The sequence below is a fragment of the Leptinotarsa decemlineata genome, unplaced genomic scaffold (genome assembly GCF_025532065.1).
Source record: "Leptinotarsa decemlineata unplaced genomic scaffold, Ldec_3_MD MMD2_tig00001973_RagTag_RagTag, whole genome shotgun sequence".
NCBI lineage: Eukaryota > Metazoa > Arthropoda > Insecta > Coleoptera > Chrysomelidae > Leptinotarsa > Leptinotarsa decemlineata.
Genome location: NW_027412572.1, coordinates 1,482,576 through 1,626,754, shown reverse-complemented (window position 1 = coordinate 1,626,754; position 144,179 = coordinate 1,482,576). Strand labels below are relative to the sequence as shown.

Here is a 144,179-nt window from a genome sequence, read left to right as displayed (position 1 = left end):
GGTAATGAGGAGCAAAAATGGAGGGTTAGAATACGATATATTTAGAAAAGAAACAAGCACGTACAGGTATATTCCTGACAGTTCACATCACCGTGGACAGCACAGACGTGCTGGGTTGAATTTTTTGGTGCATCGTCTTTTGACTTTCCCTCTAACACATGATAGGTTCACAAAAGAAAAACGTACAATACAGGAAATAGCAGCCACTAACGGTTTCCCGAGGGGTATTGTAGATGACATAATTAGGAAAAAGAAGTTTAGGTTAAGAATGAACGAAATCTCGACTTTCAGAAAGGACAAAAACCAAGATAAATACATCTCAGTTCCATACCACCAATATACGAAGAACTTTAGAAAGATTTTCAAGGAACTAGGTATGAAGGTGGTTTTTAAAACAAGTCATACACTGCAGACCCTTTTGGGAAGTCCAAAAGACAAAGTCGAGAATTCGGAAAAGTCTGGAATTTACGAAATTGAATGTAAGGACTGCGATGCAAAATATTATGGACAGACAAAAAGATCTATTAAAGTGAGATATAAGGAACACATAGCACACTTAAAATATGGAAGACCTGAAAAATCAGCAGTCGCCCATCATATTTTGCAACAAAACCATTCCATAGACTTCATTTCTTTAAGATTAGTTAGACAAGTTAACAACAACAGGCAACTAGATGCCTATGAGAGTGTAGAAATAAGTAAACATAATAATATTATGAATAACGATCACGGACCTATACCAAAGAGCATACTATATAGCTTGTTGAAATAATATTGTTGGGTTTACTGATTACTACAAAAAGACACATTGTAAATATATTTAGATAGGCAATATTGTGAAACTAATTCTATATAGCTGAAAATTGTTCTATATATAGCTGTAACATTTAAACATACATAAGGGCATATTGTAAATAATAGAAAGGCCAATTGTAAAATTAATTTAGGGTGGTACACTTGTATGGGTGGTATTACTGATTACCTACCTGTATGATGTACCTGATTAGTATAAGTAGCTTTAGTTTTGAGTAGTTGTTAGTTTTATCTTCCTCTTGAAGATGATCACTTGGTGATCGAAACACGTGTCGAGGTGTAAAATAACGATTTGGTGTTGGGAAAAAAAACTCCAGTAAAGTTCAACTTAGATTAGTTTACGTTATCACTTCTCTCGGGCGTTGCGAGACGCACACGTTTTTTTTTATTTGATTCAGTTTCTCCTCTATATATTCGTTTCTGAGTATTTCACACTGTGAAAAACATATCCCCTCCATCGCACTAAGGCCTCGAAAACATCTGACGAAGTTTTTTTTTTGTTACAGACAAACTCTTGGTTCAAGGTGACGTGAGCAGTACGCCATTTGTGGCTGTGAGCGCGCAGCCATCCACAACTACTAGCCCTCAGTCAAGCATGCTTTTACTCCAAACACAGGTGAGGACCAAGTCATCATCCAATCATTTCAATTTTTATGACAAATATATACGAATAATGTGTCAAAGCTCTAGGGTCTTTCAATCAAGCCATACCTACTTTTCAATTTGAGCAAATCTACTGGCTGGACAATTTGCGTCACATTCCACAGTCGATTTCCTGGGAAAGGCACCGCCCACTATTCCCACACTATAGTTCCTTCAGTATTGTCTGAGAGTAAAAGAATTTCAAGAATGCAAACATGTTTCTATATCAAAGAAAGCAACATGGTCGTCTCAAGCAAATAGCACTGCAATTCACCCACAAAATCATTGAGATATGTCTACACTCTATATCCCTTGAGGACGCCGCTAACGAGCCATCAAAATGGGGATATGCGACAAAGAACGCGAAAACACCAACAAAGAATGTGAACATACCGCCAAAAGAACCGCTCGATTTTTTTTTCTGATATTACGTTTAAGATAATAATAATAGGCGTCGGACTGGGGATATTAATATAAATTTTCCATTGATATATTCTGTATGATCAGAAAATAATTAAAATATGCTAAAAACTAATTATGTTTGAATATTTTATTTTGGGAAGGACAATTTATATTTGAAATAGTTTTTTAATATTTAGAATTGTTAAGATGGATAAAGTATTCGAAACATCACCACATAAGTATACAAATAGAATAGATTTCCGCGGTTAGAAATTTGAACATCTGATTTCGAGTTGATACGCGTTAAAAATTTTGCGTTGTTCAACGTTTCGGCTTCGACTTTTACATTTTCAGGAAGTAGAAAAGTATGGCTGCACTAAGAGATACACTTTATATATTCTTGTTGGTTTGGAAATGAAGATTCATATTCCTCATTGGATTTCATAGATTTTTATACTTACTTCGAATAAGACATTGCGATAATTTTAATCTGAAAAAAGTTTACAGATTCGTTGAGTGATTCTTCACTGAACGAATCAGTTTCATTAGGATTGATGACAACTGGAATAATTTTTTCTGATAATGAGTCTATGCGATCATCCAGATCCCACATCTCTGCTTCGATTCTGATTGTTTTGTTGATACATTTTTTGCCAAGCTTTTTGGTCGACTGTTTCCAGAGCACTGTATAGGTCTTTCTTTACTTCACACAGCTTGAAGGTCTCATTATTCCTTGCGATGAATCCTTTAACTTGAACCCAAACCAACTCTATTGGATTCAATTCACAGTGATAAGGCGGCAACCGAAGAACCGACATTCCTTTAGTCTTCGCCATCTCATTGGTGACATACCTGACGAATTTTGACTTATGACGTTTAGCCAAGTTGAGGAGCCCCGCTTTTAACATGGTCGATTCAAAAGGAACAGTTTTCATTTGTAACCACTCAGTAATATCTGCTTTCTTCCAACACGACGTCGGCAGCTTCTCGACTCGTCTACTGTGGTAACTTGCGTTATCAATTACTATTACGGATCTCTGCGGAAGTTTTACAAGTATGTTTTCAAACCATTCTTCGTGGCATCCATTTCTTGATGATAATCCCCATTTTTCTTCGATTCAAACACCATCAATCCGTCTTTCACTAATCCTTCACTGCTGCCTATGTGAGTGATGATAAGACGACGACCTTTTTCAACTGAAATTTTCATACCAGGCTTGTCTTCCATTTTTAATGTTCTGATCTTGCCAAACCTTCGAAACGGTATGACCCTCATTGACCCATGTTTCATACAAATAAAAAATAGATTTATCTAGTGCTCTGGCTTTCTTTATTTCTCTTGAATACAGAAAAACCAGTTCAGCATATTCCTACCCGTGAAAACTTCAGATTTCATATTTGATACCTTAACGGGGAGATGAGGTCAACTAAGAAGAAGAAGAACTCAGGTAAAACTCAACAACATACAAGTAGTAGGTAGTAGAGAGTTTAGGAACCTCTAGCTCTGAACACGTAACGAATACCATTTTACAAGTATAGTAAGAAGTGAGTTGAGCAGGGTCAACAAACTTCTGAACACGTAACAGCACACCTAGATAATGACAAATGAGATTTTGTCGAAACGTCGGTGAAATTAGAGATAATATCACATACACGGATCAAATACCCGGAAAAACCAGTTCAGCATATTCCTATCCATGAAAGGTTAATGCAGACAATCTGCTGGAAAATGATTCCATGAAAATCAAAAAACAAATAGATAAGTACTTTTTGATCATTCCCATATTGATTTCAATTTAAGAGCCACCGGTAGACAGCTGTTTCAGCCTATTGGGCATCGTCAGTACCAAGTTGACTTGGGTGTCACACCAATAGGTGGTTCCACTTATAATTCGCTTGCGTTTACGCAGCTATTTTTATCAAGTACTTTCTTGGTTTTTTCTCATTTTGTCTTCAATCGAGGTCCGCCTGCCCGGTACTGTCCAATAGGCTGAAACAGCTGTATACCGGTGGCTCTTAAATTGAAATCAATATGAGAATGATCAAAAAGTACTTATCTATTTGTTTTTTGATTTTCATGGAATTATTTTCCAGCAGATTGACTGCATTCTAGATTATATATATATATATATATATATATATATATATATATATATATATATATATATATTATATATATATATATATATATATATATATATATATATATATATATATATAATATTCAATTTTACAAAAAGGATTTGAAGCTTTATTGATTATCTGCAAGCGCTTTCGACTGCTGGTCGTACTGTCATCTTCTAAGCACTCCTCAAACTGAACCTGTCATCCTGTCGTCTGCCTCTTTATACGGTCAGAGCGTCTCAACTCAGGTATTTCAGTTACTTTAGGTAAATTTGTCTGTATTTGTACTGCATCAGGTACTCTTCTTTGTGTTAGATCTTCTCTAGGAATGTGTATGGTTTTGTTTAATATATTGAATGTGAGGTCTTGTTGTGTTTTGATTTGTACTTGTTCCTCGATAAGTGATTTATGACTGTTAAATTTATGGATGTTCAAGTTTTTCCAAATGTCCATGCGGTTTCCCTTGTTGACTTGTTTTATGAGTTTTATGTTCTCTGGTGGGGGGAAATTATGTTTGTTTTGTTTGACGTGTGTTGCGAGGTTTGATTTATATACTATTGGATTTATGTATGCCTTTTTGTGCTCATTGTACTTTTGGATCAGTTTTTTCTTGGTTTGGCCGATACAGAATTTATTGCAGTCCGAGCATTGTATACTGTATATCCCGTTTTGGTCTTTGTCTTCTTCTTTTTCATAGTTGTTAATTTTTTGTGTTATCTTGGCTTGTATGTTATGTTGATGTTCAGTGGTTTGAAGACGTTTGTTAGTTTTTTCGTTTAGTATCCTACGTACGTAAATTCTGTCCATTGTTGTGTTGTTTTGTCTGTTGGGGTGGCTTTATCCTTGTTCTGTATTTTTTGTTTGATTATGTTTTTTAGTTTATCTATTGTCTTTTGGGTGTATCCGTTTTCGTTCGCTATTTGGTATATGACTTTCCGTTCTTTGTTTCGGACTTCATTGCTAAGTGGTATCCTTAACATTCTGTATAAGAATGCGTTATAGGCAGCCATTTTGTGTGATGGTGGATGGTTTGAACTTGCGGGTATGGTGGAGCTTATTTGTGTAGGTTTCCTGTATATTGCCATTTGAAATTTTGTTTTGTTGTAGTTATATCCGATGGTTATGTCCAGGTAGTTAAGTTTTGAGTTGTGTTCTTCCTCAATGCTGAAACATAGTTTTTGATTCATTTCGTTAATTTCTTTTTTTATTTGATATATTCTTATTCCATTGTTTTGTGATATGTACAGTCCATCGTCAACGTATCTGAACCATTCTCCTTTTTCATCATGTGTTTTTATTATTGTTAAGATTTTCTCATCTATGGTTTGCAGGTATATTTCGGATACAATGCTAGATAGTGGGGATCCATCTGTTTGTTTATAAATTTTCCCTTCAGATTCGAAATAATTTCAATTGAGTATTGTATTTAGACTGTGTTCCATTTGGTTAATGTAGGTTTTGTCTATGTTTTGGTGTTTTAGTTTCTCAGATATGACGGGTTGACATTTGTCGTAGAGATTCTGTCTGTGAGTTCCATTGAATTTTTGATGCTGTGGTCGTTGTTCCTGTTGATTTTGTTTTTCAGTTCGTCGGCTATGATTTTTGAAATTTTGTATGAAGGTGTTTTGGTGAAATTGATTATAGGTTTATTTTCCTTATGTATCTTTATCTGTGCGTTGAGTTTTGGTGCTTTTGGGTTGTTGACTGTGTATCTGTTTAATGCTTTGTTGTTAAAGATCTGTTTGTTGGATTTTATTAGGCTATTAATTTTTCTTTCATATTTTGTGGTTGGATCGTAATTCATCGTGCTAAAATCGTTTTCCGTTATATATTTGTTCACTTTCATACTTAATTCCTGTTTTCCAATAATAACTGTGGCGTCACTTTTGTCGGTTTTAACTGATGTGAGGTTGTTGGAAAAAAAACATTAAAATATATATATATATATATATATATATATATATATATATATATATATATATATATATATCGCCATACAATCAGTGATATTAAAAATCATGGAAAAAGTCGTAAACTACCATATCCTTCAACATCTTAAGCGATCATCAATATGACTTTCGGAAACAAAGATCAACAGGCGACCTTTTATATCATATGTCAACCATATTTGGAAACCTAGATTCCCACCTAGCTGAAAATCATTAAGATTATCCAAAATATGATTTGAAATGAAATATGAAAGTTGTCCATCTTTCCCCTATATGGAAAAAAATTTATTCAAGGTCTAAGGTCAAAAAAATTAGTTTTTCGCGATTTTCAGCAAAACGGTAAGTTTTTCATCATACCTAGTCGTAACTTTCAAATTCTTCTTCTTGTTCTTCTTCTCAATCTTGTTTGTCTTGTTCTTGTTCTTCTTCATCTTCATCCTGAGTACATGTAAAATGCGTTAATAGCGATGTATCGCATGTCGCCTCGTTGGAATTCAACGGATCCTCCACTGTCGGTGATTCAATATTAGAGAGCACGACCGGCCTTGACAAGGTGTACATTCCAAAGAACAAAACAGTCTGGCTTTTTTGCAACCACATTTAGCACTGCCCCCCTTTTTGCAGTTGCAAAAAATTGTGTTCAGCAGTTTTTTCCGGCGCAGGTGGAAGTAAAGTATGGACCGGTTTGTAATAAATTGTTGACCAACTTCCAACCCCAGTCTGTAGGGTCTAGCTGATAACCAAGCTACACTTGAATTTGGTACTATACTCGAAAAAGGTGTTCATGAGCAGCAACTGAGGTTGAAGGAAGACAAGGTGACTGTACTTGTTTTTTACTTTTAACGAAACCTGCATATCTATACTTATCTAAACAGCTAGTTTTTTTAGGAGCTCCGTACATAGAAAGGAGAAAGCGAATGCCGTTAGTGATAATTTCTTGTCGAGTTGAATTACTATTTTTGAAAACTTCAGCACATTGAACAACATTTTGCTTTTCAAACAGTTTGAAAACTGTTATTTTGCCCCTCCTGTAAAATACAGATGTCGTATCACAGCCAGTTATTGCGTGTAAAAATAGTACATGATTTTGACACTTTGCAAAAGTAAATAAGCTTTTTGATGAATATATTTCCGATTGATGTTGAGCTTTCCCTGGTTTTGAAAAGAAAATAGTTTCAGTTGGAGTTCGAGCAGTGAATAATACGAGTAAGTCTACATCTTCACCAACAACAATAGTTGTATTTGTCAAATTGAATTGCTCTATTGCTGTTTCAATTTTATCAATACATCAGCATCATTATTAGCTCGTTTTACCAATATATTTTCAGCAGTCAATTTTTCTTTCAACATTGAAATGAACCCAGCCTTGTTGTGAGTATTTGTAAAAAATTTTTGTTGAATGGTTGGAACTGTCATATTTTCATCAAATAAAATATCAATTATGTAGATGTTGCTAAAGTTTGACGACGTTGTTCTGCAGCTTTGGTATTTCTCATGCAATAATTATAGCCATCAAATACGACAGTAACTTTGGAACCAAAATGTCGACGTACGTACCTACCCTAACTACGCACAAAATTGAACAGGGGACAGATGTGGTCTCAAGGTTACAATGGCGTATAAATTAAGGGAATAGGTTTCATTTTACTTGATATTCTTATAGTTATAACATATGTATACAAGGATGCGCAAAAGTCCGGAATAAAATCAATATCTTTTTTAACCAGTATTTTAGGAAAAAACGCTGAAACACGTCAGTTGATTTCACGTTGTAGGCATTTTTTGGCAATAAAATGATATATTTTTTTTCAACCCCGTAGCTGCAACCCTCCCCAACTTTTTTTTTAATGCAAGCCTATGTCGTGTATGGGCTCATTGAAAAGCTCGTAAAAAATGGAATCTGACCATACCCCTTATTTTTTTTACTCATGCGGTTACCACGAAATGAGAAAAAACTCTTTTAAAACAAAAAAAGTTTGAAATACCTACTTAGTGCTATCTACGTGTGAATTAACGTTGCAAAAAACAAATGAGTGGTGATGATGTACATTGTTCAACAATTGCTAAGGATCACCAGTACCTACTTTCGAAAAGTTTACATATTTTAAGAACAGACCAACCAGGCCAGGCACCACAACAAATTTTATTGATTTATGTGTAAAACTGATAACGTAATGTAGCATCAACATTCTGTGGATTTTGTTTTTTCACCAAAAACTTACACATAAAATTAGTTCCATCCCAAGCAATTGTTGAGCAGTGTACCTCAAAAAGAGAAAAAGGTTGTTGCATTTTTTGTACCAAAATGAATGCCCTGATAAGAACTATTGCCTTGGCACAGTTTTAAAATTGGCATTTCTGGGTGAAATTGAAAATAATATATGTTTATTTTATTGATTGGGTACCTTCAAAGTGTTCTTCTTTAATTTGATAAACAAAAATGTTATTGTCAGAGAGGCAGCGTATCGAAATCTTGATATTGTTGGGATGTGGGGATAAAATGCAGAGTCAAAGTGACGTGTGTACTTTATTTAATGCAAAATATTTGGAAAATCGCATTTCCCAGGCTACTGTGAGTAAGATCTTACACACATTTGAAGAACATGGTACAGTGAAGGACTTGCCCAGAAGTGGCCGGTCACATGTTTTAGACGAAGATCAGAAATTGGACATTGCCGTATCTCTGCAGGAAGATCCACATTTGTCAACGGTTTCATTAGCCCAAAACAATCCTGCGTCTAGACGTACGATTGGGAGGTTTTTGAAAACAGAAAAATACCACCCATATAAGGTATATCATGTCCAAGAGCTCTTGGAAGATGACTATGACAGGCGTTTGCAATTTTGTGAGGAAATAATGAGGCGATGTGACGAGAATAATGGGTTTCCACTCAACATACTCTTTTCGGATGAAGCTACTTTTTATTTACATGGAGTAGTTAACAGGCACAACTATCGATTCTGGAGTCAGGAAAACCCTCACTGGATATGCGAAGCTCGTACGCAGCGTCCTCAGAAAGTAAATGTATGGGCAGGCAGCATCAACAACAGAATATTAGGGCCATACTTTTTTGAGGGTAACCTTACAGCTGCACGCTACTTAGATTTTTTACGCTTTGAATTAGTCCCTGCTTTAGCTGTTGTGTTTCCCAATGAAGCAGATCCAGATATCCCCACTGAAACACTTTGGTTCCAACAGGACGGCGCTCCCCCACATTTTGGTATTAATGTGAGAGAATATCTCGATGACATATTTGCAGGACGCTGGATTGGATGACGTGGTACAAATGAATGGCCGCCAAGATCCCCAGACTTAACGCCATTAGATTATTTTTATTGGGGATTTATGAAAGACAAGGCTAATATTGAAGATCTAAAAAGCAGAATTAGAGTGGAATCACATAACATACCGACTGAGGCCATTCGGAATTCCGTAGACGGGTTTTACCATCGCCTAGGAGCCTGCCAAGTAGAGGGTGGAGGCCAATTTCAGCATCTGTTACGTTAATTCACCCGTAGGTAGCACTAAGTTAGGTATTTCCCAACTAGCAATTTCGTATTTTATAATAGTTGCGGAAACGTTTCGGAGAAACAAATTATAAAACTACATTTCTTCCAGAAATGTTTTCAATGTGTTCATAAAACTGCTATAAATAGGAAATTGGCACCGTTTTATAAAACATTATAGTTATTATCAATATTTTGTAAGGCCTTTTACAAACACTACAAAACATTTTAGCAGTTACTATAAAATTTGTCTAACACTCTTGAAAAGTAGTTTTGTGAAGACTTCCCTTACTGCACTTTTGCAACATATTTAAGCGATACCTATAAAAAAATCAGAAGACAGTTTTATAAGAGCTTTTTAGTAGTTCCAAGTAGGCGTTATAAAATATAATACAGCCGTAAACGATAACAATATAATAAAAAAGTGTTGAAAATGTTTTCTTGAAGACGCAACAAGTAATTTTGTATTGGACACTAGGAAAATAGAATTGATATGTCACCAACTAAAATTAAGGATGAATTAAAAATATTGAATTTACTTATGGGGTACCTATACTCAATAAAAATCAAATATTTAGAAGTTGCTAAAGAACTAATTTTCACCACGATATCGATGGTGTCCCACTAGAATAACTAAACAAAAATATTCTTACTAAACATCACTAAAATTTTCAAGATTTTTTCAAAGCTGTGATTGGGAATCGATATCAGTTGGTTGTTCTTAAATGCTGCATTTTATTCTTGGTGGCAGCAAATATATATTAGCAAAAGCAATTTGATTTTATAATAGTGTTTTTGAATTATAGTTAATATACCATACTATAGAATAGTTGGGAAATTATCATTGAAGTGACAATATGGTAATGAAAATAAAATAAAATCTGAAAGCATTCCAATAAAATAATTTCATGAAAGCTACAGGAAACAGTTATAAAATAAGCTTGAAATAGTTTTATAACTACCACAAAAATCTCGCAGAAAAGTGTTATAAAACTGCTACATAACAATTTACTTTTATAGGAAAATAAGTTTTATAAGTTAGTTGCAAAAACGTTTCTGTGATAATTTCCTAACTATTTTATAATGGTTTTTTAATTTTATTTCATAAACTTTTCCATGATAAATGTATAAAAAACTTTTATTGCCTACAACTCTATTGTGTTCACCGATCATCTAATATAATCAATTAGCATTTTGGATGTAATTATAAAATACTAATAAAATAAAACTGTTGCAACACCATGGAATTATAAAACAACTTTGCTGGTTGGGTTGTAGCTTTTCGAAAGAGTTTTTTCTCATTTCATTGTAATCACAAAAAAAAATAAAGGGTATGGTCAGAATCTATTTTATACGAGCTTTTCAATGAGCCCATACGCGACATAGGTTTGCATTAAAAAAAAAAGTTGGGGAGGGTTACAGCTAAGGGGTTGGAAAAAAAATCATTTTATTGTCGAAAAATGCGTACAGCGGGAAATCAGTTGATGTGTTTCAGCTTTTTTTTCCTAAAATACTGGTTAAAAAGATATTGATTTTATTCCGGACTTTTACGCACCCCTATATTTTATATCTCAAAAACGGTGGCTCGTAGGAAAAAAGTATTGATACATTTTTCGTAGATAGTTTTCTGATCTACAATTTTTGTCTGAAGTATTTTTATGCTGAAACTTACCGTTTTGCTGAAAATCGCCTCCGCTTCCTGAACGTTCCCTGCAAGTGGCCGTTCCTCAGGAATCTTCACCGGCAGCAGGGGGTTGCATATCTTAATGAGGATCTAGTGATTTCGTGATTTCGAATGAGGACCGAATTTATTAAGGTCAAAATGCTTTTCCCTATTGTACTTCCTGATAAAAGATGGAGGCACATCTAAACTAAAGTTACCGGACTGACTCATGCCCGCAGTCGGGCATGAGTCAGTCCGGACTTCTCATGGGAGAAGTCGTATCTGCATAAAGTTTGGGTCGGTGTATGACAAAGAAAGTATTAGGAAAAAGGAATACAAACTTTCGTTGGCAATTTTACGTTTTCGGGTACACGGCTGGAATTATCTAACAGACTGATAACATATTTCTACACGTCTACTGCACATCTTAAGGGAGGGGCTTCTCACCGGCCGTGACTCAGTCCGGCAGCTGTAGATTTGCCAAGCTGTAGCCCTTCTTAGAAGTGCAAAGACGTGACTGGGAATGGTTGATCATCTTGATTTGAATCAGGTTGGAGACTGGCTCCCTTGCCCTCTTTCAACGTGTGTTCGTCAGGATTACGAATGTTTCTAGAATGGGAATGGTTTGTTGCGGAATATAATTTCATTACCTCTGTGCCGCCCTGGCCCTGTGACTAGGAAATGAACTTGGATAACAACAATACAGGAAATCAATCGCTACACAACTTCCCTGCTCATAACCCCTCCTCCGCCTGATACCCATGTTGTCATTCGTCGGTTGTAACTCCGCCTATTTCGGCCACTTTTAATAATACAATATCTGAGAATACCTACCACCGAGAAGCGACATTAACGTCGGATCCTTTGATGTTCGGTGTCCCAACTCCGAACTGAAGATTTTGAGTGGTAAACAACCTGGTTCACTGAGAAAAATGACCTCTCAGCGATATACACTAATAAAAATACACACATCGGAAAAGTCTAGGGATATTTTTAAAAATGGCAATAATTTTTTTTAGATCGCTTTAGGGAAAAAAAGTTGACGGGTGATTATTAAACGAATGTAACTTACAACAAAATTTATTAAATGGTCAAAAATACTGAGTGCGCATATAAGCAAAACTAAAAAAAAATATGGCTCTTCTTTGGCACCCCGAAAAAAAATCATAATACAAAAAAAATTGGAATCAGTACAAAGTATGGCCTCCACGCTGGTTTATTACGGCCCTACATCTATCGTGCATCGACAAAATGAGATTGTCAATGTCTTGTTGAGGTACATTTGCCCATTCAGCGATTAAAAGCTCTCTCAATTGAAACGTTGTGTGAATGTTCCCCATATGCGGAGTAATTCTTCGTTGAAGCATGTCCCACACATGCTCGATGGGATTCAGGTCCGGTGATTGTGCTGGGTATAGCAATACATCAACTTCTTCGTTGATGAGCCAGTCAGTCACTAGACGCGCGACATGTGGACGAGCATTATCGTGCATTAGGTGGAAGTTTTCACCAACAGGACCAGCAAACGGACGGACGATAGGTAGAAGAATGGTGTCGAGTACTTTCGAGCTGTGAGGGAGCGATTTGGAAACGAAACGAAATAGGTTCTGCCGCCGATCATGATTCCGCCCCATAGCATTACTGTACCACCTCTGTATGTGTGGACTTCCTGGACGTGTCTCAAACGTTCATTATTTCCAGGTCGTCTCCACAGTCTGACTCGACGAGAATCTGGATGAAATCCAAATCTGGATTCGTCTGTAAACAAAACTGTGGCCCAATCATTTGCATCCCAGTTTTGATGTTCTTGACACCACTCTAATATTCAACCGCGATTGCCTCTCGACAAAGGTGGACACCTAAGTGGCCTTCTGTTGTGGAGATCTGCTTCATGCAGTCGATTTCTGACAGTATCACGACCAATGGTTACCTGGTGCGTCTGCTGCAACACGTTAACCAACTCAGGTGGTGTGATTGTCGGTTGTCTTCTTGCGGTTAAGACCGAAAATCGGTCTTGAACTGCAGTTATAGCGCGTCCTCGCCCTGGATGTTGTTCGGCTGGACTGCCAGTTTCACGGAAACGCCGCCACAATCGACTGATAACACTTTGGGAGACCCCCAAACGAAGATCTACATCATTTTGTCGCATGCCACCTGAAAGAAGCCCTACAGCTCTATTCATCTCAGCCAATGGTAAGTGATGGCGTTCCATGTTAAAGCACAATATTTCCAGTTTAATTGCTGAGCAAGAATTGCATAGAATGTACAAACTCGACACTTTCAGATTATTCATTTTAGCCGAAAACCTACAGTTTGTAAAAGATTAGTTAAGGTTTTTGCAGGCTTTGTTCAACCCATAGAAATCTATAGGGTGGTCGAGTGTACCAATTTAATCGAAATTAAACGACCTCATGCATTTATTTTGATGATATTTAGTATGTTATAAAAATATCCCTAGACTTTTCCGATGTATATATATATATATATATATATATATATATATATATATATATATATATATATATATATATATATATACAGTGTGACCCATTTAAAATGGAACCACCCCTGTAGAATGTGCATTTTTCAATCAATCTCAATTTTTTTTTTATTGAAATATTAAGCATGAAAAACTGTATCTTGACACTAACTTTTACAATTTTAGTTTCATTTCCAAGGCACTCTATGGTTTTTTTTGTTTGTCAAAAACGGCAAAAGTTTATTAGGCAATTTTTGTTTTCAAATTTGACTACACCACTGGATTCGTAGTCGTTATAAATCAAAACTGTCAAATTTTCATTAAAAAATATTTGTTAACAACGAAGTTACAACAACTTCAATTTTGGAAACAAAGTATTTGTTTGTAATTTTTATTCAGATTATAGACATATTTGAGATCTGACAACACTGTCATCACCAAGTAGAACACCAGTGAATTTGTACAGTGAAAATCCGAAGTCAACAGCTCAATGCGTTCTACAGTTATAACTCCTGAAAATATGGTAATGTGAGAGATTTGTGGTGCAAGCGTTTTGTAATAAAAATCTGACTACGCCACTGGATTTGTGGATAATATTCCCTTAAAATCATTCATTTGAGTGTAGGTTACGAGAAGTGAAAATTAAAATAAAAATTGAATAATTGAATAACAGAAAATTAAAAGTTCATTTTCAAGTTACGCAGTAGTAGACCAAGTTCAGAATCTCATGTCATGGGATCTCCCAATTGCGCTTTTACCAAATCTTGATAGAATCTTGAAATATTAATGGTTGTACTTGTAAACTTTTTGGAAGTTTCCCAATAATAAATAATAGTACTTTTGTAACAGCGCACCTGGAAAATCACATTTTATGAGATTCTGAACTTACTCTACCTTCTTCTATAGCTGATGAAAACAAAATGTATACAAACAAGTTTCAAAGTATTTATTCAACAATTAATTGCCATTAAGAAAAAACTGATACTAAAATAAACATTGATTTAAAACTAAACATTCAAATTTTTGTGGCTTCTACCAAACCTCCATTAAGTTCAATACATTTATCGTATCTCTTCCGAATATTGTTTACACTATTTCTTATTTGTTGAACTGTAATTTCGGCACAAGCTTGTCGTATCCTTTGCATGAGTTCAGCTCGATTCGTTGGTCTTGTTCTGTATACTTTTTGTGTCAGAATACCCCACAGAAAAAAGTCTAATATTGTTAGATCAGGTGATCTAGGTGGCCATTCAATTAAGTCACTACCTCGTCCTATCCAATGATTTGGAAACTGGTTATTTAGCCACTCTTTAACAATCCTCGAATTGTGCACGGAACAGCCGTCGAGCTGAAAATATAAATTTACTTGTTCCGCAAGAGGCATTTCATCTATTTCGTCCGATAATTGGTTATTTAGAAATTCCAAAAAATTTTGCCCGTTTATGTTTACATCAAAAAAATATGGACCTATTATTCTATTTTGTACTATACCACACCAAACGTTAACTTTTTCGGAATATTGACTTTTACAATTTATGATCCAGTGCGGATTTTCCGTAGCCCAATACCGAGCATTTTGCGATGAAACTACCCCATTGGTGCTGAAAGAAGCTTCATCACTAAACATTATGCAGTTTAAAAAATTTCCTGTATTCAGGTACTCGCCTTGTGCCCACAAACAAATTTCCATACGTTTCACTTCATCACCTGCCTTTAAAGAGTGAAGAAATTTAGGTTTAAATGCTCTCATTTTGTTTTGTTTAAGACATCGTCGAATAGTCTCTCTCGGTAAGTTTAAATCCAAACTGGCGACTCGTAAACTTCTGTTTGGGTGGTTTCTAAAATAATCTAAAACAGCACCTTCGTTTAAATTTCTTCTTCGGTGATTATTTTTTAAAATATGTTTGCTGACTGCACCGGTTTCTTTAAATGTTTTGTTAATTTTACTGACGGTGCTTCTGTCAATGGGAAGTCGATTTGGATGTCTGTGATTAAATATCCTAGCTGCTTCTCTTTCACTATGATAATTGTCCCCAGAAATTCTCACAATTTCAATTCTTTCTTCTAATGATAATTGCAAAGCCATTATTAAATGCACGTAACTAACAACTATTATTTTATTTATGATTAACTGTCAAAATCACAGCCTACTGTTGATTTATTATAGAACCTTTGCATAATGAGTTCAGCTTCCTCAAATTATTGATATCTCCTCTAAAAGATTGTTTTAGCTGAGTTATGAAGAATTTACAGGGAACAATTTTTGTCCTGCTCTCTGTTTTATTATTGAATAAATGATTTCCATGCTTTAAATCAATTTGATTTTAGCGGCTATGCGGAAGAATGTACTAAGTACTGCATAACTTGAAAATGAATTTTTAATTTTCTGTTATTCTAGAATACACTTCTCGTAACCTACACTCAAATGAATGATTTTAAGGGAATATTATCCACAAATCCAGTGGCGTAGTCAGATTTTTATTACAAAACGCTTGCACCACAAATCTCTCACATTACCATATTTTCAGGAGTTATAACTGTAGAACGCATTGAGCTGTTGACTTCGGATTTTCACTGTACAAATTCACTAGTGTTCTACTTGGTGATGACAGTGTTGTCAGATCTCAAATATGTCTATAATCTGAATAAAAATTACAAACAAATACTTTGTTTCCAAAATTGAAGTTGTTGTAACTTCGTTGTTAACAAATATTTTTTAATGAAAATTTGACAGTTTTGATATATAACGACTACGAATCCAGTGGTGTAGTCAAAGTTGAAAACAAAAAATGCCTAATAAACTTTTGCCGTTTTTGACAAACAAAAAAAACCATAGAGTGCCTTGGAAATGAAACTAAAATTGTGAAAGTTAGTGTCAAGATACAGTTTTTCATGCTTAATATTTCAATAAAAAAAAATTGAGATTCTACCATATATATATATATATATATATATATATATATATATATATATATATATATATATATATATATATATATATATATATATATATATATATATATATGGTAGAATATGATGTGTTGTTTTTCCGGGTGTTCATCCGTTGTGTACTATTCGATAGTCGACGTTTCGCCATCATCTCAGATGGCATTATCAAGACGAGTTACTGCTTCGCTTCGTTACACCTCTCGAAGTTCGTTACACCTCTTGAAAAAGATCGCTCGCCAGACGCTACAGATGCAGGCAATATCAGAAGAATTCTTAGTGAAATGCTTAAGTTTGGAAGGGTGGAGATTGAATTGTTTTCAAATATATATTGTAAAATACACAAACCTACAAAATGGTTTTTTAAAAAGATCGATAGCATAAAAACTAAGCGAGTCATTAATAAAAAACTAATTATTTTTTTAAACTCGAACAGGGTCTTTGACTTTTTGACTATATTTATGTGCTTCCCTAGAGCCTTTATTATGTCAGATAGAAAAAAATATTTCATGCTTATATTTGTTTGCTATTTGGACTATTGAAAATAAATTATATTTCTTCTAATTGTTTCCATGGCTTTCTCTGCAATTTATTTAAGCTAATATAACTTAAAAATTTAAAAACAGCTCACCCAAATGCCAAAATTATATCAACATATATATTTTTCAAATCAGAGAAAAGGGTTTTGATTTTAGCGCATAATATACAGGGTGTTTTATTAATGTGGATGCTGCTTATATTTTTTTATTTTCGATGCGATTTTGTTTTTATCTGATAACTTCAAAAGATAATATAGGAGAAAAACCTACAACTTCTGCTTAAAACATTTTTTTTCTATCTAACATAATAAAGGCTCTAGGAAGCACGTAAATGTAATCAAAGACCCTGTACATGACATTTCAATTAATAAAAAGATATTTGGGTAAACAAAAAATAATTATAACCAGTATCCTATAAAGGGTAAATGTTGATAGTATAAATTAAAGTAGGGACCACTTACCATTTTATAAAAATCGAACCGTTGAAATTGGAGTCAGCAGGTATTCAGCACTTAATTTTTTAGAAAAAAAGTAGTAAACAATAATAAAAAAATAAAAATAAACAAAATAAAAATAACTTTAAATGTAATAATTAATAGGATAACTTATTTTTATGTACTTGTTGCACGGTCCAGTGAACTAACCGGTTTAAAAACGCCTCTGGCTGACTGACTGACTGAATCGTTTTATTTAAAAAATTTTACAGGTTTTTGGTAATCTTTTGTGTGTGTGTTTGTGTAGGACGCCTCTGGCGATGCATCATCTCTTTTATAGCGCTCCGGGCATTGTTCATGTCTAAACAGGAAAAATCACCGCCTGACATGTTCTCGCAACATAGGAATCGGCAGTAACTGGATGATATACTAATAAAATTTCGTGTGTATTTATACCTAATCCTATTTAATTTCTCAACTTTTATTTTGAAACTGATTTTTGTTTTGTTTTTTTTTAAATTATTGCAATTTTTGACTCTGGATTTTGGCGCCCCTAAAGATAGTGTACATAACAAAAAGCCCCCAGGCCATGCCTGGAAAACGTTCATTGAAAATCCTTTCGGTCTCGTGAAAATTACGCGTCGCACCGTAAATGAAAATCGCTTCAATATTTTCTTCCAATGGAAGATAATTAACCGTTTTAGAGATTGTTGGCGTGGTACCTTTCTACTAGTAAAACCGAAAACTAAATAAGAATATTTTAACTGAAGAATGATGATCATTGTCGTACTGACATTTTTGTCGTTTTCATAACCAAAAAATAACTCAACAAACCTTATCGGGTTGTTGGAATTGGCATAAGTATAGCAGATAAAAAATAATTTTTCAAGAAATATCGATATTAATGTGTTTGTCTTCAGGAAATTATTAAATGTTCCGCCATTTTGTAGGAGGTGAAGATATTGACTTCATATTCTAGGGTTTTGAAGTATTCGTCAGAAGCTTCAAAATTATGTGTCACAAAGACCCCCTTTCCATTTAATTTTTTTCCCAGATGGCGCCCATTCGCCATCTTGAAAGTTTCATCTGTCAATTTTATTTCAAAATAAAGTAATAATGCATTAATTTCATTATCCCAAATTTCAATTTCTTGAGTTCACCCGTTCAAAAAATAAAAGGGAGGGGACCTTAAAGAAATGCACTGTAGATCCAGATGAAATGAAAATTAATGGTTTCAGTTGAGCTAAACATATAAAAAAATCATGATTAGGTGTTCTTGCTCGTCAGCATCTCGACATCACCTACTCTCATAGCTGGATTGGACGTGCAGGACCTTAACTTTGGCCAGCTCGAAGTCCTGATATGAACGCTCTAGATTTATTTTTCTGGAGTCATCTGAAATATCTTTTTTATAAAAGTCCTGTACTATAATTTTGTTAGAAGTGCCGTTACTTGTAAGAGGCAACATGTGAATCATGCACGACGGGACTCCAGCTCATTTTAGTGTTCTTGCTCGTCAGCATCTCGACATCACCTACTCTCATAGCTGGATTGGACGTGCAGGACCTTAACTTTGGCCAGCTCGAAGTCCTGACATGAACGCTCTAGATTTATTTTTCTGGAGTCATCTGAAATATCTTTTTTATAAAAGTCCTGTACTATAATTTTGTGAGAAGTGCCGTTACTTGTAAGAGGCAACATGTGAATCATGCACGACGGGACTCCAGCTCATTTTAGTGTTCTTGCTCGTCAGCATCTCGACATCACCTACTCTCATAGCTGGATTGGACGTGCAGGACCTTAACTTTGGCCAGCTCGAAGTCCTGACATGAACGCTCTAGATTTATTTTTCTGGAGTCATCTGAAATATCTTTTTTATAAAAGTCCTGTACTATAATTTTGTGAGAAGTGCCGTTACTTGTAAGAGGCAACATGTGAATCATGCACGACGGGACTCCAGCTCATTTTAGTGTTCTTGCTCGTCAGCATCTCGACATCATCTACTCTCATAGCTGGATTGGACGTGCAGGACCTTAACTTTGGCCAGCTCGAAGTCCTGACATGAACGCTCTAGATTTATTTTTCTGGAGTCATCTGAAATATCTTTTTTATAAAAGTCCTGTACTATAATTTTGTTAGAAGTGCCGTTACTTGTAAGAGGCGACATATGAATCATGCACGACGGGGCTCCAGCTCATTTTAGTGTTCTTGCTCGTCAGCATCTCGACATCACCTACCCTCATAGCTGGATTGGACGTGCAGGACCTTAACTTTGGCCAGCTCGAAGTCCTGATATGAACGCTCTAGATTTATTTTTCCGGAGTCATCTGAAATATCTTTTTTATAAAAGTCCTGTACTATAATTTTGTGGAAGTGCCGTTACTTGTAAGAGGCAACATGTGAATCATGCACGACGGGACTCCAGCTCATTTTAGTGTTCTTGCTCGTCAGCATCTCGACATCATCTACTCTCATAGCTGGATTGGACGTGCAGGACCTTAACTTTGGCCAGCTCGAAGTCCTGACATGAACGCTCTACATTTATTTTCCTGGAGTCATCTGAAATATCTTTTTTATAAAAGTCCTGTACTATAATTTTGTTAGAAGTGCCGTTACTTGTAAGAGGCGACATATGAATCATGCACGACGGGGCTCCAGCTCATTTTAGTGTTCTTGCTCGTCAGCATCTCGACATCACCTACCCTCATAGCTGGATTGGACGTGCAGGACCTTAACTTTGGCCAGCTCGAAGTCCTGATATGAACGCTCTAGATTTATTTTTCCGGAGTCATCTGAAATATCTTTTTTATAAAAGTCCTGTACTATAATTTTGTTAGAAGTGCCGTTACTTGTAAGAGGCAACATGTGAATCATGCACGACGGGACTCCAGCTCATTTTAGTGTTCTTGCTCGTCAGCATCTCGACATCACCTACTCTCATAGCTGGATTGGACGTGCAGGACCTTAACTTTGGCCAGCTCGAAGTCCTGATATGAACGCTCTAGATTTATTTTTCTGGAGTCATCTGAAATATCTTTTTTATAAAAGTCCTGTACTATAATTTTGTTAGAAGTGCCGTTACTTGTAAGAGGCAACATGTGAATCATGCACGACGGGACTCCAGCTCATTTTAGTGTTCTTGCTCGTCAGCATCTCGACATCACCTACTCTCATAGCTGGATTGGACGTGCAGGACCTTAACTTTGGCCAGCTCGAAGTCCTGACATGAACGCTCTAGATTTATTTTTCTGGAGTCATCTGAAATATATTTTTTATAAAAGTCCTGTACTATAATTTTGTTAGAAGTGCCGTTACTTGTAAGAGGCAACATGTGAATCATGCACGACGGGACTCCAGCTCATTTTAGTGTTCTTGCTCGTCAGCATCTCGACATCACCTACCCTTACAGCTGGATTGGACGTGCAGGCCTTCAAATTTGGCCAGCTCGAAGTCCTGATATGAAAGCTCCAGATTTATTTTTCTGGAGTCATCTGAAATATCTTTTTTATATAAGTCCTGTACTATATGTGAATGACTTGAGGAATCGAATAATTGACAATTGCAATGTCATAAGGCATACTCCAGGTATTTATGAACGTGTCAGACAATCAATGACAAATCGATTGCAGTCGTGTGTTTCATCAGTAGGAGGATATTTAGCTCATTTACTTTAAGGTCGAAATTGTTTATTATTTACTTTTGGTTTTTATTTTATGTTGTCTATGGATGGTTTTTGGAATTTTTATTTTCAGTAACGAAGCTTGGAATGAAGAAAACACAAGCGACAATAAAGTTGTATTTTTACTATCCTGATCTGAAAAAAGAATAAAAAAATTTCAAAAAAAAGTCAGTGGCGTTCTTTTTTCTCAATATTGTTGGCTGTGATGCCCACTGAAACCCCACTGGACCCAATAATTTCAATCTAGTTCGGGCTAAATAGCGCCTTATTACTTCAAATAACTATAGCCAAATCGGTCCAAGGATATTTATGCTATTTTATAAATATCGTTTTTTTAAACTTCAACGCCCTGTATCTCAGAAACGAAGCGACTCCGGACATACAGTGTCACCATTAAAGTACGCACCATATGGGAAATTTTTTTTCGAAAAGTTTCAATGACGTTTAACTTCGGCACTTGTTTGTGCTTTAAATTTAACTTGAAATGATGCGGCCAACTGCGATCCACTGACGTTCAGTGTTTGTCAAATTCAATTTTTTTTTTGAAAAAAATTGAAAAAGTGCATTTCTAGATCGAATTTAATAAAAAGTTACTTGAAAAAGTTGTGTCTACGGCAATTTTATATCCATATGCAAAATTTTATGCAACTAGGATAAAGTTAACGTTTTGCTTATTTTTGACAGATATCCCCTTTATTTTAAAAAACAAGTTCGGTTAATTGTCATCAATTCATGTAAACATAACAAACTCATCATGGAGTTTAACTTTTCTGGTACATTTTTACTTATACGGACAGTTTTAGAGAGAAATTAAAAATGTGCTATAAAAAGTTTAACATGACTGGTGCAAAGTTTCAATCATTTGGCTATTTTCTTAAACAAACGTCAGTACCTTCAATTTTGAAAAAGCAGACACAACTCAAAAACTGCCATAAGTATTAATAAAATAACTAGAGTTGAAATTACATTAAAATTTCAATATTCAGTATTTACAGATTATTTATAAACACTAACTAGGACGGTAAGGATGCTTAATCACGTTGAATAACATTTTTAAGTAGGTCTTTACAAACAAAATGCATGCGAACATTTTTAATGAACGGCATCCAGGAAAAAATGTTCAACATACTACTGTGTCAAGGATAATGTCGAAATTCAGAGAAACAGGATCCGTAGCAAATCAATTGAAGAAAAAGCACACTCCAAGTAAATATGATGAGGAGGCCCAACTTAACATTTGTTTAAAAGTTACTGAAAACGGGCAAACGAGCATAACCGATATTATAAAAAATACCGATTGCAAGAGAGAAAGTGTTAGAAAATTTTTATTGAAGAATAAATTTTGGCCTTACAAGCCAAAATTTATTAACACATTGAAAGAACGAGAATTTGATGTCCGTTTGGGGTTTTCATTCTGGTTTTAAGGAGAGAGAAAAGAAAATGTAAAGTTTCCGTATAAAATTTTATGAACAGATGAGGCAACGTTCTCTTCAAATGGAACGGTAAGTTCTCAAAATTGCCGATGGTGGGAAGAAAATCCCAATTCCACAGTTGAATGTGGTTGAATTGGGCCATTTTTCTTAAGGGAAAATTCATCATCCGTCGGTTATCTCAACCTTTCAAATAATGAGGTTAGTGAAGTTTTAGATAATATGCCTTTGAATATTAAATACGACCTATGGTATCAGCTTGATGGCGCACCAATACATCACACGGTTGCTGTAAAACAGTCCCTCCAACAAATGTCCAGAGGTAAAGTTATTGGACGTAACTGGGAACATTATTGGCCACCTAGATCACCCTACTTGACACCTTTAGACTTTTTCTTGTGGGGTTACCTGAAACAAAAAGTGTACCGAAGTAGACCATTTACTGACATACAACATCTGGAAAATACCATTCGCGAGTGCTGTGCAAATATAAATCCCCGATTTATTAAAAATGCAGTTACAGATGTCAGTAGAAGGACCATAATTTGTATTGAACGTGGAGGACGACATACTGAAATGTAGGCTATAAGTGTTTGATAACCTCATTCAGATCAATAAGTAATTTTTTGTACCCATTTGTATTTTCTATAATATAATTGTTTGAAATTTATAATAATAATAATAGTTATATCGAAATTATTTGCATAAAATTTGGCATACGGATATAAAATTGCCGTAGACACAACTTTTTCAAGTAACTTTTTGTTAAATTCTATCTAGAAATGCACTCTTTCAATAAAAAAAAAAGTTGAATTCGACAGTCACTGAACGTCAGTGGGTCGCAGTTGGCCGCATCATTTTAAGGTAAATTGTAAGCACAAACAAGTGCCGAAGTTAAACTTCATTGAAACTTTTCGAAAAAAAGTTTCCCATAAGGTGCGCACTTTAATGGTGACACTGTATGTTCATTGGAACTTTTTTTCTTAAAACGATCTAACGAATCACCCTCTGAAGTTTCGTACCGTAGCTATGAAACACCCTGTATATACTTTTGAGTTAGGTATTTGACCAATCAAATGTTTTGTAAAATTATTAAAAAAGTCACTAAAAATTGAAGGTGTCTCATACCTTAGGTAAGCATATTTTTTCTGTTTATTTTTCGATTCAGAAATGACCAGCCAACTTTCAACTGATTCTCACAGTTGGGAATTTTTTCCTGATAGCAATATTTTTGTTGACTGAATTATTATACCGGGTGATTATATACGGTGGCTCACCCCTATAACTTTTTTATTATTGGAGATGAAAAAAACGAAATTTGGGGGTTGTGTATTCTATTTCAATTTACATTTTTTGACATGTTTACTTGCTTTGCCATATTTCCGGTTTGACCGGAAACGACTCCAACTTTCGATTTCTAAATGGGACATCCTATATATTTTTACTTATTTCGATTGATAATGTCATTCTCGATCGAAATAAGTGAAAATACATTAGAGAATCACTAGGTATGCTCTATTTTTTTGGTTGTAAATAGGTATAAGGTTAGCATAACTTTTTGTAGGTCAAAAAGGTCTTTTAATTTTTCACTACACATTTTCATTTCCTAGGTTCAGCATTTTCACTTTCCACTGCTCAAGTAACAAAGAATAAAACTGAGTTTTCACTCTCACATTATGTACACCCTACAATCAACTTACATTATTTCAAGAAAGTCCATATTAGTGATTGCAAATAGATCAAATCGTGTTGTCATCTAGTTACACTCGACTATCTGATTTTTCATCAAATGAAAAAAACTTTGCATAATCCACCTCCTTGAACAAGATGATCGAACTCCATAACTGATCATCCAGTGTGTTCAGCTATCCACGATAACTTCCTGATTTATAATTAGCCATCAATCGATCTTGATCGAGTGAGCGGCCTATTTATGGATGGACGTCTGAAGTGTCAATTTGTTTCAGGCCTCGTTTGGTTCAAGCAGTTTTGCCGATCTGCTGAATGCACCGTTCGCAGATGATTCAAGTGCCGTTCTACCCTCTGAGGAACTCAACCCTTTCGTAGACGTTGCCCTACATTCACAGTCTCCTTCGCCAGTACCATTACCTAGTTTTCAAGAGACATATTCAGTTCGTTACCAGCCACCGTTCAAGATGGACGAGGAGAGTTTCAATATTTCCTATCACCACTCGCCCTCCACTTCCCATCACTATGAGTGTCAACGAATACCATACACGCCGGCTGCCAACCCGTACTACCCTCCTCCTCAGAGCTGCATGCCAACCAGCTTTGATACCACTCTATCTCAAGAACCGTTCTCTCTTTCCTCCTATAAGTCTGCAACTGCAGATTTGAATGTGAGCACTGCGAAACAAAGACGAGCTTCGCTACCACTACAGAGATCGGAAAGCACGAGCAGTAGTGAAAGTCCCAAGCTGAGGATTGGCCCAGCGCTGTCGGCGTGTTCTTCGGCAGCTAGCAGTCCAGGTGGCGCAGCGGAACAGCAGGCGAGTAGTTCAAAAACGCCATCGTCGCCTTCGCAACTTTGTGCCGTGTGCGGTGATACAGCAGCCTGTCAACATTACGGAGTGAGAACCTGTGAGGGGTGCAAAGGATTCTTCAAAAGAACTGTTCAGAAAGGATCCAAGTACGTTTGTTTAGCTGACAAAGCTTGCCCTGTAGATAAACGGCGGAGGAATCGTTGCCAGTTCTGTAGATTTCAAAAGTGTCTGGCAGTGGGTATGGTTAAAGAAGTGGTTCGAACGGATTCCCTCAAAGGGAGACGGGGACGACTGCCGTCCAAACCCAAATCGCCGCAAGAATCCCCTCCCAGTCCGCCAGTTTCTCTAATAACTGCGTTGGTGAGAGCGTATGTAGATACGACACCAGATCTCTCCAATTTGGATTACTCGCAATATCTAGAACCATCTTCGGTGGAGCCAGCCATTTCGGAAGCAGAAAAAATTCAACAGTTTTATACCTTACTAACGACGTCAGTTGATGTTGTCAGGAACTTTGCTGACAAAATACCTGGATTCCTGGACCTGCTTCCCGAAGACAGAGATCTACTTTTCCAGTCTGCCTCGTTAGAATTATTCGTGCTGAGGTTATCCTATCGGACCCATCCTAATGACACCAAGTTGACTTTCTGTAACGGAGTTGTCTTGGATATGCAGCAGTGTCAAAGATCGTTTGGTGACTGGATGAATGGTATCATGGAGTTCTGCACTGGACTGCACGCGATGGATATTGATATCTCCGCCTTCTCCTGCTTATGTGCCCTTACCTTAATTACAGGTGAGTTTTCAATTTCAATCAGGTTTTCTAAACTGCTAGTTTATTACAGTATGTTACAATTACTCGGGGTCAAAGGTCAACGATTATGGACATACAGGATTGCTTACTTTTGCGATTTTGTTAGGCATGTCACGTGATCTCGTGACGTAATAGTGGTAACTCTAGATTGATTCGGTACTGCACTTTTAAATTAAAATAAACAAATTTCATGTAAATCCCTTATTAAAATATATTTTTTAATTTATATAGGTTTGAATACTTAATAAAAATGGATTAATACTAAGTAAAAATTTTTCTTTTATGGATGATAGGGCGAGCTACTTTGCTCTTTTTAAAAGTAAGAGGTTTCATCAGTTTTTTTTTATTTCAGTGAAAACTGTAACTCCCCCAAAAATTTTGTAATGAACTTTGTTTTAGATAAAAGTATTATCTAAAAAAAATTCCATAACTTTTTGTTCCATCTTTTATAATAAACGCTTAATAATCAAAAATATACAGGGTGTTGCTCAAACACATGCTAATATTTAAGGAGGTAATTCTTAGACCCATTTTAAGAAAAAAACGTCCTATGGACGTATGTCCTAAACGCCTTAACTTTTGAGCTACAGGGTGGCAAAGTTTTCAAAAATAATCAGTTTTTTAATAATAACTGAGATAACTTTGTAGACATCTTTGGCATATTTGGTACATATGTTCCATGCCTCAAGGCGCATTTTCTGATGTACAATTTTCTTAATTTTCTCTGCCAGTGGCGTACGTACGAGTTTTGAAATGTATATTTTTGGCGAAAAAAATACTACGCCACTGCTTTATCTTGAATTAAAAATTATTTTTAAAATCTCCATACATTTTTGAGCACATTTAATTTGCTGGGTTTTCTTTGTCCGACGCATGGTTTTCGCACAAAAAATTAAAAATCGCTTTACTTAAGGATAAATTCCTTAAAAATCTGATGCGGTATCGTGCATCGACTGAAAGCAAACTAAGAGATCAGATTTGTTGCAAAATAATTGAGGATCTAAAAGGTATTTGTTTGTTGTCAGATGCACTGTTCTCAATTAAAATTACGTCATAACGCAGCACCGCTTAATAATTTTTGAAAACATAAATTTAGTTATCCTGGAATAAATGACGTGTAGCAGAATTTATTTACTGCACCTCTTGGAAATATGGAGTTTGTCGATATGTGATTTCTTTTAAAGATTAAAAGCAGAAAAAACCGCGTACCCACCATAGCAATAAAAAACGAATTCTCGGTATGTACAAACGTCAGTAGCTAATATTGATGTTGGTTTAAAGTAAGGTGTTGGTGTTAAAAACTGTCACAGCGCGTTTTGATTGATTTTGAAGTGTTATTGAAGTTATTTTGGTAGTCCGCTGTTTTTCTGAATATCAGTAAATATGGTAAATTATACGAATGCGGAAATGGCGCAAATGCATTACGTATATGGCCTTGCCGATGGTAATGCAACAGAAGCCAGGCACATTTATCAGGAAAGATATCCTAATCGTGCCTTACCAGATAGCCGAACCTTTTCAAATATTCATCGTCGACTTGGGGAAACTGGTAGTTTCAAGAAAGGAACTCCGGAAGGTAGACCTCGTGTAGTAAGAACTTCTGAAATTGAGGAAGCGGTGCTGCAAGAAATTGAGGAACATCCTGAGACGAGTACGAGGAAGATCGCTAGAACTCTGGATATTTGTCATCAAATTGTTTGGCGTATTTTGGTTGATTTTTTGTTATACCCATACCATATTTCAAGAGTGCAGGCTTTACTCCCCAGAGATTTTCCACAGCGTGTGAACTTCAGTCAGTGGTATCTACAAAGTATTGCACTAAATCCGCAGTTTGAGACAATAATTTTGTTCACAGACGAAGCAATTTTTTCTCGGAATGCCATTCAGAATTTCCATAACAATCATGTGTGGGCTGAAGAAAATCCCCATGCAATAACCGAAACCCATTTCCAACACCAATTTTCGGTTAATGTATGGGCAGGAATTATAGGTGATCATCTAATAGGCCCATTTTTTCTACCAGGACACCTTGATGGTCGTTCTTATTTATACTTTTTCGAAGAAGACTTACCTGGGTTATTGGAAGATGTGCCACTTGCGTTAAGGAATCGAATATGGTACATGCACGATGGCGCGCCTGCTCATTTCAGTGTAATTGTCCGAAACCACTTAAATACAGTTTATCCTAATCGTTGGATAGGTCGCGGAGGACCTCAGCAATGGCCAGCAAGATCCCCCGATCTCAACAGTTTAGACTTTTTTTTATGGGGTCACCTTAAAATTCTTGTGTATAAAACTCCCGTTAATACTTTAGGAGATTTAAGAGAGCGAATAGTTGCCTCGTGTGAAACTATACGAAATACGCCGGGAATATTTGAACGGGTGCGTAATTCCATGCGTAGAAGGGCGGAAGCATGCATACTAAGTGCAGGTGGCCACTTCCAACAATTTTTATAATCAGTTTTGGTATCATTACTAACTAACAAATTTGTGCTATTCGTTTAGACTTACAGTCACAAAATAAAATAAAACTCGTTTTTGTGAAAAATTTATTTTTTTGCAGATTATGTTTTCAAATATTATTAGGGAATTGGTAATGCGTTATGAAGCAATTTTTAGATTCTCATTCATTTTAGAATTGATCTAATTTCTTGATTTGCTTTCTGTCGATTTTTATTTTTTTGAGTGAAAATTATGCGTCGGACAAAGAAATACCAGGAGATCAAATTTTCTCAAAAATAAATGAAGATTTTAAAAATGATTTTATTTTGAAAAGAAAGCATTGGCGTAGTACTTTTTCCCCAAAAATATTCAATGCGAAACCCGTAGGGATGCCACTGTTTGAAAAAATACAAATTTGTGTACATCAGAAAATGCGCCTTGAGGCATGGAACATATGTACCAAATATTCCAAAGATGTCTACAAAATTATCTCAGTTATTATTAAAAAACTGATTATTTTTGAAAACTTTGCCACCCTGTATCTCAAAAGTTAAGGCGTTTAGGACATACGTCCATAGGACGTTTTTTCCTTAAAATGGGTCTAAGAATTACCTCCTTAAATATTAGCATGTGTTTAAGGAACACCCTGTATAAGTAATAAATTGTTCATAGGTGTATAACTTTTGTTATTTATCTGACAGAAAATACATGATACGGTTTTTATTTTTTATCAAGAAAATGAGAAATTCAGATACAATAATTTAACTTAAACTTTGTTCCATAAATGATGAAATTGATAAATCTACAATTTAATATATTATAATACTACATAAGAGCAAAAAGAAACTAACTTTATCCACTAAATATATTTGAATTAATTTTTTTTGCATGAATGTTGAAAAATAAATTTAAAGGTGTACAACTTTTATTATTTATCTGACAGAAAATACATGATACGGTTTTTATTTTTTATCAAGAAAATGAGAAATTCAGATACAACAATTCAACTTAAACTTTGTTTCATAAATGATGAAATTGATAAATCTACAATTTAATATATTATAATACTACATAAGAGCAAAAAGAAACTAACTTTATCCACTAAATATATTTGAATTAATTTTGTTTGCATGAATGTTGAAAAATAAATTTAAAGGTGTACAACTTTTATTATTTATCTGACAGAAAATACATGATACGGTTTTTATTTTTTATCAAGAAAATGAGAAATTCAGATACAATAATTTAACTTAAACTTTGTTTCATAAATGATGAAATTGATAAATCTACAATTTAATATATTATAATACTACATAAGAGCAAAAAGAAACCACATTGTCCACTAAATATATTTGAATTAATTTTTTTTGCATGAATGTTGAAAAATAAATTTAAAGGTGTACAACTTTTATTATTTATCTGACAGAAAATACATGATACGGTTTTTATTTTTTATCAAGAAAATGAGAAATTCAGATACAATAATTTAACTTAAACTTTGTTTCGTAAATGATGAAATTGATAAATCTACAATTTAATATATTATAATACTACATAAGAGCAAAAAGAAACCACATTGTCCACTAAATATATTTGAATTAATTTTTTTTGCATGAATGTTGAAAAATAAATTTAAAGGTGTACAACTTTTATTATTTATCTGACAGAAAATACATGATACGGTTTTTATTTTTTATCAAGAAAATGAGAAATTCAGATACAATAATTTAACTTAAACTTTGTTTCATAAATGATGAAATTGATAAATCTACAATTTAATATATTATAATACTACATAAGAGCAAAAAGAAACCACATTGTCCACTAAATATATTTGAATTAATTTTTTTTGCATGAATGTTGAAAAATAAATTTAAAGGTGTACAACTTTTATTATTTATCTGACAGAAAATACATGATACGGTTTTTATTTTTTATCAAGAAAATGAGAAATTCAGATACAATAATTTAACTTAAACTTTGTTTCGTAAATGATGAAATTGATAAATCTACAATTTAATATATTATAATACTACATAAGAGCAAAAAGAAACCACATTGTCCACTAAATATATTTGAATTAATTTTTTTTGCATGAATGTTGAAAAATAAATTTAAAGGTGTACAACTTTTATTATTTATCTGACAGAAAATACATGATACGGTTTTTATTTTTTATCAAGAAAATGAGAAATTCAGATACAATAATTTAACTTAAACTTTGTTTCATAAATGATGAAATTGATAAATCTACAATTTAATATATTATAATACTACATAAGAGCAAAAAGAAACCACATTGTCCACTAAATATATTTGAATTAATTTTTTTTGCATGAATGTTGAAAAATAAATTTAAAGGTGTACAACTTTTATTATTTATCTGACAGAAAATACATGATACGGTTTTTATTTTTTATCAAGAAAATGAGAAATTCAGATACAATAATTTAACTTAAACTTTGTTTCATAAATGATGAAATTGATAAATCTACAATTTAATATATTATAATACTACATAAGAGCAAAAAGAAACCACATTGTCCACTAAATATATTTGAATTAATTTTTTTTGCATGAATGTTGAAAAATAAATTTAAAGGTGTACAACTTTTATTATTTATCTGACAGAAAATACATGATACGGTTTTTATTTTTTATCAAGAAAATGAGAAATTCAGATACAATAATTTAACTTAAACTTTGTTTCGTAAATGATGAAATTGATAAATCTACAATTTAATATATTATAATACTACATAAGAGCAAAAAGAAACCACATTGTCCACTAAATATATTTGAATTAATTTTTTTTGCATGAATGTTGAAAAATAAATTTAAAGGTGTACAACTTTTATTATTTATCTGACAGAAAATACATGATACGGTTTTTATTTTTTATCAAGAAAATGAGAAATTCAGATACAATAATTTAACTTAAACTTTGTTTCATAAATGATGAAATTGATAAATCTACAATTTAATATATTATAATACTACATAAGAGCAAAAAGAAACCACATTGTCCACTAAATATATTTGAATTAATTTTTTTTGCATGAATGTTGAAAAATAAATTTAAAGGTGTACAACTTTTATTATTTATCTGACAGAAAATACATGATACGGTTTTTATTTTTTATCAAGAAAATGAGAAATTCAGATACAATAATTTAACTTAAACTTTGTTTCGTAAATGATGAAATTGATAAATCTACAATTTAATATATTATAATACTACATAAGAGCAAAAAGAAACCACATTGTCCACTAAATATATTTGAATTAATTTTTTTTGCATGAATGTTGAAAAATAAATTTAAAGGTGTACAACTTTTATTATTTATCTGACAGAAAATACATGATACGGTTTTTATTTTTTATCAAGAAAATGAGAAATTCAGATACAATAATTTAACTTAAACTTTGTTTCGTAAATGATGAAATTGATAAATCTACAATTTAATATATTATAATACTACATAAGAGCAAAAAGAAACCACATTGTCCACTAAATATATTTGAATTAATTTTTTTTGCATGAATGTTGAAAAATAAATTTAAAGGTGTACAACTTTTATTATTTATCTGACAGAAAATACATGATACGGTTTTTATTTTTTATCAAGAAAATGAGAAATTCAGATACAATAATTTAACTTAAACTTTGTTTCATAAATGATGAAATTGATAAATCTACAATTTAATATATTATAATACTACATAAGAGCAAAAAGAAACTACTTTGTCCACTAAATATATTTGAATTAATTTTTTTTGCATGAATGTTGAAAAATAAATTTGAAGGTGTACAACTTTTATTATTTATCTGGCAGAAAATACATGATACGGTTTTTATTTTTTATCAAGAAAATGAGAAATTCAGATACAATAATTTAACTTAAACTTTGTTTCATAAATGATGAAATTGATAAATCTACAATTTAATATATTATAATACTACATAAGAGCAAAAAGAAACTAACTTTATCCAATAAATATATTTGAATTAATTTTTTTTGTATAAATGTTGAAAAATAAATTTAAAGGTGTACAACTTTTATTATTTATCTGGCAGAAAATACATGATACGGTTTTTATTTTTTATTAAGAAAATGAGGAATTTAGATACCTAGAATAATTTAACTTGAACTTTGTTCCATAAATGATGAAATTGATAAATCTACAATTGAATATGTTATAATACTACATTAGAGCAAAAAGGAACTACTTTATCCACTAAATATATTTGAATTATTTTTTTTGCATGAATGTAGATAAATAAATTTAAAGGACTAATGTTTTACTTTATTTAATTTTCGATTTTTTTTCTATTATCAGAATTGTTTAAAATTTTTTTCAAGTGACCTATTTTCGTCGGTCTTTAGGTTATTATATTTCATTCTGATAATTGTCCTCAGTTTGCAAAATTCAAAAATAATATTCAAAGGAAAGTCTTCCCTTTTTGCAATTTTTCTGAGAGTTTTTACAACTCCTGGCCCCTTTCTAAATCCATTCAAATGATGTTTTTCGAAAAGCTTGTTCCACTTTTTAATTTATTCTAACCAATTATCTGTGGGTTTAATAGGACCTCCCAATGAAAGTTGCTGGACCCAAGAAGGTAATTATAATTATGATCTTCTACTTTTATAAGTATAATCGCGCAAACCAGGTAGATCATTTTTATGCTTTTTAGCAAAGTATCCAACAATATATTCCAAAGAGTCTTCTGTTATTTTAGGTGAAAATGAGCTCTGCAATTTGATCCTATTGTCTGCTCTAAAATCGTGTCTGCGTTAATTTCAATTTCACCTTTTTCATGAATTTTGGAGTAATATTTTCTTCTATTGTAGAATTTTTTCCCAGAATGACTATTCTGATTCGGTAAATTGCTTCCAATGGATTAGGATGTTCATTTGGACCACGGCTTCTAATTTGAGAAAATCCATTTTTGAGAGTGAATTTACCCCCTCTTTTGCAGCGACGAATACATTCTTTTTGCGAAGTTGTGGAAACCGTATCCTTAGCAATAGGAAAAGAATGAAATATTACATCAGTAATACCACTTTTCTTTAAAGTCAACTGATTGCTTTTGCAAGTTTTAACTAAAAATTACAAGGTTATTTAATGGTTAGACAATTATTGCTATTACTTAAAAAAATGTTAATATTTCCAATTTTTACCTTAATTTAATTTAAAAATGTTCAAAAAAAAGTTCCACAATGGCAAAAAACAGATGTCAAAACGGAAGAAAATAACAGAGTCTTATATGGCGTCTACTCGTTACACCAGTTTAAAAAATGTCCAAAAAATGTTAAAATAACACACAGTCTTATGGCAGCTACTAAAACTGTCACCAGTGTTACGTCACATTTGCTCGGCGCTTGTTTAACGTGGCGATATACAGTGTCACCATTAAAGTGCGCGCCATATGGGAAACTTTTTTTTCGAAAAGTTTCAATGAAGTTTAACTTCGGCACTTGTTTGTGCTTTAAATTTAATTTAAAATGATGTGGCCAACTGCGACCCACTGACGTTCAGTGTTTGTCAAATTCAACTTTTTTTTTTGGAAAAAATTGAAAAAGTGCATTTCTAGATCGAATTTAACAAAAAGTTACTTGAAAAAGTTGTGTCTACGCCAATTTTATATCCATATGCCAAATTTTAAGCAACTAGGATAAAGTTAACGTTTTGCTTATTTTTGACAGATATCCCCTTTATTTAAAAAAAAAAAGTTCGGTTAATTGTCATCAATTCATGTATACATCACAAACTCATCATGGAGTTTAACTCTTCTGATACCTTTTTACTTATACGGACATTTTTAGAGAGAAATTAAAAATTTGCTATAAAAATTTTAACATGACTGGTGCAAAGTTTCAATCACTTGGCTATTCTTAAACAAACCTTTGATTTCGAAAAAGCAGAGGCAACTAAAAAAAATGCAAATAATTTCGATAGAACTATTATTATTATTATTATAAATTTGAAACAACAATATATTATAGAAAATACAAATGGGTACAAAAAATTACTTATTGATCTAAATGAGGTTGTCAAACACTAATAGTGTACATTTCAGTACACGTTCAATACAAATTATGGTCCTTCTACTGACACCTGTAGGTAACTGATTTTCAATAAATCGGGGATTTATATTTGCACAGCACTCGCGAATGGTATTTTCCAGATGTTGTATGTCAGTAAATGGTCTACTTCGGTACACTTTTTGTTTCAGGTAACCTCAGGTAAACCTCATTATTCAAAAGGTTTAGATAACCGATGGATGATAAATTTTCCCTAAAGAAAAATGGCCCAATTATTTGGTCGTTAAGTTTCCCACACCATACATTAGTTTTAAAGGAATACTGATCAACACATTCAACTGTGAAATTGGGATTTTCTTGGGCCCACCATCGGCAATTTTGAGAACTTACCGTTCCATTTGAAGAGAACTTTGCCTCATCTGTCCATAAACTTTTATACAGAAACTTTACATTTTCTTCTCTCTCTCTCCTTGAAACCAGAATGAAAACCCCAAACGAACATCAAAATCTCGTTCTTTTAATGTGTTAATAAATTTTGGCTTGTAAGGCCAAAATTTATTCTTTAATAAAATTTTTCTAACACTTTCTCTCTTGTAATCGGTATTTTTTATAATATCGGTTATGCTCGTTTGCCCGTTTTCAATAACTTTTAAACAAATATTAAGTTGGGCCTCCTCTCCATATTTACTTGGAGTGTGCTTTTTCTTAAATTGATTTGCTACGGATCCTGTTTCTCTGAATTTCGACATTATCCTTGACACAGTAGTATGTTGAACATTTTTTCCTGGATGCCGTTCATTAAAAATGTTAGCTACTTGCCGGTATGGTGTATTCTCACTACATATCAAAACTATTTCTATTATTTTCTGAAGAGACAACATTATTGCAACAATAACTGTTAAAAATTTGACAAGTAAATCAACAACTTGACACTACCACAGCATGCATTTTGTTTGTCAAGACCTTCTTAAAAATTTTATTAAACGTGATTAAGCATCCTTACCGCCCTAGTTAGTGTTTATAAATAATCTGTAAATACTGAATATTGAAATTTGAATGTAATTTCAACTCTAGTAATTTTATTAATATTTATTGCAGTTTTTGAGTTGTGTCTGCTTTTTCAAAATTGAAGGTACTGACGTTTGTTTAAGAAAATAGCCAAGAGATTGAAACTTTGCACCAGCCTTGTTAAAATTTTTATAGCACATTTTTAATTTTTCTCTAAAAAGTCCGTATAAGTAAACATTTATCAGAAAAGTTAAACTCCATGATGAGTTTGTTATGTATACATGAATTGATGACAATTAACCGAACTTGTTTTTTAAAATGAAGGGGATATCTGTCAAAAATAAGCAAAACGCTAACTTTATCCTAGTTGCATAAAATTTGGCATGTGGATATAAAATTGCCGTAGACACAACTTTTTCAAGTAACTTTTTGTTAAATTTGATCTAGAAATGCACTTTTTCAATTTAAAAAAAAAGTTGACCTTGACAAACACTGAACGTCAGTGGGTCGCAGTTGGCCGCATCATTCTAAGTTAAATTTAAAGCACAAACAAGTGCCGAAGTTAAACTTCATTGAAACTTTTCGAAAAAAAAGTTTCCCATATGGTGCACAGTTTAATGGTGACACTGTATACATTGACACATATTCTTTGTGTTTTAATATTCATATGCATCCGAATCTTATTCACTGGTATCTTTTTTTCGCATTGTTCACCATCGCTATTGGAATCACTACGCTGGAAAAACTCTGCGTTGTTATCACATTCGTTATTACTATTATTACTTGTCCAAGGACGCCACATTTTAAACAAATAACAAACATTTTGAGTAATTATAATTTCTCCAATATCGAATTTCAACACTCAAATCACGATCAGTTCCTGAAGTGAACATTGACAACAGAACTGCTACCATCCTCGCATTCTATTAGTCACTGTAACATGACTTCAAATTTAATTTTATGACTCTTCAGCCAATCATAAAACACGGTTAGTAAAAATTATCCAATACGAACCGCCAATTCTTCGGTCCACGTGGACTAATTCGTACCGGCATTATTCCTTTGTATTGTTTTTTTTGCCTTTGGGTTCGCCGATAGCTTTGAGATTACTATATCGGTTACTTCGACTATACGTGAATAGACTTTTCCAGATACCCAATGCACTACTCGTTTTCCCCCCACCTCTCTAGGGCGTCCAATAGGCGCGTAGTCTCGTAATTTAATAGCTGGACCTCATAGAAATTAATGAATATAAATAAAACATTTTTGAGGAAAATTAAAATCGACCCCATTTTTTGAACAGACAGCATATTCACATTCGAAAAACTGAAAAGACTCACATTTCGTTTCGTAATAAGTTCAGCCTTCTCAAATGAAGGAAGGTATGGCCCGTTACTAGTGAAATTGCATCTAAAGATAACGACCAAGAAGAACTAGAAACACACCCACTACACGTTTCACAACTTGGAATAATAACAATAGAGATCGATCAAACACACCCATTCAACGTTCTGAGAAGAAATTACTTTAAACAGGCAGGTTACTTCAATCTTTCTAGCTATGTAACAAAAATAAATGGCTGGCGAAAATATTGCACGAGTGTTATGAAATTCTAGAACATCTACGAACTATAAAGCAGCCTTTGTAAAGAGTATATTTATCAAAATCTGACGATTCTAGAGTGACGTAGGGGAGATTTTGATAAATGTACTATTTTTACGTCGAAATTAAGACACCATACTCAATTTAACGCATTCGAATATTTCTGAGCAGGGCAAGTAGGCTACCCTACTTGCCCTGCTCTCAGTTAATATACAGGGTGTTCCTTAAACACATGCTAATATTTAAGGAGGTAATTCTTAGACCCATTTTGAAGAAAAAACGTCCTATGGACGTATGTCCTAAACGACTTAACTTTTGAGATACAGGGTGGCAAAGTTTTCAAAAATAATCAGTTTTTTAATAATAACTGAGATAATTTTGTAGACATCTTTAGCATATTTGGTACATATGTTCCATGCCTCAAGGCGCATTTTCTGATGTACAATTTTCTTAATTTTCTCTGCCAGTGGCGTACGTACGAGTTTTGAAATGTATATTTTTGGCGAAAAAAATACTACGCCACTGCTTTATCTTGAATTAAAAATTATTTTTGAAATCTCCATACATTTCTGAGCACATTTGATTTGTTGGGTTTTCTTTGTCCGACGCATGGTTTTCGCTCAAAAAATTAAAAATCGCTTTACTTAAGGATAAATTTCTTAAAAATCTGATGCGGTGTCGTGCATCGACTGAAAGCAAACTAAGAGATCAGATTTGTTGCAAAATAATTGAGGATCTAAAAGGTATTTGTTTGTTGTCAGATGCACTGTTCTCAATTAAAATTACGTCATAACGCAGCACCGCTTAATAATTTTTGAAAACATAAATTTAGTTATCCTGGAATAAAAGACGTGTAGCAGAATTTATTTACTGCAACTCTTGGAAATATGGAGTTTGTCGATATGTGATTTCTTTTAAAGATTAAAAGCAGAAAAAACAGTGTACCCACCATAGCAATAAAAAACGAATTCTCTGTATGTACAAACGTCAGTAGCTAATATTGATGTTGGTTTAAAGTAAGGTGTTGGTGTTAAAAACTGCCACAGCGCGTTTTGATTGATTTTGAAGTGTTATTGAAGTTATTTTGGTAGTCCGCTGTTTTTCTGAATATCAGTAGATATGGTAAATTATACGAATGCAGAAATGGCGCAAATGCATTACGTATATGGCCTTGCCAATGGTAATGCAACAGAAGCCAGGCGCATTTATCAGGAAAGATATCCTAATCGTGCCTTACCAGATAGCCAAACCTTTTCAAATATTCATCGTCGACTTATGGAAACTGGTAGTTTCAAGAAAATGACTCCGGAAGGTAGACCTCGTGTAGAAAGAACTCCTGAAATTAAGGAAGCGGTGCTGCAAGAAATTGAGGAACATCCTGAGACGAGTACGAGGAAGATCGCTAGAACTCTGGATATTTGTCATCAAATTGTTTGGCGTATAATGGTTGATTTTTTGTTATACCCATACCATATTTCAAGAGTGCAGGCATTACTCCCCAGAGATTTTCCACAGCGTGTGAACTTCAGTCAGTGGTATCTACAAAGTATTGCAGTAAATCCGCAGTTTGAGACACAAATTTTGTTCACAGACGAAGCAAATTTTTCTCGGAATGCCATTCAAAATTTCCATAACAATCATGTGTGGGCTGAAGAAAATCCCCATGCAATAACCGAAACCCATTTCCAACACCAATTTTCGGTAAATGTATGGGCAGGAATTATAGGTGATCATCTAATAGGCCCATTTTTTCTACCAGGACGCCTTGATGGTCGTTCTTATTTACACTTTCTCGAAGAAGACTTACCTGGGTTATTGGAAGATGTGCCACTTGCGTTAAGGAATCGAATATGGTACATGCACGATGGCGCCCCTGCTCATTTCAGTGTAATTGTCCGAAACCATTTAAATACAGTTTATCCTAATCGTTGGATAGGTCGCGGAGGACCTCAGCAATGGCCAGCAAGATCCCCCGATCTCAACAGTTTAGATTTTTTTTATGCCTTAAAACTCTTGTGTATAAAACTGCCGTTAATACTTCAGAAGATTTAAGAGAGCGAATGTTTTCAAATATTATTAGGGATTTGGTAATGCGTTGTGAAGCAATTTTCAGATTCTCATTCATTTTAGAATTGATCTAATTTCTTAATTTGCTTTCTGTCGATTTTTATTTTTTTAAGTGAAAATCATGCGTCGGACAAAGAAATACCAGGAGATCAAATTTTCTCAAAAATAAATGAGGATTTCAAAAATGATTTTATTTTGAAAAGAAAGCATTGGTGTAGTACTTTTTCCCCACAAAAATTCAATGCGAAACCCGTAGGGATGCCACTGTTTGAAAAAATGCAAATTTGTGTACATCAGAAAATGCGCCTTGAGGCATGGAACATATGTACCAAATATGCCAAAGATGTCTGCAAAATTATCTCAGTTATTATTAAAAAACTGATTATTTTTGAAAACTTTGCCACCCTGTATCTCAAAAGTTAAAGCATTTAGGACATACGTCCATTGGAAGTTTTTTCCTTAAAATGGGTCTAAGAATCACCTCCTTAAATATTAGCATGTGTTTAAGGAACACCCTGTATGTTTGACGGCTTCAACAGGATGCACGGTATCCCCTCCTAGGTATGTTTATCTGTCGCGCTCGATTAAATCCGAAATCCCCTCTTGGGCTCCCCTACTATTGAAACAGTCTTATCATTACAATGAAACCAATTTATTAGATGTATATAACTGATAAAAATTGTGCCTCTTGCAACCGATATTGAATTGCAATGACATAAGGTGAAGGTAGTCCGGTCAAATTAGAAAAAAAAAGAGTTAAGGTACCTAAATTCCCATCAAGCTGAAAGTCAGTAAGATTGTTTAAAATATGATTAAAAATAAAATTTGAAAGTTACCCATCTTTCCCCTATATGGAAAAAAATGTATTGAAGGTCAAAGTCAAAAAAATTGATTTTTCGCGATTTTCAGTAAAACGGTGAGTTTTATCATAAAAATACTTCAGACAAAAATTGTAGACCATGAAATTATCTACAAAAAATGTATCGATACTTTTTTTCCTACGAACCACCGTTTTTGAGATATAACGATTCAAAAAGTTGTAATCGTAATAATATGCATGAGTACGGAAATATAGTCATCAAGACGCTTATCTACTTTTGCAAAATGTCAAAATCATGTACTATTTTTACACGCAATAACTGGCTGTGATACGACATCTGTATTTTACAGGAGGGGTAAAATAACAGTTTTCAAACTGTTTGAAAAGCAAAATGTTGTTCAATGTGCTGAAGTTTTTAAAAATAGTAATTCAACTCGACAAGAAATTATCACTAAAGGTATTCGCTTTCTTCTTTTTATGTACGGAGCTCCTAAAAAAAACTACCTGCTTAGATAAGCAAAGATATGCATGTTTCGCTAAAAATACCAAAAATAAAAAAGCAAGTACAATTACCTTGTCTTCCTTCAACCTCAGTTGCTGCTCATCAACACCTTTTTCAGTATATTACCAACTTCAACTGTGGCTTGGTTATCAGCTAGACCCTATAGACTGGGGTTAGAAGTTGGTCAACAATTCATTAGAACCAGCCTAAACTTCACTTCCACCTGGGCCGGAGAAACTGCTGAATACAATTTTTTGCAGCTGCAAAAAGTGGTGCAGTGCTAAATGTGGTTGTAAATAAGCCGGACTCTTTTGTTCTCTGGCATGTACACATTGTCAAGGCCGGTCGTGCTCTCTAATATTGAATCCCCGACAGTGGAGGATCCGTTTGATTCCAACGAGGCGACATGCGATACATCGCTATTAACGCAGTTTACATGTACTCAGGATGAAGATGAAGAACAAGAACAAAAAGAAGAAGAAGAACAAGAACAAAAAGAAGAAGAACAAGACGAACAAAAAGAAGAAGACTCGGGCGTTTAAATTTCACTACTTTTTTTTACCTTTAATTGCTTTTATCTTTTCAATCTCTGCTAATATTCATTATTTTGCAATAGTTTCAAATTAAACAGGATCACAACAGATCCGTGGAATTGGCCAACTGGGAAAACCACGTTGAAAAAAACACGCTAAGTATACTACCTCATAGGTGGCGTGGAAACGTGTGCATATTATGACAATTACAACTTTTACAACTTTTTGAATCGTTATATCTCAAAAACAGTGGCTCGTAGGAAAAAAAGTATTGAAACATTTTTTGTAGACAATTTTATGATCTACATTTCTTGTGGAGAGTATTTTTATGATAAAACTCACCATTTTGCTGAAAGTCGCGAAAAACTATTTTTTTTGACCTTTGCCCTTGAAATAAATCTAAATTGACCGGACTAAGCGTCACGCTCAGTTACTGAATTAACAGTCCGGAAATCAACATAGATAGATAAATTTACTCATTCAGACAATTCTTCAAAGGGTTGTGTCAGAATAGTTAAATCAGTGAAAATAAAATAAAGAAGAACATTTAATTAACTTTATTAAATTTTTTGATTAAAAATTCGTCTATTCTATAATAACAATTGTTTAACAAAGATACCTTGAACTGTTTCTTGAAGTTGTTTAATGAAGTACAATTCTTTATTGTAGATAGTAAAACATTTTGTATGTGCTATTAGGCTTTTGGTTAGTGGAAAATATTTGTTTGAAGGTGATTGACAATGTTTCATGATGAATTTCACTAGTTCGGACTTCCATTGTCTACTATATAAAATGATTTGAAATCCCTGAAACAACTAAAAAAGAATAATTAAAAATGAATAGCTGAAAATAACAATTATATTGAGCAAAATAAACCTGAAATGAAATAATAATGATATAAACTACAAGTAAAAATAGAACAATTGAGTAAATAAAAACAAAATAAAAATAAATGAATGAAAAAAGAAAAAAAAAATTAAAAGTGTAGAGATTCCAAGTCAAGTTAGTTCACGACGTTTCGATTGTTAGTATCTACAATCGTCTTCGGGTGATGACTGGACTGATTCCTCCGAGAGATGACTATTTATAGGTCGTTCGAGTACTTTCACTTATCCCCGCTTTCCATTTTCCGCTTCACTAGTTCCGTGGGAGATGACCGTTTTGGCGGGACTTGGCCATTTTTCGCTTGATGATGGGTTTCCATATGTTGCGTATTTCTACGCTGGCTTGGCTGAATACGTTGTTGGACAACATGTATGCGGCTTCCTTAAATTTTCTCCTAAACCAATGTTCCTCTCTGTGCTAGATCTCAGTTTGGGACCACTCGATGTTGTGCACAACATGGAGTGGAACAGAGAGGAACAACAGGAGAAAATTCAAGGAAGCCGCATACATGGAAACCCACCATCAAGCGAAAAATGGCCAACTCCCGCCAAAACGGTCATCTCACACGGAACCAGTGAAGCGGAAAATGGAAAGCAGGGATAAGTGAAAGTACTCGAACGACCTATAAATAGTCATCTCTTGGAGGAATCAGTCCAGTCATCACCCGAAGACGATTGTAGATACTAACAATCGAAACGTCGTGAACTAACGTGACTTGGAATCTCTACACTTTTTATTTTTATTTTCTTTTTCCATTCCTTTATTTTTATTTTGTTTTTATTCACTCAATTGTTCTATTTTTACTTGTAGTTTATTTCACTATTATTTCATTTCAGGTTTATTTTGCTTAATATAATTGTTATTTTCAGCTATTCATTTTTAATTATTCTTTTTTAGTTGTTTCAGGGATTTCAAATCATTTTATATAGTAGACAATGGAAGTCCGAACTAGTGAAATTTATAATGGAAAATATAGTAAATTTCTATGTCGAGTATTGACAATATGATAATTATTCAAGTCCAAAAAAATATTTTTTTTTTAAACATAAACACAGATCTCAAAGATATATATTCCAGAGAGTGTTACTATTTCAAATTTATTCAAAGACAGTGTTACATGACCCTGTTTTGATTGGTTTTCCGATTTTGCCATGGTCTTCTTGGACTACAATCTTCAAACGTTTCACCGTAACTGCCGCAGTCATCTTCATGACTATGTTAAACTGACTCCTACCATATTACGAATTATATTTTTGTGCTACAAACAAGTTCTTTGCATTCGTTGTTCAACCCCAGAAAGGCCCCCAGAGTCTAGACCCTACCTGTTTTCGTTTCATTGTCGTTTCGATAACGGAGTATTTGAAGGTGGCCTCAGAAGTACCCGGCCCAACCAAGAATACGGAAAATAGTCATTAACTGCCTACATCACTTCTTCATCGTTGGAAAGTCTTTGACCACCGAGCCACTTTTTCAAATTTGGGAACAGAAAATAATCCGATTGGGGCTAAATCTGGCGAATAAGGTGCATGAGGGAGCAATTCAAACTTTAATTCGGTAACTTTGGTCATTGCGATAATGGATATATATATATATATATATATATATATATATATATATATATATATATATATATATATATATATATTCAAAAAAGACTTCCGTTGGAAAAATTTTAAAAAATTTGATTTTCCACTTTGTTATTAATGTAATCAAAGATATTAAAAACTGTAAAATTTAATTAAAGCAATGAAAAACAATGTTTCTTTCAATATTCAAATTTATTCGTATTCTTATTATTTAAAGTTAAATAAAAATGATTTTTCATAATTTTTTTATTATAAACAAATGTATTGTTAATAAGATATTTAAAATTTTTTGGGCGGATTTTTATCAGTGATGAAAATTATGATTTCTAAAAACAAAATCGTTTCTTTAGAAAAATGTTAATGCTTGAAAACGCGTTTGTTGATCAACAATTTCTTTGCTACCAAATATGAATATTATGGAACGATTTTTTAAATCATAATTTCTATTTCTCTTTGATATTCTGGAAAAAAAATTAATTTTATATATTTTTCATTTATTTCATAAACAATTTGTTTTAAACAAATTAATATTTACGATATATTTCTTTAAATACTACAAAAAAACAAAAACAACCATGTGTCACTTTTTGTGTAAAAAAATCTCTATTTTTTCAATATTTTTCTTTTTTTACACAAAAAGTGACACATGGTTGTTTTTGTTTGTTTTGGTAGCATATAAAAAAATGTCTATCCTAAAAATTAATTCCTTTAAAACAAATTGTTTATTAAATGAATAAAGAAAATATAATAAAAAAAAGTTTTTTTCAGAACATCAAAGAGAAATAGAAATTGTTAAAAAAAATCCGTAATATTTATATTTAGTAGCAAAAAAATTGTTAATCACAAATGCGTTTTAAGCAATGAAAAAAATTTTTTGTAAACGATTCTGTTTTTAAAAATCATAATAATCATCACTGATGAAAATCCTCCCAAAAAAATTTCAAATATCTTATAAACAATACATTTGTTTATAACAATTTTTCAAACAAATAGAGCTAAAAGTTATGAAAAATTATTTTTATGTTACTTTGAATAGTAAGAATACGAATAAATTTGAATATTGAAAAAAAAATTTTTTCATTGCTTTCATTGAATTTTTACTTTTTAACGTCTTTGATTATTAATAACTAAGTGGAATCTTTTTTGAAGGCTTTCAAGAAACGCTCCAAGAATTGAACTAAATGAGGTTTTTAGTTTAAAAATTATCAGGGTGTTTATGTAAATTTAAAACTTGTAAAAACTGGTTAATGAGTTATATTATTGAGTATATTAAGTATATCTAATAAAATGATCACGGGAAAAAAAATTTCCCATGGATTTTTGTTTATTCAAGTATCTAGATTTTTAGGGATGTGAATTTTTTTCTTAATAATGATATCACAACACAACAAAGTTTTTGTTTCGGGGTTGAAATTAGATGATTTTAATGTATTTCCACGTGTTAAAACCGAAAGTGACCATAAAAATTATATATTAGCTCTTGTTTTCAAGATATAGAAAAGAGGAACGGTTAAATACCCTAATCTCCCATCTGCTCTTCGGCCTGTACCACACTCAGACAATTTGCCAGTCCCTTCTCCACCCCAAAACTATGAAATTTTAGAGGAAGGTGATGAAGACTGTTTAGAAGGAGCAACCCATCCTTCTACATCCTATGACCCTGATTTTGAGGTAAGCGATAGGTCTAGTGATCCGCACAGAATTAGTCAAGCAGAGTTGAGTGACCTTATAAGAGATCTTCGCTTGTCTAAGGAAAAGGCTGAGCTGTTAGGGTCAAGACTACAACAGTGGCATCTTCTAAAACATGATGTGAAAATATCTCAGTACAGACAGCGTCAAAAAGATTTGTTTCCTTTTTTTGAGAAAAAAGAAAACCTCGTAGTTTGTTCTGATGTTAATGGTTTGATGGACTGCTTGAATTTGGATCACACTCCATCTGAATGGAGACTGTTTATAGACTCTTCAAAACTAAGCTTAAAAGCTGTACTTCTGCATAATGGAAATCAGCTACCCTCTATTCCTATAGGTCATGCAGTTCACATGAAGGAAACGTATATAAATATGAAAACACTTCTCCAATCAATCAAATATGAACAACACAAGTGGCACATCTGTGGTGATCTGAAAGTCATTGCTATACTCCTAGGAATGCAATTAGGGTTCACCAAGTACTGTTGTTTTTTGTGTCTGTGGGACAGTCGGGATAGAAAATCTCACTATAAAAAAATGAACTGGCCTACACGAGACCTAAACCCTAATGAGAAAAATGTAGTTTACGAGCCTCTTGTAGATCCTAAGGATGTTCTCCTTCCCCCATTACATATTAAGTTGGGACTAATGAAAAACTTTGTGAAGGCCATGGACCAGGAAGGACAAGCTTTTAAGTACTTGAGAACAAAGTTTCCCAGGTTGAGTGATGCTAAAGTCAAGGAAGGCATCTTTATTGGGCCTCAAATCCGTGAAATCGTAAATGATCCTGCTTTTGACATGATTTTAACAGGAAATGAAAAAAGAGCCTGGGAAGCCTTTAAGGGGGTTGTACATGGGTTTTTAGGTAACAAAAGAGATGATAACTTCACAGCATTGGTTAAAGAGCTTCTTCAAGCTTACCACCAACTTGGATGCAACATGTCCTTAAAAATTCATTTTCATCACTCTCATCTTAATTTCTTCCCACAAAACTGTGGAGCTGTGAGTGACGAACATGGAGAAAGATTCCATCAAGACATTGCCTTAATGGAACAGAGATATCAGGGCCGTTGGAATGAAGCAATGCTTGCAGACTACTGCTGGTCTGTGTGTAGGGATGCTCCAGAAGTGTTTTATAAAAGACAAGCTAAACGACAGCGATCTTACAATGAATCGGATGGACTTAATTGAAATTTGGTGGTACAAACTTCTTTTATTTGTCAAAACACTAAGAATAATATTTTTTTTTATTATTTTGTACTTAAAATATTCTAAAAGAAACATAACAATATTGTTTTATGTACTTTCACTTTTCACGTATAGTATAACTACTCTTTAAGATTAAGTACTGTGTATCTCAAAAACCAGAGCTAATAAAAATTTTTCATTGTTATTTTCGTTTTTATCACCCCAAAATTAGTAGAAATTGACTAATTTAGTGTAGGAAACATTCAAAAAATATTTTTTTGTTGTGTTGTGAATGGGTTGGCGCGTGAGGGACGCTTATCGCCCGCTTTTAGCGCTATATTCGCCTCTAAATTAAAATTATAAATATTGCTGATAGAGTTCCGGAAGGCGGGACTTTTTTTTTAAAGAAATTTCCTCTTCTTCAAGGATCTTTTTTCAAATTTCGGATATCTTTAATATTTCCCGAGATATTTGCGAAAAACCAAATTCCCCCCCTTTTTTTACTAAATTGTTTATAACTTTTGCAATTTTTTCGACCCCCTCTTGAAATTTTTCATAAAGTTGCTAAAGGTCATTTCAAATCAGATGAGCCCTGGATCATAATTTTCGGTGCCCTTGGACAGAAGTTCCAAAAAAAAGAATCTTGTGACCCCCGACTAATGACCTTGCCTTAAGATGAAAGGGTCTTCGCCTTGTTTGGTGCCGGTTTTGAGTCCACTGTTTTGATTGTTCTTTTGTCTCGGATGTAAACAACTACCGCCATCTTTAGGCCAGGCCTGGTACTTCCGGGACCGCTTTCGTAGTAGGGGAGAGGGGGGACATTGGGACGCTACAAATATAATTAGCTATGTAGAGCTTGGCTTTCGATATATTGATCAAATAATTTTATGATGTTTACATTTATAAGTGTACTGTCTATCACCATAGGCTTAGCGCTTATCCACTAATAGATAAATCAGATTTTGAGATTTTACCAAGTATTCAAAATGTCCCGATGTGCCCCTTGGACAAAAACAAATTTCTTTATTAAAAAAGTTTTGAGTCATATTCACTTGGTGAAAAAAGGTGGTACGATCTAACATAAATCGTATAAACAGTAAAATAAAAATAAAAAATACATTAAACAACATTTTCATTTGATTTAGTTGACATTATAGGCGCGGAAGTCAACTTGAAACCGTTTTATTGAACTAGACCTTGCAGTTGTTTCAGACGTTCTTGGCTTAGGTAGTTTTAGTTCCACTTGTTCCAATTCTATTAGGTCCTTATCAGGTACTTGGGGTAAGATAAATCCAATTCCTGTCTTCCTGAGAAAATTCATGAAATATTTTCCGTCGACAATTTCTTCCACTTCTCCTACATAATATTTTTGGGTTTTCTTCGTGCAATACTTAACCAGCAAAAAGTCACCGACTTTGATATTTGGCATCCCAGATTCAGGATCTATGATAGCTTCTACATCTTGCATGAATTCTTCGTCAGAATTTTCACGGTCCATTTCACTCAAACAGTCAGATTCATCATCAGCATAGCTCACTTTCTCTCCGGAATCATCTGAATCATTCGCTTGTTGCTCAACATTATCAAATAGGTTATGTTTAACTTGCTTCTTCTTTTGCTTAGCTATTTTTTTTCTTCCAGTCTATCTTTTTCTGGCGTCTCTGTTAGAATTCGTGATTTTCCGGGCTGTCTTCCTTTTGAATTTGATATCTTTCTCTCTGCTTTGGGATAGGGCCGTATTATGTCTGGAGATATGACATCCGACTGTAATGAAGTTGATGAAGTGCTACTGACCAACACAGATGTTGATGGTGCGTCTGTTGCTACTGGATCCCTTGTATCTGTTACAGATGCAGCAACGAAATCATCTTCCTTAAAAATACCTCTATCAAATGGCACAATCCCGGTTTTTCTAAACCCGGAACATATGTTGGCCAGAGTGAAAGCTTTCTGATACGCTTTTTCTGTCAATTCTGCGATTTCATATATAGATACCCTTTTGCCAGGATGGTTTACTAACCAATCACTGAAAGCTTGCTTCAAATATGTTTTAAATGGGCCATATAACGCAACGTCAAGAGGCTGAAGGCGGTGCGTACAATGTGGGGGAAACGTAACGAAAATGATTCCGTTCTCCCTACAATATAAAATAGTTTCAAGACTGGTGTGAGACTCATGGTTGTCCAAAACAATCAATATTGGTTCATTTTTCGTACATTTTGTATGCTTTTGTATGTGTTTAATCAGATCCAAGAAAAATATAGATGTCATCCATCCTGACCCTGACTTGTTAGCTAATCCAAGACTTCCTGTAGGCGCTGCTTTTATAAAAACATCCTTGAATTTGGCTCTTGGGAACACATAAACAGGAGGAATTGTTTCCAACTCCACTTATTATAGCGCAAAATGTAACAAGCTCTCCCCGTTCGGCGGATACTGCCTGACCAACTTGTTTTGTGCCAGTTTTGGCAATAACTTTTGGAGCATCTAAAACAGTGGCAACACCTGTTTCAGCCAAATTGTAGATTAGTTCTGGTGTAATCTTATACTTTTCTAAAGCTCTCTGTAAATTATCGAAAAATTCCTTCACATTTGTTTCATTAAATGCCGAGACTCTTGCCATACTGGTATTTTCTGCCTTCCTCAATGACAAAATTGGATACCTCTTCATGAATGATTTCATCCAATCCTTTCCAGCGGATAACGAGTTATTCCAGCTCGGCGGATACTTCACATTTAGTTTTTTGGCATAATCATATGCCAGCTTTTGAGCTTGTGTATATGTGAGACCATAATTCATTTTCGAACTCTGGATAAAATATTTGGCCAGTTGTTCTTCTTGAGCAGATGTAAAAACTTATTGAGACGAATACTTTGACTGGAATGGTGATGCAAATGATATTGGATCATCTGAATCTTGTCTGTCAGGAGCGTCATGGTCTCGGCCAGGATTTTCGAAACGTCGTCTCTTTATTTTTTTCAGTCTGTTACCCAGGGTCGATTTCGTCAAATTGTAGGTTGTGGCTGCAGTTCTTATTGTAAGTCTTCCTTGCAAAACATCTTCGACAGCGGCCATTATGTTTTTCTCTGATATATCAGAACGATTGGTCTTCCTCTTGTAAGTCCTTACCATGTTGATGCCTGAAAAAAAATGCAGTCAATTCCCACATTTTTCTCTGGGGCAGATTGGGACAGTGTCTATATGTGCCCCCGACTAGATGTCCCAATCTGCCCCAATCATTCTTATAAACAAAATGGGTTTATATAAATAACTAAAATAAACAATAACATCAGCACTTACAGACATAATGAGCATAAACAATTCCACTTACCTTCAGAATTTCAACAGAGTTAATTCTAGCATCCACTTGAAAAATATTCGATCTCAAACGATTTCTGATTTATTTACCACGCCGGACATGTACACGTAACAAACTGTAACTATAGTCTATTTCAAAAGAGTGTAGAGTAATAAAATCTCATTAAGTATTCAAAAGCGCTACAGGGTGATCCGTCAATAAATTCTGTCACTTCCCTAGTCCGCATTGCAAAATTATGTCCTTTCATAAAGAGCAGGTAGGTATCACCCTGTTTTAAGGGATTTGTCCATTGTTATCGACGGATAAATACTGAGCCAGAGGCGCGCTAGTGGGATAATTGCCAAAAGAATATGCATTCATAAAAAGTATATTAAAGGAAATAAAAATTTAATACAGCAGAACAGTGTTATTAAAAAAATATAAAATGTAACAATAAAATATATACGAACCGAAATCGGGAAATACTCACAAACACACACGAACGAACTTTACGTATTGAAACACTTGTGGGGACTTTAAATCAATTTATTCACAAAAACGACAAGAACTTTACTGGATACGTTATTACAATTTGACACTTGAACAATACTAAAACTGTGAACTTCCCTTAACGTTTAACAACACTCTATTTATACCCTAATTGAATGTTCTAGAGATTACTAGGTACAATTTTCGAGAACCTTCCGAGAAAATAATTATTCAGACTACCCTTAATTCTAAACCCTAACCTAAGCAAAAGTGTCACTGTCACTGATACACTGGTCTCTGTCCAGATTGTTTATCCCGCTACAGTATATTTACAATTCAATTAAATTATTCTACATCAGTATAGTCTTCATCCGAAGAACTGTCATCATCCCCTGGTGTTATAATTATAGGGTCAACCACCTGATCGACCAAGTTGTCCAGTTCCCACATTGTATCTTCCTCTTTTAAAACATGCTGGATTGCTTTTTGCCAGTTTTCTGATGTGATTTCCATAATGGCTTGATCAAACAATACCTTGACATCTTTCATTTTAAATGTGGTATTGTGCCTTGCAACATATCCTTTAACTTGTGCCCATATAAGTTCTATAGGATTTAATTCGCAATGATATGGCGGTAGGCGCAGCACAGTTACTTTATACTTTTCTGCTACATCTTCTACGGCATATTTCATGAAGCGAGATTTATGTTGTTTTACTATGGCTAGTAGTTCCTTCTTTACTGAATTCGTCTCAAACTGAATACCTTTATTTGACAGCCAGTTAATAATTTCTTGCTTTCTCCAAGCTGAAGTTGGTACCTTCTCTAAGCGCCTTGAATGGTAGCTTGCATTATCCATAACCACGACCGAATCAGCTGAAAGAAATTTTAACATTTCCCCGAAGTAGTCTTCGAAGACATCCGAATTCATGTCCTCATGATAATCTCCCGTCCGGCACGACTCAAAGCTTAACAAACCTTCTTTTAAAAATCCGTCTTCGCTTCCAATGTGAGCAATTATAAGCCTCTTCCCTTTTCCCGAAGGCACTTTAATACCCGTCGAAAGGCCTTCTATGAAAGCTTGGCGAGAACTTGTTATATTTTTATCTTGCCACATTTTTTTGACTATATAACCTTCGTTTATCCACGTCTCATCAAGATAAAAAATTTTCTTTTGCTCTCTGCGGTACTGCTTTATAGTTGTCAAATATTTTCGTCTCCAGCAAACAATTTCATCACTTTCCAGTAATAGTGCCTTTCGATTGTGCTTTTCCCAGGCAAAATTCATACTTTTTAAAGTTTTCCATAAAAGTTTTCTGGATATCAAAGGAATATCGTTATCTTGGCTTATCTCGATAAATATTTTTTCAAGAGTGGGTATTTCCTTTTTAAAATAAAACGAATGAACTTTTCTTCGAATGTCACATTTGGTGTCTTCATCTAAGATTTTTATTGGTCTTCCTGTATTTCTCTTGCATGGACTTACCTGGCCTGATATCTTTCTTTCTCGCAATGATTTAAAAATCGTGGACTGTCCAATTCCAGTCATTCGGGCACATCGCTCAACACTTTCTTGCACAGACAAACTAGGGTGATCGTGTTTTATGCAATCATATACATTTAAAATTATAACTTTTTCGCAAACAGATAGCGGAGAATTTTTTACACTTCTTTTCTTTGGAGTAAATGTCCCCATTTTATAACTTTTTCACTATTTCTATATCACAATATCACTGTACGTTTAATTGGTGTAGTAACAATTACTATTATAACTCGAATGTTTAAGACACCATTACAATATATTTAAACCCTTTTTCTTAATTACCTGGGTTTAATAGGTATTGCATGATTGGTGGGCAGGGTCAAAAAGGGATTATTATAATGACATGGCACCTCGGAACTAAGTGTTAACCCTTTTTTGAGAAATCATGCTCAAGTATATGAACCCAAATTGCATATTAAATAAGTTTACAAGAACCACTAAAATTAATCTTAATCTTTTTTTAAGAAATTTTACTTACCTAAATACATGTAGGTACTTAGTTTTAGACCAAATTACTTCCCAAAAATGGCCTTTTATTATTATCTATGTCTGTAATTTTTAATTTACTTTAATTATTAAGTTTAATAATCCTAAGATTTGCCTACGCCCATGGACGACAACGAAATTCAGGCAAATTTTATGACACTTCATGATTTATTACTCTACACTCTTTTGAAATAGACTATAGGTACTGAGTCGCTTGACGCTTTCGAAACTTTTCTACAATAAAAAAGTTACGTGGTGCGCTCTAACGATAAGCATTACAACTCAACTTTATGCTTAATGGCGCAAACATTTGAAATGTCCATATGTGCCCCGTGTCCCAATGTACCCCCCTCTCCCCTACTCAAGGGATAACCTCAATAAAACAGCTATGCCAATGCTTTGGATAAATTGTAAACAAATTATAACTGTTTATATTAGTTACGACTATCTAAAATTTGAGTTATTATAACTTCTTTCATATTTGCAGAACGTCACGGTTTGAAAGAACCCCATAGAGTGGAGCAGCTCCAAATGCGGATAATTTCGTCACTCAGAGACCATGTAACGTATAATGCAGAAGCTCAAAGGAAGCCACATTATTTCAGCAGGCTTCTAGGAAAACTTCCAGAACTGAGGTCGCTCAGTCTTCAAGGTCTCCAAAGAATTTTCTATTTGAAACTGGAAGATTTGGTACCTGCGCCACCACTAATAGAAAAAATGTTCGTTGCCAGTTTACCGTTCTGAATGGTACTCGTTTTTTGTATCAACTTTACTGTAGAAACGTGATAAAAGTCTTTATGTGATCCATTGTAATTATAGTACATTTAGTTTTAAGAAAGGTCGAATATTCCAAAACGTAATGATATGATTTGATTAATTCAAATCATGAAAATATTTCTGAAATTTTCTGGTCATTTTTTGATATTAGAAATAGATTTTATCGATTTTTACTGTTTGCTTCTAGAATTGCTCAGAAGGGGTGTGGAAGCTCGATAATGTATTCGTTTCCGTTCAAATAAAAGTATTTGCCTTTTGATACACGCACTTGCGATATATTATTTAAGTTAAACGCTTGCTAAGTTCGTTCAAAGTACAGTTACTTTCAAGACACTAGCTGACATTATCACTTCTGATCTCTAGAAACTCTCGGGTGGTCCTGTTACCTTAAGTAAGAAACTATAATTTTAATGAAATAAATATTTCCTATTTGTTATTTTTTTTCTCTTTTTATTGATATAAAACATCCATAGCCGCACGTAAAACTGATTGATGGCGTGGCGACGGGTCGCCATGCGCAAGCGAATGTGCGATTCTCTTCCCACTGGTTCGGCGTTACGGTATTTCTCTTCTCACACTGAGCTCGTATACTACAGGCTGATTCACGGTGGATGGCACATTAGACGTTTCTGGTGAACCAGACAACGGATTACTTTGAAAATTTAATGGAGGGCATATTCGGACATTCTCTAGCCAACTAAAATATTTTCGACAATGCGGTGTTGCCGCTTCTATTAGAAAGCAGTAGCAACTTTGATTTTTCAAATGGAACACTCTGTATATAATATTATTTTTGGAATCTCCAACAATTGCCCGACAACTTTTCTTGATATTTCCCTATACCTATCTGTTACCGTTTTCGAAATAAAAATTAATTTCAATTTTTTTCTTCGAAAATCATGACTTCTAAAAATGCCGATATCTTTTAGTTAAGAAGTACTATGATATCGAAATTTGGTATGGAGTTAGGTGATACTTGGACACTTCCCACACGTCAGCCTAATCTCCGTTACTTCAACACAGGGTGGTAAAAAATACAGTTTTTTCGTTTGCTTGAAAAAGTTGCTGAAATTTGATTATTTTAAATAAAACACCCTGTATATTATTGAAAATTCGGAAAGCTGCTGAAATTTGCTTTCTTTCTATGTATATCATACCTATACCTAACTAGTCAAGTTTCGGACTTATGAACATTTATTTGTGAAAATGTCCCTTCAGAATGGTATTTCCATTCGGTATTTGGTAAGCAGGCCATGATTACTATTTGATAGTAGCGATGTGGCATTCTCCTAATAATATCGACATTTTCGTCACTTCAGAAGTTGCAAATACCTTCAAAACGATGGAACAAAACTATTCAAACGAAGTTCTTATGAATTTGTTTATTATTTTTGGACAGTGTGACAAAATTATCAGCAGAACATGTAGAAAGTTCAATGAAATGTATCCGAATCTACCGCCAATGAACCTCAAGAAATTTATACGAATTCAGAACAATTTCAATGCATTTGGATCAACTTTAAAAGCACCAAGAAACTTGCCTCGACCCGTAACTTTCGAAGACAACCAGATTAATGTCTTAGCATATTTTCACGCATTTCCCGAGTCATCGATAAGAAGTGCTGAAGAAGATTTGGGTATAAAATATTCATCGGTTCAAAGAATCTTGCGAAGACATAAAATGCATGATTATAAATTCACCAAAATTCAAGCAATGAAGCCTCAAGATCCTCAACAGAGAGTAGAATTTTGTGAAATGTTGTTGACACGCATTCAAGAAGATCCACTTTTTTTAAATAAAATTATTTGGACTGATGAATCGAAATTTTCGAGAGAAGGGATTTTCAATAGAAAAAATCGTCATTATTGGTCCAGTGAAAATCCTCACGTCACAAAAGAAGCCGGATTTCAAGAAAAATTTAGTTTTAATGTCTTCTGCATGTTGATGGACAACAAATTGAGGTACGTGATATACGAGGAGTCATTAACATCCAGAAGCTACCTGAATATTTTGGAGAATACTGTAGACAGTTTCGTGGATAATCTGCCACTCGAAGATTATCGAAACTGTTGGTACCAACTAGACGGAGCTCCTGCACATTGCACAAGAGAAGTGAGCGCAGAACTGGATAGACTATTTGACGATCGGTGGATGAGGCGCTTGGGGCCATGGAATTGGCCAGCGAGATCACCCGATCTTAATCCATTAGATTTTTATTTGTGGGGAATGTTTAAAGAAAAAGTTTACAAAATACCCGTGCGTTCGAGAGATGAATTGTTAGAAAGGATTGCCCAAACATTTGAAGATTTGGATCCCAATGAAATCAGATCTGCCACCACGAAAGCAGTCAACACCCGCATTTTAAAGTGCTTGGAAGTGAAAGGCCAGCGATTCGAACATATTTTGAAATATTCCACATGATTGTTTTACTTTTTTATAATTATTCATATCAATATTTCCAATTTCAAGTTTCTTGGTGCTTTTTTAAAGTTTATCCGAACATATTGAAATTGTTCTGAATTCGTATAAATTTCTTGAGGTTCATTGGCGGTAGATTCGGATACATTTCATTGAACTTTCTACATGTTCTGCTGATAATTTTGTCACACTGTCCAAAAATAATAAACAAATTCATAAGAACTTCGTTTGAATAGTTTTGTTCCATCGTTTTGAAGGTATTTGCAACTTCTGAAGTGACGAAAATGTCGATATTATTAGGAGAATGTCACAACGCTACTGTCAAATAGTAATCATGGCCTGCTTACCAAATACCGAATGGAAATACCATTCTGAAGGGACATTTTCACAAATAAATGTTCATAAGTCCGAAACTTGACTAGTTAGGTATAGGTATGATATACATAGAAAGAAAGCAAATTTCAGCAGCTTTCCGAATTTTCAATAATATACAGGGTGTTCCATTTAAAATAATCAAATTTCAGCAACTTTTTCAAGCAAACGAAAAAACTGTATTTTTTTACCACCCTGTATTGAAGTAACGGAGATTAGGCTGACGTGTGGGAAGTGTCCAAGTATCACCTAACTCCAAACCAAATTTCGATATTATAGTACTTCTTAACTAAAAGATATCGGCATTTTTAAGAAGTCATGATTTTCGAAGAAAAAAATTGAAATTAATTTTTATTTCGAAAACGGTAACAGATAGGTATAGGGAAATATCAAGAAAAGTTGTCGGGCAATTATTGGAGATTCCAAAAATAATATTATATACAGAGTGTTCCATTTGAAAAATCAAAGTTGCTACTGCTTTCTAATAAAAGCGGCAACACCGCATTGTCGAAAATATTTTAGTTGGCTAGAGAATGTCCGAATATGCCCTCCATTAAATTTTCAAAGTGATCCGTTGTCTGGTTCACCAGAAACGTCTAATGTGCCATCCACCGTGAATCAGCCTGTATAGTATACATAACCTGTGTTTTTCTAAATCATAGGTTCTCAAACTTATTTTGTTTACCTCCCACTTCGAGAATTATTTATTTTATAGTGACCCCCAAATTTTTTTATTTTACTACATCTTACTTAATAGCCACTTCCTCCAACGTATTTTAAGGGGCACTTGAGGCTAAGTAGCCCTTAAATTGGATTTTCCTCTTGCACCAACGTTAAGGACTCCTTAATACCTTCCTTAAGTCCCCGCTTTCAAGTCCAGAATATCGATCACTTAAGGAGTTCCTTAACAATTTTGTGAGGTTATGTTTATTTATGAAGTGTTTTCAAAAATGAAATATTTTGATGATGACATAGATGATAGAGAAACAGTAGAACTTATGGAATATGGTTTTCCTTGGTTTTCCGCCTTCGGCGTCGGGATGTTACCAAATAACGTGCTTTCGAAAACTGTGATAAAATTATTTCGTTAGTTATCAATGTCCTTGGGATATTATAGCTGATAACTAACGCACTTCTGTGTGAAACAGCATTCGGTTGAAATCTTCATCATTAGCAACACAAAGCTGGTTAAATAATCTGTCATTTAAAGAGATGTTTCGGATTTTATTGACTACTCTGATGATATATTGCACTGATTGAGAGAGGCGCTCACTCAAATTGTTCGCAACCAAATGTTGCCTATAATGATGCAATGTACATCGGGCACATCTGGAATTTTATTTTTTGCGTACGCTACGAAGCCCTTGTGATGTCCTCTCATAATAGGAGCGCCATCCGTAGCAGCTGATATAATATTCTTCAGTGGAATTTCTTTCTCATAAGAAAATTTTTCCAATGTATTATATATGGTTTCTCCTTTTGTATCCGTTTCTAAATTTCTGGCAAATAGTATTTCTTGATATATTTTCTCATTTTTAATAAACCTCACGTATGACAACAATGCTTCATTGGTTGGTAAAGTGGACTCATCTAACTGAATTGAGAAGTCTTCAGATGATTGCATAATGACTATTCACTGTTTTCAGCCATCTCATCAATTCGTGTTTGCACGGAACTATTGCTTAAAGAAATTTTTCGGATATCTGCCGCTGATTTATGGATCACAGTAGTTATCACTTCTTTCATTGCCAGTAAAATTAAATCCTCTCCAATAGTGTGAGGTATACCTGTTTGATAAATTAGCAAAAAGATATTGTAGGAAGCTCGGAGTCCGTCGTTGTCTTGCTTAGAAGCTGCAGAAATTTTTTTTTTGCGTTAGTTAAACCCAACCAGTTTTCTGTGTATTTTCAAAATGTCGGCGGTATGAGAACAAAAATATTAGAATTTCAACAAAGTGTTATGTGTTCTAACTATGATATTATAATTTTAATAGAAACATGGCTTAATAGAGACTTTTCGGATAGTGAACTGGGTTTAAAAGGTTTCAACATATCTAATATATAAAAATGGATGTTTGTTGGTTGGTTGGTAAGTGATAAACGTCTACATCGCTCAACCGATCGTCATGAAACTTGACATGTATCAGTAATTTTTCATGGAGAATGTTTTTTGGCTATCAATTTTTCTGTTACTCGCCACTAGATGGCGCTGTAGAACAATTTTTTGGACAGCACTGTTCTATAACCCTACGCACGCCTGAGTTCGTTGATTCTGATTCTGTCAAAACATTGGAACAGCAGCGATACAGCAACATAGTACTAATTAGTACTACAACTACCAAATTCTACGCGGGCGAAGCCGCGGGCAACAACTAGTATATATTAGATAGAGACCAAACAGATAGCGATAAAAAAAAGAGGAGGAATACTAATAGCCACTAGAGAATCTTTAATAACTGAGTTAATCGACATATCTCCTGACAATATAGAACATCTGTATGTTAAATTATCAAAAAAATAAAAAATAGATTAACCTAGTGCTCTGGCTTTCTTTATTTCTCTTTAATAATCTACTAATCTACAATCTCTGATTTTCCTATCAACATGCTCTTTCTATCTTGCTTTCCAAAAGTGAAATTCAGCTCATGTAATATCTTCCATATTCGACTTCTTTTTATATCAGGAAAAAAACTGTCTTCACGAATAACTGACAAAACTTTATTTAATGTAAGTATTTCGTTTTTTATGTAAAAAGAGTGTAATGTTCTCCTGATAGAATTCTTCACTTTCTACCAGTGGATACTTTCAGCTCGAAAAAGTTGTTGTTTTCCTTGAGAATTCTAAAAATTGTCGATCTATTGACACCAGTCATACTCGGGCATTTTTGCACTTCTTCTATGAATTATATACATTCATAACAATTGTTTTTTCATTTATATTTAATGGTGACAATTTCAGACGCTTCACGATTCCCGAACAAATAGCTTCCATGTTGTATAGCTGTTTATGCAACGCGCTCTAGGAGTAAACTGAAGAATATCACGAATAACCCCGCTAAAAAGCCAAGTCGATCTTTATTGATGGGTGCCATATATCTGTTGGCAGTATAATTCAAAGGAATATCTATTTATACCGCCTTCAAAAAAACAATGTTTTTTCAACCCCAATACAGTACGCCTATGGCACTAAAATATATAGATATACTGCTTTAGTCTCTCTCATTTCTGAACAGATTATAGTTCTTTTTCGAGCTTTCCTTTGTATTACAGAGCCCGAAAGCACCGTCTACTAGAGTCTTTGATGATTCCTCTTTGAATCAATTGATGGCGGTTGGATTCATGGTTCAGATACTGTCCCGTGTGAGTGGGTTTTCCATTTAGTGTCGCTCCTCTTCACCAATACGTCTAAGAACGGCACTTCGTGGTGGACTTCCTTCTCCATTGTGAAAGTGATGGAGGACCGCAGCTAAATGGGAAACATCTGCATATCGAAAACCCGCTTATACGGGACAGTATCTGAACCAGGAATACAACCACCATCAATCGACTAAGAGAGGAATCATCAAGACTCTACTAGACCGTGCTTTCGGGCTCTGCAATACAAAGGAAGGTTTCAAAAAGGAACTAGGCATCATCAAAAATGACCTTCAACGGAATGGTTACTCCAGAGTGATGGTAGAACAGGCTTTAGCTGTAAGACAGCAAGAGCTCCACAAGGAATAGAAGCCGCCACAACCAGTACTTCTACTGGTTGTGGCGGCAGAGGATTTTCGGAAAGGATAAGAAGGATAGGGTACAAGTATAACATCAGAACCTGCTTCAGATATGGGAACACTATCCGTAGCAGTCTCACAAAAACCAGGTCACCAAACGCGGGCTGCGATTCCAAGAATTGCAATTACCGAATACCCTGTGAGTGCGGAGAATCATACATCGGTGAAACTAAGAGGCCATTGAAAGTTCGCATCGCCGAGCACAAGAAACACTTACTTAGAGGAGAAACCAGCAAATCCGGAATAACAGATCATGTTTGGATTCATCAACATAACATCAAGTGGGCTCAAGCTGAAATCATCCACAAAGAGGAATACTGATGTAGGAGAAAATTCAAAGAAGCCGCGTATATGTTGTCCAACAACGCATTCAATCAAGCTAGCGTAGATATACTTAACATATGGAAACCTCTAATCAAGCGGAACACGACCAACTCCTGCCAAACGGTCAGCTCCCGCTAAAAACCGATGAAGCGGAGAGAGGTAAGAGGGGATAGGTGAAAGCACTCGAATGACATAAATAGTCCGATCTCGAAGGAATAAGTCTAGTTTTTGGAATACTTCGATCCTGGGAGTGACGAGCTTTGGCGAGTCACTCGCAGGCTCAAGGGGAAGAAGACTGCTCTCTCACCCATTCACGGAGAGCGCGGAGTGTGCTACACCCCCGCCGACAAAGCGCTAGCCTTTGCTGACACGATGGAACGTCAGTTTCAACTTAACGTTGACGACGACATCGACCGCGATATGCTGTTGGAAGACCGGGTTCACCGACTCCTCAGGGAAGATAACGACGACGACATCCGTCCAGCTTCTGTGGAAGAACTGACGGGATACATCAGGGCCGCAAAGGCCAAGAAAGCTCCGGGGGTCGACTCAATAACTAATAAGTTGTTGAAGAGGCTCCCGGAAAATTGCGTCGAATGTTTACTGAACATTATAAACAGTTCGTTGGCCCCCAGACACTTCCTCAGAAGGTGGAAGCATGCGATCGTCGTCATGATCCCAAAACAGGGTCTGCACCCGCTGTTCCCACAGAACTATCGCCCGATCAGTCTACTCTCGTCGGCGGCTAAGGTGGCTGAAAGAGTTGTTCTTCATAGGCTCAGCAAAGAAGTTGAGGACCGAAATGTTCTGCCTGACGAACAATTTGGCTTCAGGAGAGAACACTCCACTGAGTTACAGGCGCTAAGGCTGGTCGAAAACACCATCAAAGAGCTCAACAAAAAGTACACATAGTGCTACTCGACATCATAATAGACCGTAGGCTCACTTGGAACTAGGGATCGACCGATACCGATATTTATATCGGCCATCGGTGATATCGGCCTCATTGGCCGATTATCGTATCGGCCGATATCAAAAGCCGATAGACCGATATATTTTCTTATTGGGAAAAAAATCAATTTGAAAAATGAACGAAAAAAATACACTTCCATCAGAAATATATCTTTATTGCCAATAAAAAGTATGTAACATAAAATCAACTAAATTCTTTGACTAGTAATTAAAAATTAATAAAATAAAACCCTATGCGGATTGCAACTATAAGGTAAAATTATTTCACCTTACTAAAATACAAAAATAACTGATTAATACTGATAATTTAGTTTTGGTAGGTTGTGATGCAAAAACAATAAGCTTTCTGCCCTATCAGGTGTTAGCCTGCTACGTTTTGCATCATAAATATTACCAGCTTCAGAGAAAACTTGTTTGCTGGGGACACTTCCAGCTGGTGCAGATAGGTATATGGCACCCTGCGGAAAAAGATTGGGAAATCTTAATTTATTGTCGTTCCACCACTGAACGGGATTTTTATTTCTGGAAATTATTGGATGACTTTGATATAATTTAATTTCATCATCCAGTACCTCAACAAAAGCAGACCTTTGTTTTCGTTTTCTCTTCGAACGTCCTGATGTGCCTTCACCAGCAAAATGTTCGTAAGATTCCCAAAATAAATCATGCACAGACTCCCTTTCCATAGCTAGCAATTTTACTAGTGGCATATTGTCCTCCCCATCACTTTCACCATCCGTAATAGTTTCGATAATGCCGCTGCCTCCCTCATGAACAGTAATTTTTCTTTTTAATATTTCATAGATTGGTCCGCCTTCATTGTCAAAAAAACTGTTCTTGAAACGTGGAACCAACAACGTGGCCAGCGTAAAACTTTCTTCAGTAAAAATATGGTCGAATCGTTTTTCCAAGTTTTTTTGTAGATCACTCCTCAATGTGTCTACACCAGAAAATATGGCACTTTTTGAACGGTTGCTCAAGTACGAATCTTATGTTTTAACTAGGGGTATCACCTCTGATATGCAACACTCCCTGTTACTTGAGAGTTTAGTTATTTCCTCAAAGGGTTGTAAAAGGTTGATAAGCTTTTGAACCAAATCCCATTGGTGGAATGTTAGGTCTGTCAAATCTGGATTATCCAAGATATAAATACTGATAACTTTTTTTTGTTCTAGTAATCGTTCCAGCATGTAATAGGTTGAGTTCCATCTGGTTTGTATATCTTGGATAAGTTTTTTTGTTGGGACATTCATTTGTTCTTGTAGCTTTTTGAGTTTATCACAAGCAGTTGCAGAGTGATTGAAGGTGTCACCTGTATGGGTGCCTGGAAAACCTCTACAAGCTAGAACAAATGACTCTCAGTGACTAGATACATTTTTATTCCAAAAATGAGCCGTCAATGATATAAAAGAACAATTGTTGTGTTGACAAGTCCATATATCTGATGTTAGAGACATTTTTCCGATCATCTCATCATCTATTATTTTCTGTACACGAGATTTGCACTTTTGAAAAATGTCTGGCACTACAGTTTCACGCAAATATTTGTCTGATGGTATGGAATATAAAGGAAATCCTTTTTTTGATAAGCGTGTAAAACCAGTATCCGAACAAATGGAAAATGGTTGATTGTCGGTAGCTATCATTTCACCAATTAATTTACGAATTTCCTTAGCCTTTTCCGAATTTATATCCCATTGTCGAATATTTTCAAATGCAGTTTTAATACTTATTTGTGGTTTTTGTTGACGAAGTTGAATTCTGATATTAGACTGATTCGATGTAGATGGGGCACAATTTCCAGTTTCTGTTTCTAAGCTCGCAACTTTACCTAAAAAGGTAGTGGAAAGATTTACATACACATATTTTTTTTTACAAGTTTTTGCTACATACCTGAATCAGTTATCTGACTATATTCTACTGGGTGGTTTTTCAACAGATGGTATTTCATATTAGAAGTGTTGGCCGTTTTTCCTTTGCCACCCAATGAAACAGATTTTTGGCAGATTTTGCAAATTGCACTTTCGTTTTTCTCATCCTTTCCTAATATTTTTTCAAAATATTGCCATAAAGGTCTTGTTTTTGGCATTTTGATTTTGTCACAACATACAATAATAATAAATAATTCCACCGCTCAGTTTACTTCTTACTTCAAACAAACACTATAATAATAATATACTTTAAAAATAGTTAAACAGTAAACACTTTGGCCTCTACTTTATTCTATACTTCGAACACAACTAAAATAAGGCACAACTTAAAATTATCATGAAACGACAGAAGACAAATACAAGTTAGGACCTGCAGAAACGTGCGACGACGGTAGCGCAACACGTGCATTCAGCAATACGGAGAAATTTCCAAACGAGACAGTACAGTTTTAGGAAGGAATATTTTTTGGAAAATTCTGATTTCAAAATGATAAAGGACGAAATGGAAGTATTGCTGGAGCTGAAATGAAGTAAAGTTCTACCCACATAGCTGTATATGTGATATTCTCATTAAATGCGTGAACGCTCATTTTGAGTGCCTTATCACTGGATATATTACGACGGATGCGAATTATGGATGTACATGTTTTTACGGTTTCAGCTATGTTAGTACAACTGTACGAACCACGATGGAAAAAAATTAACGGCCGATAGACCGATATATCGCTATTTGAAATATCGGTATCGGCTAAAATTTCTATATCGGTCGATCACTACTTGGAACCCGCACATAATGTGCGTCAAATTAAAGATCGTGGGTCGGATAGCACGTCTGTACCCTCTGATCAACAGATGATCAAAAATGAGTGTTAAAAACAAGATTACCATCTATAATACGATGTTCAAGCCTGTTCATGTATGCTTCAGGCGTCTGGGGACAAGCGGCTACGTATAACATATCCATCCTGGAGAGATTACAAATTAAGTTGACACAGATGATTGTGAATGCTCCCCCATTCGTGGGAAATGAAGCCATCCGCAGAGATTTGCAACTGCCTTCCATTCAGCAGTCCAGGAATCGGCGAGTTTTTGTTAACGCGGAAACTCACGAAAATCCTTTAGTTAGAGAAGCTATAGATTATGCTGTAGACGACCCCTCCCGATATAAAAGGCCCCGACACTCTGTTGAATAAGGCCCCTGTGTCCTCCGTTAAAAGATGAACAATTTCTTCATCCAACCCACCCCAGCCAGGTAGGGGTACACCGTGAAGGGCGGTACTGATGTCTGAGGATATTCATGCCGCCATACCATCAACACTCACCATCAGTTATGACCCGCTTGTCTTTCTGGCAAACATCAGTCCAAAGGGTATGGGAGCCAGGCTTCACCCTGTCTGATATCAAGACAACGTGCAGGGGGTATAGGTCTAGATATAACCCGAAGACGGTTGTGGATACTAACAATAGAAATGTCGTAACGTAACTTGGTTTTGGAATCTTATACTTTTATGTTTTCAGCTCGTGTTAATAGTTCAATTTTTTTTTGGTTGTTGCTTGCATGGTATTTCATTGTAATTTCAGTTTTTTGTTAAATAAAATTGTTATTTTTCCAGCTAATCTTCTCAATTTTTTACAGATCCTTTGAGGGATTTCACATCAATTTATATTATATTAGACAATAGAAGTTCGAACTGATGAAATACACCACGAAACATTTTCAACTACCTTTAAACAAACTATTGTCTTTTTTAATAAAAAAATATTAAAAATTATACATTTTTACATCAACTGTGTCCCACTTTGAGTTTCGGTAAATAACTTTTTAGCTTACTTCTCCATCATCAGACAAAAAAATGTTGTAAACTTTATATCTTTATAAAGAGTTTTCATTATAGTTTTCTTTTTTCTTTCTTTGGAAGCTTCCTACATTTTCTGTTCAATGATGGAGGAGTAGAAATCCGAAAGAGCTTGTGAAACAAGTTTTTGGACTTCAACTTCTTGATACAAGAAATGTGGGAATCTTCCAAAGAAAGAGAGTAATTAATTTAAAAAATTAACTGTATACAAAGATGTGTAGATCATGCAAACAAGTGACTTTCAGACACAAACTGGAAGAAAAAGGCCTCTTGAAACAGCCTTTTTTCATATAAGCATTAAATTACTATGGCTGGGTTTTAATCAAATGAGTGAATAAATGTTATTTACGTACTGTCATCGATGACATGGGTGGATTCAACTAATTCTGTGACAAAAAGTCATAATTATGAGCAAATCGAGTGTTTTTTTCTTATAATTTTATCCATATACCGGGTGTCAACGAATCTATTAGACAAGTCATAATTTCTAGACTATTAGGAGAATTGAAATGAGATTTGGTATAGTTGAATGGTATGTGGAGAGGAATGTTTTCACATATTTTTCACTTTCCGGTCACTTCCGGTTTCAGCGGAAATGGCTCCGGTTCTGAATTTTTAAATGGAACACCCTGTATATTGTAACATTTTTGGATTTCTGAGACAATTCTGGATCAGAAACTGACATTTCCGGAAGTTTTTCAGCCTACTTGATTTTTTCAGAGTCACTTTTAAAATTGCATCTAGGTGGCCATGATCGGACGTAAACTAATCTATGGACCTCAGGTGATATCAGAAAATTGCAATAGCGGAGTTTTAGTGACTAGTGTGTTGAATATGAATGAGACAAGTTTACAAAATAACATTTTCGTGTCTAACTATTATTTTTCAAATGGCGACCATTTTTTGACAAGCAATTTCCGAAAAAAGGATTTTTTGACGAATCTAACGTTACTAATTTATTTGCGATTGGATCAACAAATTTAACTAATAATTTCAGCGATGCACTTAGATTTTTTGCAATATCCTAAGTTCATGAAAATTCCACTATAGTAAATTTTCAAAGTGCATCCCTCCTTGTTCAAGACACATATCAGCTCGTTCAATTGTTTCTCTAAACACGTTTTGTAACATTTGAGGCGATATACTTCTAAATGCCTGTTGAATCCTTTCTTCTAAGATTTCGAGAGTGGCTGGGGCTGTTGCATAATAGACCCTTTCTTTTACATATCCCCAAATGAAGAAATCTAACACAGTCAGATCCGGTGAGCGGACAGGCCACCGTACTGGACCGTTGGTTGCAATAACTCTATTATTAAAATGCTCTATTAAAAAATCAAGTACGTCTCTGCTATTATGGGGTGGTGCTCCATCTTGCTGGAAGTAAATTTGCCGTAAAACTTCTAAAGGCATATCATTAAGATGATCCTCGATTTCATTTTGAAGAAAACCCAAGTATCTAACCCCTGTTAACTGACCTCGAAACAATATTGGACCAATTATTCTGTTTCCAACGATACCAGCCCAGACATTGACGCCAAACCTTTCTTGAAAATTGCCCTCTCTCATTGCATGTTGATTTTGTTGGGCCCAGTACCGACAATTCTGCTTATTAAACATGCTATTATTTGTAAACCGTGATTCGTCGGAAAATAGAATGTAGTTGATAAAATGTGGGTTAACTCTATGATTTTGAAGCAACCAATCACAAAATACTACTCTTCTATTGCCGTCGTCAGCATACAAATGTTGATGTAACTGATATTTAAATGCTCGATATCCGTGCTTTTTCAATATTTTTCTTGCTGATTCGTGACTTATCTGCATTTCTCTACTAATTTCTCTTGAAGAAACCGTTTTGTCAACTTCTACCATAGCAAGAACGTTAATCTCAGTCTCCTCATTTATGACAAACCTCTGTTCTGCGTCTCGATTTCCCTCTTGCCTAAAACGACTCTCAACATAGGGAAAATACTGATGAGATGGGTGTTGCCGATTGGGATATCTCTGAGCATACAACTCAGCAGCTTTCCTTGAATTTCTGTGGCATTCTCCAAACAATAACAACATATCCACTTTTTCACTTTGAGTATACATTATTTCAACGAAAAATTAAACTAAAATTAACGAAAATCAAGAGAAACTTCTACTTTCTGCTCATAAAGCTTATGTCACTGTCATAAGCTAGGTGAGCGTTTTGTTCTTCAAAGTGGACTTGATGGAAATAACCGCAAAATATTATGCATCATTCCTATCCATGGCACCCTTGACAAAAGTAAATGAATTTGTATCGAGTATTTTCCTCAGTAATATTTAATTTATGTTCTTATTTGTAATCCAATCGCAAATAAATTAGTATCGTTAGATTTCGGAAGGTGCTTGTCAAAAAATGGTCGCCATTTGAAAAATAATAGTTAGACACGAAAATGTTATTTTGTAAACTTGTCTCATTCATATTCAACACACTAGTCACTAAAACTCCGCTATTGCAATTTTCTGATATCACCTGAGGTCCATAGATTAGTTTACGTCTGATCGTGGCCACCTAGATGCAATTTTAAAAGTGACTCTGAAAAAATCAAGTAGGCTGAAAAACTTCCGGAAATGTCAGTTTCTGATCCAGAATTGTCTCAGAAATCCAAAAATGTTACAATATACAGGGTGTTCTGGCTCTCAACGGATTCAGGCCTCCGGTTTATCGATTCATCTCCATTTGTGAAACCGTAAATCATTCTGTACTTACCAGCGGATATGCAGGGTATATACCTCTGTTTGTAGAAAAAAATCTTTATTTCAATCATTTTACATTACTTAAAAAGTGAACTGACGCACCAAGCGCAATTGAAAGAGCATCACTTCATTTTTCAGTCTTGAGTTGGTGCGCAATAGAACAGACACTATATACAAGCGTTCATTAGCTATAATCGTCACAAGAAGTTTGTAGTTCGTACACAGCACAGATCAACAGCACCAATGATTTTGTGGACTCCCAAAATTTGATGCTAACAACTGATTTCTTGATGTGCGACAGCAGTGTTAGCAAAACTGGCCATGGAAAATCCGAAATATAAGTTGACGTTTTTGGAATTTTGATGGAAGAGATGACAATTCATTGATGGCGCCACTGACATCTTACTGTTGACATCCTTCTACGTTTTACGGGCTCAAACAGAATCTGAAAAATAATAAATAAATCAACGCTTTCTTCAACTGAAAGGGAACATGATGCATAACTTCTTTGCTATTCATTCACTGTACTCCGCAATATAAAAAGTTAACTTTTTAATTTATAAAGAATGAGTAGTTGATTTATGCCGACCAGAGGTCCTCTCCCCACCACCTGACCTTGAAACGACCTTGGACCAAGTCACTAGTTATGTGATTATGAAAACAATCAATGTGAAACGGAAACTTTACCTTCAGTCATTCCAATATTAGCAATTGCTCGAATTTTCACATAAATATCGATATAAATAAGAATTAGAATATTCCTGTTAGTACTTATTTTCTGTTTGAAATTTTGTTCTACACAGAAATATAATAAAGAAATGTGTCGCATCGATATGTTATACTACACGTGTAAACAACACGTTCGAAAACATCTCGCCTACAGCTCGTCCTAGAATTTTGTCTACTTGCCATAAAAACAAAACAGTTTTTTCCGGCCTCGTCACGTAAATTACTATTTTATATTATTTTATTAATGTATTCATTACTGTACTCATTTCTTGATAAGTTACGGAGTGTTTTTTAATTTTCCTCAAAAAATATTAATTTATTCATTAATTTCCATTTTGAGCATGGAAAGAAGGATCAATAATTACCATTCCAAAGCCGAATACAGAACATTCAGAGACCTGCAAATACAGACCCATTACTCTTCTTTCAGTGTTAGGAATAAACTTTAAGAAAATCATCACATATCAACTCAGTGAACATATCAATATACCAATGTATCAATTTGGTTTTAGAGAAAATAGAAATACAACCCACCCTATAGTAATTGTAACATCTAACGTACAAACAGCACACATGACCAACCTACACTCTGCGGCGCTATTTTCGGATATCAATAAAGCTTTTGACGGCGTTTGGTATGAAGGAATGTTATATAAACTTCACGAATTGAACACCCCTATCCAACTTCTCTATATAATTAAACAATATTTTGAGAACAGAACCCTCACCGTCAAAGTCAGAAATTCATTCTCCAAAAAATTTGCTCCCCACAATGCTCTCCGTTATCTCCAATTCTCTATAATACAGGGTGTTTCAGAATTCGACGGACAAACTTATACCACGTCATTCCTCTTGCAAAATGATGAAAAATGAGGTAGGACATGTGTGTCCGGAAATGAGCCGTTTCAGAAATACAGGGCGTTGAAGTTGCAAAATAAAAAGACCCTTTTCGTCGTAGCTCCCGGAATAAAAGGAATAAATTAATGAAACTCAGCAAATCGATTACGAGCTAGAATGTGCTTCCTCCAGTGGTATGTTTGCTTCAGTATCAGTAGCCAGTGGCGTTCCAGCGGGGTAATAGCTTATATTTCCCCCCTTATTTTTTACGCCACTGACTTTATATCCACAACCGTCTTTTTTTTTAATTCCTTGATCAATTTTACGTAAAAACCTAATAAACATTCACTATGAAAAAACCAGTAGTTTTCGAGAAAAATTGAGTTGAACTGATACGTGCATTCTTATATGGGAATAATCGATTAAAATAATCGAAATTCCAAAACCAAAATTATTTGAACTCTTTTATGATTTTACCATTAATTTAGCGCTTGCAAGTGATGGTAATTATTGTGGGTTTTCTATCATCGTACCAATTTTTGTTATGTTTAGCATATTGTAATGACAAAGCATAACTCTTGAGGCTTATTTTCGTGCTTGTCAATAGATTTCATTGTTGAAATGTTTTCATTGTTCTCAGATCTTCTAGTGACTTTGTGATCTGAAAAAAAGTGACCCCAAATAAAATTTGCGATCATTCGGAATCTCGACTGAGTTAGGCTCCAATAATCCTAAAATAACACCATTATTCTGGATTTTGGGAAAATTATTTTTGTTCACAATTATCCTGTCTTTCCCATTCGTGAAATCACACTTCTCTTTGTAGAATCGTAAATATCTTGAAGAATATTCATTAATAAGAAAATGAAAAACATTCTCAAAGTATACAGTGTTTTCAAATTTTCACAGATGAAGCCGAAAAACAAAATTTTACCAGTAGACTCTAATTATACGCCTGAAAAAAAGAAATGTATTTGGAAGAAGTCAATTTATTTGAATAACCATCTGATAAGATCTTCGCTAACTCTAGTCAGTAAATGAAGAAATGGAAGTTGTCTATTTACAGCTAATTACATAACTCTTAGTTGAATGTCGGTACTCATAATTCATCTTTGAGTAGAAATATCATGTTCAAAATATACCTTCTCTACACATATTTTAGATAATGTGATAAGAAACAATACTGTTGAAATTCTAGAACAGTGAGTCATAAACACGAATTTCTTTTTGAAATTTACATTGAAAATTCAAATGTGCTTTTGAATAATAATGAGAACATCTGATGAATAATCAATAGGGTAATTGTTCGAAATTTTTTCCGTCAACACTTATACACGATCTGCAACGGCGCAACATAGAAAATCGCACTTTTTCAAAAATGTTTCTAAATTTTCGGCAATCGTTATCGATGCAGCTTGAATGCGGGCGACTAATTCTTCTTGGCTTTTTGACCCCATGACTTCATATGACCCCAAAGAAAATAGTCAACAGGATTCAAATCTTGTGATCTGGCAGGCCATTTGTGGGGTCCACCTCGACCAATCCAATTGTCACCGAATTTCCGATTTAGGTACTCTCTAGCAGCTAACGAAAAATGAACAGAAGCACTGTCGTGCTGAAACCACATTCCATTCCGGATATTCAGAGGAACATTTTCTAACAATTCAGGCAATACTTCTCCCAAGAAAGTGCTATAATTGTCCCCATTCAAATTATCTGGTAAAAGATAAGGACCAACTAAACGGTTTTATACTATTCCTGCCCAAACATTCAATGAAAATTTTGTTTGATGGCCATGAGGATGAATAGCAAAATGATTTTCCTCGGCCCAAATATGGCTATTGCGAGAATTGAAAATACCTTCCCTTGTGAATTTTGCCTCATCAGTGTATAACACTTGCTTGATAAATTCCGGATTATTTCTCCACATACTTAAAAACCATCGAGAAAATTCAATTCAATCTGGATAGTCCTCTGGTTTCAGTGCCTGAACTTTTCTCAGTCGATATGGGTATAACTGCTGTTCATGCAAAGTCCTCCAAACAGATGATGAAGACACATGCAGCACTCTAGCTATAGATCTACTACTTTCAGACGGATGTTCAGCAGCATAGTTCAATATCTCCTCTTCTGTGATATAATTTCTTACAGTTCTCTGTATACCTGCATTCCTTCTGGTAATTAAAAAACTTCCTGTTTCCCTGAGTCTTCTGTCCACGTTTTCGAACGTTTTCCAATTAGGAATTCTATTTCTTCCAGGAAAATTTTCACGATACATTCTTTGTGCCAACCTTCCATTTCGTCCCGATTTTCCATAAATAAGGTGCATGTCCGCTAACTCTTCGAATGTAAAATTCATTTTTATTATACGAAATACACAATCAAACACTTTCTGACAGCTACGTTAACTTGGAACTGTCATACGAATCTCATTTCATTTCCACAGCCCCCTAACAAATTTATTGTTGTCAATGAATGAAGTAATCCTCATTGCTTAGGTGGATCAAAGATTGTTATAAGTCACGTGAATGTATTCTGAAACTATTTAACCAGTGGCTGAAGAACTCGAGAATATCGGTACAGTTATCTAACAAAACTATAATAGATATGCCCAGGAAACATTGTAGATGGCTAAGGTTGAAACAAGTAATGGTATTTTGGTTAATCGATAAAACTTGGATTTTTACCCAGTGAGAGAAGATAGTTCGATAAAACATTCTGAGTTCAGTTTTGCCAACTATTCGTAATTGTCTTTGAAAATCGTTTGGATGGAACATTTTATTAAAAAATAAATCTCGAGGTAAAGCCATTCAGTAGGTCTGCGGGCTCACAACATATCTGCAAAAAAAGTTGGTAAAATGGTAGAAAATCCGCAATATGTTGCCGAAGTGAATAATTTTTCAAGCACACAATGAATGGTAGAATGATGAAAGAGTTCAAATAATTTCGGTTTTGGAATTTCGATTATTTTACTCGATTATTAATATTCCCATATGAGAATGCACCTATCAGTTCAACTGAATTTTTCTCGAAAACTACTGGTTTTTTCATAGTGAATGTTTATTTGGTTTTTACGTAAAATTGATCAAGGAATTCAAAAAAAAAGACGGTTGTGGATATAAAGTCAGTGGCGTAAAAAATAAGGGGGGAAATATAAGCTATTACCCCGCTGGAACGCCACTGGCTACTGATACTGAAGCAAACATACCACTGGAGGAAGCACATTCTAGCTCGTAATCGATTTGCTGAGTTTCATTAATTTATTCCTTTTAGTCCGGGAGCTACGACGAAAAGGGTCTTTTTATTTTGCAACTTCAACGCCCTGTATTTCTGAAACGGCTCATTTCCGGACACACATGCCCTACCTCATTTTTCATCGTTTTGCAAGAGGAATGACGTGGTATAAGTTTGTCCGTCGAATTCTGAAACACCCTGTATATACTGCCATGAAATATACAATCACAACTTTGAAGACAAGAATGAATTTTCTGAAAACCTTTACATTTTACAGTATGCAGATAGCACTGCCTTAGTTTCAAACAACCGCACGCTAGCACTCACACTCACTATAGAGGAATGCAAAATCACGTCGACAGGACAACGCTTTGGTTCAATAATTGAAGATTGGGACCAAACCCGGAAAAATCACAATTTATCATTTTTGATCACAACCTTTCAGAGACGCTACCAACAATAAACATCAACAACGAAATGGTACGAAGCAGGCAATCAGTAAAATACTTGGGAGTTAACATTGACCACAAAATCAGCTTGAACAGCCATACAAAAATGATTAAAAAGAAATGCGTCAATAGAGGAAAACACTTCTGGAGTCTGACATTTAAAAAAAGAAGAATCAACCCTAAAACTGCAACTAAAAATATATAAAATGATCTGTCGTTCATTTCTCGAATATGCACATGTAATTTATTCAAGTTGCCTTAATCCTGCATTAAAAAATCTCCAAACAGCTGAAACATCTACACTAAGGAGTATTAGCAAAATGCGTCACCCTCAGAACATACTACACAATCTCTCAAACGCACTACTTTATAGAACTACAAAAGTGAAACCTATAAAGGAGAGACTATCAGACCCAGGAATCCGCTTTGCCAAAAATGAAACTAACTTGGAGACCCTATAGGCATTATGTAGGGAAAGAGCTGAAAGACAACCATCCAAATTCAAATATCCGAAAAAAACTATTTGGGAAAACATCAAATCACTCTCATAATTCATAATTATTTTTGGCAGAAATATAATGTACTTAAATCTATTATGCAAGCATATATAAAAATCACTGCAAATATTTAAAAATTGTACACTGGCTGAAGGACTTATTGATTGCAGCGCATAACTTCAAGATAATGCTCTGATGATGTCAACTTGGTTAACGAAGATGCTGCTTGATGTCTTTCTGACATGATGGATCACACGTTGAAACGTTAGACCCTCGTTACCGTTTCTTTTTCTCAAACGAAAATGCTGCTCAGTGCCCTTCTGGCATGTTGGATCGCACGTTGAAACGTTAGACCCTGCTAATCGCCGTTGACGACGTCATTTTTCCCACGCTTAATTTCAAAAAACCGGCAACGCCTCATAAGCCACATCGCCCCCATAAACGACGTTTTATTTTACATCCGACAACACCGAACTGTTTGCGCTGCCAAACGTTTGTTATCTCTGAAACGGATCAGCTCGATACCATCTCCAGACCCCTCTCACTTCGACACACACGCTCTTATGAAAACCCATCCTCTCGCTCTGACACACACATTCTTATGCAAAAATAAATTTGAGGACAAAACTTATTCTCTCATTGAGACATTTTTGAAGGAAATATCCCAGTTAGTTGCTGTTGGTGAGAGCATGAGTGAGTATATGAAAAATAATTGTGGCGTAACACAGGGATCCGTTTTGGGACCCCTGTTGTATACACTGATGGTCACTGAGGCAGGTCGGGCTTGACGGAAGATATTTCACGTTCGCCGATGACACAGTCCTTTTGTACAGTGGATATGATTTACATTTACTGGAGAACACAGTTAATGAAGATCTCTCGAAATACTCAAATTGGCTTGCACATAATAAACTTAAGGTGAATTCTGCAAAAACCGTTTACATGCTATTTAAACAAAAAAATAGAATTTGTGGAGATGTTGAATCAAGAATAAATAACTTACCCTAAATGAATGTTGCAAAAACCAAGTATTTAGGACTCATAATAGATGATAAGTTAAACTGGTCAGGACACATACTACATATTAATGATAAAATTGTACCAATGTTAGGAGCTCTATATAGGTGTTCCAGTTACTTGAGCTTCAGTAATAGACACTTACTTTACAATGCATATATATTGGCAAATCTTAGGTATCTGTTAATCATATGGGATAATTGTGGCATTACTAATTTCAAAAAAATTCAAACGATACAAAATATGCTACAAGACAAATCAATAAAAAATTTATTTCAAATTCCATTTCGAACCCACACAAATGATTTATTCTCACAGACTGAACTACACTCACTACTACTTAAACTTGAGCAATGCAAGAAAATATATAAAATGAAAAACAGAAGAACCAAAAGCAACAACGATCTACTAGTCAACAACCAGTTTTATGAGAATAATACAAGGGGTAGAAATGACTTACACCTGAGAATGGTAAGAACCAACAAAGGATTATAAAAATAAAAATCCAGCATGTATAGCTTTGAAATATAACAATCAAGAAATTGAAGATCAACATACGGTTGCAGATTTGTTTGCTAGGCATTTCTCTTCAGCGGCTGCAACAGCAATTTCGGATCATTTTGGATGTAACTTAATTCTACCATGTACTTTTGCCAAGAATATTGTCGTTCAAAATGAATTCGATCTCTCAGAAATTTCACCGCTTGAAGTTTTGAAAACTTTAGATAATATGAGGTACAAAAATTCAGCTGGTATTGATATGTCTATTGTTACTGTAAAGTAAATTATTGATATAATTATTGAACCATTAGTTTTTTTGCTTAACCAGTCCTTTTATGGGGGTTTTTTCCCAGATGAATTGAAGAGGGCTCTTGACTTTCCACTGCACAAAAAAGGTCGGAAAACAGAAATTGACAATTATAGGCAGATTTCGTTGATTTCATCCCTTTCAAAACTCTTTGAGAAAATAATAGGTAATAGAATTTTGATGTACATTGAACAAAATGACCTATTCTGCAATAATCAACATGGTTTTAGGAAGAGTAAATCAATTGAATCTGCATCTTATCACCTATTGAACTATATTTATGCACAAGTGGATAATAATAACCTAGTTTTTTCACTTTTTTTAGATCTATCAAAAGCATTTGATACTGTTTCTTCCTAATTTCTATTGAAAAAATTACTAGTAATGGGCTTTCCCAATAATGTGTTGTGTTGGATAGAATCGTACATGGAAAACCGTAGTTTGGTGGTTAAATGTAATGGAATTACATCAGTTCCTTATGATGTGAAACTAGGTGTTCCACAAGGATCTGTTCTGGGTCCATTACTATTCTTGACTTTTATCAATGACTTGCCTGAATTCATATCAGATTGTCACATAACTATGTACGCTGACGATACTACAATCACTGTTTCTGGAAAAAATGAGAATGAATTATCGATGAAAATTAATTTAGTTATTGACGAATTCAGTAGTTGGTGTCAACGTAACAAACTGATTTTAAATAAATCTAAGTCAGTGCTGATGAAAACATTTGTTAGGAAGGATTTCTGTTGTAATTTAGTCACTTTGAATGACATAAAAATATCAAAAGAAGTTGATTTTATTGGAACTATTTTAGATGAGAATCTCACCTGTAGAAGTCACATACAAAAAGTGTGCAGTAAACTCAATTCCGCTTATTATTCGATCAAACAGATAAAACATTGTTTAGATAGGTTTGGTTTACTAAATGTTTACTTTGCGAATGCATACTCCCACATTAATTTCAACATAATGGCTTGGGGATGTGCAAAGGAATTTTCTAGAGTTTTCATCTCTCAAAAACAACTGATAAGATTGATATTCAACCTGGGGTACCAAGAAAGTTGTAGACCCGTTTTCAAAAGAGAACGCTTGTTGACTGCACCCGCAATTTATATAATGAAATGTGTCATTTTTGTGCACTGGAACCTTGACTTGTATATAACGAACTTGAGCATTCACGGTCGTGATACTCGATATGCTACTGCTCTGAGGGTCCCTTCACATAAGGGTGGTCATTTCAAAAAATCTCCATTATATAATGCCATAAATTTTTATAACAGACTGCCACTTTCTATAAAGAGATTGAATTCTTCAATTTTGTTCAGTAAGAAAGTTAAAAAGTTATTACTGGACAAATGTTACTAGAGTCATAAGGATATTTAGAGGATTCTTTCACCGAAGGATAATAAGATATATAATTGTTCTAAATTTTCACTTGCTGTTTTGAGTTTCAGTGTTCTGACTGGCGATTTTATCGTTTTTTTTTTGATATGTGTGAACATGTTTGTAAATATATGTATATATGTAAATATATACATATGTATATTTATTTGACTACGGCAAGCAAAATTGCCACATTTTTTTCATTTTTTAATTAGCATTTTATATATCTATATGTACCTATACCTTTGTATATGCAAATATTAATTTTTACTCAAGCTTTGATCCCATAATTTTATTCATAAGTGACGTACTGTTTTTTGTAAATAATCATTGACCTACCATATATACGCTATGTATCACAAATTTAATTTAATTTAATATTTTCTCAAAATCAATATACAATTTTTATACAATTTATACAATTGAAAATGATAACAATACAATAAATATGATAAATATGATATGATATATACACACACACATATGCATATATATATATATATATATATATATATATATATATATATATATATATATATATATATATATATATATATATATATATATATATATATATATATATATATATACACACACACACACACATATATGCATACATACATATACCATACATTTTTACTAGGAAATATAATATACATTTTATAGTTCAGCAAGTTAATCGAGGATTTGGTTAGCTATACTAATTTCTGATTACATTACTGAGTTTGGCACCTAAGAGATTGAACACTTGTATTGTGCAACTCTATTATATATGCGGATTTCAAATAGGTCTTGTAACAAAATGGCTTAGGAATAATATTAAAACATAATGAAAACTTCATGAGCGTATGTCAGCAAAGAAGTGTAAATGTTGCATTAATTTATTTATTCAGTATTTTTAGAAAGGTGTAATAATTATGAAAAATATATTTTTTTGATAGAACACTGAATTTCTTGAATTTTTTTTCTTTTATACTGGATGGAACAAGGTTGAATGCTTTAGGTAAAGTATATATTAAACATCTATGAACAATATTTTTGTTGCAGTTGGGAATTCTTAAGTGATGGTTTGTAGTACTTCTGGTTGTATAGTTATGTGAAGGATGGTTCTGACATTGCTTGTATTTGTAGGCATATATACATAGGCTATGAAAATATAGAGATCTTATGTCACCAACGTCTTCATTATAAAGTAGTGTTGTCTGATAAAGTTTTGTTTTCCTATATATTATTTTTAATATATAATTTTGAATGACATTTAGTTTTTGTAGAGCATTTTTGTACATTCCTCCCCATACTAGAATACCATAACGAAAGAGTGATTCGGCCAGTGATTTGTAAATTAATAAAAGGAGATTTTTAGAGAGGATATCTCGTAGTTGATAAAATTTATATATAAGCTTCCTCACTTTATTTGTTAGATAGTGAATATGGTTACTCCATTTTAAGTTTTTATCAATTATAACCCCTAAGTACTTGATTTCTTTCAACTCTGTGATTTCCTCCTTGATGTTTTTAATTTTTATACTACTGAAGGAGGGTCTATTAACATCTGTTGTTGAGAATGCAATATAATGTGTTTTCTTGACATTCAGGGATAATTGGTACTTATCCAACCAGTTTTTGGCAATTTCCATATCTCTTTGCAGAAAATCTTTTGTCTCAGTCCACGTATTGCCATTAAACAATACGTGGTGAATGAATATTATTATTATTATTATACAACCCTTTTACGCAGGCTATAAAAGTCTTCAATGAATTACCTGTCCATATACGTGACTTGCCGGGCTATAGTTGATTCATCAATAGTTTAAAAGAACGTCTGAGCCTCGAGACACATGTCTGATGCGTTACTACTATGAGCTTTGTAGTGGTTTACTAGTTTTTGTGTTTCACTTGTCATATTGAACGTTTGTGAATCTCGAGACTAGCATTTTTGCTGATTAGGGAGCATAACAACATATTTTATATTTATAGTGTCTTAACTATGTTGAACTGTACGCTGTTGTTATAAAAAAAAAAAAAAAAAACGTAGCTCGCGATATTTGAAAATTCACCTTATTTTTTCAACAGACCTCGTACATATGATTGTGGTAAATTTGTAAATAAAGGTGTGGACTCGTGAATAAATGCAAATAAAATATTGTGGCAAAACGTTCCTCATCACATTACCGAAGAAAAAAAAAAAAAAAATTCAAAACGGCTTACCAACTAGCAGCAGCAGCTGTAGTAGAACTAGCAGCTTTGAGTTTTCTCAGCTCTTTAGTAGCCCACGTCGCTAACGTCTTTGTCCTAGTGATTCTGCTGCGTCTTCCTTGCGCAAGCATTTCGTTGATAGACTCCAGATCCAACAACTGAACCATCGGAGCCCCGAAAGCAGTGCACAAGTCTCCTACGATGCCGGCAGCTACAGCAACTGTACCATCAGAGTGTTCGTTATCTTGCGCAACCACAGTGATGAATTGCACAATGAATGGAATGTGTGGTTCAAGAATCATAACGTCTGGGTTCGGAACTGGGCCATCACCTTTGAGTCCTTGTATTATTCCCGTGTAAGCGTCCAATACTCCCTCCCTCAAATCATTGAGGTAATCAATCATATCGAAATCGTTTCTATCGACGTGCGCCTGAGAAGCCTGAGCAAGAGTTGATAGAACGACGTCCAGATACTTCTTGAATTCCGGTCCAATGCTGAGAACCATATCTCCGAATACGGACAGTATCTGGGGTTTGACGCTGCGATGGACAGATTGGTCGCCTAAATTTTCTAGAAGCAGTGTCATTATTTCATCACAGTATGGCAGAACTTTGAGTTTGAGGGCTCTGAAAATATCGCCAGTTAAGCCCACGGCTGTGCCACACACTTGATATTCCTGGTGGTTCTTCAATCCAAGATAGAGGAATGGTTTGAAAGCATCCATGTACTTTATGAATCCTTCACCCAGTACTTCAACTAAAGTGGAGACAGCCATTAAAGCATCTTCTTGAACTCCTGTAAAGAAATATTTCAATTTAGAGTTTATTCAAAGGTGAAAACAGACTTTACAAAGCATAATAATAATTAGGTAGGCTAAAAAGTTCGTAGGCCACCAGAGAGATGGCGCTACTAGTATTGAATCCATATGATTTTCGGTTAACCCTAACCCTTTATAAAATTATAAATTTTTTCGCAAGTAATGTGACGTCTTACGCGGTAAAGATAAAGCCAGGCCTTCTTTGGTACACCGATATCATTTTCCATTTCATTTTGTCCATAGACCTTTGGAGTTTGACGTTTCCTTTTATACAGGGTGTCCCTGGACTTCCTCTTTTCCTCTCGGGAATGTATAGATGGGGTCAAAATATCACCAGTACTTCATATAACTTTTTTTCCTAAAAGTCTTCGTAACCAAGTAACGGGCCCTCGAAGTTACAAAATGAAAAATGTTTTTCTTTGATAACTTTTCAAGTGAATATTCAAAATCATCCAAATTTTGGTAATTGACTAAACAAATGAATTCCGTCGATGAGCTTTCATGCAGGAGTCAGTTGTTTTGCTACAAAGTCAGGAACGGACTACCCCCGATGGTCCACACCCCAAAACTTTGAAATGACAGATATTTTTCAATATTTTTCAACAAAATAAGGTTACTTGGACAATTTTATGAATAAAAGTACTCGTGTGGAAAGTCGATCGGAGCAACGAGTCTTGATAAAAATGTAGTTCTACTCGACGACATCAAACCCGCTCGTCCACCATTATTTGAAATGAATAACTATCAAAGCAGAAATAATAATGATAACGTTAATTCAACAACATTTATAACAGGAATAATACGAAGTATGCTAAAATGAAGTCGTAAACAAAAAGTACAGTACCTATATGGAAGTTTAAGTCACAATTGTGATAGCAGATATTTTTTAACACGAATCTAAATTCAGCTGAAAAAACGCACATTGGAAAAAATATTTACTATACTAATAAAAAGCAAACGAATGAACTACAAAAACGGCTGCACATGATCAGGTGAAAAATATCCAGGAAATAATTATGTTCCATTTCTTTCACAGATGTTGACAAAAAAACCTTTTAGAAAGTTTTGATAAAAAATGAGAAACTGGAATGCGATTTTGTTTTGTTGAGTGGTGCGTTGTCATATGACTATCATTGTATTGTCAATATTCTATAGGATATTTTGAATTTTTTTGATATGGCCGAACAGTTTACATTCAATGAATATGCAGATATGCATGTATTTTATGGGCGAGCATTTTGTAATGCTGCAGAAGCTCGTCGTCTGTATTCCGAGCATTTTCCCAATCGAACGGTACCGTCAAGAGAAACATTCGAGCGTGTCGATCGCAGCTTGAGGGAGACAGGTATGTAATAATTGATAATTAATTTGAGCACGTTGTTTTATTTCGATATTATTGTAGGTACAGTTTTGCCAAAACGAGGTGGTGAGGGCGCTCCTAGGACTGTACGTACCGTTGTATTGGAGGAAAATATTTTGGAAGCCGTCGCTGATGATCCTTCAATGAGCATCAGAAATCTATCAGAACAGTTCCATACATCCAAGTCCACTATTCATAGAATAATTAGGGGACAACTGCTCCACCCATTTCACATCCAGAAGGTACATGCCATGACACCTCAAGATTTTCCAGCACGACTGGAATATGCCAATTGGTTCATGGATAGGCAAAGAGAGGATATGACTTTTATTAATCGAGTTTTATTCACTGATGAAGCAGGTTTCAGTAGAGATGGAGTTATCAACTCTCATAATCTCCATATATGGGCCGAAGAAAATCCCCATGGGATATTGCAAACCAAACACCAACGGAAATTCAACGTGAATGTTTGGGCTGGTATCATAGGAAACCATCTTATAGGACCATTCGTTCTACAGGACCGATTGAATGGAGAACGTTATTTGGAGTTCATTCAGAACGATTTGAATGGACTTTTGGAACATGTTCCATTGCAAACCCGAAGAGATATGTGGTTTATGCATAATGGCGCTCCTCCTCATTTTAGTTTGATTGTGCGTGACCATCTGAACCATATTTTCCACAATACATGGATTGGTAGAGGTGGGCCATATTCATGGCCATCGCGGTCTCCGGATTTAAATCCATTGGATTTCTTTCTGTGGGGGCATCTAAAAAGCCTTGTTTACGCTACACCTATTCACACAAGAGATGCATTGTTGAATAGAATAACATTACATTGTGAAGCCATACGAAACGACCCTGGAATGCTATTTCAAGTACAGAGAGGGTGTCTTCGCAGACTAAGAAAATATATAGAGAGAGAAGGTGGTCATATCGAGCAGTTTCCGTAGCGGATTTTTCATTTCTGTTTGCTCTTGAGGCTCTTGAGTTTCGTTAGTTAAACGTGTTTGCATTATAAAAATTCGTTATGAACATTTTACCTATCATTTCCATTTTCCTTAAAAACTAATATTTTTCGAATAATGGTAGACATCTCAGGATAAATGTTGTTGAATTAACGTTATCATTATTATTTCTGCTTTGATAATTATTCATTTCAAATAATGGTGGACGAGCGGGTTTGATGTCGTCGAGTGAAACTACATTTTTATCAAGACTCGTTGCTCCGATCGACTTTCCACACGAGTACTTTTATTCATAAAATTGTCCAAGTAACCTTAATTTGTTGAAAAATATTGAAAAATATCTGTCATTTCAAAGTTTTGGGGTGTGGACCATCGGGGGTAGTCCGTTCCTGACTTTGTAGCAAAACAACTGACTCCTGCATGAAAGCTCATCGAAGGAATTCATTTGTTTAGTCAATTACCAAAATTTGGATGATTTTGAATATTCACTTGAAAAGTTATCAAAGAAAAACATTTTTCATTTTGTAACTTCGAGGGCCCGTTACTTGGTAACGAAGGATTTTAGGAAAAAAAGTTATATGAAGTACTGGTGATATTTTGACCCCTTCTATACATTCCCGAGAGGAAAAGAGGAAGTCCAGGGACACCCTGTATATTATTTTTTTGAACCCGTCTTCATCTTGAATGTCGCTCTGGATATGGATAAGTTCTTCCATAATTTGTCTTTGCGCGTTAATCAATTCAGTTTCTTCCCCGCTCTTTTTCTGCAAATCTTCGACATTAGATTCCTTTTGTTTTGGTTCTATTTGTGCTTTAGGCGCCATCTTTTGATTATCGGACCGAGGTTCGGATAAGGGGTGCCACATGTTGTTGAGTAGTGGTGTTTGAGCTGTTACCTGTCGATTCAATTACAGATTTCTTCTTTGGCTCCAATTTCTCATTTTGGATAAATGCGATTTTTTGTTTTAACAGATAGTTGTTTTCTTTCAGTACTTGGTTTTTGTCCTCCATTTCACTAATTAGTTCTTGCATCATTTCTTGATCAAATTTACTTGAAATTTTGTTCTTTATCTCCTTAATTATATCATTTTTCTTTTTCAATTCAGTGTTTAATTTAGTCATTTCATCCTTTAGGCCTTTATTTTCTTCTTTTGAGCCATTGAATTCAGAATATAACCTCATCATTAATAGGTTATCATTCTGATTTATATTTGTTATTTCATTAGCTAGGGTGGTTCTACAACAGTCTTTACGTTCAGCACATGCTTCATGGTACACTTTGTCACACTTTTCACATTTCATAACTTTTTTTACTGCACTTTTGTTACAATAACTGCAGAGCAGTTTATTGACATCATTGTCCTCCATATTGAGGTTCACTCCAATCGATATTAATGTGTTTGTCTTCAGGAAATTATTAAATGTTCCGCCATTTCGTAGTACGTGAAGATATTGACTTCATATTCTAGAGTTGTGAAGTATTCGTCAGGAGCTTTAAAATGATGTATCACAAGACCCTTTCCATTTAATTTTTTTTCCAGATGGCGCCCAGTCGTCATTTTGAAAGTGTCATCTGTCAATTTCACTTCAAAATAAAGTATTCATGCATTGATTTCATTATACCAAATTTAAATTTTTTGAGTTGACCCGTAAATGAGAGAGGGGGGGACATTAAAGAAATGCACTGTAGGGTCAATCCATATCAAGTGATCAAAATTAAAAATAAAATTTTCCTTCGTGTTTTTATTTCACTATAGTTTTTGGTTTAATGAATTATCACATAAAACAAAATAAAAATTTGGAGGAAAATTTTTTTATCTCTTTTGGTTTTTCCAAAATTTTTCTCCAAAATTTGGAAAAAACTTATTTTTGCGTGTGTACAAATTTACGTTTTGATTAATATCTCTTGATTGGATTAAGATAGAAAGGTAAAATAAAAGCCATTCGGTTCAGAATTGAATTAGCTTTAATTTGATATACAACATGATAGTATTCAAAACATTTAATATTTTCAACTTAAAAACTCAAAATTTCAAAACCAAATTCAAAAAATGCATATGATTGAAAATTTTCAAAAAAATACTGTATATTCCTCATGTTATTACTAAGATGTACACAAAATTTTAGGTTGGTATCTTAATGGGATCATACCCAAAACTGAAATTGTTTATATTAAAACGCACAATGTTCAAGATTCAAGAGCAAATTCCAAAAAACGCATATGATGAAAAATTTTCTTTAAAAATACCATGAACTTCTGATACTATCTTTAGGTTGTGATCCAAATTTTAAGGTGGGATCATTATGGGATCATATTAAAGTAAATTAAAATACATCAGAGTCCAATGGTATAGATATGCGTAAATTAGTTTAGTTGAACAAATGTCAAAATTATGTAATGGCAATAAAAATCTAACAGTTTATAAAATTCGAATTTTACATGTAAACACTATAAATATAACAGGCGTACATATGAAATAGTTAATGACTATGTACCGGTACTGAATGAGCTGATGATTAGATGCTGGTGAATCGCAGTCTTGAAGTTAGGCTCTTTGTAGCTGCAACTGCTTCGTTTTGAGAAATCACATATGTCCTTCCTGTAGCTGTTTTGGGATTCACTTTAATTAATATCTGGCTTATTTTCACTTTCAAGATATCAGGTTTGTGTGGAAAAACAAATGAGGGAGCAGGGCCAGAAGGATGTAAAAATGTCAAATCTACATCTTCACTGTTGTTGTCTTTTGATAAAACACTTGCCAGCCACCAACGCCTATCATACTCACATGTGACATAACCTGAAACTTCATCCAATGTCAATGATTTACAACCTTACACAATTCCTTGTATGCTTGATTCATCACTTGAGGAAAATATTTTACACTTTAATTCAGTCAAACTTAGAGGAATGAAAGTGTGAAATTGTTGAGTACCTTTAATAGTTTCAGCTTCTTTTATACGGTATTTCAACAAAGATTCTTCCTCTGAATACTCCAAGTTTGAGCAATATTCGAATTTAATACTGGTAATGTTTTCTTCACTCCATTGAAATAGTTGCAGAGGAGTCATAATATGTTTGTCGTAGGGTCTCTGTAAGCTTGCTTTTGCAGCAAGCCGTTTGACTGTCCCTCCCAGTCCGTCACAGGTTCCTTTGCCATGGGCAGTTGCGAAAAAATGCCACTCTGTTTTGATTCCAAAATCTTGTTCATGACTGCAGATATTAATAAAGTTTTTTCGATTCTTGTATTGCGCTGCAGATCCATCTGAGAAATAATAAATCTTTTTCAAACTAGGTAGAACATTACTTTTCAAAAATGATATCAATTTTCTTTGAAATAAATGGACAGCTATCGAGTCATGAATCAAGCATTCTGAAATAATTACAAAGCTTGTGTATTTGATTTCTTCCTTTTCATTGTAATACACAGCAAAAGGGTGCACAGTAGCTTGATCATTGTTCTAGTGGAAGGACTGTGCCTCGTCTTGCACTACGAAAGAATAGTTTTCTGAAAAGTCCAAACTTACAACTGCTTCATTTTCTTGGATTTGTTCTTTTAAGTCTTTGTAGTACTTGGATTGCTGTGTAGATATAAATGAATGTTTCTTTAGTGCAACAAGTTGTTCGCAAAAACTCTATGAATTCTTCCACAGTCTTGCAAAATGTCTCGAATGTGCATCTGTCAACAGAAACCCATTGTTTGTATGTGATTGCTTCTATCATACCTTCATCAAAGTGATTCAGAAGTACTTTTTTCAGATTTGAAACTCCTGGACATGTTTCACATTTGTTGAGGTAGCAGTCAGTGGTTTTTTCTTGGCACATTATTTGTGACATACATTGTTTGTAATCTCCAAGATCACTAGCTTCATCAATCTTCACCTCTTTTAGTTTTCCTCCGACAATCATGAGTTTGACATTCTGGTGCGTTGTGCATACGCATACAGAGTGGGTTCCATTCCCTCCAGCCAAGATACAATTCTTCGGTCTTAACTCTGCAAACTTTGAAAAGCCAATTTTTGCAGCAGATTCAGTTTTTTTGAATAGTTCATAAGATTCTTTTAAATTCATTAAAACCAGTCTCTTTTGCACATGTTCCTTCTTTCCATTTACTATCATTGCAACAAAATCTTTCCTACCTGGCATAAGTCGACTCACATCATCCGAGTTGTAAAAATCTCTTACTTTATCCACTACAATCTGGTCTAAAGTTTTTCCTGGCTTTGGATCTGGACAACACATTATTCCCTTCTCCTTAACGAGCGATTTAGCTTTTCGGGCCATCCTGTTACTGACACCGAACTCAGTTTCAACTTTTTTTACAGTCCAACTTTTAGGTAATGTTGTGAGGATCAAGAATTTTTCAGTATTTTTTGTAGTTTTCTGGAATTTTTCTTTTAATTGCACAATCATTTCCGAATCCGGATCAACTGGCTCATCATTCTCAGGGAAGCTTGTATCTCCTACCAACTCGTTAGTGACCTTTTTAGTGACTTTTTCTACTTTTTTTCTGCAGTAACCAGGTGAGTGCAACCTTTTCTTTGTAATAGGCGATTCTTCAATAATTGAAAGAGATTTGTTTAAATATTCTAAAGACAAATCAGGGTCAGTAAAGTTTGGATCCATTTGGGAAGATGATGGTTTATTTAACGCTACAGTATCTAAATAATTTTTTTCTCTTAATAGCTGCTTACGACAACTGTCACAAATTTTCATCCCTGGCCTTACCACACGATTTATTTCAAACATCCATCCTTGTACAGGTCTCAGACTTTTTATAACTTTATGATTAGATTTTTCAAATGGATTACAACAATAAATTGTTGTAAACCTTGTATCAGATTTGTTGTGTATCATTTCCATCTTAGGTGTGGCATTAATTAACAACTAATTAATTCATAGTTACTAATAATTATTAAGAATTAAAACTGTAAAACTTAATATTCACTTTACTTTCACAATCACAACTCACTCCTCACTAGTGCATAAGAATACTGACTGCTGTAACTGAAGTACAACTTGAATGGCAGAGAGTTCCTGTCTCTACAAGTTAAGTTCATGTAGAGACATGAAAAGATCTCCCACACTCCTCTGACTCATCCCACATTGTTTTACAACAAACAAATAAATAATCACATTTATCAGTAAATTTGTTTTCTGTGGATCTGAAACTAAGGGCCTATTCTAAATAAAAATTAGTTTGTAATAAATGACATTGAACAAAAGTAATATTGCTGTAAAGATATTCAGATAATTTAAATTATGCAGACTGATTTTATATAAAAGTATAACACACTGTAATTAGGCCTAATGGTTAATAATATTTGATTACAATTAAAATCACCTATTAATAAAATCTGTTTAGTAACAAGCATTAAGAGTTCCATAAATCACAAAAAAGTCAAGTTTGATTTAAACAATCTTGAACACTGTGCGTTTTAATATAAACAATTTCAGTTTTGGATATGATTCCATTAAGATCCCAACCTGAAATTTTGTATACATCTTAGTAATAACATGAGGAATATACAGTATTTTTTTGAAAATTTTCAATCATATGCATTTTTTGGAATTTGGTTTTGAAATTTTGAGTTTAAGTTGAAAATATTAAATGTTTTGAATACTATCATGTTGTATATCAAATTAAAGCTAATTCAATTCTAAACAGAATTTCTTTTATTTTACCTTTCTATCTTAATCCAATCAAGAGATATTAATTAAAACGTAAATTCGTGTAAGTACGAAAACGTTTTTTTTCTAAACTTTGGAATAAGATTTTGAAAAAACTAAAAGAGATATATTTTTTTCTTTTTCATATTTAAATTTCCTTTTCACCGGTGTAACTAATGTAACAATATCAACCCAGAAAAAAATTGTGAGGTAATTGGGATTTGATCACTTGATATGGATTGACCCTGTATATACATTTGTCAAAATAATTGTGAATGGTTTTGCCCCTTGAAATTAATAAAAAAAAAACAGTTGTAAATAGGTTGCAGGATAGATGAAAATAATATAAGAGGAGGAAATACCTCCTTGTGTGTGGCAAACAAATGAAACGAACTTACCTCCATTTTTACAAGAATTTGAATTGAACATGGTCAACATTGCTGTCATGATCGCATCAGATATTTGTGGTGCATCTTCAGGAGTGACCTTCCTGAGAACCGACTGCAGAGTTCCGCACAAAAGAGACTGGAGATCGTTGAACTGCGACCTGTCATTGTGACTACTTATATGCGTTTCCATCTGGAGCACTTGCTGCAGCCGCTCCAGAATCACCATCGTAGTTTTCTGTACGGTGACGTAGCAGTCTTTCGGAGAATTCTTCACCATTTCCATCAGCGCCTCGTAGGCAGCTGGTCTGAGATTGGCCTGAGCGCCGTCCGGCCGGTCCGTAGTCTCAAGAAGTCTCTGAATGATGAACTCAAAGTACTGAGAGAGAATGTATGTGTCTGGCGTTCCCATTTCGTCGCTAACATCGGCGTTATCGTACGCCGCCTCGACCAAACCAGAGAAAGCCCAGCATACGTTAGCGGCGACCCGGGGTTCGGCCTTGAGACCGGTTATCAAACTTTCCAGAAGAGGTTTCAAATATGTTTCGTTTATGGCTGCTTCTGGTATTATTTCGCATATTCTACCGAATGTCCATGCGGCTGTGTCTCTCACAATAACGCTATTGTCGTACATGAGCTCTATCAAAGTCGGCATGGCTTGCTCGACTAACGGCTTCAAAGTCGTGCTTTCCAATCCGCCGAGGATGGACCCGAAGGCCATCAGCGAAGCATCCCTGAATCTCCAATTATCGGATTTGATGTTGTCTTTGATGAAAGGCAGAACGTGGGGAACGATCTCATCTTCGCAACATGTGGCGAGAAGCATCAAACAAACTCCTGCTGCTTTACTCGGATTCCAATCGTCTTCATCATCAAGTTCTTCTTGTTTGGTGAGTTTCTGAAGCAGGATGGGAACGATGTACTGTAAGGCTCCCTTTGCATAATGTCTTGAAACTCTGGAACGAAATCAATAGGAAATTTTAGTTTCCTTCATCAGGACAATCGAAATGAGGTGAAATACAAAATATATACTGAAGGGGGGTATACTTTTAGGAGATATTATTTTTGAGAAAGATTTTGGCTTTCTACTTTTTTATGTCTATACAAAGAAATGTGGGAATGTTCCAAGAAAAGGAAGAAAGCAAAAACTTCAAAATAAACTGTTCACCAAGATGTGTAGATCATGCAAACTGAAAGAAAGAGCAAAGCCCTCTTATGTTTGACAGTGTTCTGTTATGAGTGAAATTTCACATCTTTCATGTACACTCACAGACAAAAATATTGCATATTTTATTTGAAGCCTTGATTTTATGTTTATAGCATGCAAATAGCAATTTATGAGAAGTGATATCACGGGCAATGTCATTTATAAATAGTATGAATAATAACAGCCCAAGATTAGACCCTTGTGGGACACCCGAACTCGCTACAAAGCAGGAGGATATTATACCATCATATTCAACATAACTACGTCGGTCGGATAAATATGATTTCAGGAGCAACTGAATATTAGATGATATGCCAAAATTTGACAGTTTCTTTAGCAGCTGTTGATGTCGTACTCGATCAAATGCTTTGCCGAAGTCCGTATAGATGACGTCAACTTGACGCTTATTATCAAGTACATCAAAGACAAATTGAGTGAAAACACAGAGATTAGTTTCAGTACTACGAACCTCGATAAATCCATTTTGAAACATTGACAGCGAAGAACGGATAAGGTTATAAATGTCTGATAGTTTAATTTCCAGTATTTTGAAAAAAACTGATATTGACGTAATTGGCTAGTAAACATTTGATACCTTTCCAGGCTTGAATACAGAGCAAACTTTTGACAATTATTACCATATTCTTTATGTATATCGGCTTACTAGATCACTTTGAGTACCGCACTGTATCTTCCACTTGACTGACTCGATATGCTCGCGGTTGGCGTTTATATATCGTAATCGAATGCACTAGAAAATTTCGCTGAAATCGATAGCATTATTCTCGCTGCTTCTAGAGTGGCGGGGAATCATCGTACATTCGCGCGCTCTTAGCTACGTCACCATTGGTTTATGGCTACCAGTGGCGGCTGGGGAAAAGAAATTAACATTAAAAAAAATCTTGAAATGAAATATGCAATATTTTTGTTTGAGAGTGTATATTGTAGCAACATTGTTTACAATGCATGGAATTTCAACTGTGACTTCATTGTTTGTTCTTGTATCAGTATGCCTTGTACACAAGAACAAAGATACCTTTACTTCTCAGCCTCACCTCACACCAATTAGAGACTCCTCCATCAAGTAGTCAAATAAGAACTCAATTATATATAATGGAGTGAAAGTACAAGTTATCCAAAAGTTTAACAGAATGTGTCACGCTACTATCTTTTAGGAGAAATTCAAAGACAATTCTTGTCAAAAAGGACTATACATTAGATCAATTTTTGTTTATTCTCTTTGTATCGTCTTTTATACATGTTATTTATTTACTGAATTTTATTTTTACCTGTGTAAAAGCTTACAATTTAACGAAAAACTGTTTCGAGTATGTGCTAATGTGTGTATATACAGTGTGTAACAGCCAAATGGAATAAATTCATTATTTCGGTTACTGTACATATTCAAAGAAAATCCCGAAACACGTCAAATGTAAATTATAATTTGATATTGATGTAATGAAATGTAGAATACGAAAATGAACTATAGATGTTAACGAAGTATATGTTCAAAATGTTCACCCCGAACGTCTTGGCAACATCCTAATCTCAAAACTGTCTTCTAACATTATTTAACATATCAGACGTGACCGACCTAACCGCAAGTTATTCGTTCTTTTAAGTCATTCAAATCTGACGATTTAGTTTTTTACACATTGCTCTTTGAGACATATCCCCATAAAAGAAATCTAATGATGAAAGATCAGGTGATCGCGCTGGCCATTCAATCAATATTAGATAGATAGATAGATAAAATTTATTTGTTCAGGATAAAAATACAGTACCCCTGAAGGCATAGAACATGTCAGTATAAATATAAACATATATCACAATAATATTAGGTTAAAAGAGGAAGGAAAGATGTACAGTACATAAACTGCACAAAAATATATGCATACATATAAAAATATTAATACATGTAGATATAGGCTCTTACGAGTCCATGATTGTAGTAAAAGCAGTCAAATAGATCAAATGATAATAGTATCATTAAAAATGCTTTTAATTTTATTTTTAATGTTGTTTTATCGAATTCCCTCACTGTAAGAGGGAGTTTGTTGTAAACTGTTATTAGAGTATGCGGTACGTTTTTTTCAATAAATGAGAAGTTTGGAGTATTACAGGTCAAGTCTGACTTATTTCTTGTAGAGTATATGTGTGTATTTTTAGAGTTTGGTGTTTTTCTTAATAAATAGTATAGTATCAAGAATGTACTGGCTGTATAAGGTTAGTATTTTATTTTTTATAAATAAGGGTTTACAACTATCAGTTTGTTTATGATTAAATATAATTCTAAGGCATCGCTTTTGCATCTTAAATATCTTGGGGACATCTGTCGAAGCACCCCAGAATATTAAACCGTACTTGATCCTTGAGTTAACTTGTGCATAGTAAACACACATAGCAGCGATTATATCTATTGATCTTGTTAGTACTCTTAGAGCATAGCAGTATTTTGCAATATTTTGTATCATTGAGGTTAGGTGAGATTTCCAGTCCAATCTAAGATCAAGCTCAATTCCCAAGAACTTTGTACTTTTGCAAGCTGATATTGTTGATCTACCATCTGAGGTTGAGTATTCACATGCAGTTGATTGTTGGGAAAACTTTATTACTTGTGTTTTGTTTATATTCAACTTTAAGTGATTATGTGTGAACCAATCTTCCAATGTATTCAGTGCTTCAAACACGCTTCTGTCTAATTCTTCAATACTAGGTTCCTTGATTACTACACTTGTGTCATCTGCAAACAGCACAGTGTTGAAATCAATAGCATTTGCTAGCTCATTGGTATACAAAATATATAGCAACGGCCCTGAGATTGATACTTGCGGAACTCCTCTCAAGATTGTTAATTCGTCTGACTGTATGTTTTCGTTAGTGAGGTGGCATTTTTCAACAACTCTTTGTGTTCTATTTTGCAAGTATGATTTTATTAAATCGGCTGAGATTCCCCCGATTCCATAGGCATTAAGCTTGCCTATTAGTATATTATGGTCGACACTGTCAAAAGCTTTTGACAGATCTAGACAAATCATTAAAGTGTGTTTTCTTTCATTTTGACTGTTTAGCACTGTGCACAAGGCTTGATAAATCGCTCGTGTAGTAGATTTGCCTCTTCGGAAGCCATTTTTGGGTGTCACTCAATAACTCAAACTTATAAGGCGATTATATAGGGTTTTTTCGAATATTTTACTAATGGTCGATAGTAGAGCTATTGGTCTATAATTTGCAATTTGATTTCCATCACCTTTTTTGAAAATTGCTTCTATGTGAGCAATTTTCAATTCATTGGGAAATATGCCATTACTAAGCATCATGTTGACAATCAATATTAAGGTTTTTGAGAGTTCTTGCGCAGTGAATTTCAGTAGTTTTACAGGAATTTCATCATAGCCGACAGATCTGATGTTTTTTAGAGATAGTATTATGCTATAAATTTCACTTTCAGTTGTTGGTGTAAGAAATAGAGAATCGAAATAGAATAGAGCTATTGATCTATAATTTTCAATTTGATTTCTATCACCTTTTTTGAAAATTGCTTTTATGTGAGCAATTTTCAATTTATTGGGAAATATGCCATTACTAAGCATCATGCTGACAATCAATATTAAGGCTTTTGAAAGTTCTTGCGCAGTGAATTTCAGTAGTTTTACAGGAATTTCATCATAGCCGACAGATCTGATGTTTTTTAGAGATAGTATTATGCTATAAATTTCACTTTCAGTTGTTGGTGTAAGAAATAGAGAATAGAAATAGAATAGAGCTATTGGTCTATAATTTTCAATTTGATTTCTATCACCTTTTTTGAAAATTGCTTTTATGTGAGCAATTTTCAATTTATTGAAATATGCCATTACTAAGCATCATGTTGACAATCAATGTTAAGGGTTTTGAAAGTTCTTGCGCAGTGAATTTCATCATAGCCGACAAATCTGATGTTTTTTAGAGATAGTATTATGCTATAAATTTCACTTTCAGTTGTTGGTGTAAGAAATAGAGTTTGGTTCGCTGATGGTAAGCTAGCAGGATTATTTATTTTATTGTTTGCTGGTTTGGAAAGGAGACTAGCAGGGTTATTTAATTTTGGATTCGCAGGTTCCGAGCATTGATTTATGTAAACACTATTTACTTTATCTAGAACCAGTTTTTTATTTCCGTTTTCTGTATCTAGGTTTCTTAAATTCGCCTCCTTATCCACCGATTGGGAAATGTATCAAGGTATTGTCAGACTTAGTAAGGTGGTGGTGCTTCATCCTGCTGAAACAATATCGTATTCACTGGAACTTGAGGATATAAATTTGCTAAACTTGGAATCACATCATTTTGAAGTAGTGCCAAATAATTATCGCAATTCAAGTTGCCCTCAATGAAAAAAGGACCAACAATATGGTTTCCTACAATCCCTGCCCAAACATCAACCCTTTGAGGGTATTGCGTGTGTTCTTCTCTCATCCAGTGAGGATTTTCCGTTGACCAGTAGCGGCAATATTGGCGATTAGTATGACCGTTAAGAGCCAAAGTACACTCATCAGAAAACATAACGTCTTCTAATTGGATGATATTATTTTCCAACATGTCCATCATTTGCTCACAAATTAAGTTCTTTTATCAAAATCGTCTTCTGTAAGCTCCTGAGTGGGTATCATTTTATAGGGATGCATTTTATTTTCTTTTAATATGTTTACTATCGATGTATGGCTAACATTGAATGTAGTGGATGCCTGTCTACTCGATGTTTGTGGGTTTTCCTCAAACTCAAGCAGCACGTCTAATTTGAGTTCATCACTCATTGCATTGGCAGCTGCTTTTTTATCTGCTTCACATTACCAAGCTCGCGAAACTGCTTCTCTATTTTGCTTATTGTTCCTTGAGATATGGGCGATAAATTAGGAAATTTCTCATTAAATAGGCGAGCTACTTTCTGTTGTGTTAGGGTTTCATCTCCGTAACCAATCATTTGTAAAACTGTTATTTTATGCATTTTCATTAATCTAACCATTTGTCAGTCTTGAAGTTAACGAACTTTGACAAGGCGTTTTAAACTGACGTTGCCACGGAAATTATTTACAGTTTTTTAAAGGATACACCTAAAAAGAACATTGCTATGGTTTTTGTTTACTTTCTTATTATCAATATCTCAACATGAAATAAGTTTTTGAGTATATTGCAATGACTTTAGAGTGTATTTTATCGAATTTCGGTAACTACATGATTTTAATTTATTTTCATCTTAATTGTTGCAATAAACTTGAAAGCGATAAAATTTTTGAATAGAGAATGAAGAGACCTCACAAGCGATATATCACTGAGGAAGCAGTTTCTCAGATCGCTATGGATATTCATATAGGATTTACGGAAAATAAAACCACTACAGCATCATTTTTAGACATTCAAGCAGCCTATGATAATGTTCAATTGAAATTACTTTTTGAAAAACTTGTAGAAACCAAAATCCCAAAAAATATTTGTTACCTTCTGGTTATATTGTTTTCAGAAAGACAAATATATTTGAAAATCGGCGAAACTATTTCTATTCCTCGTAAAACATCTTTGGGAATACCCCAAGGAAGCATTCCGAGTCATCTTCTGTATATATTATATACAAGAGATTCAGAAAAATGTATTGAAACAGACTCTCAGATAATACAATATGCAGATGACATTTACACACAAAATTTGTCTTTTGAAAAGTCACTTGAAAACTTGGCGAGAGAGATGGAAAATGTAAATAAGTGGAGGGACAAAAACGGATTGATGATTGCGGAAAAAAAGTCAGAGATTTGCATATTCACCAGAAAAAGAATACAATTTTCATCTCATACAAAATCTGGACCGTGGGTCCTACCAATTCGACCGTCAGTCAAATACTTGGGTATTATCCTAGATAAATCTCTGACATGGAAACACCATATAACTCAAATTCGACAGAAAGCAGAAAAAGGTATTAATATCCTTAGAACCTTTTGTGGAACATAATGGGGTGCAGATCCAAATATATAAATGTCTGAGAATATGTCTGAGGAATCTTCCGTCAACGCCAATATCAGTTATGGAAGCCGAAGCTAAGGAACCTCCATTAGACTTAAGAAGACAACTGCTCAGTAACAAATTTGTGACAAGAATCAAAGCAAAATCTTCAAATTTGATTCCCAAACTTCATCAACTTACAATTTTCACACTCACTCATCGATACTGGCAGAAAAAGAAAACGAATTTGTTGGTAGAAAGTTTCACCAGATCGTCTTCTTATGACAAAACGATCTACAAAACCTATAACTTTCCATACTATACAGAAGATTACGACATAATATCCCACGATTTTAAAGTACATTATATGGAAAGAAATAATATAAGTTGTGAGGGAGAGTTTTCAGGAATAATCAAGAGGCTGTGGCCAAATGCTGATTATATCTACACAGATGGATCAAAAATATCAGAGAAAACAGGCTTCGCATTCTATCGTTCAAATACAAAATATTTTGAAATGTATATACTTCCCAATGAAGCATCCATCTACACTGCAGAGTTAATAATAATAATAATCTCTTTATTTATTCAGATTGATTTGTATAACCACAAGAGCAGAAGTACAAATGAAAAAGAGGAAAACGTCAATGTACAATATTGAAAAGAAATAAAACTATACCTGAAGTGATGCTGTGACCGCGTGCTCTCCGCCCTCTATCTCGAAAACGGTTCACCGTATAAAAAATTTTTTTAAACAAAATTTGTAGAGAATTTTGTATTCTACAATATTGATAATAAATACAAATATCAAAAAACCCATAGGAAATGAGATATTTCCAAAAAAAGCGCAAAAAACCGATTTTTGTGACCTTTGACCTTGAAATTTAATAGTTGCTTACACCCTACCATATGTAGGTTTTGAGACAACTTTTAGGGTGTCAATATACAAGTATTTACAGACTTACAGCTGGGTATCTCGAATTCCGAGATTCTTACCTAATTTAAGCTTAAATGACTGGATTATACTTTTTTTCTTAGTGAAACCATGTTGTGAGGGCGATAACAAGTTATTTGCTATGAAATAGAATTCCAATTGTTCTTTTATGTTAATTTCATAAAGTTCAGAGATACTTGAAAGAATACTAATTGCTGTATAGTTATCCATATTGTTAGGATCACCTTTTTTAAAAATAGGAGATACACTAGCAAGTTTAAGATTGGTAGGAAAGATCCCTTTTGAGGTTGAGAGATTAATTAAAAAGGTCAGATTAGAGTTTCAAATTGATTACTTCCTTCCTTTCTTTGGAAGATTCTCTCATCCCTTTTTTTGTATCAGATGGAGTAGTAGAAAGCCAAAAACTATCTTTCCCAAAAAATTGAATCATATTATATTCAAACGAATTGAAAAAATGAAAAAAAAATCCATATAAAATAATAAAAAGAAGAAAAAAAAATAATAAAAAAAAGATGGAAAACAAAAATATAAAACAAATAAAAAAACTTTTTTAAAAAGAAGACAAAAAATGAAATAAAAATTAAAAAAGAAAAAGAAAAGAAAAAAAAATAAATAGAAAAACAAACAGAAATGAAAATTCAAAAGCAAAAAACGAGGGAAAAAAATATATGTTTGAGCCACTATTCAATGTTACTTTCAAATAGTTTTTTATTAAAACAGTCTTGCTAATTGGTTCTCCCAAAGCCAAAAAATTTAAACCACACACACACACACATATCACAAGCCTAAACTTTCCGTATAAAAAATTGGGGGTTGTACCTGTCATTCGACGGGCGGTTGAAGATAGGGGTAGCATTTTTCCGTTGAAGTATGTCAAATTATAATTTGAAGTGTTTCGGAATTTTGTCAAGATATGTAATGTAACCGAAATAATGAATGTATTCCATTTGGCTATTACACAATGTATGTTTGAATTGAAGGGGTTAGATTTTTAGGAGTGATTAATTTTTTGGGAAAGAAAGTTTTTGGCTTTCTACTACTCCATCTGATACAAAAAAGGGATGAGAGAATCTTCCAAAGAAAGGAAGCAAGTAATCAATTTGAAACTCTATACATGAATGTGTAGATCATGTATCATACTTCCTTCCTTTCTTTGGAAGATTCTCTCATCCCTTTTTTTTGTATCAGATGGAGTAGTAGAAAGCCAAAAACTTTCTTTCCCAAAAAATTAATCACTCCTAAAAATATAACCCCTTCAATTCAAATAAGATTCCTCTTGGATGGGATTAAATCAAATAAGTGAATGAATGTCATTATGATGTCATCGATGACATAAGCAGATCAAGCTTATTCCGTGACATTCAAAATCGTAATTCATGAATGAAGTGTGTGTATTTTCTATAATGTTATCCAATTTGGTACTGAAGAGCCTTAAGGCAAGTGTCTTAAGGCGAAACATGGGTGTATACCTGTGAGGGTGACAGTGTTCCATGTAAGTGCAATTTAATACCATTCATTTAAAGTAGAACTCATGTGAATGATATCTGATTCTTATTCCACAACAAATGTTTGAAATGCAAACTGAGTAGAGAAAAGTATCTTCTGTATAATTCAGTGTTCATATAGAAGTATTTGTTTCGAAAGAATTATTTTCTTTTGTGTAATTCAATGTTTATATGAAAGTAGCTGTTTCAGGAGGACTTTCTGTCAGTTTGTGACTGAAAGTTACTTCTTTGCATGATCTACACATTCATGTATAGAGTTTCAAATTGATTACTTCCTTCCTTTCTTTGGAAGATTCTCTCATCCCTTTTTTTGTATCAGATGGAGTAGTAGAAAGCCAAAAACTTTCTTTCCCAAAAAATTGAATCATATTATATTCAAACGCATTGAAAAAATGAAAAAAAATCCATATAAAATAATAAAAAGAAAAAAAAAGTAATAAAACAAAAAGATGGAAAACAAAAATATAAAACAAATAAAAAACTTATTTAAAAAGAAGAAAGACAAAAAAATGAAATAAAAATTAAAAAAGAAAAAGAAAAGAAAAAAAAAGAAAAAATAAATAGAAAAACAAACAGAAATGAAAACTCAAAAGCAAAAAACGAGGAAAAAAAAATGTTTGAGCCACTATTCAATGTTACTTTCAAATAGTTTTTTATTAAAACAGTCTGGCTAATTGGTTCTCCCAAAGCCAAAAAATTTAAACCACACACACATATCACAAGCCTAAACTTTCCGTTTAAAAAATTGGGGGTTGAAGATAGGGGTAGCATTTTTCCGTTGAAGTATGTCAAATTATAATTTGAATTTGACGTGTTAAGATATATAATGTAACCGAAATAAAGAATTTATTCCATTTGGCTATTACACAATGTATGTGTATCATGATTATACATACCTAATAACTTATTAATATTATATATCTCTCGCTGAATCAATTAAAAGTAGGTAAAAGGATAGCATAGGAAAAATTTTTATTCATTATTCTCAGTTGTTCCCAGATAGGTAAATTATTCACGACACAGAATTGGTTCAAACAGAATTGTGACGCCTGAAGATGCTATCTTATAGCGAAACACGTGTCACGGTTTTGTAAACTATCAAGTGAATATCTCACATCAAAGGGTGGTTTTCGAATACGTTAGAAAATAAAGTCTTTAAAGTCACTTTCAATGTGTTGTGCCACATATCTGAACTTACCTAGCTGGAGGCCTTCCCGCTTCAGTAGCCTCGGAATCTTCAATCGCGAGATCTACTTCCTCGTCACTCACGTTCGACCAGAATTCAATGCCCTGTAAAGCCACGGCATCGTTTTCGGATTTCATCGCTTCCAGCGTGATCGGAAAGAGCGCCGGAGCCATGTAAGGTTCCATGTGCTGATAGTACAACGACATTATCTTAACCAAGCATTGGAGGGCGGCGACTTTTATTTGAGACTCGGGAGACTGAGTTGCCTCACACACAACTTCCATTATATAATTCCTCTCGGTAGGTTGGTCAAAGTTGGCTTTGGTGAATTCCAGAGAGTTGAGCAGAGCTTGCGTTGCGGCCAAACGTACGTGATTGCTCGGTTCGGTGGCTCTCATTCCGTGAACGATGGCAGTTAATATATCATTCGATTGGGTTACGAGTACATCAGAATCAATCTCCTGGCAAATGTAGCCGATGGCCTCCAGGGTAGCTTCTTTCTGCATTTCTGTAGAGTTTCCTTGGCATACATTGCTGACCAGATTTGCTATTAAATCTGGCCATTGCCTCTGAGGCAATTCTGTTACCGCAATATAGGCTACGCATTGTGCTGCAGAAGAGGGTCTATTAGTTTCTGTACCTAAGGCTCCAACAACCTGAAAAAAAAATACAATTGAAAACAAAAATTCATAACAGCACTTTCAGAAAGAGGTGTACAAGGTTTTCTTAATGACAGGCAAATATTCAACAGTGTAAAGTATATACGAAGTCGATTCGAATGGCACAAAAAGTGAATAGTTACAGAACGTCGGCAGTTTCTTTATATGGCACGGGCGGCGTGGTATAATACGGGGTATGGCATATTCCCAACAGGATTAAAAACCTCCATTGTGAAGCCAATCTTCACAATGGCCATGCAATGGCCATATCGAGTGGTCCAACGAAAAGTAATAATAATAATAATAATAATAGAATTTATTCATCAATCAAAGGTTATACAAGGCATTATACATACACATACATAACACTTATCAGACTAGTCAAGAAAGAAAAGAAGGTAATCTACAAATAAGTTGTTAATCGGAAACAAACCAGATAAATTGTACATACAATAGTCAGTCTTACAATTATGAGATATCACGAATTATAAAAGTCTTCAACATTATAAAATACTTTTTCAAGAAGAAAGTTTTTCAATTTATTTTTGAATAGAATGTCATTCAGATTCACGTCTATCAAATCTCTTATTTTATTGAAACACTTGATACCAATATGCTTTGGTGAATTTTCACAGACTGATAACCTTGAATAGGGTTGTCGAAGTTTTTCTTTATTCCTAGTATTATACATATGAGTGTCTTCATTCCTCATTAGTTATTTTTGGTTACGTTTTATGTACATAATCAGTTCAAGAATATATAAACATGGAAGGGTTAGTATTTGAAGATTCTTGAATAAAGGTTTACATGTTGTGGTTGGATGAGCATGACAAATCGTTCTTATTATCCTTTTTTGAGATAAAAATGCCCTTTCAAAGTGACAAGACGACCCCCAGAAGATCACGCCATATTGTAGAGTAGACTGTACCATTCCAAAATAACATAGTCTCAAGATGTCTGCTGATACAGTATCTCGCAGATTTTTTATTATATAGCATGTAGTGCTTAGTTTCGAACATACAGTATTTATGTGTGCTTCCCATGCACCTTGCTTTTCTCCTTTTTTTGTAACTCAACGCAAAAATGCTCGGACAGGTCAATTTCGCTTTTGAGGGGGACACATTTTAGATGTATTTTTCTACCTGTGCCTTCAACCCCCTAGCGAGGGTGAGTAACAACCCTAAAATTTTGAATGGAAAGTGGGTTCGAGTGATATATCGCTTGAAAGGGCACAAAAATCTCTTTCCAATGATACCTAACTTGTTGTATTTACTTGAATGGTTATAAAAAAAGCAAGAACATTTACTCGTTATTTTTGGTGTTAATGAAAATGCGGAAAAAACGGCATTTTACTTTTACTTTTTACTCCTACAAACACAATATTGAATTGTAATTAAAAGTAAGAGAGATAAAACTACAGTAACAAAATAAGCTTAAGAACTACTAACTAAAATGAAACAAAACAGTAAATATAAAAGGAAACAAAAAAGAAATCGAATAAATTATTACAATTTTTAAAATGTATACAAGTACCTATAAATTAAGTTACCCAATACCTAGAAATTAATCCGGCTGTGAGAAAAAGTAGGCCCTTAACTCTTTGGCATTTGTTTTAGTAAAAAGATCCACGGTGCTATTTTCAGTTAAAATGTTGCAATGATTTAGCATACGGGTGATTGGCGAGTTATCAGAAAGGCCGATAAAGAATATTCTCTTGTCCTGTCTACGCAGGTTTACCTTAGGCACCAACAATTTTACATAGTTGACCAGAGATGATCCCTTGTACTTTACATTATTAATTATATAGTATACAATGTAATGCACGTCTGCTCTGTAAAGTAACAATGTTAAATTCCTTGAGCATGCTTCTGTAAGATACCATAATGGGATAGCAGCCATAAATTTTGACATAAAGATATCTAAGAAATCTTTTTTGAACAAATCTGCGTTGGTCTCTCCCTGTGGTGACCAAATAACAGAAGCATACTCAAGATGAGGTCTAACTAGAGCATTAAATAACTTTACAATACACCCAACATCTCTAAAGCTTTTTGTATTTCTAATAACAAAACCAAGAATCTTATAGGCTTTGTTGACAATATATTCATAGTGAGTGTTGAATTTGAGGTTACTTTGAAAATAAACACCTAAGTCCTTACACTCAGACTTACGCATAAGTGGAACATTTTCTACTTTGTAAGAAGCAGAAATATAGTTAATTTTCCTTGTGAATGTTATAACTGAGCACTTATCGATATTTAACATTTTGTTACTTTCAAACCACCTGCAAACTGAATCAAGATCTTCCTGCAATTTCATGCAGTCTTCTAGACACGTTATTAGCTTAAACAGCTTAAAATCATCTGCGAATATAAGGCAAAATGAGTGTAAAATGCAGTGAGCTAGGTCATTAATGAAAATTATGAAAAGAAGTGGGCCCAAGTTGCTACCCTGTGGCACCCCAGATGTTACAGAAAACCTGTCAGATAATGACTGCCCCACCCTGACTTGCTGATATCTGTCAAGCAAATAATATTTTATAAATTGCAGAGCTGCCTCAGAAAATCCAAGATCACCAAGTTTCTTTAATAGTATGTTATGATTAACTTTATCAAATGCCTTTGCACAATCAGTCTTAATTGAATCAAGTTGCTCCTTTTTATTAATAGCTTCAGCAGCAGATTGAGTGAATAAAAAAAGGTTCGTAGCTGTAGATCGATCTGGGAGAAAACCGTGTTGTTGTTCTGCAAATTTAAATTTAAAATGAGTGTAGATGTCATCATAGATGATTGTTTCGAAAATTTTAGCCAATGTATTCGTAATACTTATTGGCCTGTAGTTTTTAACTTGATTTTTGTCACCAGATTCAAAAATTGGTGTAACAATTGACATTTTCAAAGCAGAAGGAAACACTTTACATTTAAGAGATTCATTAAATAGATAAGTTAGAAGTTGCACAAGAAAGTCAATACATCCCTTATAAATGTATGGAGGAATATTGTCCACACCATAGCATTTTTTTGGTTTTAATTTCTTGGTACTGTTTCTGACTGTATCCTCAGAGATATTTGAAAAAGTAAAATGCCCTGTCGGGCCCCAGACATAATCGTTATCAGAGGGCTCATAGACTGAACTAAAATATTGCGCAAAGGCATCTGCTATACCCTTTAGCTCTATTTTTGGCATATTCTCATAATGCATTACCTGAGGAATGCCACTTTGCTTATTTTTAGACTTAATAAAGGACCAAAAACTGCTAGGATCTATACTAGCATTATCCTCTACAAAACGCTGATAATTCAGATACTCAAGCCTAGTTTGGACTTTGATCTCTTTCCGGAGAGTGCTGTACTCATGTTGTAAGTGTGGACATGTATTATTTCGATTTTTCTTATGTAGATTATTTTTTAGCCTGATTTTTCTTATTAAATCGGTTGAGAAATAGTTGGGATAATTGGATTTGTCATTAGAAGACCTAACTAGTTTTTTTGGAATAGCTACATCAATGCAAGAAATCACTACTACATTCACTACTACATTCCTCAATTTCTCTCGTGCCTTTTTTGGTTCAAATAACAACAGCAGATAAGTGTATAAAAAGAATTTAGGCAAATGTTCATCGATTCAGTTCGATTGCTTTTGAAATTATTTCAACTTTACTGTAAAAATGGTTTATTCCATTCCTGAACGAGTTGAAATTGTTAAACTTTATTATCAACATAATAGTTGTGCTAGACTTACTGCTCGCCTCTTTAATAACAGTCATCCCGGGAAAAATGTGAATGATTCGTACGTTGCCAAGTTAGTCCAAAAGTTTGTCGATACCGGATCTGTCTGTAATGTGAAACACCAGCCACGGAAACCGATCAGAAATGAAGCAGTGGAAGTCGCTGTTTTGGGACATGTTGAATTGGATCATACTCAAACTACCCGTCAGCTTGCTGCAGCCTCAGGTGTCTCCCATTCGTCCATAATACGGATATTAAAAGCCTATAAATTTCATCCGTACAAAATTAAATTGGTACAGGAACTCAATGAAGATGACCCTGATAGAAGGCTGCAATTTTGTCAACAACTGAGCCAGCTACTAAATGATGATCCGCACCTATCATTCAACACGTGCTTTTCCAATGAGAGTACATTTTTTTTGAATGGAGCTGTGAATAGGCATAATTGCCGTTACTGGGATGACAGTAACCCACACTTATTCCGAGAGGTCCATACCCAGTACCCTCAAAAAATCAATGTCTGGTATGGCATATTAGTTAGTCATATCGTAGGGCCACTTTTTATTCCTGGGAATTTAACTGGTGAGGTCTACCTGAACATGCTTGAAGATACAATTGATCCTCTCATAACAGAAATAATTGAAAATGACCAAAATCATAATGATGATCGGCTTCATTTCCAGCAAGATTGAGCACCTCCTCACTATGTTGCTCCGGTAAGAGAATTTTTAGATGACCGGTTTCCTGGACGGTGGATTGGAAGGAGAGGCCCCATCGAATGGCCTGCCAGGTCACCTGATTTATCGCCTTTAGACTTTTTCCTTTGGGGACACTTGAAAAATAAATGTTTTGCTACGCAGCCCGAGTCCATAGAAGATCTTCGCCAACGAATTCCAGCAGAGTGCAGAAGTATAACACCTGATATGCTACAGAATGTTAGGAATAGATTTGAACAAAATCTGTATTATTGTATGGAAGCAAATGGGTCATATTTTTAGCACTTGCTGAAGTAGGATTCTACCAAGTCAATTACACATTTCAAAGTAGTGTAAATACAACAAATTAGGTATCATTGGAAAGAGAATTTTGTGCCCTTTCAAATGATATATCGCTCGACCCCACTTTCCATTTAAAATTTTAGGGTTGTTACTCACCCTCGCTAGGGGGTTGAAGGCACAGGTAGAAAAATACATCTAAAATGTGTCCCCCTCAAAAGCAAAATTGACCTGTCCGAGCATTTTTGCGTTAAGTTACAAAAAAAAAGGAGAAAAGTAAGGTGCATACTTTTCGTTGGACCACTCTGTATATCAATTCACACAAAATATAATGAACATGATGGAAGAAAAATTGATAGCTCCCGGGATGTTTTTGGATTTATCCAAAGCATGTTAATAAAATTAGAAAGATATGAAATTGGAGGTTCAGATCGCCTTCAATCCGTAGAAATAAAACGAAATGGAATAGTCTATGAATCCGACATCCATCCCACAGCCGTGGGAATTCCGCAGGGGAGCATTGCCGGCCCTCTTTTGTTCGCCATTTGTTTGAACGACTTATGTAATCTAAACCTAAACCAACGTCAGTTCAAAACTATCTTTGCAGATGACACAAGTCCGTTATCAGGTGGTGAAACCTTCCCAGAGATGATGGTATATATTACAGATCTATTCAACAAAACTAAGAACTGGTTCAATAAAAATAAACTGGAACTAAACGACTGGAAGACACATATTTTTTTTAGAATAAAGACAACATTGATTATCCAGTTAGGGTGGACCTTCAAAACTCCTCTTTTGAAATGTTCCACAACACCAAATTTTCAGGAATCCACATAGACGAGGACATGAATTGGACTTCTCATATTGATAACCTCGCAAACAAACTAAGTGGAATATCGTACGGAATCGGTTGCTCGATACAGAATTATTTTTTAGGGTAGTAATCAAAATATCGAAAAAATCTTCATAGTTCAAAAAAGAGAAATCAACAACTTAAATTATAACCAAACTTGCAGAACAGTATTCAAATCCACCAATATAATGACAATCCAAAAGATTATTCTATTGTTCCATGGTTTTCATTTATAAAATATTAAATAAAATGACCCCACCATACTTGCTATGAATGTGACAACAGTCACATTCATATAAATAGGACAAATACAAGAAATAGTATGAACAGTTCATTTTTTAAAGGTTTTGTCCAATTCAATGATTTACCTGATTCAATTAAATCTACTCTATTATTAAAGATTTTCAAAAGGGAACTGTTAAAATATATTCATGATGGAAATTGAAAAATTCCTTTTTGTTCAGTTCAAATTATGTATGTGTAAATAAAGTTGTATTATTTATATAAATTGTTGATTATATTATATTTTAAGTTAGCTAACCTGTATATTAGGAAATCCTAATTCAATAAATACATTCAAATTCATAATAATAATCAGCCATTTCTTCATTTCAAGAGGAAGACCAAACTCTTGAAGATGATCACTTGGTGATCGAAACACGTGTCGAGGTGTTAAAATAACGGTTTGGTGTTGGGAAAAATCTTGTATGACCCTCATAACTGTTGTATCGACCCCAAAGCCAACTATATTGAATAATGAAATCAAATTTAATAAGAATTTTTTTTCTATATTAACCTACGAATTTTTCAGCTCAACTGTTATGTAATCTGCAAGATGATACAGAAACGAAATACTATTATTCTGCATCGGCCCCCTTATCATTGCAAACTTAATCCCATTGAACTCGATTGTAAAGGGTTTTGTGCAAGAAAAAACACATTCAAAATGAAAGATGTCAGGAGTTCTTAAAAAATATTGATTCCAAAAAATAGCAAAAAATGTATTGAACATGACATACAAAAACAGATTAACATATGAAAATCACATCATTCAGTTGAGGAAACTGTAGAACCTTCAATAATAAAATTCGACAAAGAATAATCTGATGATGAGGCAACATAATTTTTGTTTATACTTAATATCTTCCTAAATAAACAAGCTTATTCATCATTATGTAAATAGTTTAGATTGAAATGTAGTAACAATATTGACTGTACATAAACAAACAAACATATTCATTAGTTTATAAAGTATTTTTGAATAAATACCCAAATACACGCCAATGCAGGTAATAAAACTACCTGAAAGGTCCTAAAGTCTTTTGTTTAATCCATATATTAATACTGCATATAGAACAAGTAATACGTTGGGAAAGTTAGTAAAAAATAATAAAGACGAAACATCCAAATTCGAGAAATCAGGAGTATACAAATTAAAGTGTGGAACGTGCCCTAAGATATATATCGGTCAAACTGGCAGGACATTTAGGAATCGAATCCAGGAACATCATACGATCTATGTCAATAAGAAAACAAATTCAACATATTCAACAATTATTATTATTATTATTATTGATGTAGATGTGAGGCAATATGCTTCAGGTAATCATAATTGAACAGGTACGTTATGTAGAGGTTCAGGTAATTTCTTAGAGGTAGTCTCAATTATGGTTACCTGTAGTATATAAATAGTAATGTAAGGATAATTTGATGTACAAATCACTTGAAAAAGCTAATGTCTTAGCGAAACATGTTGTGATATATTTTTCAAATAAAGTTTGTGGAGATCAAATCGTTGAGGTGTAGTTTTTGACATTACTATGGATATTCACCAAGTAACGGCCGAGTCAATCAGAAAATCCAAATGGAATAAACCTCACTGGGGCAAAAATGTTGAACTTTGGCATTACTTAATCTTTTTTTAATGAAAATCCCCCATTTCTTGGGGAAAAGCAAACCAAAAATGTTGATAGGTTGCTTCAACGCAGCAAAAAAGAACTACTCGAAAAAAATTATAGATAAAAATGCGAATAGCTCAAAAGGGCTTTGGGGGTGTGTTAATAATATTTGAAATAAAACTCGAAACGAAACCAAAATAGAAAAAATCAAACTGGAAAATGGAAAAATAGTACAGAACAATAAACAAATCGCTGATAGTTTCAATTACCATTACAGTACAATAGGAAAAAAAATTAGCTGATGGAATTTCAGTACCTCACAATTTCAATGAATCTGAAATACTCTGCAAGACACCATGTATCTGTATCTTCGCGACACTGATGAAAATGAGGTTCATAAGGTAATCATGGAATTAAAACTTAATAAATCACCAGGTCCCGATAACATCCGTTCGGAAACACTGAAGGATATATCTAATGAAATCAAAAAACCTCTGGCTTACTTGATGAATAGACGCTTTGATACAGGGTGTTTTCCAAGAATCCTCAAAATTGGAATTATCAAGCCACTCTACAAGAGTGGAGATAAATTGAACATAATCAACTACAGACCGATTTCACTCATCTCAAATTTGGCGAAAATAATTGAAAAAATAATAATAATCTTTCTTTATTTCAGAAATAGGTTTTCCTAATATACAATAAAAAAAAAATAGGAAAAGAGAACAGAAAAAGTAACTAATATATGCTATTCAGTAATTTTAAAACTATTACAAGTAACAATAAATAGTTCTATCGCTCCGTGCTATTATTTTACAAATAATATTCATTATTTCTACTTAGTAATGCTAGTTATATAGGTAACATTAGAAGATTTATACCGAAACAATTCAAATATTTCACAATCAAAACTAACATATAAAACATAGATTTACAACTTTATCCAAATGTAAGTTATGTTTCTTTTATATATTTTAACAAATGTCTTTTGAAGACATTTATTGATAAACAGTCTTTTACGTCAGTTGGTAGGTCATTAAATTTAATGAAGCCTTTAAAAAATACTGAATTCATACTACTTTTAAAATTTGTTCTGACAATATGTAGATTGCAGTTATTGCGAGTATAGTGTTCATGGATTTCATAATTGTAGTTGACCATATTCATGAAATAAGAAGGAGACAAATTATTTATTATCTTATAAATAAATATCATTGCGAAGTACAGTAACCTTTGTGATACGGGCAGCCACTGAAGGGTGGATAACATTGAATTTATTGGTGTGTATCTATTACATCTCAGAATAATTCTCATGCCTCTATTTTGCAATTTCTGCAGTTGATTAATTTTATTTAAGTTCATAGAGTATATGATTGATGCACAATAGTCAAAATGAGGCAGAATAATTGCTTTATAAACTGTTATTTTAGTGGCTGTTGATAAATTACTAGCAATTCTTGAAAATAAGTATAATTTTTTTGAAATTTTTTTATGAACATAGTCGAAATGGCTATCAAAAGAAAGTGTATTGTCGAGTTGGACTCCTAAGTATTTTATATTTGTGACGATCTCAATTTTCTTGTTATCAATATTTATGTCTAAATTATTTATCCCAATTTTGTTGTATTTAAATTTATTAGTAATTATCATGGCTTTGGTTTTAGTTACATTTAATTTCAATTTATTGATATCGAGATATCTTTTAACACTGACTAAGATGGAATTCATTTTGTGAATAGCTTTATCCAAGTCTGTATCACTACATGCTAATAATGTATCATCTGCGAACAGATTTATGAATTCACAGTCCACAAATAAGTTAATATCATTAAGATATATTATGAAAAGCAGTGGACCTAAAACACTACCTTGAGGAACACCCTTGTCATTTGTGATTTCATTTGAAAATGTATTGTTAATTCTTACCCTCTGCTTTAGACAAATAATCATAAAAACAATTGAAGGTCTGACCGCCTACACCATATCTCTTGAGCCTAGCAAGAAGAATATTTCTATCAATTGTCTCAAAAGCCCTTTTCAAATCGAGAAACACAGAAACAACATATTTGTTGTGCTCTAGTTCATTATTAAATTTACCTAATGACAACTGGAGTGCTGACTCACAGGAATGGTTTTTTCGAAACCCTGACTGTCTTTCGAATAAGATTTGATTGTCATTGATAAATTCCAACAATTGGTTATAAACAGTAATTTCTAAAATTTTTTCTAAGGCTGGTAGTGTATTAATAGGTCTGAATTCATCAGCTTTTATAGTATTACTGATTTTTTGGATTGGAATAATAGTACTGGTTTTAAGTCCCTGTGGAATTTTTCCCGTTCGTAAAGAAGTATTAATAAAATTAAGTATAGCATGACCAGCCGTTTCAAATATTTGTTTAAGTATTTTACAACTTAGTATTTCATGAATACTGTGTTTATTATCCAAAGAATTAATAATTTCTCTCAACTCCTTTAAAGTGATTGCTCTAAATTTTTTAAATGGTCTGTATAGGTTGTGATCTAGGTTTGACCATAACTCTTGGGTTTCAATGCTATCCGTTATTAGATTAACACTATTAACAAAATATTCATTGAACTCTTGGGCAATTTCAGTTTCATTTTTTATTACTCGTAGAACACGTCCGAAACGCCAGACTATTCTGGTAAAGGTAAAATACTCAAAATGAGACTTCTGAGCTTCTTGAACAAACATAACATCATTTCTAGCTTTCAGTTCGGATTCAGAGAAGGAAAGTCAACAGAAGATTCGATCAATTATCTTACAAGTAATATTTATAATGCATTTGGACAAAAAAAACCTTTCACATATAGTCAGTGGGCATATCTTCAGTCTTCAAGTATGCCCACTGACTATATGTGAAAGTTTTCTTTCCTTATACGAGGAATTGGGCAAATTTCGGATATGCAATTGATTATCTCGTTCACAGGCAGATGGGCGTATGCTTCAGCTTAGTTCGAGGAATGATACTCTGACGGAATTCGATTTTCAATTATCGGAAATCATCGACTTTATGTTGATGATATACACTACCTTGCACTGACGAGTAGCCAAACAGCCCGAAACCGGTCTGCAAGTGTGTACCAATGATTGAAAATCTATTGCGGCAGTTATGTCGCCAAGAGCATATGCAGGAATAACTTCTGTGAAGAATCCTGCACTGACACCTGTCGGATATAATCCAACGCCCTTCGTGGTATTTGCCAGGGGAGTAGTTGTTTTCTGATAGGTGTCAGTCCATTAACCTACTGTGTGGGGAGTTGAGACTGGCCTGAACGAATTGTTCTTAGATAATTTGAAAAAAAAAACCTGCCTTATGTATCTTTGTCGACCTTTCAAAAGCATTTGATACGGTTATTCATGAAAAGCTTTTGAACAAACTAGAATGCTATGGGATAAGAGGAAATATTCATAAAATCTTGGAAAGTTACTTATCAGATCGCGAACAAAAAGTTGACATATGTGGTACTCCCAGTGATCCTCTGACTGTTACATATGGCGTACCTCAAGGAACAGTGCTGGGTCCTCTTCTATTCATAATCAATCAATCAATTTATTCATTGTAAATGAAACATTACAACGTCGTTATTTCCTTAGTATTAAAATTAAAATACATATACACAGAGATGCACAGATCAAAATAAAATAAATAAATATATACAAAATTATCATACACATGTAAACCTACAAGAGATGTAGTACATGTATTATTCATTTATAAAATCTTCTATTGAATAGAAACATTTTTCTATTAGGACATTTTTCAGCCAGATGGAGAATTCATTCGAGTGTTTCTTTTTTGCAAAGTCTGGAATTTTATTATATAATTTTGCGCCCCAATAATCGCATCCTTGCTGTGTTTTCTTCAATCGATGAAGAGGAACTTGCAGTAAATCTTTATTTCTGGTATCATAAGAATGATTGATGTATATGATGTATATGAACAGCATTTTACACCTTGATAACAAGGGAAAAATAATAAGTTTTGCAGATGACACTGCAATATCATATGAATCTGATACTTGGGTGAATTTAAAAACGAAAGCTGAAACTAATTTTAGAAAAATAGATAAGTGGTTTAGGTGTAACCAATTAACTCTGATTTTAGATAAAACAAAGTACTTATCATTCACTTCTTATTCCAATCACTTACCCAATATGGGTTCATTACGATTCGGAAATAACTCAGAAATTCCAGAAGTAAACTCCATCAAATACTTAGGCATTGTGATAGACAGATATCTGAGATGGGATTTTCAAATTGAAAATATAGTAGGAAAACTGAGAGGTCTTTTATTTAAATTCAAATACTTGAAAGAATTTTTAGATATTAATCATTTGAAAACATTATACTATGCTCTGGTACAGTCACATATATCTTACGGTATAATTAGCTGGGGAGATGTTGATGACTGTCACTTGGAAATGCTCAATGTTATTCAGAAATGGATACTGAAAATTATCCTTGGAAGAAGAGCTACATACTCCAGTGAAAAATTATTTAAAGAGGCCAATGTATTTGACGTAAGGCAGGCTTACTGCATCAACTTATCAGTTAATGTGAAAAACAATAAAATTCAACTTGAATCTGTCGATCACAATTATAGTACCAGGAACAAACAAAACAAGATACCTAAATCAGAAAAAGCAATTGGACAACGATGTTCAGATTACCCCGGACCTCGCCTACATAATATGCTACCAGAGTATATAAAAAAATTAAATAGTTCTATTATGTACAAAAAATTTATAAAAAGCTGGATTCTGCGTTCCGGAAGGTCACTGTTTCATGATTTTGTCAACCAAACTTTCAAAAAGTAATTACAGTTAAAACACCAACCGTTTGTATATAATAGCATGCATACACGCAAAGCTGACAACAAACAGACTATAAGAGAATACCTGAATATGACAAAGCCCAAATATGACTTACATATGTTATTTACTATAAGTATTCGAAAGGAGGAATATAATAAAATATAAAATAAATAATTATTTACAATTCCATTTATACATTCACTATAGTAAAACCAATAATGATTGAGAGTAAAGCGCGTTGTCATATCTAAATTTTACGTTACCAGTTTATAGCAGAATCAAAATATAGTAAGCAGTAGAGTTGTAGGTTGTGGCAAATTATAGATAATACACAATACTAGTACGATTAAAAGGTATTATTTATGACAAAAATCAGTAATGAGCTTGTAATGAGTAATACTTATACATTTCCTGATTACTGATCAGTTAAAATTCATTATTTTCTGTATAGTGTTAGATATTTATTACAACTAGTGGCAACGCTGTACGCAACGATATTTCTGTCTTTGTCACTTTACCGTAACTTCCATCTCATCGTTGCAGTCCTCACTAATGTACTTGCAGCCATGAGCGTATCATTGGTTTGTGAATTATACAGCGTGAATTGTACGTTTTACAGTTAAGTTAGTCAGCAATCGACGTGTTGTGAGAACAATTGGTGAAAATAATAGTGCTAATAAGTGTTTAAGCGTTACATAATTATATTTCTACACCGTTCTCAAACTACTCAAAAAATGGGAGACATGGTCGGGCCTTCCACGTCGAAAAAGGTAAAACGGTCGGAGTCTCGGTCAGTAAGAGAAAAACAAATTGTACTGCGAGTATTTCACTGTCTTGAAAGAGATCATCAGCCACCAAAAGATGACTTTGTGCATATGTGCTGTAATTCTACGTGTGTACCTCCGAATAACCAACCGGGCATTTCTACATCATTAAGTTCCACAATTACAAAAGATAAATTAGTTGATATGTGCTCTGATTATACCGGTGTACCAAAATCATCGATTTACAAAATATTAAGAGAAGCAGAAATTCATGGGGATGTACAAACGCCAAAAACTAGTAGCGGACGAAAAAAAATCACAGTTGATGAAGAAGCCAAAACCAGTATACGCAGAACTATTCACAGTTTCTTTTTCAGAAATGAGCTGCCCACACTACAAACAGTTCTGGAGGCACTTAGCGATCATGAATTGGTCCCAAAAATGGGTAAAGAAACTTTTAGGAAACTTGTACAAGAAATGAAATTTACGTACGGAAAAGTTGACAGGAAAAGCATTCTCATTGAACGTCAAGAAATAATAGCATGGAAAAGAAACTATCTAAGAAAAATTGACGAATTTCGGCGGAGGTGTTTGAAAAATGGTTTGAAGGCATCATTCAACTTGTGGAACCTGGGTCTGTCATCGTCATGGACAATGCCCCATACCATAGTCGACATTTAGAACCATTACCGAAACAATCATGGAAAAAAGCAGCAATTCAAGAATGGTTAATTAATAAGAACATCCAATATAACAAAGATAGTTCAAAGGAAGAACTACTTCAGCTAACAAAATTACACACAGACAAATATAAAAAATTCGCAGTGGATGAAATGGCGTTGAGTCGTGGAATTACAGTTTTAAGGTTACCACCATACCACTGCGAATTAAACCCAATAGAATTAATCTGGGCGCAAGTAAAAGGATATGTGGCACGAGAAAACAACATTTAAATTAGTGGACGTGCAACATCACCTAAAAGAAGCTATTCGAACTGTTTCTGCAGAAGACTGGAAGAAATGCATGCAGCATGTTTTAAAAGAAGAGCAAAAAATGTGGGACGTAGACAACCGTATTGAACACAATATTGAACCAATCATAATGATAGCGGTAGCAACAGTGACGAATCTGAGGTTGAAGATTAGACGAAAATTTGTACATTTACATTTATATTATATTCTACTATCAAAAATTTGTATTTTCTAGTACCCCTGATGATGAGTTTAAGTTACTCGAAAGCTTGAGAATAGTTATAAAGAGTTCACTTATCAATTGCTGCAACCCAATAGTGAAAAAAATTAATATTGTTAATTTATTTGGTACCTACTATAATTACCACGATTATTACTCCGTTTTCATAAGGCCCACCTAATGACTACAACGATTAGGTAAATTACGATATTGTAAAGTTTTAATGAAATAAATAAAAAATGTGTATGAATATTTTTACTAATTGTACTAAGAATTTTTCTTTCATTCTTAACCCTCTCAAAAATTAATAAGCACGCCCCCGATTTGCTATCAACTGGGCTTACTTCTACTCTCAATCATTATTGGTTTTAGTATAGTTGTAATTTCTTTCAACAAGATTATGTACTTATGTGCTCCAAAATATTTATACCACTTTTTTGTCATTGTATACTATAGTGTTATACTTTTTAGTTTCAAGTTTAATATCACATACAAGCGATAGTTTTATACTGAAGCTTCGTGATTTTTTCCTGTTTATTCACTTAAAATACATTTACTTCAATTATTGTAAAATTTTGAGCTTTCATGAATCAACATTATTATTATTATATATCTTCACTCGTCTCTGAAAGCACTAAGGCTTGCAAAATTCAGGTCCACTATTAAAAAGTCTCTCCTCCAACACTGTTTTTATAACATTGAGGTATGTATTATTATTATTATTTATTATTTGTTCAATTACAATGAAGTAAAATGCCCAGATGAGCGTAGAACATGTCAGTGTAATAAATATACAGTTAAAAACATTTAAAAATTAAAATCAATTAAATGTGAGACATTTTAGCAGGTAAAATCTGAAGGGATGGTATCTTTAAAATATTCATCAGTTGAGTAGTATGCTCTATTTAGAAGAAAGTTTTTAAGTTTATTTTTGAGTGTTGTTTTAGAGAGGCTTTTTAGTGCATTTGGAAGTTTGTTATAATTTTTATTAGAGTATACGGTATATTTTTCTGAATAAAAGTAAAATTAGGAATATTAGTAACCAAATCTGCTTTATTTCTTGTTGGGTAGATGTGTGCTTTATCAAAGTCGTTAAAAAGCTTTGGATTGCTTTTAATAAACATTATGCTGTCAAGAATATACTGACTGTATAGGGTCAGTACTTTCTTTTCTATGAATAAAGGTTTACAGCTATCAGTTTGTTTGGATTTATAAATAATTCTAAGGCAACGTTTTTGAAGTGAAAAAATTTTTTTAACGTTCACAGATGCACCCCAAAAAATTAAGCCGTATTTAAGTCTTGAGTGGACTTGTGCATAATAGACAGACATTGACGCTTGAACATTTATTGTTTTAGTGATGACTCTTAGGGTATAGCAATGCCTTGCAACATTTTCTGACAAAGTATCCAGATGAGATTTCCAATCTAGTCTAAAATCTAGCTCAATTCCCAGGAATTTTGAACTTTTACTAGTTGTTATTGTTGATTTACCATCCGAAAAAGTATAATCATTTTCAGCTGACTGTGAGAATTTGATTGCCTGTGTTTTATTAGGGTTCAGCTTTAGGTGATTTTGTGCAAACCAAGCTTCCAGGGTACTTAAAGCATCGAACATATTTCTTTCTAAGTCATCTCCATTTTGTTCTTCAAGGATAACGGTTGTGTCATCAGCAAATTGTATAGTGTTTAAGTTGTTGTCCATTTGTAGTTCATTGGTATAGAGAATGTACAGCAATGGACCTAGAATTGATCCTTGTGGTACCCCTCTAATTATTGTTAGTTCATCAGACCTTATAACCTCATTTGTGATGTGACATTTTTCGACCACGTACTGTTTTCTATTATATAAGTATGATTCTATCAAGTTAGCTGAGGTTCCCCTGATTCCATAAGCCTCAAGTTTATTTAGCAATGTTTCTTGTTGTTTTGACTATTTATGACTGAACATAAAGCTTGATAAATTGCTCTTGTTGTCGATTTACCCTTTCGAAAACCGTTTTGTGTATCACTTAATAGTTCGAATGTTTCAAGGTAGGATATAAGGCGATTATATATGATCCTTTCAAAAATCTTACTAATATTTGATAGTGATGCTATAGGTCTGTAATTTTTTATTTGATCCTTGTCACCCTTTTTGAAGATTGCTTTTATATGAGCTATTTTTAATTTGTCAGGAAATATTCCTTTATTAAGCATCATGTTTATAATAATTGTTAGGGGTGTTGATAGTTCACGTGCAACATATTTCAAGAGTTTTACCGGGATTTCGTCATAGCCAACCGATTTTAGATTTTTTTAGTGACATTATTGTAGAGATTACTTCATGTTCAGTTATCGGTGCAAGAAATAGGGTTATATTTATTGGATGTTAACTTGTATGTTCATTTGTTGTCATGACGATAGACTTAGAACATTGATTTATATAGAAGCTATTTACTTTGTTTAAGATTTATTGATGTGGCAAGGTTTTTTAACTTGTGAAAGACCTCATTAAATACTCAGTCTGTTGATTTTATATTTATGGTTTCAATTAACCTAAAATCTTCATTTTTATTTTTTTTGTGGATTATTTCACCATTGTAACTCTGAACATAGATTTCTGTATTCGTTACTTGCCATAAATATACTACAGCGTCCTTCGTAGTATTAGCCGGGGGAGTAGTTGTTTTCTGATAAGTTTCAGTCCATTAACCAACAGCGTAAGTAAGTTGAGACTGGCCTGAACGAATAGTTCTAGGTAATTTGATACTATAGTATGTAAAATGGTCAAATAAAGTACTCTACCCGACTTTATCAAATGAAGATGTGGCAAATCAGAATGGAACCACAAAATTTTGTTTGCACAGCGTTTTGCATTTATAATGATCATTTATTTATTTTTTTCAAAGCATTGTTGATTCTTACAAAATAATCAACAAATTCATACATATATGTACTAGACGTATCAGCTAGGCATAAGTAAAAAAGATAAAAAAAAAGAATGGACATTTAATTACAATATTTTCAGTCTTTTTTAAATGATTTCTAAGAAAAATTAAAAAGTTCCAAATCCACATTGAGAGTGTCATTCTGATCATAGTTGGCATGATAAAAGGACACTTTGAAGATTTCTGTATTTCTTGTTCTCTTGGCTATTGGTACCGTTGATTATTTTGTGAATTAGTCTAAGATCTGATTCTAATCTTCTATGAGCCAGAGTATTCAAGTTAAGAATGTCCAATATAATTTTATGGTCATATTCACCGATATGATATCCCAGTTTGTATGCAGAGTACCTTAAAAACTTGTTTTGAAAACTTTTAAGCATATTAATATCCACATGATATGAAGGACGCCAAATTGTGAAATTGTAATCGATTAATAATCTAACAATTACACAATATGTATATGATATTTTTTTTAAAGAAAGATATTTCCTCTGCTGATCTAAGATAAGATATTTATTGACCTTTAAAAATTCCAAAAATGTTTATGAGATAAATTCCCAACATAATTGTGTAGGTACGTCAAGACTAAGGTGTTGTAATACATATAAAAATGTATATAAAATTTGTAAAGCTATTTACAGCTATATATATATATATATATATATATATATATATATATATATATACACATCGGAAAAGTCTAGGGATATTTTTAAAAATGGCAATAATTTTTTTTTAGATCGCTTTAGGGAAAAAAAAGTTGACGGGTGATTATTAAACGAATGTAACTTACAATAAAATTTATTAAATGGTCAAAAATACTGAGTGCGCATATAAGCAAAACTAAAAAAAAAAATTGCTCTTCTTTGGCACCCCGAAAAAAAATCATAATACAAAAAAAATTGGAATCAGTACAAAGTATGGCCTCCACGCTGGTTTATTACGGCCCTACATCTATCGTGCATCGACAAAATGAGATTGTCAATGTCTTGTTGAGGTACATTTGCCCATTCAGCGATTAAAAGCTCTCTCAATTGAAACGTTGTGTGAATGTTCCCCATATGCGGAGTAATTCTTCGTTGGAGCATGTCCCACACATGCTCGATGGGATTCAGGTCCGGTGATTGTGCTGGCCATGGCAATACATCAACTCCTTCGTTGGTGAGCCAGTCAGTCACTAGACACGCGACATGTGGACGAGCATTATCGTGCATTAGGTGGAAGTTTTCACCAACAGCACCAGCAAACGGAAGGACGATAGGTAGAAGAATGGTGTCGAGGTACTGTCGAGCTGTGAGGGAGCGATTTGGAAAAACGAGATCGGTTCTGCCGCCGATCATAATTCCGCCCCATAGCATTACTGTATGTGTGGACTTCCTTCATTCAGACGTTCATTATTTCCAGGTCGTCTCCACAGTCTTACTCGACGAGAATCTGGATGAAATCCAAATCTGGATTCGTCTGTAAACAAAACTGTGGCCCAATCATTTGCATCCCAGTTTTGATGTTCTTGACACCACTCTAATCTTCTACCGCGATTGCCTCTCCACAAAGGTGGACATCTAAGTGGCCTTCTGTTGTGGAGATCTGCTTCATGCAGTCGATTTCTGACAGTATCACGACCAATGGTTACCTGGTGCGTCTGCTGCAACACGTTAACCAACTCAGGTGCTGTGATTGTCGGTTGTCTTCTTGCGGTTAAGACCAAAAATCTGTCTTGAACTGCAGTTGTAGCGCGTCCTCGCCCTGGATGTTGTTCGGCTGAACTGCCAGTTTCACGGAAACGCCGCCACAATCGACTGATAACACTTTGGGAGACCCCCAAACGAAGAGCTACATCATTTTGTCGCATGCCACCTTGAAGAAGCCCTACAGTTCTATTCATCTCAGCCAATGGTAAGTGATGGCATTCCATGTTAAAGCACAATATTTCCAGTTTAATTGCTGAGCAAGAACTGCATAGAATGTACAAACTCGACACTTTCAGATTATTCGTTTGAGCCGAAAACCTACAGTTTGTAAAAAACTTGATAAAAGATTAGTTACCGTTTTTGCAGGCTTTGTTCAACCCATAGAAATCTACAGGGTGGTCGAGTGTACCAATTTAATCGAAATTAAACGACCTCATGCATTTATTTTTATGATATTTAGTATGTTATAAAAATATCCCTAGACTTTTCCAATGTATATATATATATATATATACACACTTCTGTACTGTCATCTTCTAGGCACTTCTCAAACTGAACTTGTCATCCTGTCGTCTGTACGGTCAGAACGTCTCAACTCAGGTATTTCAGGTACAGGTAAATTTGCCTGTATTTGTACTGCATCAGGTACTATTCTTTGTGTTAAATCTTCTCTAGAAATATGTATGGTTTTGTTTAATATTTCAATATTTTGAATGTGAGGTCTTGCTGTCAAAACAAAACAAAGATATCAGGCTACCCAAGATGTAAAATCAAAACACAGCCAAAGAAACGGAGTTGCTTCCCATAAAAATATATAAAACTTTGCCCAGTGAGTGGAAAGACCATCATATAAAAGAATTGAAGTTCAAAGTAAAAAAAATCACTTGTCACCCGAACTTTCTATAAGATTGATGAGGTATTCAATTGTCAGTGGTCCTAATATATGTATATGTGAGTATGTGTGTATATATATATGTGTATTTATATTGTGAGTCATAACTATTGAACTGTGAGATTTTTCCTTATGTAATGTATGTATATTTTTTTATATTTTCAGTATGACGTACCTAAGCAAATTTTGTTATTGCAGATATTTTCAAATGTAACTGAAATTGTAATTTGAGGTAAATAAAGTTTCTTTCTTTCTTTATGCCAGACAGACTAACTCCCATCATCAATAAATACAAACTCGTACCAGACCAGCAGCGTGGTTTTCGAAAGGAAAAATCCACAACAACTAATTGCAACAGTTGACTTTTATAATGATGTATCGTCCGAGATCAACAAAAGAAACTTTCCTGTTGGAATTTTTTGCAACTTAAGTAGGGCTTTTGGCTGTATTCCTCATAAGGCACTGCTACAAAAACTTTGGTTTTGTGGCATACGAGGAATTGCAGCCAAATGGTTCGAATCATATATTTCCAATAGAAGTCACTTTGTCCAAATTTGTTTCAAAAAAGTTGACGGATCTATTAGTAAGCAGTGCTGAGATACCTCGCAACTGGAGCTGGGAGTGCAACAGGGTAGCGTTTTGGCCCCAATACTATTTTCTTCATTCACTGCTGACATAGTGGAATTTTTACCTGAGTATAACATCACGCTGACAGGAATCCATCAGTTACTTTTTACTATTAGGAAACATATCATTGCATGTAACATTGACAAAAACTAACAGCAGAACTTGGAACCTTATACTTGGGTTTTTCAGATAACCTACCTTCTCCTTGAAAACAAACCTCAAAATTAAAAGCCTGGGTAACCTACAGATTGAGGTCTTACCTTTTAGCTTGTGATTTCTAGCATATGCAGTAGAAATTGAAAATGCCAATCATTCACAAAATTTCTCAAATGATTGATTTAGAAGTACCTCTACAGATGATTATTATTTGTAGTAGTACACAAGATTTTAAGTAGTATATAAGAGTGGAAGAGACATTTAAAAGATGAGAATTTTAATGTTTTTGTCCTTTTTTTTATAAGAAACAGCATCAACCATTACAGATTATTAGTGGTGGTACACATGAACGTTTTGAAATTCATAAATGTTTCAACATAAGTGAAACATAAAAAAATCCATCTTCATTGCAAAATACAGTAAATACTAACTTCAGTTCTGAAAAAGGCAAAAGTGGGTTTATGCAACACACCGAGACTAAATTAAGAGTTCGGCCATAACAAATCGAAGCGAACGTTAATGGAAACTTGACGAAGACTAATAAGATCTAAGCCTAGAAAGTTGGCCAACAATAAAAATTATTTAAAGAGTATTGAACATTTTTTGTGTTTATATGGAATTATTTTTTCATAGTATACTAAAATATCCAATGAAGAATCATTGTGGTTATGTTAACAAGTGCATAAACCGGACACTTTTCTTAGGTATAGTCTTAGTTACCAATTATTAGGTTTGGTTGCATAAACCCCCTAGAAACCAAGTGAAATAACTTATATCATTGGGGCAAAAATTTTGAACTTTGGTACTACTCACATTTTTTTTAATATAATTCCTGATTTCTTCAGGAAAGGCTAACCAGCGATGCTGATAGGTTGTTTTAACAGATGGATCCTTGGAAGTTAATTGATTTTTGAGTTGCAAACCAGCTGCCATGCGAGCCACAGGGCTATTACCTCCATGTCTCAAGATATCAGATAAAGTTTTTATGAACTCTAACAAGTTGGTAGCCGCGGCTTGTTCCAGAAAAGATGAAGCTTGTTCTAGCTCAGTTTTATCTAGAACATAAAATTAATGTTTATAATAACTGTTATCTCGATATATGTGATCCACATCATGAAAATTGAATAAAGACAACAAAGCGATGGATGTGATAATAGGCATAATGTCCTACCGGGAGAAACTGTTTTTTCCAGAATCTGAATGAGTTGAAGAGTTTCTTGATGCATCGTGGAATAATTATTTCTTCTTATTTGGCAATTTAGAAGCTTTAGGTTTTTTGTTACCACTTTCTAGAAATCAGCCGGCATCAGGATCTTACCACACCACAAACCACATGTAATTTCAGTAATTTTACTGGACACTGGACGATTGCCGACAAGAATGTCAAATTCAGAGTTGTCATCGCGGGATTCGTTCTGTACTTATTTGACGACCAAAAAAATGTACTATTGTATAATTTTTCAATGTTGCCAATAGAAAGGGTCCGTGATTCCTAATCTCCTAAAAAGCTGTAAAACAAATTCATTTAAAACTCTCATTATAAAATATGAAAAATATGAAGATGAGTTGAAATAATTATGTTCAAAAAATTTGACAGAAAATCGACAGTGAGTATGGAGTAGATTATAACATAAAAAACGTTGTTAAGTAGTTTTTAAATATTCGTTTATTTTTTTTGTCTCTTTTTCGTCATTGATTTCCATCATTTCATCTTGATTTTTCAATATTTATAACCATTAATGTTAGGAAAATAAGAATTCAGCTGTGATTAAGTCAATACCTTCCATCTTATGTAAAAGAGTTGGTTCTCAACCTTCCTTCTTCAAAAGATTTATCAACTTGACGTCACATGATTCAAATAAATTCATTATATTTTTTAACGAAATAACGACGAGAACTGACCTCACGACCCTCAGCGAACTCTCGCGGCAAGATATTTGTAGTCGCTTTTATTTCCACATTTGAAAGATTCATAATGGGGAGAATGTCAAAGTCGACGACATCTAGTTTTTTTTTCGATCTTCAAACTCAAAAAAACCATTAATTTTTACTATAAGAATCTTCAGTCACAAAAGGCGACTTTTTTTTTCAAATTTAAAAACTCATCTGAGCATTTGAATATTAGTTGAAAGGTTGTCACTTCAATTACTATTGGATATCCTCATGCCAAATCACAATCTATTGAGTTTTCATAATTGGTGCATTCCAATTATCTTGCTAGTGTTCTCAACAGTTTTCAATTATATTTTGACAGCTTATGTCAAACTACTTTTGACTAACTGAACTCTTCAGTGGTTATATTTCGCAGAAATTTTTCGGAAAAACTCTTCAGTTTGCCTTCATTACACTTCAACATCAGATTCTCTATTGATTTAGTTTTGTTTATTTTCCAGATTGCGGAAAGTTATATACTGTAAAACAGTCAAGAAGAATTAATTCATCTACAAAAAGTCTTTTGAAGGATATTCTTTTGATTTGTTTCAATAAATAGTTGAATTTATCTCTAAATTCTCCAAATTTCAGAACCAAAATGAAATATCGAGTGGTAACCCTGATTAGTTGTTTCACCAGTGATGATTAGCAGATTAGCGGTTCATTCAGCGATGAATAATTTGCATTATTAAACAACCAAAGAAGAACTAATATGTGTCCTATGGACCCAAAAACAAAATCAATGTCATTCTTGGCATCACTGAATTTGTGTCCATTATTTTAAATTAGTTCTTCTCCAGCAAATGGCGTCATATGGAATTTTAGTGGTTCAGTTCAGAATAATTTTCAAGCGTTAATTGGTGGCCGGGTTGCATATTTTGATTGGAAGCTGTTATAAATGGAATTACTGAAATTCATTATAAGTATCCTATTTGTTTTGATCGATGACATCGACAGTTATGACGGAAAACATAATAATCACCAATGAAATGTGAAAGCTGGCCACTATTATTCTCAACAAATATGAAATATCCGACATTTTCTCTTCTTTGTGGAACATACATGTGTGATGTGTGGTTCATGAACACGGATCCACACCCACACAATGAAACTTTTTCATTTAATACGTTATGATTTTGATTAATTATTGATACATCCAAACGATTAGCAAATACAATATTCTATTAGGACATTTGTTTGTCGGAAAAACATTTGAGGGTAACATTCATTTCCAACTTCATTTCAGAAGTTTGTATTTGAGTACCATTTCACTGCAATAATTTTGTTACACTGTTTACATAACCTCAACTTCAACTGTTTAATACAATATATTGAACACGCCAGAAGAAACATTTGCCGTTTCGTGAACTGTTTATAGTTGAAAATCTCACATTAGAGTGTAAGTAAAATATACACCTTAAAATAAATTTTAATCAAGTGTCGTCCAATCCCATTACACATTTCAGTATATGTCAAATCAGCGTCCGTTTGGGTGGACAACTAATCGTGACTATGACACAGAACCACTACAGAATTCTACTAATCGGAGAATTTCCTGCGTCAGTTGCAATTTTGCTCCTGTGTTTGGAAGTAGAAACTCGTGACAGCTGTGTACACTGTTCATTTACATTTGATTTTTGTGTCAAAATTTCTCTCGATCATCATCGTGATTATATGGAAGCTATGATCGGCGACACTGATTTTTTGATATTTCTTATTATAGAAAGCAAACTCAATACTTTTAAATCTTCCAACCTTGGGAGCCAAGTTCCAACTGTCGTGAGAAACTCGTGTTTATTTCTACCTTAATCACAGAATTCTACAATTCTGTGCCTTAATGCTGGATGCATCATGAACATAGAAATCTGATTCATATTTGGGAAATAAAAAATCATCAACCTTATACGTCAATATTTAGCTATCGGAATGGGAGTCGGAATGAGTAGTCGAATTACAATTCGTTAAAAAACTTTATTCACTTTCACTTGACAATGCAATGAGTTGTGCTACCACTTGTTGATTCTGTCATATTACAAAGTAATATTGTTGATGGGATTTTTTTTGGTTTCCTGAAAGAAAGCAATTACCATCATTGTTGAAAGTTTATTTAGAACTTAATTGCTTCATTCTTTGAATTTCACTAGTTCGGACTTCCATTGTCTAAACTGATTTGAAATCCCTGAAACAACTAAAAAAGAAGAATTAAAAGTGAATAGATGAAAATAACAATTATATTAAGCAAAATTTTTAAATGAAATAATAGTGAAATAAAATACAAGTAAAATAGAACAATTGAACGAAAATAAATAAAAATAAAGAAATGGAAAAAGAAAATAAAAAGTTGAGAGATTCCAAGTCACGTTAGTTCACGACGTTTCGATTGTTAGTATCTACAATCGTCTTCGGGTGATGACTGGACTGATTCCTTCGAGAGATGACTATTTATAGGTCGTTCGAGTACTTTCACTTATCCCCGCTTTCCATTTTCCGCTTCACTGGTTCCGTAGGAGATGACCGTTTTGGTGGGAGTTGGCCATTTTTCGCTTCATGATGGGTTTCCATATGTTGCGTATTTCTACGCTGGCTTGGCTGAATACGTTGTTGGATGACAATACTAACAATCGAAATGTCGTGAACTAACGTGACTTGAAATCTCTCAACTTTTTATTTTTTCATTTTCTTTTTTCATTTCTTCATTTTTATTTATTTTTGTTCAATTGTTCTATTTTACTTGTATTTAATTTCACTCTTATTTCATTTAAGGTTTATTTTGCTTAATATAATTGTTATTTTCAGCTATTCATTTTTAATTCTTCTTTTTTAGTTGTTTCAGGGATTTCAAATCATTTTATATAGTAGACAATGGAAGTCCGAACTAGTGAAATTCATCATGAAACATTGTCAATCACCTTCAAACAAATGCTTCATTCTTTCCTTCGAAAGTTCCATATATTTTCTTGTATGGAGGTGGAGAAGTGGAAGCCACAAAGCTAATTTCCCTAGAAACTGAATAACCTGTGTTAAAACTATCTCCTTTTTGGTTTTGAAATGGAATATTTCACGATTCTGTCATTTTGTTTATTGTGTTATTATGTCCATTTATTTTGTTTCATGAGCGAAGAGTTAATAGACAACAGTGAAAATTTTTTTTGTTGATTCACGAAACATAATTTTGAACTATGTATAAATGCAGGATGTGAAGTCTGCAACTACCAAAAATTACAAGGCCTGTAAAAAATATAAGTACAAAAGGATTGTTCTGGTTGTAACATTTGAAAATGTTTGGAAACTGCGCATGACGTGATGTGTAGAAGCAAAAAATCCCAATCAGTCCGAGAAACCCATTAAAAAATATTAAAAAATTTTATTATATACTATATTAACGTCATGGAAACATTGAATTTTCTCGAAGTAATGTTGTATTTTCAAGATGAATAATGTTGTATACATGTTTATACTCTGCTTATGATTATGTAAGTACCGTCTCCAATGCTGTCAAGTTGTTTAAAAATCTGTTTAAAATCTGTTTTTCCGTTAATCAGCTGTCGCCCCCATACGAACGTCAACTCTCAGAAGTTGAGAAACTTGTGCGAGCTAAGGACTAACGAGGTCTTACCTTTTAACGTGTGATTCCTAACACGGTTGCAGAATCATTCCAGCTTCAACCAGATAAATTCTCTCGAGAAAAATATCTGGTCGAAGCGGGAATCGAACGAACGACCTTCCGATCGTGAGTCGGACGTACTACCACCGCGGCCAATTCCATTTCTACATTTTTAAAACATCAGCCGTGCGTTCCACTAAGCGTTCACAACGCCTAAAATACTCTTTCAGGCGTTCCACATGGCGACCGCGATCGTTGTGGTCGTGGCGAAAACGTCATTAATGACGTCATTACTTATGCTCACGCCTAGCTCACGACGATCCATCTCAAGAGGTGGGTCGATGTGGGCGTTTTGAGAAACTGAGCGCAATTTTTGAAACTAAAAGCAGCAAACATGGCGACAACAACAATATCGTTCTATTGTGCCGAACGAGATACTGTTGTGGATCTCGAACTTTCTCCTGCAGATGATGAACGTGCGTTAACAGGTAAATATTATTGTTAAATGATTCTCATTAAGCATAATTGCAGTTTATAATTTATCACAATTTATATATTTTCATCATTTGTCAATAACATAAGCTAAATTGATGAATCAACAACTCTAATTATCAATAAAAATATATTTGTCAAAAGGAACTTATTTTGATTTCAGATACAGTTTTTGCTACAAAATTATTAACAAAATCCTTCAATCAACAATCTGGACCATCGACATCGACTAATGTTGAAAACGACCTTTCTTTATCTAATGATGCTTTTAACAATAATTCTAGTAATGAAGAATGTCTTGATACTGAGGATACAGGTGATCTCAACTCTGAAACTCACGAAAGTGAAGGTATACTGGAAAAATAATAAATTATACAATAATCTTGATGTTCACGTTGAATGTGTGACGATGTCAGTTACATATGAGTAAAATTTTCAAAATCTATAGTGTATTAAGTGATAAAAAATAATTTACCTGAAATGACTTTTGAATTCTTCATCTGAATAACGAGTAATTACATTATCGTAATCAATAATACGTGGTCTAAGTTTTCGTTTTTCACGATTATATTTTTGTAAAATTGTATTCCATTCTTCATCTGAGCTGGACGAACTAGTACTTTGTGGAGCATTATTTCGACGCACCAACAAATTTCCAACTGCCGCCGTGAAAGGCATTTTTATTATATACGAACATAAATTAGTTAAATACTCCTTTAAAATTAAAGTATATACATAATTTTTGTTTAATAAATCATGTTAACCAACAATTAATAGAACTTATTGATACCACTTACAAATTGTAACATAACCTTATCAACTTTTTGTTTTGTTTTTTTAAACGCGCCATGTGTATTATTTAAATGAACGCTCAAAACGCTCCAAAATCCATTCCACTTGAGTTAATGATTATGACGCCCAGAACCAAGTGGAACGGCAAAAACCGTGGTCGTGAGCGTGGTCGTTGTGAGTGCTTAGTGGAACGCACTGCAGATAGACATTTTCTCAGAGTACCAAAAGACAATAGAGACGCCTTTTCCATCCTTTTATTGAAGGCAGCATAACTTTGTTTATTTACGGGAAGTAAGTTGGACCATAAAACAATGGCGGTTGGTTTAGTTGATAATCGGAGGGACATCATATATTTATAATATAAATCATTTCAGGTGAAAATGTATCTGTTCAAATAGTTCCTACAAGAAATCTGATTTATTATTAATGATTATGAAAATGAGGCCAGTTTTTCTACCACCTACTAGATTTTTATTTATGTATCGCTTCATAATAAAGCGCATGATTTACTGGGTTGAAATTAAATTATTTCAAATAAACTATTTCATAACAATGATAAATTTTGATTTCAAAAGTAATGAACTTTGCCCCATGGAATCAGATGGGAATTTGTGATTTATTCTCAGATTTGATAAACAAGCGGTACGAATTGTGAGGTCCGATATAAAGAATTTTCGATTAGAAATCATGAATATTTATAATTACGATTGAGGTTTGATATTATTATGTGATTTCATTCAAAATTGGTATCTAGGGGTCTTTGTGGACCGAAATTATAAAAGGATATATTTTTGATGTTTTTAATGATCATTTTTTGATCTTATTCTTATAAATGAAGTTTTTTAAACTAGGTTTATATTATTTCATTATTTGACATATCCTAACGAGAAAAAGGTTAGAAAAATGACAACTGTCATTTTTTATTGAATATTGTCTATATGCAACGCGAGAGCCTCGTGCAAAGAAAAAAAAACAAAACGGAAATCATATTCTTTGTGTGACGTAAGTTAGTTGTTAAGTGAACAATAACAGATTTAACACCGGTTGCACAAGATTAACTTTTAGTATACAAACTGAACATTGAGCAGAAACCTTTTTAGTCTGTTGATCACAGAATGAATATGACCTATAGCCTATAGCACATATGAAAAACATATTTTTCAAGTTTGAATACAGTTTTATTTATTTTCGTAATTATAGAATTCGTCAGCATGAATTATTGAAAAAAAAAACAACATAATGTCGGTCCACAAAGACCCCTGGATATCAATTTTGAATGAAATCACTTAATAATATCAAACCGTACATAAGTAGGTGGTAGAAAAACTGGCCTCATTTCCATAGTCATTAATAATAAATCAGATTTCCTGTTTGAACTATTTGAACAGAATACATTTTCACCTGAAATGATTTATTTTATAAATATATAATATTCCTCCGATTAATAACTAAATCAACCGCGTATTTCATCAGTTTCGACTTCCATTGTCTAATATAATATAAATTGATTTGAAATCCCTGAAAAAATAAAAAATTTAACCGAAAATAACAATTTTACTAAAACAAAAAACTGAAATTACAAGGAAATAACAAAAATGAAAAATAAAAATTAAAAGATTCCAAACCAAGTTACGTCACGACGTTTCGATTGTTAGTATCCACAATCGTCTTCGGATGATAACTGGACTTATTCCTCCGAGATCTGACTATTTATAGGTCATTCGTGTGCTTTCACCTATCCCCTCTTTCCTCTTAATTTGTTTTAGCGGGAGATGACCGTTTGGCGGGAGTTGGTCGTTTTTCTCTTGATAAGAGATATGTTACGTATCTCTACGCTAGTTTGACTAAATGCGTTGTTGGACAACATATACGCGGCTTCCTTGAATTTTCTCCTAAACCAGTGTTCCTCTTTGTGGATGATTTCAGCTTGAGCCCATTTGATATTATGTTGATGAGTCCAAACATGCTCTGCTATTCCGTTCAGAAATCCAACCACCATCAATCGACTAAAAGAGAAATCATCAAGACTCTACTAGACCGTGCTTTTGAGCTCTGTAATACAAAGGAAGGTTTCGAAAAAGAAATAGGTATCACCTTCAACGGAATGGTTACTCCAGAGTGATGGTAGAACATGCTTTAGCTAGAAGACAGCAAGAGCTCCACAAGGAAGAGAAGCTGCCACAACCAGTACTTGTACTTCCCTACATCGGAAAGGATAAGAAGGATTGGGTCCAAGTAAAACATCAGGACCTGCTTCAGATCTCGGAACACTATCCGTAGCAGCCTCACAAAAACCAGGCCACCAAACGCGGACTGCGAGTCCAAGAATTGCATTTACCGGATAACTTGCGAGTGCGGAGAATCATACATCGGTGAAACTAAGTTCGCATTGCTGAGCACAAGAAACACAGACAGCGAGGAGAAACCAGCAAATCCGGAATAGCAGAGCATGTTTGGACTCATCAACATAATATCAAATGGGCTCAAGCTGAAATCATCCGCAAAGAGGAATACTGGTTTAGGAGAAAATTTAAGGAAGCCGCGTATATGTTGTCCAACAACGCATTTAGTCAAGCTAGCGTAGGGATACGTAACATATGGAAACCTCTAATCAAGCAAAAAACGACCAACTCCCGCCAAACGGTCATCTCCCGCTTAAACCAATGAAGCAGAAAGAGGAAAGAGGAGAAAGGTGAAAGCACCCGAATGACCTATAAATGGTCAGATCTTGGAGGAATAAGTTCAGTCATCACCCGGAGACGATTGTGGATACTAACAATCGAAACGTCGTGATGTAACTTGGTTTGGAATCTTTTAATTTTCATTTCTGTTAATATTTTTTAATTCTTAGTTTTTATTGCAATTTCAATTATTTATTTTCTGGTTGTAGCTTGTAATTTCAGTTTTTTGTTTAAATAAAATTGTTATTTTCGGTTAATCTTTTTATTTTTTTCAGAGATTTCAAATCAATTTATATTATATTAGACAATGGAAGTCCGAACTGATGAAATACACAACGAAACATTGTCAACCACTTTCAAACAAAAATAAATCAACCGCCACTGTTTTATGGTCCAACTTACTTGAAACAACGATAAAAATAAAATAAAAACAACAATAAATATTAACCCTGCGTCAGACATGTGGACTTTTGTAACATTTGTAGACACGTGGGGTGTGTGAGACCCCAATATGATTTTTCTGTTGAAATTAACATTTTTTTTGAATTGCAACATAGTTGTTATGAGAATTCTATACTGTAATATCCCTTTTTGCAATAAAATAATTTTCGATTTACCAAAACGAGCAATGAATCGTTATATTCCGTCTTTACCAAAACAATGGGTTCTTTTAATGGAAAAAAATATAGATTTACTCGCAGAAGTCTTTTGCACATAAAACGACTAAATACATATAAAATTGAATTTCACTAGTTCGGACTTCCATTGTCTACTATATAAAATAATTTGAAATCCCTGAAACAAGTAAAAAAGAATAATTAAAAAAGAATAGTTGAAAATAACAATTATATTAAGCGACAATAAACCTGAAATGAAATGATAGTGAAATAACCTACAAGTAAAAATATAATAATTGAATAAATAAAAATTAAAGGAATGAAAAAAGAAAATAATAAAAAATAAAAAAGTGTAGACATTCCAAGTCACGTTAGTTCACGACGTTTCGATTGTTGGTATCTACAATCGTCTTCTGGTGATGACTGGACTGATTCCTCCGAGAGATGACTATTTATAGGTCGTTGAAATACTTTCACTTATCCCTGCTTTCCATTTTCCGCTTCACTGATTCCGTGAGAGATGACCGTTTTGGCGGGAGTTGGCCATTTTTCGTTTGATGATGGGTTTCCATATTTGGCGTATTTCTACGCTGGCCTGGCTGAATAGGTACGTTGTTGGACAACATGTATGCGGAAGTTGTACCAGATTTTGAAAAAACACCAAGTCTATTTTTCGGACAAGGAAAGATCATGGCTAACACCGCACCACAGTAAGCCCCCTCACTTGTATGGTCTACCCAAAATGCACAAGAAGGACGTTCCGCTTAGACCGATCATCAGCTCCAGAGATTCGGCTACTCAAAACTTGTCTAGATTTTTACTTCCCTTAATACAACCATTACAAGGAAAAACATCGTCTTTTGTGAAGAATTCAAGGCATTTTGTCGAACTACTAGGGTCAATTGAGGTTACACAGGAAGATCAACTAATTAGTTTCGACGTGGAAAGCCTTTACACCAACGTTCCAGTCGGAGAAGCACTCCAAATCATACAGAGAAAGCTATCCGAACACGGGAACCTGAAAAAGAGAACGAATCTACCTATAGAAGTAATTATGGAATTACTAGGATGCTGTGTACGAAACTGTTATTCCCAACTGAAGGACGAATTCTTTACACAAGATGAGGGACTGCCAATGGGATCGCCACTTTCACCAGTCATAGCCAACATATATATGGAGTGGTTTGAAACTCTGGCCATTGAAGAAGCCCACAAGAAACCTCGAGTCTGGTTGAGATATGTTGACGACACCTTCATGATATGGAACCATGGGAATATTGAACTAGACGCCTTTCTGAAACACATCAACAGCGTGAGACCTTCCATCACTTTCACAATGGAGAAGGAAATCCACAACGAATTGCCATTCTTAGACGTTTTGGTGAAGAGGACCGACACTAAGTGGGAAACATCTGTATACCGAAAACCCACTCATACGGGACAGTATCTGAACCACGAATCCAACCACTATCAATCGACAAAAAGAGGAATCATCAAGACTCTATTAGACCGTGCTTTTGGGCTCTGTAATACAAAGGAAGGTCTCGAGAAGGAACTAGACATCATCAAAAATGATCTTCAGCGGAATGGATACTCCAAAGCGATGATAGAAAAGACTTTGGCTAAGAGACAGCAGGAGCCTCGCAAGAAAGAGACGCCGTCACAACCAGTGCTTGCACTTCCCTACATCAGAGGATTATCGGAGAGGATAAGAAGAATTGGTTCCAAGTACAACATTAGAACCTGTTTCAGATCCGGTAACACTATCCGTAGCAGCCTCACGAAAACCAGGCCCCCAAACGCGGACTGCGATTCCAAGAAATGCATTTACCGGATACCCTGTGAGTGCGGAAAATCCTATATTGGTGAAACTAAGAGGCCATTGAATGTTCGCATTGCCGATAACAAGAAGCACACACAGCGAGGAGAAACCAGCAAATCAGGAATAGCAGACCATGTTTGGACCCATCAACACAACATCGAGTGGTCCCAAGCTGAGATCTTGCACAGAGAGGAACATTGGTTCAGGAGAAAATTTAAGGAATCCGCATATATGTTGTCCAACAACGTATTCAGCCAGGCCAGCGTAGATATACGAAACATATGGAAACCCATCATCAAACGAAAAATGACCAACTCCCGCCAAAACGGTCATCTCTCACGGAATCAGTGGAGCGGAAAATGGAAAGTAGAGAAAGTGAAAGTATTTCAACGACCTATAAAATAGTCATCTCTCGGAGGAATCAGTCCAGTCATCACCCGAAGACGATTGTAGATACCAACAATCGAAACGTCGTGAATTAACGTGACTTGGAATCTCTACACTTTTTTATTTTTTATTATTTTCTTTTTTCATTCCTTTAATTTTTATTTATTCAATTATTATATTTTTACTTGTAGGTTATTTCACTATCATTTCATTTCAGGTTTATTGTCGCTTAATATAATTGTTATTTTCAACTATTCTTTTTTAATTATTCTTTTTTACTTGTTTCAGGGATTTCAAATCATTTTATATAGTAGACAATGGAAGTCCGAACTAGTGAAATTCATCACGAAACATTGTCAATCACCTTCAAACAAACATATAAAATTGCTGGTTCAAACAGATGATAAATCATCATAAAATGGAAATGAAAAAAAATATTGAAAATCATAAAAAGTTACAGTTCATCAACGTTTGCCATTTCTACGCAAGATTTGCAGTACATTTCTGCATGGTCCAGACATAGGAATTTATTGCATTTGTTACAAATGTATTTCGACCACGGGCACGATGGCAATCTTGAGACCTTGACCATTTTGTTTAAGTCTTTTGGATGGAGGTTCCACAGTTTCGCCTTTGATCTTCGAAATTTGGATAGTTACTAACGATGCTAACATTATCGCTCGATTCATCACCATCAGATTCGTCAATTTCATCATCACTTCCTATTTCATCCCATAAGGACTGAAGACGGGCCAGATTTCGCTCACAATCACTAATTTTTATCGAATAATTTGAAAAACTACTCGATTTGGTTTTTTTTGAATGCGCACAATTTTGAAACGTATAGAGACATGTGGGGTTTCGAGCACCCAGTCGATTTATAACAGGTCTAATTCAAACATACGTCAAACGACAACTGATTTGAGATGTGAATATGACAGTGGAGACTACATGCGGAAGCTACTAAATATATCCGACGCTGGGGCGCCAATTTCGAAAAGTTATATGGAATTTTCTACGGCTGGGGTATGTCACACCCCACGTGTCGGACGCAGGGTTGATTACTTCAAATGTAAACAAATTCTCCATAACCTCTCATTACCCGCCATCCCCCCTCGCTATAAGTTGTACAGAAAAGGATAGTCCGATACTCGCTTCAAAATACATGTATCGTATTGGTACAGGCACCGTATAGGCATGGCAACTATGTCATATTATTACTCTGAGGACATTTTGAATCATTCGTTTCAGAAATGTATCAAATAGCTCAAGAGATTTGAAAAATAATAACATAATGAGCTTGAGATATTGATTCAACTATCTTTAAAACAACTCTCAGTTGTTGATTAAACATTGATACAGTATAATTGTTATTTATCTGTTTCCCAACACCAAACCGATGACGATCGAATAACACTTTCGCGTTGTGATATCTTGATTGTTTCAAATAAGGGCATCATTGACAACTCACTAAATCACTTCCTTCATGAACTTTATTTATCAATAAAGGTTAACAATAACAACAATGATTTTATACAATAGCTTAAAACCATCATGATGGCTAATTGACAACTGAATTCTTGCGGTGTTGCCGTTTCGACTGAGTATATGACTGATAATTAATTTGTGCTGTACGTAGTAACCATCTCACCAATTATTTTCACTTGCTGTTCTTCCGAAATGGACGGATGACCTGGGGAATTTTTGTCATGTACACTACCGGTAGTTGTGAATTTGGTTCCCTCAAATATTTTCTACAGATAGGACGATTCGGAAAACGTTCTTCGAAAATCCTTTCGGTCTCGTGAAAGTTATGACCATTTTAGAGATTGTTGGCGTAGTATCTTTCTATTAGTAAAACCGAAAAATAAATGAGAGTATTCTAACTGAACAATGATGTTCGTTGTCGTACTGACATTTTTTGTGGACAAAAAATAACCTAACAAACCTTATCGGGTTGTTGGAATTGCCTTATGACAGATAAAAGGGAATATTTCCAGAAATATCGATATTAATGTGTTTGTCTTCAGGAAATCATTGAATGTTCCGCCATTTTGTAGTAGGTGAAGATTTTGACTTCATATTGTAGGGTTATGAAGTATTTTTCAGGAACTTCAAAATGATGCCTCACAAAACCCCCTCTCCTTTTAGTTTTTTTTCCCAGATGGCGCCCTGTCGCCATCTTGAAAGTTTCATTTGTCAATTTTGCTTCAAAATAAAGTATTCATGCATTAATTTCATTATCGCAAATTTTTTGAGTTGACCCATTTGAAAAATAAAAGGAGGGGGACATTTAAGTTATACACTGTATGTTCGATACAAGTGTACCAACACAAAAAAAATGTACGTAGCCCGTGAAATTTTAATATACACCATATTTTTTCAACAGCCACGTATATGTCAAACAAACATTTTCTCAATCTTCCACCAATCTTTTCACGATGAAAAGAAAAAATTATACTTCAATCTGTCTTGCACAAAAAATATAATAACCTTTCATACATGCTTTACTTTACCAGAGACAACTCTTGACTACTAAAGAGACATTCCATCAATATGGAAGTGGGCTCCTTTTCATGACAGATGAAAAGCAAACATCTTCAAATTGATGTATAAGAAGAACTTTGAATGAATCTGTTGTTGGTTCGATCAAAAGTTTCCTCGGAAACATGCAATTCAAAAAGCTTACACACTCCTCAGTCCTACTTGTTGAGTAGAAATACGTTCGACAATGTATGTCATTAGTACGAAACATACGGAGCACGTCACAATTATGTCATGTGAAAGAAATAGTGAAAACTCCACCTCGTTCAACATAATAAAATAATAAAAGACGGAACTTCGTATTACAAATGTACCAGTTTCGACTAATCCTGTTTTCGGGAGAACGTGCTGACGGAAAGAGTAACAAAATGTTCATTGAATATTACTGAAGTTCTTAAAAGCCTCTGTAATGTATGAGTTGTTTTGAATATAACCTTCATACCTAGTTCCTTGAAAATCTTTACAAAGTTCTTCGTGTATTGGTGGTATGGAACTGAGATATATTTACCTTGGTTTTCGTCGTCAATAAAACATCTTCCTCTTGAAGATGATCACATGGTGATCGAAACACGTGTCGAGGTGTTAAAAATAACGGTTTCGTGTTGAGATAAAACTCCAGAGTAATATCCAAACCATGTTTTACTTGAGTTTAATTTTCAGATTTAACCAGTTATTGTCACCACAGAAGACCATAGTGTAATCTGCAGAACTGAAAATTGTTCTGTTCTAAGTTTTCTGGGGATGTCTTGAATTTATTGGAGCCTCTGGAGACATCCTAAATTTTATGTTTCATGAAAGAGAGGATATTTGCAGATCAAGATCTTCAGATGATGTGTTGCTGCAGGTTTTTCCGGGTTTTCCTGCAGCTGAAAAAGCAAATGCGCCACTGAAATCAATGAAGTCGCCCCGGAGCGCCAATCAATGTTTATTGTTGTTTCACGATTTCATGATTTGCATTACCCTCTTCATTACCATTACAATATATTTTAGTCTCTACATATACAAGGTGTTTCAAATTCGATCCTCACCATTGGGATCTCGGAAACTATGAGAGATACGAAGATGGTTGAATCAGGGCAAAAATGCGCATTTACCTGACTAACAATATGCCGTTGAGAAAGTTCTGAAATTCCGAGTAAAGCAGGAGATATCCGGAAAAAAGAGAAATTTCGGAAAAGGATTTTCATTTTTTCTGTCTTTATTTTTCGAAGGATTCGAAAATAAATTGCATTTACACATTGCCACTTTTTTCTTGCTACATAATGGTATTTTCAGATTTGGTATCCGACGTTTTGTCTTCCGACCACCATCATCAACTTTATTTTTTTTCCACGGGCGCTATATTAGATTTTTTCTGTTTTGAATAGAACCAGATTTCACCTTTTCAATGATGCATCATAAGTTATCATCCTTTTTCGAAATATTGAAGATATTGAAAAAAAAATTCGAAAAATGGCTTTCACGAATGAAGAAAAAAGAGATATGATACAAATTTATTACAAATACGATAGAAACAGTGTTAGGACATCGGAAATGTATTTAAACTTGTATCCCGCAAGACGACAACCACATTGAACTATTTTTGAGTTATTGGATCAAAATCTCAACAAGTTTGGTTAATTTGAAAAGCCGAGGAAAAAATACGGAGATATCATGAAACAGGAAACCAAAGAAAATTTGATGAATGCGGTATGTATGAGGTAAGTTAGACATTGTGTCCTTTTCAATAAAAATTAATAATTCGCAGATAGACATGAACCCGGGAAAATCTACACGTTAAATTTCCTCCTAAATATATATTTGTCATATAAGTGCTTGGAGTGATCTGGAAAAAAGCGGTTCAGAATGTTAAAAAATACACATATCTCAAAAATTGCATATATATATATATATATATATATATATATATATATATATATATATATATATATGTATATATATATTTATAACATACTAAACATCATAAAAATAAATGCATGAGGTCGTTTAATTTCGATTAAATTGGTACACTCGACCACCCTGTAGGGTTGAACAAAGCCTGCAAAAACGGTAACTAATCTTTTATCAAGTTTTTTACAAACTGTAGGTTTTCGGCTAAAATGAATAATCTGAAAGTGCCGAGTTTGTACATTCTATGCGGTTCTTGCTCAGCAATTAAACTGGAAATATTGTGTTTTAACATGGAATGCCATCACTTACCATTGGCTGAGATGAATAGAGCTGTAGGGCTTCTTCAAGGTGGCATGCGACAAAATGATGTAGCTCTTCGTTCGGGGGTCTCCCAAAGTGTTATCAGTCGATTGTGGCGGCGTTTCCGTGAAACTGGCAGTCCAGCCGAACAACATCCAGGGCGAGGACGCGCTACAACTGCAGTTCAAGACCGATTTTTGGTCTTATCCGCAAGAAGACAACCGACAATCACAGCACCTGAGTTGGTTAACGTGTTGCAGCAGACGCACCAGGTAACCGTTGGTCGTGATACTGTCAGAAATCGACTGCATGAAGCAGATCTCCACAACAGAAGGCCACTTAGATGTCCACCTTTGTCGAGAGGCAATCGCGGTAGAAGATTAGAGTGGTGTCAAGAACATCAAAACTGGGATGCAAATGATTGGGCCACAGTTTTGTTTACAGACGAATCTGGATTTCATCTAGATTCTCGTCGAGTAAGACTGTGGAGACGAACTGGAAATAATGAACGTTTGAGACACGTCCAGGAAGTCCACACATACAGAGGTGGTACAGTAATGCTATGGGGCGGAATCGTGATCGGCGGCAGAACCGATCTCGTTTTTCCAAATCGCTCCCTCACAGCTCGACAGTACCTCGACACCATTCTTCTACCTATCGTCCGTCCGTTTGCTGGTGCTGTTGGTGAAAACTTCCACCTAATGCACGATAATGCTCGTCCACATGTCGCGCGTCTAGTGACTGACTGGCTCACCAACGAAGGAGTTGATGTATTGCCATGACCAGCACAATCACCGGACCTGAATCCCATCGAGCATGTGTGGGACATGCTTCAACGAAGAATTACTCCGCATATGGGGAACATTCACACACGTTTCAATTGAGAGAGCTTTTAATCGCTGAATGGGCAAATGTACCTCAACAAGACATTGACAATCTCATTTTGTCGATGCACGATAGATGTAGGGCCGTAATAAACCAGCGTGGAGGCCATACTTTGTACTGATTCCAATTTTTTTTGTATTATGATTTTTTTTCGGGGTGCCAAAGAAGAGCCATAGTTTTTTTTTCAGTTTTGCTTATATGCGCACTCAGTATTTTTGACCATTTAATAAATTTTGTTGTAAGATACATTCGTTTAATAATCACCCGTCAACTTTTTTTTCCCTAAAGCGATCTAAAAAAAAATTTTTGCCATTTTAAAAAATATCCCTAGACTTTTCCGATGTGTGTATATATATATATATATATATATATATATATATATACGACAGTACGACAGCTGGTCGTACTGTCATCCTCTAGGTACTCCTCAAACTGAACTTGTCATCCTGTCGTCTGCCTCTTTATACAGTCCGAACGTCTCAACTCAGGTATTTCAGGTACTTTAGGTGAATTTGCCTGTATTTGTACTGCATCAGGTATTATTCTTTGTGTTAGATCTTCACTAGGAATGTGTATGGTTTTGTTTAATATATTGAATGTGAGGTCTTGTTGTGTTTGTGCATACATAAATCCAATAGTGTATAAATCAAACCTCGCAACACACGCCATACAAAACAAACATAATTTTCCCTCACCAGAGAACATAAAACTCATAAAACAAGTCAACAAGGGAAACCGCATGGACATTTGGGAAAACTTGAACATCCATAAATTTAACAGTGATAAATCACTTATCGAGGAACAAGTAGAAATCAAAACACAATCAAGTATACCGGTGGCTCTTAGATTGGAATGAATATGGGAATGATCAGAAAGTACTTATCTATTTATCTTTTGACATTCATCGAATTGTTTTCCAGCAGCTTGACTGCATTAACCTTTATCGATTTCATATCATTTCTAGAAACATATAGATTCGTTTTCCGATGGCATTTCAGGTTCGCTTCCCAAATTTCTGCTACCGCATTTGTCGGTCAAACCACCAACACTGACATAAAAACTTGGCAAGTTGACTTGGGTGTCACACCAATAGGTGGTTCCACTTATGTTTCACTTGCGTTTACGCAGCTATTTTTATCAAGTACTTTTCTGGTTTTTCACATATTGTCTTCATCAGTTCAAAGGGTAAGGGAGCCAGGCTCCAACCTGACTAAATTCAAGATGACTTCCACATATTGTCTTCAATCGAGGACCGCCTGCTCGGTACTGACGATCCCCAATAGGCTGAAACAGCTGTCTACCGGTGGCACTTAGATTGAAATCAATATGGGAATGAACTAGACGCCTTCCTGAAACACATCAACAGCGTGGATTATCGGAGAGGATAAGAAGAATTGGTTCCAAGTACAACATCAGAACATGTTTCAGATCCGGTAACACTATCCGTAGCAACCTCACGAAAACCAGGCCCCCAAACGCGGACTGCGATTCCAAGAATTGCATTTACCGGATACCCTGTGAGTGCAGAAAATCCTATATTGGTGAAACTAAGAGGCCATTGAATGTTCGCATTGCCGAGCACAAGAAGCACACACAGCAGGGGAAACCAGCAAATCAGGAATAGCAGACCATGTTTGGACCCATCAACACAACATTGAGTGGTCCCAAGCTGAGATCTTGCACAGAGAGGAACATTGGTTTAGGAGAAAATTCAAGGAAGCCGCATACATGTTGTCCAACAACGTATTCAGCCAGGCTAGCGTAGAAATACGCCAAATATGGAAACCCATCATCAAACGAAAAATGGCCAACTCCCGCCAAAACGGTCATCTCTCACGGAATCAGTGAAGCGGAAAATGGAAAGCAGGGATAAGTGAAAGTATTTCAACGACCTATAAATAGTCATCTCTCGGAGGAATCAGTCCAGTCATCACCAGAAGACGATTGTAGATACTAACAATCGAAACGTCGTGAACTAACGTGACTTGGAATCTCTACACTTTTCATTATTTTCTTTTTTCATTCCTTTATTTTCATTTATTCAATTGTTATATTTTTACTTGTAGGTTATTTCACTATTATTTCATTTCAGGTTTATTTTTGCTTAATATAATTGTTATTTTCAGCTATTCATTTTTAATTATTCTTTTTCAGTTGTTTCGGGGATTTCAAATCATTTTATATAGTAGACAATGGAAGTCCAAACTAGTGAAATCCACCTTTTGGTGTCGTGCATCACGACCGGTGGTGGTATTGCGGGGTTAGTTTGTTTCGTGTTCGGATTCGTTTCCGAACTCGTTGGTGTTGGCCGAATTTGCTCGTCTCCGCTTTGTCTGGGAGAATTGGAGATCGTAATTCTTTCACAGTATTTCATTCCTCTTCCTAAGTTGGAGCGGAACAACAAAATGTCACTCCATCTAGTGGACGAGGTACTAACCAACTGCATATCCAAAATTTTCCCGATTCCTCTAAATAAGGAAGAAAAACTTTCTTATTAGTCAGTGGGCTATGCTTGAAGTTTGGCAGTAAACAAATCTAAAGAAATGAACTTCAAACGTTCAAGTCAGTCCCGGATATACCTACACAGTAGATTGAATGGACTGACGCCTATCAGAAGACAACTACTCCCTTAGATAATACCACGAAGGGCGTTGAATTATATCCGACAGGCGTCAGTGCAGGAATCTACACAGAAAATTTCCTGCATATGCAATTGGCGATACATCTGAAAGAGTCGACCTTCAATTTTGGAACGGGCACACTTGCAGACCGGTTTCGGGCTCATTAGCCACTCATCAGTGCAAGATAGTGGTCAACATCGACCTAAAGTCATTGATATTCCATAATTGGAAATCCCCCCATGCCCCCTTCCGGGTTGAGTGCCCTAAAGTAGAAGCTTCCCCCCAGCTATTTAGCGAGGAGAACCTACTACCCCACTCCATCCACCCCCGCTTTCCGAGTAGTCCTCAACTTGCTGATGGGCACTTCAGCAAGATTGACATCAGACCTCTTTTGGTCGAAAGTCAGCCTTAAGGTGCTTTTACTTTCTTATCTAATCGTTGTTTTATCTGACTATTCCTAACTGAATTTAAGCATGGGGCCCACAAAAAGAAACTGAAGTTTGCATATCTGACGACGCTAAATTGATATCAGTGTTCTTCAAAGTTTTTATTTTTCAGCATGGTACTGGATATTGAATATGGCTGCCATGGTGGAAATATCATACTATATCCAAGACATGGTGACGACAATCAACAGTTCTACATCAATTCTGACGGGACAATTGTATCAGCTGGTGACAGACAGAAGGTTTTGCAAATGGTTAGAGGAAAAGTGGTAGTGTGACCAGTGAACAATTCGAGGAATGTTGATCACATTTTCAACATCGAATAACTATTTTAATATGTCACCTCACAAACCACAAGAGGAGACTAAATCATCTGTCGGTAACAAATAAGACAGATGGGTATCCGCGGCTAAGCTAAGCAGTGGAGACGGGAGTGGGTTAAACAACTTAGCAAATTTCAAATAGATCTTAATGGGCGCCAGGTAAATTCAATCCTCCAGATACCCTAAGTAACTCACAATATCAATAACTTACCAATTAATATTGGAAATAAAACATAAAGATCTCCAATATGATTTATTCAGTAATCCTAACTTACATGGATTAACCAACAACGCTTCTAAGACCACAATGCGATATTCACACTATTACGCGATGTTCAAATGTCAATACAAGAACGCGGTGTATATAACCATGAATTCAATCAGCCATAAATTACGGTAGTAACGACGCTCAAAAGAAAACTACAATACGTCGAGTAAAACAACCACGAAAATTGAGTAGGTGAAATCGTAAATACTGGTATCAGTAGGTAAGACAATCTCGTTTGCGTCGCGTGAGCTCAGGCGTAGGCGCATCGGTGTCAACAAGCAATCGTGAAAGGAAGAAATTACCTCAATTTCCGTTTCACAAATGCATCACTATATCAATCAGGTATAAATAAACAAACACTATATCAACAGGTATCAATAAACAGAAGGGCAAACAATCATTTAAATAACTCAGTATAGCACAAATATTCAAATAAATCAATTATAACTTGCGTGCTCCTTTTGGGCCACCCGGTATATGGTGTTAGGCTACCCCGTGGTCCGACGGAAGTGGATCACCCTGTAGTACGGCGGAGATGGATCACCCTGTAGCACCACCAAGATGGGCACAACAAGCTGGACCAGAAATGGATCACCAAATAAGACCCAAGAAGAAAATAGGAAAAAAACCCTTAAAGAACAAAAATTCTCAATCAGAATCAGATAAAACAAGGTGAGATTCAACCCCCATTCAATAGGGACTAGTTGACTAATCGATACCCCTGGTATATTGAGTGCCCTGTATAACCATATAACCCGTAAAAAAAATCAAGAAAATTGAATGAGTGTTGAAACCTCTCTTCAATACTAATATTCAGTTGAGATATAACGATGGAATCAGAAATTACTAAAATCATTTAAAACACATTTAATGGTAAAATTCTTACCCTGGCCAAGGGGTTTTTTATACGTTTCTTCGTGTGCGGTGCTCTGCACGGAAGTCCTACTGGGACTTGATGAGTGACTAAGGGCCTTCTGTTTCTTATGAATCTAGAGACGAGAAACGAAGGTTGTAGAATTGAAGAGGTGATATCATAGCTAATACCACATGAGAGATGCGACAGTGATTCAGACATACCTAATTTCGGAAATCCTTCCACCTGGCACGAGTTCAGTAACCACCACAAATCCTCAAAAGAGCTTAAGTTTCAGACTGCAAATATCCACACAAAAATGACCAATCAGTTTTCCACTATACAATCCTGACTTGTAGAAATAATCCCCGTGAAGGATGGCACAAATACAACCATATATATCCTACAATCAGTCTGATGGTACGCTTGAACTCCGAACCAAGCTCATCGAAGGCCAACTTCCGAATTCCAAGAGACTGCCACATCTGACAGCTAACCAGTTGTTGCCACAGTGCGTCCAACCTACACTACAAGCACCAAGGGGGCGCTGTGCACAACATCATACATCTATCAATTCCTCCACAGCCACTTGAGACAATATCAACAAGTCCATGACCCATCAAAACTCCTTCTCAAAGCAATGCAACCCTAAAACAACCCTTGACAAATTGAGTAACCTATCAATCCCCCACCCGTGAACAACTGTAGAAATAGTTCGGTGTAAGTCGTCGGAACGACACTACGAAAGTTCGGCAGATGTCAACCAACAGCTGTCTCTTAACCTTGTTATCGAATGTTTACAAAAATATTGTTCCAACCTATTTTCAACTATTTACCAATCCTTATTCATGCGATGGAATAGTAATAGTAATAATAGAATAGTAAGTCGCCACATCCTTCCCTTTCAGTACAAATATTTGAGCATTTGTATTATGCAGAATATTTACCGAAAATATCAAACAGTATTCAGAAACCCAGAGCTAACTAATATTGTTTTTCAGGCGATATGGCTCTAATATGTAAGTAAACCTTCTGGAAGTGATGAATAACAATCTATGCAAGAAATATTCTCGGAAAGGTATAGAGAATAAGGCAGGCAACGGCTGAAAAATGATAGGTGGGGTAACTGAGAAACAAACAATAACAACTATTTCAACCTAGCGCGGAATTTCATTCTCCTATTGCCAACGTCGATTGGCAATAGGAGAATGCGTAAGTACTGGTCAAAGCAGTTAGTCAGGGAGCATTCATATATTCTTGTACATTTCAGGTGTGGTTTTCTATGGAACGGAAGATTCCCATTACTATGATGTTAAATCAATAAAATCTACTTGTAACTTAATTACATTGTTAATATCCTTTGAATAAAGATCTTAAAAGGTAACGTAGTGTTTTGAAAGGTCACATAAGAGCAGTTTGATCTGGTGCCAAATTGAAACGTAACAAATAATGGAATAACTTATTATTATGATATTTCCACGTTTTTTCACTTAAATTATCATTTAAGATTGATACACTTCTACGTGCATTTAAAACAGTTCCTGGAATAGGTTTCACCACTTCGACTTGGATATCTCCAAAACATGAAGTGTTTTCTCTCGTTTAATCGTTTTAGAGCCTGTTTTTCCCACAGGTAGAAACACAAATGTCCGAATTCGTAGATGGGGGCTTTGCGGGAATTACTTTCTGCGTGCTCAGCAAAGCATTTGATCGTGTTTTAGCCACTTTGAAGGGCTGTGAAATTTTTTGGTTTATTTTAAGTTTAAAAATTACTATGATATGAACATATTCAATACCTGTCAAACAAAAATATAAAAAAATCTTTCTCTCTCAGAAATTCACAGTATGTTGCATATCACGAAACTTATAATAATAATAATAATGGGCCTATATCCACTACAGCACTCTTACGGCATTGACGAGACACCGGTGTTGCCCTACGCTCCGGGGGATATCGAATCCGTAGGGCTGAATTTAATGGAACTATTCGTTTCCAACCCTTAGGCTCATACAAGCTAACAAGCCTGAGGTAGTCCATCTCGACCACCAGAGCAAGACGATA

The 144,179-nt window shown here is 34.5% G+C and overlaps 2 protein-coding genes and 1 long non-coding RNA gene across 5 annotated transcripts in view; 2 read left to right on the top strand and 1 right to left on the bottom strand.

Annotated features, from left to right (window-relative positions):
- Positions 1–53,323, top strand: part of Hr38 (Hormone receptor-like in 38) — a 155,877-nt gene extending 102,554 nt beyond the window's left edge. For both annotated transcript variants that reach the window (XM_074176633.1, XM_074176634.1), the window contains exons 2-4: positions 1,320–1,429; positions 24,575–25,907; positions 52,598–53,323. In XM_074176633.1, coding sequence (XP_074032734.1) covers positions 1,320–1,429; positions 24,575–25,907; positions 52,598–52,854 — 1,700 coding nt within the window. In that variant the 3' untranslated portion in view covers positions 52,855–53,323. The remainder of the gene's footprint in view (positions 1–1,319; positions 1,430–24,574; positions 25,908–52,597) is intronic.
- An 8,240-nt stretch (positions 53,324–61,563) lies between these two features.
- Positions 61,564–64,426, top strand: LOC141482802 (uncharacterized). The gene is made up of 3 exons (XR_012465732.1): positions 61,564–61,863; positions 61,921–61,957; positions 64,313–64,426. It is a non-coding gene; the product is annotated as an uncharacterized lncRNA (long non-coding RNA).
- Positions 64,427–67,300: 2,874 nt separating this feature from the next.
- On the bottom strand, positions 67,301–121,067 carry Fs(2)Ket (Importin subunit beta Fs(2)Ket). Of its 2 annotated transcripts, XM_074176632.1 has the most exons (6): positions 120,832–121,066; positions 120,474–120,715; positions 98,451–99,094; positions 87,628–88,571; positions 78,428–79,211; positions 67,301–67,704 (listed from the first exon to the last, which is right to left on the bottom strand). In XM_074176632.1, coding segments are annotated over exons 1-6 (2,670 nt in total). In that variant the 5' UTR covers positions 120,887–121,066; the 3' UTR covers positions 67,301–67,703. The 2 variants fall into 2 exon arrangements, with proteins under 2 accessions (XP_074032733.1, XP_074032732.1); XM_074176631.1 differs by lacking the exon at positions 67,301–67,704 and having other exon boundaries at positions 78,424–79,211; positions 120,832–121,067.
- Between the last annotated feature and the right edge of the window lie 23,112 nt (positions 121,068–144,179).